Source organism: Strix uralensis, chromosome 4 (assembly GCF_047716275.1).
Source record: "Strix uralensis isolate ZFMK-TIS-50842 chromosome 4, bStrUra1, whole genome shotgun sequence".
NCBI lineage: Eukaryota > Metazoa > Chordata > Aves > Strigiformes > Strigidae > Strix > Strix uralensis.
In genome coordinates, this window is record NC_133975.1 from 108334960 (window position 1) to 108441057 (window position 106098).

Here is a 106098-nt window from a genome sequence, read left to right on the forward strand (position 1 = left end):
TGCATCTCTTCCCGGAAGAAGAGATTCAATGCTTTTTTTCTAACAACCCCCCCTTATTTTTAAAATAAAAGTGTTGAAACACCTAAATGGAGTAAACTTGTGGTCATACTTCACCCATATTCTTTTCACTCTTCTTCTGCTGTATGACCAGAATAAACAGGGAAGTGAACAAAAAGCTAATACTTATTTGCCAAAATGCTCACCTTTAGGATAAACAAACAAACCACAGTACAACTCATGCAAAAAGGAAAACATCCTGTTGCCACTAACAGTAATACCTGAAAGCACACATTAAATGAGACCTTGTATCAATGAAGAATCAAATGAAAGGAAATGGGAGAGAAGGGATGATGACAGAAAGATTATTAAAACCACAAAAAAGGCATACTTTGGAGCAGGGAGAATTCAGGTGATAAGATTTAGTTTACTTAAAACAGAGGTTTACCTTGACTATCCAAGAAAACTTCTCTATTAAACAGTACAGTATTTCAGTTCTCCTACCTGCCACCCCTTGGATGAAGGCCTAGTATCACACATTCCAAATCTGTTCTGAATCACCTGAACTGAACGGCAAGTTGTCCATCCCAAATACAGATTGGTCACTCTCTGATGAGCTGCTTTCAGTGAGCACCCACACATACCCCATATCCTGAGAAATCTGGACTCTGTGGAGATCAGTAGGGGTTGTTTCTGGGGATAAGGCAACAAGGACCATCCCTGAGCAAATACCATGATGCAATGGCATTCTCAGCATGCTTTTCCTCAGAACCCAGATCTTCTGAACAGCAAGGGATCCAAATCCATGATCTAGAGATCACACATCTCGCAATACTGTTTAGATGTAACTCAGCGCCAACTCTGGTATTTAAATACTCAAAAATACATCCTAGGAATATGTGTCACTAGCGTTCCCTCACAGCATTTCAGATTAGTAGGACTGGAATCCGATCTGTGTCGTATTTTCAAAATGACACTGTTATTTCACATAATCCTGGACATTTTTGTTTTGCATTTGACAGGTTATTTACGAGACTACACTGAGATTAAAGGTCCTTCTCTTTTTCACTTGGGAATCATGTTGATCTTTTTAATCAGCATGTTTCAGGTTCTTTCATCCATTTCTATTTGGGGAATTCACAGTGTCTTTGCTCAGCCCTTCCTCACAGCCTTTTCAGTTTTCTCTAATGAAATGGCTTTCGTGTCCAAACGCAAAATATTGACAGACTTCCAGGGTGCTGATAGTGTTCATACAGTTCTCAGAACAAGAATAGCTATTCTAGTTGTATTCATTGAACCTGAGGATTCACTTCCTCCTACTTATTTGCTCTTGGTTTATATGGAGTTCATGGAAAGCAAATCCACGTATTTCATTCACTATCTCAGATTTACCAATCACATAGAATAATGGCATCCTTTACTCATGGCAGCTCCTCCTTTTGCCATGTTTCTGTCCTTGAGACAGGTTTAAAGCTTTTGGACCATTTTGGTGCTGCTTTCCTCATTTTCTAAGTGGCTCTCAATGTTTCTGTTTTCACTTTCCTCATTCTTGGAATGAGAGAGGCTCTACAAAAGTCTAAACTCCTCTGTAGAAATTGTAATCTTTGGTACAGTATTTGCGAAGTCCAGCAGCATCCCAAACTCCTGGCTCTAATCAACCTGATTCCCTCAGAAGTCCAGGCCCGACACTGAACAGTTTCAAGCCCTCGCACACCTGCCCGGCCACGTGGTGTAAGGCCAACAGGAGGTACCCACACCATTTTTCAGTGAACATGCTCCTTTCTGCCATGTCCCTGACAGTTGTGGTGGGACGGGTCTCCAGAAGCCTTTTAAAACCAAGAAGCTGGCAGGTCCCTCCCCCTGACAGACCCTGTGTGCATCCATGGCCGCTTGCGAATCTAGAGCTGCCCGTTCCCACCCCAACCTCCACTGCCCTCGAGGGCCTATGGTAGGGACTCCTGTACGGAGCCCGAGCGGCCCCTGCCCTGCCGCCTCCGCTCCCTCCGAGGTAGGCTGGCCCCGGCCACCACGACGCCATGTCGAGCCACCACGGCGCCACGTCAAGCCGCCGCCCCGCGCGGCACGCGGACAGGCAACAACTGCCGCACGGGCCCTGCGCACGCGCGCTGCGGCCACCCCGCCCCCAGCCCGCGCGGAGCCCGCGGGCCGGCGCGAGCAGCGTCGCTGTGCGCGTGTACGCCGGGGGCGTCTGGCGGGCAACTTTCCTCTTCCGGGGGGGCTTGTCTAGGCAGTGCGGAGGTTCGTGCTCTGTGGTCGGTGTCGCGCATGCGCGGCTCAGCGGGGTCAGAGCTGTGGTGGCCCGCACCCAGGTGAGGGGTGGCCCGGCGCGGCCCAGCCCGGCCCGGCCCGGCGCGGCGCGGGGGGAAGGTGGCCGTGAGGGAGTGGTGTAGTTGTGGAGTCTGAGGACTCTCGGCCGTCGCTGAGCTCTGCTTCGCCTCGACGTGGGGACAGCCGGTGGCTCGGCCCGCCTGTGTGGGAGCCTCTCCTCACGCCGGGCCCGCTGCGAGCGCACCCCGCCCGGGCGGGCAGAGCTCCGGGGCGCCCCGCCGCCCGTGCCTGGCGTGTGGGCGAAGCGCCAGGAAGGCGGCCGGCGGGGGTTAGCTCTTGCCGTGGCGGCGGGAGGGACCCTGGGACTCGGGGTTGGCGCCCGGCGCTTCCTGCCGGTGCGCGGCGGAGCACCTGCCGGGCGGGGGGGCGTCGCTGGCCCGCGGGGGGCAGGAGGGATCCAAGTCTCCGGAGCGTGGCGCTTCTGGTTTGTTTACTTTCGGTTGTGATTTTGTTATTGTTGGGGTTTTTTTGCATAAGGGAGGAGAGGAAGATGTGCCAGTGCTTCCCAAAGCTTCCCTTGATGCAAGGCTAGCAGTGGCGTGTTCTTATTTTACTCATTTCTAGCCCTCCTTCTGTTTCTAGTTCTGCTTTTTTGAAGATTAGCATCAATACATATAATTTCCTTAAAAAATAAATTTGTTTTGGAAAGGGCTGTGTAGCAAAAGCAGCAATCGGAACTTAAACCTCATCTTCCATTCCAGGGATAGCATCTAGGTTGCTCTTACGTAGTTATGTTTGCTCCATACCTGTTAGCAGGTCAGCAGGTGTGACCGAAGATAGAAAGTAAAAATTATGCAAATAGCCACTGAGGAAATTCTCTTCTGCTGACCATTATTCTGTCTTTCTTGTAGTTATACAGTCACCCTACCATCTTGGCACTCTTATCTAACATATAGAATTCATTACTGGAGGTGCCAAGGCTCAAAGATCTTGGAGCAGAATTCTAACAAACAGCTGTCAGGACCTTAAGAAGAAACTTGCCTTTTGGGGTAGATTATTCCAGAATGTCAGCTGCAGTGTCATTTGAAGTAGCTTGCACCAGATACTGCCATTAATGTACAGCTGGCCTGACTATGATGCAGACTACTGAGTTCCTGTATTTGTAATTAAAGTATAGAGCTCTAACATGAGACATAAGTTCAGAGGGTTGCTTTATAGGAAAATAATTTCTACAGATAATATTAGATGTAATTTCTGCGCTTCATCCAGTCATTTTTCTGTTAGCCAAACTCTCAGCTACCTCCTTTAAGAGAAGCAGAAACTTTGTCTTACTAGAGTCTGCCTACCCTCAGGAAGTAGCTGAAGGTTTTGACAAGTATGTAGTATGGGAGGCCATAATGTAACTATACATTTTTCTGATTTTCGTAGCTTTTAGTTTCAGCCTTCCAGTGTTCTCATTCTGGGTGTGGGAAGAAGAGGGCATTTCTAAGGCTGTGTCTCTAGGAGTGCACTGCAGGTATAGTATGTGTTCCACTTTTAGCAGTATGGATTTCTTTAGTCCCAGCATGTTCTCTGATCCCATACTTTCTATTCTCTGATGGCGTACTTTTCTCTTGAGACAGAAACAGACTGTATTAAGAAAACCACAGTTTTGCAGGTTCAGCTATATTTGTTATATGGGCTTTACCCAGCACAGCTGACTTGTTTTGGGATTCAGTCCCTGAGATAGCTAAGTTTTTGTAAGATAAATATGGCCTGAGTAATTTTTAATTCTTGAAAAAAAAGTTGTTTGTGAATAGCCTTTAGCTGTTAGTTGGCCTTTTTTTTGGGTGGAGAAACATGTCTAATACATTAGTTTTCTATCTGCGTTTCATTCCTTGAATAATTTGAGATATTTCTGTTCTGAAAGTCTCCAAGTAGCTCACTGGCAGTGTAAAAAGAGATATGCAACTATTCCACTTGACTCAGAGGGGTATTGATTTAATTACAGATAACAACCATATACTTTGTATCTGCTATTTTATCTTGGTTACCTGTGTTGCTGAACTTCGTAGAATTGGGCATTACATTTTTAGCAGATCAAGAAAATGCATTCCTATTTTCCAAGTTTTGTGTGTACAGTAAGGAATATTACCTTGTCCAACAGAATTCATAACAGACTTAGAAATTACTTATGCACTGTGCTCTCCAGATGAATCTACTGTGTGCTTTACTCAGTAATTTTAAGTATGAAATGATTCTACTTCAGGTAATTCAGTAAAGTTGGCTGACCTGTGCTCTGTACAACTTGCTCAGCCACTGAAGAAAGGAGGTGAATGAGACAGGTGCATTCTGCCCCTTCAACTGCATTGATGTCTTCAATACTTCTAAAATATCTTTGATTCATTGGTGACATTCACGGCAGTAGTAAAAAATAAAGAAATTTTTAAAAGTAAAAACTTGTACTATATTTCTGCTTCAATGATTTTCTTCCTTCCTATGTGTTAGGTTTTTTGGCATCTTTTAACCTACCCTAAAGGACTCAACAGCCTAGTATGATACTCTCTTGTAGTTGGTGCAGGGGACTGAAGGATTGGATCATGGAAACTTTCCTGAAACATAAAAAATCAGCCTAAGGCAGGTGGAAACTTTAGTCCAGAAGATTCTACAAAGTAACATGTCAGTTGATGCAAAGAATTGTTGCCTATCTTTTCTACTCTGTAATGTGTTATTAAACGTGCATCGTTTAGACAGTTTTGCAAGAAATAAACTGTGGTGTTATTGGCAAGCCTTTGCCAACTTAAATGTGTAATAAACATAGCAAATGTGAAGCTGGGAGTTTAATAGAAATGTACAGATCACTTAACAGATACAGCAAACCTTTGATAATCAGATTTCCATGAGGATGAACATGGCCTCCTTCCTTGTCTTATACCAATGGAACTTTCTGTAGATTCAGAGAAAGTCCCTTTTTGTTCTTAACTATTTTTGTAGTTCCTCTATGGAAAAGGTGTTAAAAACTGCCTGCAGCACTATGGAAGCATGGAGACAAAACAGTCATCTATTGAGACCCTCAAGGAACTACTGGGCAAAGTGATGGAGATGAAGAGCTTGAACCATCACTTCAGCATGGCGGCAGCTGAATCTGACAAGGACTCCGGATATTCAGGTTTAGAAAACCCCAGCATTACCTTTTTTTGTGTGTTCTCTTGCTCAGACTTTGCTTTTATTGGTGATGTGTGACAAATCTGACTCTAGCTCCTTACAATTTGTTTCTTATTAGCTGGGAGGGCCATTGTATGCAAGACGCTTGCACCTACAGTCATCCTACCAGCAAACTTTTGGAGTGGAGCTTTCTGTAGTTGTGAAGAGTTCATCCTGTGAATTTGAATGGCACGAGAATTTACAATGTGCCTAATAAAGAAAGGAAGAATCTCAGACTTCAGCATCTAGAAGTGGGGATGGCAAAATTACTTTTTGTTCTTTGCAGTGATGAATGAACTGTTGGATTATGCCATCTAATGTCTCTTATGATTCAACCAGATTGTCAGTAGAGCCTGATAAACCGTAGAATAATTGTTATCAGTAAAATGTAGATATGGTATGCCATTTTAATACTCCACAAAACTGTGCAGAGATGGCCTTTAAAAGAAAAAAAAAAATGCTTTTGAGAGATACGTGCCTTTTTGGGTTTGTAGATAGAAGATTTCAAGACACCAAATGCCTGCAGCGCAGACTACGGCTGGGGCAGTGCTGGAGACCATAGTTCTTCACTGCACCAGGTTTAGAGCAGTCTTCATGATAGTGCACAATCTCTTGGAGACTAAATAAAAAAGAACAAAAAGTAATAGATTTTCGGAAGACAGCAGCTGCATGAGAACTGGCCTGAAATATAAAGCCTTTTATTAAAGGCTATTTGACAGCTGTCACAACAGGTCTAATTTTATTGGTATTCCAGAACTAAACTTTACTGTTCTTGGTGGCTTGGTTGAAAGGAAGCAGAATAGTAGAACTGAAAGGAGGTAGCAAGCATGCTGCATGTGAAATGACTAACAGCTGAATTCTACATCTGGCAGATGGAAGTTCAGAGTGCTTGAGTGCTATGGAGCAGACTGACTCGGAGGACGTGCTGAATGCGTTGTGTTGGAACGCAGAAGATGGACCTTGGCCATGCCCAATGACCACAAGCAACTCCTTTCCTGCGCTTTCTCCTATGGTTGTAATGAAAAATGTGTTAGTTAAGCAGGTAGGGAAGAAATAATACATTGAGAAATATTGCATCTTCTTAAAGTGTTTTTTTTTTATTTAGTATATTTCCTTTCAAAAAGATTTTACAAAGTTGTTGCAGTCCAGAAAGTAACTTGAAAAGTTCTATTGTGATAGCCTGTTCTTTTAAGGGGCTGCTAGAATCACTGAGATATTAAAAAATGTGAAATGGACAAGCTCTGCTACATCTACTAAACCTCTTTGTCTCAAAGATATCCCCCCAAAAATAGATCTTTAAGAATGTTTTGTAAATAGCACCAAAATCAAACAAACAAAAAAAAAAAGGTGAGGTTTTTCCTTTTGAAAGATGATATTTTCTTTTTCATTCTGTAAGGATTGTAAAATATGATGATAGGTTTTTCTACCTGGTTTTTAGGTCCTAGAAGTGCTTTATATGCAACAGGAAACACTAATCCAGAATGTTATAAATGAAAAAATTAAATCCCTATCTGAAATTAGCTGTGGTATTTTTTACTTTAACAATTGTTTCTCTTAACAGTATGTGATTGCTCACATTGCAACAATTATATTCCCTATTTCTGTCCTCGAGTATCTTGTTATATGTTCCTCTAGCACATCTGTGAGACTCCTAAGTTTTACATTGTAACAGAAGATATGAGAGCTCCAAATTCAAAGTACTGCCATATTATTAGACCTCTTGCTCTGTATTCACTCATATTTTCTGAGCAGCACAAAAGTTCTTCAGCATTTTTTGTTAGCATACTTCTGAGAATATAGTGAGAAGGGGAAAAAGGAATATAGATCCCAATTCTTTTTCTACTCAATCTGTTATGACAACAAGCAAAACCTATTAAATTCGAATACTATGTATCAGTGCTAACACAGCTACAAGTTTTCTTAGTATTTGGCAGATTATGTATTTGTGGGTGAGATGGTACTGATCTCTGAGCATTGTGCTTTATCTTGACAGGAAGCAATTTTATTTTATAGTCATGTTCCTCAATGTGTGGACAAAATACTGTCTAAACAAAACTGAAGTTTTCATATAGTAGGGAGCAAGTAGGCAAGCTTCACCAAAGGTTGATAGCCTTTGTCCCAGAGCTCAAAAATTAAACACTGACTGCAGTGGTAGTCTAATGTTAAACTCCACGTTGTGTTGCAAACAGTTAGAAGTAGCTAATAATAAGTAGCTTTTAGATAGATAGATATAAAAAATATATATAAATATTTTTTAAAATAAAAAAAAAGGTAGTTTTTTTTAAAAGGGGAGGAAGAGTTGGAGGTAGATAAAATTACAAGATTCAGTTCTCTTGAGCACTGTGTTATAATATCTAAGTCTAATTATGTACAGTTAAGGAGGATAATGTTAAATTGAAAAATGTTTGCTGCAATAAACAAAAGCAACAAGTCTAGGTCAGAATAGTCATGAAGTGTCTTTCTGCTTCTTTCCATTATGTCTAGTTACCTCAGATAGTCATGCTGGTCATCTTTTTAAAATGGTCTTTTCAACACAGTGCTCAGTTGGGCTTACTGGCCAAAAAAAAAGCAGCATCCAGTTACTGCTGTTTGTTTGTTCCAGTTTCAATTTCAGTCAGCATCATCCTTCTGTCTTAGAACCACTGTGATCATCCTGTGCAGTGATGGTTACCTGCTGTCCCAATTTCAGAGTGTAAACAGCTAGCAGTAATGTTACTAAAGAAAAAAACTCAAGCAGGGATTAATTCTCTGAAACACAGTGCTGCTTGTGGCAAGGTTTCTGTAAGTCTTATAAAAGTCCATAATAAGTGGGATTTAGACAAGTGACACATGCATGTAGGATGTAAACTTTAATTTTAAAAAAACCCCAGAAAACCGCTTCACAGAATTAGTAAAATAAATATGTCCTTCTCTACTAAAAATGAGATTTTGGATGTGAGAACAAAAGCAGAATGTAACATGAGTGGAAAGGAGGAGAAAGTAGATAACAGAGATAGGAAAAAAACAAGAACAAGATAAACAGTTACCACAGCTCTTTTGATCTCAATGATTTTGGGGCTCTGTTGTGCTAGGTACTGTATAATTGTGCAGTAAATGACAACTTCTGACCCCAAAACCTTGCTCCTTAAGGCTGCATGTTCTGTCCTCTGTGTGTCTATAGCTGTGGTATTTACATATTTCCTCTCTCCTAACATCTCCAGATACTTTTCTTTTGAATGTGTTTGTCCTTTCTTCTGTGATAAGGTAGTAATATTTATTTTTTTACAGGTAGTTATTCTGTACCCCTATTCCATGAGCATCTTGCCTACTGAATCAAAGAAATTCTGTGTCAGAGTAGGTAATTGAAACTCATCTCCAAGTCTTAGTCTCCTAATTGGTGGGTAATACCCACTTTTGACAAGTCCATGTCCTTTACTGGGTGAATGGACTTCAGCAAAGCATGTTAGCATTTGCCAGTTTAACTTTTATGAGACTGGGGGAGAGGAGATGGATTTCAGGTGACTCTGAACTGTACCAAAACTAATAAAATATATTTGCACTACCTAAAAACTGTGCCTTCAGCAGGCCTGCCAGTAGTGTTCCAAGTTGTAAGGAGCTGGAAAATCAGTTGACAGTATATTAGTATAATTGTAGTGGTGATGTCTTAAATATATTAAGTAGTGAGATTTTTCCTTCAGAAAGAAATAGTATCTCTTACTAGACCATTTGATATGTTTGGAGAAAAGCAGGCATGCTTTTTGGCCAGGAGATCTTGTGAAGATCCATAGTAGTGTATTGGAGGAGGAAGAGGTAGTGTCTTGTAAAAATCAATGTATTCCCCTATATTGCAGAATATGGCTTGTAGGAGGGAGTAAAAACTTGGGCATTTTTCTTGAAATACAATGCTTTTAAAGTTTATCATTGTGCACTATTTCACCACAGGTATGGAGTTAAACTGCTCTGGGCTTACAACAGGCCTTTTTTCCTTGCGTTAGTTGATATTCAGCATTTTTTTTTTCTACTTCATGGTTTTAAATTTATTGAAACTGTGTATTGTACTTAAGATTGCAAGACTTACTGAACAGCTGTCATCTATTTTAAATCACCATATCAAAAGCTTGCTATAAGAATAGAATTGACAAGACTACAGTTGCTGCCTTTCAACAGAGGAGTCTGAATTGTTCCTAAAATGTCTGTGCAGTCTTTCTTTGACTTTTGTAAAGTATTTCATAATCACAATGCTTAATTATTTTTCAACTTTCCTGTACACTTGTTCAATCCTAAGTCTGCATCGAACTTTTACATGAGCATTGTACAATATAAGCGTGCACTGTAATTCTCATTTAGGAAGGCATGTATAAATTCAGATTTAATTGGTTTTAAATGTATTGGATATTCTGTAGTAAAAGGATTATGGATTACGACTTTGAGTCTAGTGCTATGCTCTGTTGTCAGAGAAAGGAGGATGAGTTTGATGGAAAACTGTTCAGAATGTATTAATTGGACAGTGTATATCAAATATGGAGAAACAGCACAGTCCACCTGTTTTGTTTAAGGTTTTTTGATCCTCTTCTACAATATTGTTGTAAGACTTCTGTTTTTTTCCCCGTTTGTGCTTCTCAGGGGAGTTCATCGCAGCTCCAGTCTTGGACTGTGCAGCCATCCTTTGAAGTGATTCCAGCTCAGCCACAGCTAGTGTTTCTTCGTCCATCAATCCCACCTCCTATTAACCCTCACCCTGTTGGGAAAAAAAGAAATGACTCCACTAATTACCTGCCCATCCTGAATTCTTATCCCAAAATAGCACCACAGCCCTGCAAAAGAGATCACTCCTTTGATCTAGAAGAACGTCAGGAAACCAGTTGCCATAAACGATTCTGTACAGAAGCACCCAAGATGGAAATTTCTCCTGTGTCGAGGAGCACAGGCTTGCCTACTAGTCCTTTTGCCCACCTACCAGTTAGCTTTAAGACCCCTCAGGATTCTCACCAGCAAAGTTCTTCAACTCTGGTGACAAGTGGAAAACTGTCAGCTCTTCCTGGTTTTCATCGTGTTTCCAGTGACACTCAGAAAGTGCCAGGTTTGACTCCCCTTTTGCCTTTTGGAACTCTGCAGGCAACAAAGTGCACCCCTCATGAGAGCGAGAGTGCAGCACAGGCTACGATGCAGTCTGCAGTGTGGAGCCCCCCATTGATACCAGAAGAGATCTGCACTACTCCTGAGCTGCTTTTGCAACAACAAAGCAAATGCAGGCGCTTTCAGAATACACTCGTCGTGCTACGCAGGTCGGGATTGCTGGAGATCACTTTAAAAACCAAGGAGCTCATTCATCAGAACCAGGTGACTCAGGCTGAGCTGGACCGGCTGAAGCACCAAACACAGCTTTTCATAGAGGCAATAAAGAACAATGCTCCACAGTCGTGGGCAGAGCTAGAAGCATCTCTAGCAGGATCTGATAAAGCTGATAGAAACCTTGAAGACCCTACTTATCCCAACATGTAGTAAAATGGTACATAGCTGTTGGTCAGGTTATTTCTGTGCCTCCTATTTCCTGTCTCAAGCTTTTACTTGAGCATTTTCTGAGTCCAGGACTTGCGAAGTGGCATGCCGTTAACAACTTGTCTTCAGAGCCAGTTGTGGACTGGAATAGCATGGTAGGGAATTGACAGAATGGGCACTTACTACATCAGTGTGACCTTGAACCCCATGCTAACTATGTGTACTTCCTTGGACTCCAGAAGCTTGGATGTGCTGGGCTGGCATGTTTCCATTCTTGCAGTGAAAAGATGATCATTTGCAGTATTCTGCAATCAAGCATCTGCCTATTCCCATCTTCAGATAGTCAATTTTGAGAATGGAACAGCAGAACAGGCCCCAATATTAGGCCATCATCAGTTGCAAGTAGATGATGGGAGTTGGTGTGAGGAGAGGAAACCTACTTTGGTGGGGTGGTATCTTTAGACTGTTGCTGTCCTTCATTGTAGCAGAGTCTTACTTTGGGGTTTTAATGTGTTTGAATTAGTGGAGATCTGCTTGTGCTGAAGCAGCGTTCTATATTCATTACAGTTTTTGGTCAAAGTGATGAGTGTCTTAGGACCCAAGTGAAATGATGTGTTTTGATGAATATACTTTTGATTTTCGTCTGTACAGCTGAGTGAAAATCACAAGGCTTGTACTGGAAGTGTTTGTTCCTAAGCCATATTTATTAATGGCTAACAAGTGTACAAGGCAAGTGGCTTTGGGTTTTCTTGGTAGCTAACAGATTAAACATTGTTATTAAAGACTGCAGTGACTTTTTTTGAAAACAGTACAAGGAAGATATTAATTCACCAGGATTAATTTGGCAAGACTAGTTGCATATTATTTGATATTTTTTAGTTTACAAGCCTAAACTCCTTTTTTTCTGCAAAATCACATTGCTAAGTATAAAAAAAGAAGAGGTGAAAGGAAAAGGAGCATACTGGCCTGTAGTGAAAAAAGTCCTTCCCTCTCTTTTCTATTTAGAGAAATCAGATGAATGTACCTAGAGAAGGGGGGAGGAGGAGGGGGGGGAAAAAAAAAAAGATATGTCAGCTTGGATAATCTCCCTAAAAAATTTTATCTGAGTTTGAACTTTTAAAAAAACCCACCAGACCCCAAAACATTTTTCCTCCAAATTTATATCATTCCTAGCCTGTTTGCCTTGAGATATAGCTAACACCACCGTGTGCGTGAGATATCAGGCCTTACTGGTAGAGATTCACAGTAGTCCTGTTACAAAAGCTGTTCTACAGGCATTTATTTAATTTCATTTTATCTAGACACTTAGCTATGTGACTCCCTCCAATCTGAAGGGTTTTTTTCAGAGGCAGTCTGTGTAGAGAACTAAGAATGGCTTTGTCTAAGAATGTTAAGGTATCTGGATTGTTTATGATAAATTCCTTTCTGCATGACAATGTTTTCAAAAAGTTGTGCATTCTAGGTGACTGAGTATTTTGATGCTTTGATCACTTCTGTCATCTATTTCAGATTCTAAAAAAAAAAGAAACTTGAAAACAGAGTGGATGTCTTGCTAATTTGTGATTAGACCTTTTCATTTTCTGATGCCTCTGGGAATCAATATTGCAGAAGACTGCAGAGAAGGCTTTTGTATTCTTCCTCAAATATGTGCTTTAGAAAAATTGTGAGGGGTTTCCCCTTTTTATACTGATGAAAAGAAATGCTGTACATGCCTCACAAAGAGGAGAAATTCAAGTCATATTTGTACTAGCCATAGGCCTAGAGAGAAATTCTGTGGCAGGATTCACCCTGGTGGAGCTGTATGCAAACTAGTAGCCATGCCTTTTGTGGTATCCTGCCCATCTGCGGAAGACTAGTGCAGTATGTGGCAATTGATTAAAAGCAAATTGTTCATAGACTGTGTTCTGTCATGTGGGGTTTTTTTTTAATATACCTGCTATAATTGTGCATACTAGGATGTCTCATAACTCGCAGCACAGCAATACCAAAACTTAACCAGCAAACCCAGAAGGCAGGAAGGCAGCACAGTACAGGGTAATAACATAGGACATATCCAATCTAGCTCTTTTGGAATCAGTGTGATATCTGCATTGAATGACATTTGGTAGGACAGATGTGATGGTAGCTTAGGCCATTTGTGAAAGAATCCTGAAAGATAAGCTTTTTTCTTCTGAGCTTCCTTCAGGAAGGAGAGGAGGCAGTAGGAGGCAGTTCCATTGACTGGGGAACTTGTAATAGGCCTAGAGGTGAGGTGTGAGAAAATTCATAGGATATCTTTCCTGCTTTTCCTAAAATTCTTATTCTACCTCTCAAATAAAGAGGAGAATTTGAAGTTCAGAATATATATATTTTTAAGAAGGGTTTGTCCCAGAAAACAAGATGATGGACTCAAGCTATCTAGAGATGAAAGGAAGTCAGAAAAAATGTCCAGTCCCAGCTGTTTGAGACAAGAAAAAGTGAGTCTACTGATGACCTCTTTGCCATCCTGTTTCCACTGCTCTGATAGAGTAAAATGAAGGAAAAATTGGCCTTGCAGGGTAATACCTTCTGACTTAGACTCTAGCTGATAGAAATCTCTCATAGTCCACACAGTACCACATGTATTTTTTTCCCTGACAGCACCGAGGGTGGGCTGAAGTGGGTGTGCTTATAGCTGATGGGCCTTTCAGCTGGTGTAATTTGTATAAACACATATTCAATAGATCTATGAATAAAGTCCAGCAGCTGGTTAGAAATCTCCTACTAGGCATCAGTCCAGACTTAAATAGTATTTGCTGAACTAGAAAAATCCACTCTGGAGCTATTATATGTAAATCTGGGGTGCCTTAGTAACCATGTCCCTAGATAACTGCAAATCTTGATGCAACATCTATTAAAAAAAGGATGTTGAAGGCCCTAATGATACATAGGTCATCAAGTCCCATTCTGTTCAGTTTCTCTTGGCTGCCTTTATTCCTGGAAGCCCTGATAAACCTTTAAACAGTAAGGGCTTTCCTTTCTTGGCTGCAATTTAATAGCTTGGAACTGTGTTGAGAAAATTAGTTGATTACATCAGTACCAAAATAGGTCCTGATTCTGGGCAGAATCTGGAAGTGGTCCAGTAGATTTGAGCAGAAACGTTAACCTCTCTGATTCGAAACCTGTAAGCAATGAACTTTACAGTGTTTTTTGACCTTTGAAGCAGCAAGGCTTTGTATTAGCAAGTTAGCTGAAGACAGCTGTCCCAGTCTAAAAAGTCAATCAGATGGCCTGCTGGGGCTTCAGTTGCTGCTGACAACTAGCAGGAGGGGTAGCTTCATGGGTTGGACAGACTGCTGTTTTTCTATTAAGTTTTAATAAATGTTGGTATTTTTGATTACTTTTACTATGTATTTTTGAAATTCTACTGCTCTAGTTGGAATGTAAACATTTTCTGTACTTTCGAAGTCCGTTGCCAGCTCTGAATACAGTAGCCTAAGAACTCTGTTATAGAACATGACCTTTTTGCTAAAACTTTACAGAAACAGACTGTGAAATATGAATGAAATAAAGTATATACTTGAAAAGTTTGTGGGTTATTTTAATGCTGTTAAACTGTAAAGTCCTTGGTTCCAAAGTGTGCTTTACATACAGCTCCACAACAGCATGTTGCCCATGTGGGAAAGTGCAGAACCAAAAGTGATACTATGATGTATCTCTCTTCAGAGTCATGTGAGCTGTAACAGTATGTATGAATTAAAGGGTCTTTGGGAGGAGCATGAGTAAAAGGGGGCTGTACAGAACTCTAAAAATATATTGTCGTGGGTGACCATTGCCATAGATCTGTCATGAACAACCTGGAAGGATTTTTCCATCTTTGAACTGTTATCTCTGTGTGATGACTGTACATTATGCTCACCGTCTGTGCAGGGTGAACTCCTACACTGCATCTTAATCCTGTCAGCCGGCTATGCAGAAGTTCTAAATTGTGAAGTAAGGATCCTGGCTACTGAAAGAATTACTTGAGTGAATAATTTTACTCCCTCTCTTGAAGAACATTCTTCAACTAAATCTGTATACCAGCTTTTCACTAAAACACATTTTTCAAAATGTCGCCATTTTTACTCACTCTTTTCTGTGTTCAGAGATGACAGAGTGAGAACTAGGCAGTTATGCCCAGAACATCCAGCAGCCTTGTGGCATGAGATCCTGTCCTAAGGTGTAAGAGATTCTGGTTAAAGTTCTTACTTGGCACCAGACAAGGCAATAACTTGAATCTCATTACTTTACATCCAAAAAGGAGTGCTATCAATTGAAGTAATTTTGTTCCCTGAGACTGGAAACTCAGAGTGTTTGCAAATTTTGTATTTATAAAAGGTATGGGTACAATTCAAGCAGGAAATTTTAATGTTTCTGTGTTTCTTTGGGCTAGCTTTTTCTTTACATGATGAAGTCCATCTGCAGGCTGTCAGGCCTGTTTCACCTTTATTTCATTGAGGCCAAAAAGGTGAATTGCTGTACCCCCACAGGCTTGGGCTGAGGAATCTCCTGGCATGCAGAATTTCTGCTGTCCACTAGGTTGAACACAGTGTGCTGTTAGTGCTTTTGTTCTTGTAACTCCTGGGACAGAAAGGTGGGTCCCTACCCACACAGTTTTACACTCTTATGTATCTAGGTGATGCTTCTGTGTTGGGTTTGTGTGTGGCGGGGGCGATTGGTAGCAGGGAAGGGGCTATAGCAGTGGCCCCTGTGAGAAGCTTCTCAAAGCTCCCCCAGCTCCAAGTCGGACCCACCTCTGGCCAGGGCCGAGCCAATTAGCAATGGTGGCTGCACCTCTGTGATAATATATTTAAGAAGGAGAACCTGAGAAGGGAGGTAGGAGTGACAGAAATACCTATGAAAACACCAAGGTCAGAGAAAAAGGAGTGGGGGAGGTGTGTCAGAGCAGATGCCCACCTGCAGCTGGTGGAGGGCCCCGTGCCGGAGCAGGTGGCTGCGCCCAGAGAGTGCTGGGACTCAGAGGGAAGCCTGTGCTGGGGCAGTTCACTGCTGGTGAAGAGCTGCAGCCCTTAGGAAGCACTCATGTCAGAAAAGTTCATGGAGGACTTCTCCTGTGGGAGGGACCCCACACTGGAGTTGTCCTCCTGAGGAGGAAGGAGCAGCAGAAATGGCATGTGATGAACTGACTGCGACCCCCATCCCCTGCCCCTCTGCACAACGGAGGGAGAGGAGGTAGAGAAATCAGGAGCAAAGCTGAACCCAGGAAGAAGGGACAGGTGGGGGGAAGGTGTTTTTAAGATGTATTTCTCACTGTCCTACTCTGATTTGATTGGTAAATTAGTGGTGGTGGTGTTCATATTGATGGGTTTTTTTTTCTTTTTTCCCAAATTAAGTCTGTCTTTTGCCATGACCAGAATTGGTGAGTGAGCCCTCTCTGTCCTTGTCTCAATCCCTGAGCCTTTTGTTGTATTATCTCCTTGCCATCCCAGCAGAGGAGGCAGGGAGGAGTGAGTGAGCGGCTGGGTGGTGCTCAGTTGCCCTCTGAGCTTAAACTGCAACAGCTTCCTTTCAGGCCACTGTGTAATGCAGCCATATAGCCCCATCTGTGTTGCATGGTCCAGAGCATCCAAAATGCATGAGACTTGCCTTCCCTTCTTCAATCTGTACCTCCTTTGAGGTATGTCCATGAGACAAACTGCCTGAGAAGGCAGAAGGAAACACCATGTGTTCAGTTTGCTCTCTTGTAGAGCAGTTTCCAAGAGTTCCTCAAATTCCGGTTTGAACTAAAGCATGTTTTTAGAGGAAGCATCCTGCTTTGATTTGAAAGCTCCTAGCGATGAGGAATCCACCCAAATTGTTCAAAACGTAATTACTTACTGTTAAAAATGTGCCTCTTATATTGAGCCTGAATTTGTTGTCTTTCAGTATCCAGCTGTCAGATCTTTTGCCTTTTGTCTGCTGAAGTGAAGTGCATGCTGTGACATGCTGTTTTCACCGTAGGCATTTACAAACTGAACAAGTCATTCTTCAGCTTTCTTTTTTAAAGTAACTGATTAAGCTCTCAAATCTTTTGAATCCTTTACTCATCTGTGGCACTCTTCTTTGGATCCTTTAAAATTATTTAAATGCATTTTTAATTGGAACACTAACATTAATAGCAAAACAGGATTGCTAAAGGAGTTGTACAATATCAACCCTTCCTACTGCTACTCTGCCTAATTCTTATAGCAGCCTTGGCCATGGCATCAGATCGGAAGTCTAAATCATCCTCGGACCTGTTGCTTCTGTGGTTGGTGAACCCCTGTCCTTTAAGTATGTTTCCACAGTCCTCTGAATGCAGTTTGCAGCCAGAAAACAAAACAAACTGTTTTTAATAAGTGACCAGTTGCATTCATTAGTTGCTTCTGCTTCTCTCCCTGCAGACTTTTTCACCTTTAGATTTTAAAGGTAATTTTACATTGTATTCCAATTATTAAAAATAATATTAAATAATGTTACAGTCAAGAACCAATTTTATACTGTTTTCAAAATAAGAGTAAAAGACAGTGTTTAATAGATCTCTGTATACAATTCAGAAACCATAATTGTAATGCATTTCACACCATCCAGTTAATTTTGTATAATTCTGTCTTCAGTCTGTGTCATGTGGCATACTGTTAAATGCCCATCAGAAGTATAAATATTCTAGCCGTGTTGGCTTTGTCCTCAACCAATTTTTAATTCTAGATCATCAAAATAAGGAGTCAGTTTTATCTGACCATCTTATAAGATTCATTAATCTCAATTATTTTTGTTTTCTATGTCCTTGATGAATCAAAAATTATGGGTTATTCCATTATTTTCTCTCAGTTGTCCAGCCTATGTTCATTCTGATCAGTCTACCTACCCACTGAAAAGCTGATCCTGTACTAGTTCTTCCATCCTCTCAGTCCTCTGAAATCTTTCCTAGTGGTCTGAAATTCACTGAAATAGTTTTGATGGTCCAGAGACCTTCTTGGTTAGCTCCTGTTAAATTTTCAATCGCAACTTATTCAGGCTTGCTGACTTTAAAATGTTTAATAACCGTTGTTTAAAATGTCCTGAATTACTTTTTGAAGTGGAAATCAAGCTGCTGTCATGATATGAGAGGAATACATCTGGCTTTTTTCTAATTGCTCAACAGAAATTTTTGTGAAATGCTTTTGCCATTCTGCACTGCAGCAATGTAATTTCCATCTTGAAATGGAGCACTGCCAACATAAAGATTTCTTCTGCGTCTCGTACATTTTAAGAAATGGAGGAAGTGGTCTTTCCAGGGCTGAAAAGGGAGTTTCATCAACTTGTTCATTGTTTTCTTCTCATTCTTATTGCGATTAAATTAATAGAGTCAGTTTAATGGAACCAGAATGCCCTCTTAGGCAATCTTACCTTTTTTCTATAGCAGAAGTAAGGAGGTTTTTTAGGCCACTTATATTTACCAGGACTAAGAAATCCAATAACAGACAGAAAACCAATCATTATTTTTAATAGATAGGACTGATTGAAAAAATTATGTGTTTTCAATGGAAAACTCCCGTGTTTTTATTGGAAATGAAAATGTATTTTGGCTGGAAGCTTAGTGTTGTGCAGCATTAGTCATAGCATTCATTTCTCAGTGAATCTCAAGCACTATGGAAATAGTCCGGACTGTGGGGGTGGGGAAAGATGTTATTTCCGTTTACACTCATCCCCTTATCCTGGATTGTTTTGGGTTGTCTGTACAGGAAACAGGACCCCAACTTTGATGAGTGGTTCCATCACCTCATGCTGAAGAAGCAGAAGCCCTCATAGACAGCCAAAACTGCTCAATTGTCTGCGATGGAGGAGTAGACTAATAGAGAGCTCCTGAGTAAGTGAGGATAAAACAGCATCTCCTGAGAAAATTGCTGGCTCAATGAGTACAAATACCATTTTTTCACCATATTCCTAAAAATTCTAATTAAAAAAAATATTAAGGGTTCTGTTCAGTACAAAACATTGCTGTGCCAGATAGGCCTTGTTTTACAATTGCCAGAGTCAGAGTTCAATGCAATGACTATTTTGTGAGATGAGCAGTGTTTAGTGTGGAAAGTGTGAAATATGAGTAGACAGTAGGAAAGCTGTTTTACCCAGAGTGAATGTTAACAATGCCTATTGTTTTGTATTCTTGCTAAGCATTGTCTCCCATGCAAATGATAATGCTATACAACATGTCCAAACATGCTCGAAAGTCAGAATAGGATAGTCTTCATCAAAGTGAAATTGCTCTCACTGTCCAACATCCTATCGCTGATCATGCTTGCAGCATGCTTACACAACAATACTTTCTGAGAACACTCTGAAAGTGGGTTGCTGACATCAATTGTGTGAGAAATGGCCAGAAAAATTCAGAAACATTTGTTTCCACACTAATTGTGCAAGGAAGTCAAGTCTGAGCTTGAAGATAATAATCTGAATACTGAAATGCCTCCAGATGTATAATGGGAGCTGCAGCCAGCTGAAACTGGAACAGAGCAGAGCAGTGAACTGCACTGAGATTCTATTGCTATAGTGCTTGTGGTCTGCAATGGCAGCATTTGGATAGAGACTGTTGTAGTTAGAGAGGCAATGCTGTTCAGAGCGAGATGTTGGTCCACAGGAACACCAGTGGCCCTGACTAGTTTCTAGCAGTTCAAAATCAAGCTGGGCAGTCTGGACATGTGCCTCATGGCCAAAGCCAAAGCGTCTATTTCTTTGAAAGGCTGGGATGCAAAGATAAAACTTGCCTGCACCTTAAAACTGTTACCCTGTTCATTTTTTCCGCAGCCAGACTTAACAATGATGTTAGGCAAAGCAGAATGGTGCACTGCCTCTGCCTGATCCTGGAACCAGTAAAGTTATGGGAAGCATTATTGCAGTTTCTAAGGCTTGCTTTTTTTCAAATTCCACTGCCTCTTCAGCACTTAAACACCTACCAGCCTGAAACACTACAGCCATCTGATGTAAAAGGGGTTAGTTTATCAGTGAGCTTAGCTGGGTGAGTAGAAGAAGATGAATGCCAATAAAATAAAAATCCTGAATTCTTGGGGGCAAGATTACTCCCCGATAGCACTTTTCCTGTTCCATGTCTTTATAACATCTGTTTATCTATGGGTGAACAACTTAGAGGAGTACCTGCATGCTTGTTTCATTTCTCAGTTCTGGCAGTTGGTTCAGTAACAACCAAGTGCTCAATAGCCCTGCAAAGATTCACTATTACCTCTTAAAAAATAATTACAATAACAGTAATAGGCCACTGCCTGCATCTCACATTAGTATGGGGAAGGGAGGAAAACACCCCACTGTTCTCCACAGCTTAGCTTAACTTAGGACATGTTTTTGTAATTTCTTTATCACACCCTGTTCTGATGCAAGATCAGTCCTTAGCACATAATTTTTCAGTAAATGGGCTACTGCATCCATTTTAAGTCCCTTCAAAATATAAATGTGAGTAAAAATGAGTCTCTATTTGCCTGAATTTTTTTCTGTTTGGGATGAGAACAAATATAGCAGCACTCAATTCTTCTTGGACTCTTCTCATACATTTCCATGGCACTCAAGATCCAGGTCAGAACTGCTCTAATGGGAGCACACATAACAGCATGAAATTGATATTGGCAATTGTGTTCACACTTAATGTCCAACAAGTGCCACTAGCACTGACATGTCTAACATACTTTTGGACTTTTCCCTTTTTTGAGATTTGCTCTCAACTCTTTCTTCTTAACTCAAAAAAGATCTTGATGTAGATGTGATATTTATGATGTGTAATATCAGCTCTCAATCTTGTTTTAGTGACCGCTATTGATGTTCAGTATTTCCTTGGCATGTTTGTTTTAAGTCATACGCTGTACTCAATGCACTGTAATTTTCCACTCCTTTTCTACAGTCTAAATAGTCACATCAGGTAGAAGATAAAATAAGAGAACTTTCAGTGAGGAACTGGTCGCCATATGGCTGACGCCTAAAATCTCAACAATTTGAGGGGAAGAAAGTCGAAGAAGATGAAGTAAATTTCACAAAAATAATGCCATAAGTAGGTGGCAGCTGTTAGTAAAGGAGAAGAACAAAGGCAAAGCAAAGGAAAAGAATACTGAATAGCAATGTTACCAAGAATTTTTCTTACAGATGTGTGAAAATAGATCTTAAGGTAACCACCACACACAGTGTCCTAAACCTGTTTTCCTTTTTAAAAATCTGAACACTGTGTTTTTAACCACAAAGATTATTTTTTCCCATTTGACCTAGATGTATAAGCTGAAATGTGTCTTGATGGCAGAGATGAACTCACTTGTTACTTTCATTGAGTTCTTGCTCTTCTCCCCTCAACTTTCCTCCAGCCAAAAAATATGCTGTAGGCTTAAGTTTGTGGTTTTAATGCTGCAAATTGCACCCAGCTCAAAAGCATTTAGCACAGACATTGCTACTGCTGCATGAAATAATTCAAACAATAACACATGGTTGGAATTGAGATGGCCCCAGGCTCTGTTCCTTGTCTCACCTTGGAGAAGGCACTTTGATCTTCTCAGCTGTAAAATGAGAAAAGCAATACTTGTTGCAGAAAAGCATACTTCGGCAAAGAATGGATTGAGAGCAACCCTGAGGAGAAGGACTTGAGGGTGTTGGTTGACAAGAAGGTCAACATGACCCGGCAATGTGTATTTGCAGCCCAGAAAGCCAACCGTATCCTGGGCTGCATCAAAAGCAGTGTGACCAGCAGGTCAGGGGAGGTGATTCTCCCCCTCTACTCCACTCTCATGAGACCCCACCTGGAGTACTGTGTTCAGCTCTGGGGCCCCCAGCATAAGAAGGACATGGACCTGCTCAAGCGGGTTCAGAGGAGGCCACAGTCAGGGGGCTGGAGCACCTCCCTTATGAGGACAGGCTGAGAGAGTTGGGGTTGTTCAGCCTGGAGAAGGGAAGGCTCCAGAGAGACTTTATAGTGGCCTTCCAGTACTTAATGGGGGCCTACAGGAAAGATGGGGAGGGACTTTTTACAAGGGCATGTAGAGATAGGACAAGGGGTGGTGGATTTAGATTAGATATAAGGAAGAAATTCTTTACTGTGAGAGTGGTGAGGCACTGGAACAGGTTGCCCAGAGAAGCTGTGGCTGCCCTCTCCCTGGAATTGTTCAAGGCCAGGTTGGACGGGGCTTTGAACAACCTGGTCTAGTGGAAGGTGTCCCTGCCCATGGTAGGGGGTTGAAACGAGATATTCTTTAAGGTCCCTTCCAAGCCAAACCATTCTGTGATTCTATGATTGTTCCCTATTATAAGCTTTAAGCTTCTTGTATAAGAATTGCAATGTTGGCATTTATTACAAGTCATGGCTGTGGGTTGTCATGGTTCTGGTGCTGGATTTTCTAAAGGTGAGCATCTATGTGGTTATACTAACCTACATTTTGTTTCATGTTAATAAATTAAACTATATACTCATTGGGTTAATTTCCACTAATGTAATTCCACAAGTGAGTATAGAGACTGGTTCCTTGTGGTTTGGAAAACTGAAAAGAAGGAACATAGGGGACTAAAATCTACTTCTATGCCTATCCAGGGAAATTTTTATAAATATCTCAAGGTTGATAACGGCTAGGGGAATGGAAAGAGTGTTAGCTGGCTGCATTGCAGACACTAAAAAAACCTTTTGTGGTGTAAGCAGACATCTATCTTGCCCCACTCGTATTAATTTATTCCCACAAATGTAATCTTCCTCCCCAGCATGTAAACCTGTTCATGTAACTGTAGTAATGCACTATCTGAAATTGGGGTCAAAAGCCTGGAGGCTTATCAGATGTGCCATTTTTGTATCTAAAAAGATACAAAATCTGAAATCAGAAAAATACCCTCAATGCAGTCCTGGAAGACATTGAGTAGTGCAGCCTAACCAACAGAACTGAGAAACACATGAGTTAAATTAAGGGTGTGAGTAGTGCAGCTGTAGTTATGGGACTATGTCTGTGCTTGAAGCTAAGAATATACTTGAAGCTAAGAATATGCTCAAATATTTTTTCCCAGACTGAGCTACAGTGCTCTGCAACTAGTAGGACCAAGTATTTTCATTGTCTCTTCATCCATGGAGCTTCTGTCCTGCTCGCTTACGTGTGTTTACATAGTTGGCACAATTTTGTTGAAGAGACACTGGGATTTGTCAAAGCCCAAGGTGAAAAAGATCAGGACATAGGATTTCTAAGGACTGATTTTTGAGACAGCGTAAAGATTTGTAATTCTCTCAGATGGCTTGTAATCTGTAGTAGTGCATTAATGAGTGGATTTTTTGTATGCCTTGAAGAAACTTTAGGGGCACAGTCTTGCTATTTGTGCACCTATACAACCCAAGTGATTGAGCATTCCTTCCAAAATTCACATTTGTTAAAAGACTTGACATTTGGCTAGTGAACTGCAAAAGGATTACTTTCTCTGATGTAGTGCTGGAGACTTCCTGACAACCAGAGTAAAGCTTCTAATGCCTCAGGGACTTCCTATGGGGAGTGAAAATCCATAGAGCCTCTTAACACTTTGATTTAAATGTAGACCTTAATTTTAGGCTTTTGCTGGCAATTTAAATTATGTATTGGTTACATTTCCACTGGGGTTTCAGTAAGTAAATTTTGTCAAACAAGTATAAAAGGTCATTCTAGTTGATTCATAAATAATAATAGCTGACCTAATGAAATATCTACTTTCTCCTCTTTGGTATTTCTCAAATACTGTGAAGGTCTCCCAATTCTTCCATGTAAATCTTTCCTATATGACCTACTATGTTTTATCAAAAATGTTTCCCTGTATTAGATTTGGAAGGAGAGGGAGATGGAGCAAGAGTAAAAAAGAAAAATAATATCTTCAAATTATGTCAGAATTCAAAATGGATCCTAAATCTGTTATGACATCTCAGTTTGCATGTATTTATGTAGCTGCTCTATTTGAGTCCTGACATTTCCAGAAGTTCTTAATTGGCAATGTTTCTCCAAACTATCTGAAAGTTGTGTTATAAGAAGTTAACATACCTAACTGTTCATTTCAAGGTTAAAAAAAATCAGATAGAAATATATATGTTTTCTTCACTTTACATAGACTTAGAGTGGTTATTCTGGCAGTACTTGAAAGTATAAAAGAGGATAAAAACATAAGCAGTTTGGGTATCTCTTAGTCCTACTGAAATGCTGATAAATATCATTATAACTCATCATTGAACAGAAAATACTTTAGGGATATAAAATAGTGACATTCTCTGCTGTCTGTCAATCGTCACTGTAGCATTTACAATCAGAAGCCATGTGGGAATCACATGCTCTAATCCCATGCCTATAAAGAGAAGACCAAAACACTGTTCTGTGCTTCTTTCAACACATATCACCTATATACAATTACTTTATTTGTACAACTGTTTGTATTTCATGTTACTTCTATTGAATAAAGCACTGGTACAAATAAATATTTTGAACGCAGCTGAGATGGCAAGAAGTGCAATGCAGTCAACAAATCCCAGGTGAGTATGATCAGCATCTAGCTCCTCTTGGCTTAAGCTTAAGCAACTGTCTAGCTCAAAAGTGGAAGCTTCTCTGGTTTATTTTTCTCCACTGTTCCAGCAACAGCAGGCAGTTCCTTATTGTGCAGGATTTGAGTGTGGCAGGGTTTTTGGTAGCGGTGGAGGGTCTACAGAGGTGGCCCACTGTGAAAAGCTTCTTGAAGTTCCACAAGCTTCAAGTTGGACCCACCTCTGGCCAAGGCCAAGCCACTTAGTGATGGTGGGGTGCACCTCTGTGATAACATATTTAAGAAGGGAAACCAGAGACGGGGTTGGGACTTTGAGGAGGAGTTACAAGAAGGACATCTGTGTGAACACCAAGGTCAGTGGAAGAAAGGAGGAAGAAGGGGGGTGCACCAAAGCACAAAGCCCCCTTGTATCCTGTGGTTTAGATAGCAGGGCTGCCCTCCCTGCCACCCATGGAGGTCACCGGAGGAGCAGAGATTTGCCTGCAGCCTGTGGAGGACACCCAGGACCCTGTGGGAAGAAGAAGCCCCCGCTGTTGTAGTTAGGTGTTGGGAGGACTGCAACACATGGAGGTGACCCACGCCAGAGCATCTTGAGAAGAATGCATCCCATGGGGAGGACTTGTGATGGAGAAAAGTTTGTGGAGGACTGTCTCCTGTGAGAGGGGAACCATATGGAGTAGGGGGAATAATGCATAGGAGTGCTTCCCCCTGCCTTGGAGGAAGAAGTGGTGGACTGACTGCACCCCCCATCCCTTGCCTCTGCCTCAGGGAAGGAGATAGAGATACTGGGAACAAAACTGAACCTGGAAAGAAGGGAGGGGTGGGGGGAGGTGTTTTTAAGGTATGGTAGCTTCTCACTGTCCCATTCTGTGTGTTAAGTGTCGTTATCATTAGTGTTTTGAATTAAAGCAATGTCCTTTTTTCTTCTACTAAGGAGCCTGTCTTTTGCCCGTGACAGTTAATGGGTGGGCGACACCCACCCCCCCCCACCCACCCCCCCCTAATCTCCATTCCTGAGCCTTTTGATTAATTTTTCTTCTTCCCAGCGCTGGGGGGGAAGGGGTGGGTGCTCAGTTGGCTCAAACCACGACACCTATTCACTGTGCTTTTCCCTGTTCAGTTCTGTAGCTCCTTAGATGTGAAGATTTCAGTTTCTCCAACCTAAGCTTATTCTAAAGGCTGACAGTGGAAGAACTGCTGTTTGAAAGTATTTCCTGAAATGTTAACATGTCATTTCCTTTTCTTAAATTGAACTCTATTTCTAGTTGATGCTTGTTTATCCGACAAGAATTATTTCTCCCACCCTCCAAAATACATGGATGGTTGCCATGTTTTCCTCACATCCACTTTGGCTGTAGTTAACTAAGCTAGGTAAATATAACCATTTTTTCCTCTTACAAATCCATTTCTCACCTTCTTAATTATTTATGGCTTTTCCGTGAACTCCATCTGGTTTGACTAATAAAGGCAAAGCTGAATATAATATTCTGTGGCTTTATTGCATCAGAGCACCATGGAAAAGGTTTATTGTATTTTTTTTTTCCTTTCAGTTCATCTTCATATGCAGTCTGAAATGCTGCCATCTTATTCTGCAGGCTCATATTGAGTTTGTCCATCATGCTATAATTTGTAGGCTGGGTTGGCATGCTCCTTCATATATTTCACGCTTTCCTACTCTTTTCCCATCAACATAATACATATCCTAATGAGCCTCTGCTGAAACTCATCCTTCCACAGAAGATGCCAATAGCCAATTGGATAACACTGGACAAGTTTTGGCCAAATGAGTTCATAAGGAGTAGTCAGTACAGAAAACCAAAAAGAGATTGTCAAGGGGAGAGGTGTGGTGTTTGCCTCCATCTGGACTACAGAATTTCTTCTACCCCAAACCTGAATATGATAGAAAGCTTCTGTGTTACATGAAAGATCCTTGCCTGAGCTGAGGGGCTTTTAGTGTGCTGTTGACAACCTGGATAGTAACATTTCTTTCTGAGCTGATGGCATCTCTTGCTGCAGGACATTGGCCCTGCCCAGGTTGACTGTGCCTGCCAGCTGCATTGGTTATACAGACAAATTTCTGAAACACCTGACAACTCTGAAGCAGTGGAGTGAACTGAAGTGGTGGTGGGCTGAATTCATACACCTGGAAAACACTGCAGTTCTGGGTGACAGAAACTGGGTCTTATAGTTTGATTTGAAATTTCAGCTTTCCTCCTGGCATGAAAAATATTATGAGGTTTTTTGAGTTTTGTTTATAGAGGCTTTGAAAGAGATTTTAGATCTCCATGAACTATCTTAGTAGAACTTTGTTACCACCTGTTGCTTTCTGCAGTCAGTCCTTTTATTTCCTTGTGCCTTCTTTCATGGCTTAGTATTCACAAATTGGCTTATTTCCTTGGATGGTTAGTGACAATGGAAGTATAAGGGAAGACAGCTAGAGCACTCATAAAATTGCAGTGTAATGCATGCTAGTTTAGAGACATGAATAGGTGGGTCCAAAAGGTTTTTTTTAGACCCTATACTGTGGCTTGAAGAGAAAAGGAAAAATTCTTTGCCTTGACCATAACACTTCCAAAATCTCAATCAAGTTTTGGTTAGTGTAATAAACTGATTAATCAAGATTTTCTCAGACAAATCCATCTCACTGAGTGTTATAGGTGTTCCCTGGAAAAGAAAATCAGTATCAATACATGCTACTGGGAGGACCTATAATGGTCCTCAGTCTTGTATAAACCACTTTCACTTAATTTAGCACTGGATGTTTTGGGAGAACATCTAGTGACAGCCTCAAATATCAAACTCGGTGGAGATTAATAAAGAATTGATACTTGAAAGTTGTCAGTAGGGGGACAGGTTCTCCAAGCCTTGAAGGAACTTCCATTGCTCAAAATGTTGATCTTAGCATTGAGTGCTTGGAAGTTCCTACCTAGTGAAACACTTTCTCCTTTAGGTAAAGCTATTTTGAAGTTTTTCTCAAAGCAGCTTTCATAGCATCTGGACTTTGTGGCCCTGTTTGACTTTCACAGTTCATGTTTAGACCTACAAAGATTGCTTATGTTGCACTGGTCAACAATTTCCTTCCAGCAATCATAAACCATTAGGAGTCCTGGCTGATGATGCTAGATCTGTCTCTTGTTTTTCTGTCTCTGACCATAAAGCTCATCTGTGGTCTCAGGCAGTTCTGGATGATAACATCATTCCTTGATAACAGCCTTTGTGACAAGGCTGCATTCAGCAGTTGCTTGTTAACTCCTAGGGCACTCTCATATGGGTCCACTGTGTTAACCCCATTGCCCAGTGAATATATAAGATTCTTAAGGGTATAGCAATGGCAAACCAATCTCTTGTATTTTCAGCAGGCTGATGATACATAGGTTCATGTCTTCATCTCTTCTTATCCAACACAAGCAGCTAAAAGACTGACCTGACATCTAATGGAAATTTTCCAGTCAGGTGTAATAATAATGTGAATCTGGGAATGATTGGTGGTAAAGATAGACTGAGCAAAACAGCTGAAATACATGCCAGAGGCTGTGCATTCCCATAAGGTGGTGGATATAGAGTAAATCACAGGAAAGCCAAGTTGATAACTGTTCAAGATCAAGGTAGATTAACAGCAGTGTTTAGAAAATCAGTAGCAGAAAAATAAAACTTTCTCATCCCCATTCATCACAAGGTGAGCCTTCTCTTTCACATGCAGAGCTTGCTATTGCCATCCACCATTTTTCTACTTTAGAAGTAAACTGACCAACATGCTCCATTTATTTTCAATTGATAGCAATTCTGGAACTACTATTAAGGTGTCTGCCAACATGTTAAATGAGGTACGGTGCAAACAGCATATGACACTGGTACTTGAGAACTTGCATTTTTTATTTGTAAACATCCGGGGAGACTAGAAGATCCTGGCTCTAAAAGCCTTAAGGGATATGGGGCTGGTCTGCCTGAGCTCTGACATCACTTGCCAGTTAGATTCAGTAGGACAATCAATACTAAAACCTCTTTGGTGTAATGAAGATGGCTGGATGGCTCCATAAGAGGACTGAAGCACTAATTGGACCATATTTGCTACCTTTTGGGGTAATCTCCAAGGACTCTTTATTGCCCTGGCTTTCTGGAAAAGAGCTAGAAAAGCAGAGAACCTGCATGTGGACATGTAGTTATTAGAGAACATCTTACTGTTCATTAATATAAGTTGTCTGACATTGTGCTTCCATTGATTTAAATATCTAGCAGGGCACAGAGATTCCATATATGCTTTAAATTTTCTTCTCCCTTTATTTATTTATATTGAACAAGTAGGTCATTTCTTTACTCCAACCGCAATAGTTCTGGCTAGTCTTTAAATAACTTGAATAGGAGTCTATAGACTCTGCTGTTGCTACTTATGACTTCTACCCATGCCCCTCCTGCTTGTAACATCATTTGCTGTTCAAGAGAGAAAACCTCTTTTGGCTCTGCTGGGACTTTGAGGTTTTTTGTGCAGAAAGTGATTAGCAATGAGTTTTCTCAGTCTGGGCTTTCTTTGTGTCCATTCAGTCAACAATCAATGAAGATAACTTGAATTCTGTTGTCATACCTCCCACCGCCTGATGGCTCTCAGCGCATCATCCGTACCAAAGTCAAATCACTTCTGCTCTCACTGGGGCCACTTTTTCTGATTGCTCTCTTCTGACTGTTTTAAAGATAGATGCCCTAAGCTCTGACCTTGGCTTTTCTTTCTCTCAGTCCAGGACTTCCCATCCTCCTCCAGCTATGTCCTTACAGTTAATGAGTCTCCTCATTCATTTATTCTGTCTCCTTGCAAGTATTTTTAGACTGTGGTTGTCTCCCTTGAGTTAGCTATTTCTTAAACAAGATAAATGCTATTTCACGTCATCTCTTCTCATATGTTCCCTGTGCCTTCTTACTTGAGACTCTTCATGTTTTAACTCTATAACCTCTGAGGATATTCAATGAAGACCTTTTGCATGCAGGCCTTGAGGGCTGCCCAATACTGTAGTATGAAGAGGAAAACCATCTACTTATTTTGTATGAGATTCTTACTATACATAAGAACAGACTTCTTGAGGTTTACTTCACAATTGCATCCCCTAATTTTCTCTATACTGTCGTTGCAAAGACTTCTGAGACCTCAGAGGTGGCACCATTTTTTCAGGTAGCCACACCTAAAAGAGGCTAGCCACTAAACAAAAGTCTATGGTTTCTGTGCAAGGTCTTAAGCAACAGGGAGATTTTACTTGAGCCACTGACATTATCAGAGAAGAAATGATGCTCATCTGATTTTCTAAAGCCAGAGAAGCCCTAAGTGTTTTATTTTCAAAATCTTTATAAGTATTTAGACATTGTCACAAGAAATCATGTTCCAAAATGTATTTGCTATCACAGCTGCTATTTAATAAAATGCAAATAATAAGCAATGGCTCTCTGAGCACAGAAAATGAGAAGCTTTCATTATTTATCCTTATAAAACTTCAGAGCCATTGAACAGGTTTAGAATTTGTGACATTATCATTGAGCTCAGCCTTCATTTACTAAATCATAGCTAAGAGCAAAGGTTCTGTTCATAGTTGTTGAGCCCTGTTACATTTTCTTGCCAAGAATTTCTATAAGTGGATGCACAGGTATGACAAAGAAGGAATGTCAAGGCAGCTGGATAATTAAAGAACTACTCTCAACTGTTTCTGCAGAAGTACACTCCACCCCAAACAGGGCAGTCCACACACTTGAGAATGAGTGGAAAAATAAGCCAATATACAGGGTCAGTCTAATGTTACATTTTTATAGCTCTTTTCATCCCAGAGGATCGTAACTGTAAAGGCTGTATCCATCTGAAAGTCCCACCACTATTGCTGAAATCCAGTAGTTTGTTGCAAAGGAACCATTTAGCTGCATAAAATGGCGATGCAGCAATTTACAGCCAGGAACACAGGTGTCTGACAGAAAGAATAATTGTGTGGAACTGTGCTGCAGTTACTCAAACTGGGATCTCTCTGTGCTTCAGCAAGGGCTAAGACTTCATGAAGGGCAGACAGCTGTGACCCTGGCACAGGGGCCAGGCATGATCCAACCCTGGTGTGAAGAGGCAACAGGCTTCATGGACAACTAATCCTTGTTGTGCTGCTTTGGGGCTGTCCTTGCAGAGCAGCCCCCCAAAACTGTGAGTTGGTTGTGCCCTCCTCAGCGTGTGGCCCCGAAGAGCTCACAGCCTGAGGCAGCGTGGCAACAGGCGCCGAGTGCCACGAGCTGCCCGAGACTGCAGTGTCAATCAAATGCCAAAAGCAGAGGGCGAGGGTGTCAAACCATAATTTCTGCTGACATGAGGAAGCTGCTGGCTGAAATGTTGGGAGTCTGTTGCCTCTAGAAATATATGAAAAAGAAGAAGTTGGATCAACCGGTCTGTGGAATAAGAATAATCCTGGGAATCCTTCCAAGTCGAGGTGTATGGCACGAGGCGCTGGCTCTGGTTCCAGCGACAAGGTGACTGTCTGCTCACCTTGATGCCATTGTGCCAGTAAGGAATAATTTACATTAAGATGGTGTTTGTGGGTGATGAAAATAGCTTAATTTTCCTGTAGATTTCAGTTGAGGTTGATAGTGTAATTTATAAATAGAAATTAGAATGGGTCTGCAAGTTGGTTATTAGATGCATTTTTAGATTGGTCATTACATTCAAGTAGGAAGGGTGCAAGGCCTTGTCCAAAATCATATGATGAATTACTGGCAAAGCCAGTAAACAAATCCTAACTTTTTCCTTGAACATGTCTGTGTGTATGCTGTAACAAATGTACAGAGACAGCTAATGAACTGTCAAAAAGCACAATACAGCTCATGTAAAAAACCAGAACGGTTTTTATTGTTCACTCTTAGTGAAAATACAGCGTATTACACATGGAAACAGTGGTGCATTCATGCGAACACACACAGTGTGGAAGGATGTATATCCTACATGTTTTAATTATGCAACTAAGAGTTTTTCCGGTATATTTTCATGGTTACTCTGCTCATCACAATAGACTTTGTTATTGATCCAAACGTGTAAACAAGTGTGAAGTGGTGAAGGACAGTTACAAAGCCTGTAGGAATGAGTGTCTCTGTTCTGGCTCGTGAGAGAGAAACACATGGATAAAAGCAGGTGCATTCCCCTACTTAGGATGCATCGAGAGCATTTCTGAGGAAGAAATAACATTTTTCACGGCTTGTCAGCATACTCCCCAGCCTATTAAAGAGAAGCAATGGATTCCTATCTGGCCCACATAAGCTGATGCAGTTTACCAAAATGGAGGCTTCTTGTTGCAGCTGCTGGGGAATCCAGTGCTATGATCCTGTTAGAGATGTCATGGTATCCTTTCTTAAGGCACCTATTAGCATAGGATCTCAGCACTGATCTCGTGGGCTGTTGCTGCAGCTAGAAAACAACTGACACATTAGGCTGATTAATCCCTGTAGTAATTCCATTAACCTCCTTAATGGAGTTATAACATGGGTGAGTTTACCCTTCTGCAGCAATGTGAGAGGGAATTGCCCCAGAGAGCCTATAACTATGGTGTGGCAGGGATGTCTGAGGTAAACATTTTTTTGTTTGTTTTAGTGCAAAGTGAAGCGTCCTGACTGGCTGAAAAACCTCCCTGTCTTCTGGGATTTTGAACTCTTCACAGCACTGAAGGTGCAGGTGCCCCCTGCAAAAGCGTTATGCCTCAGGGCTCAGACACATCAGCGGGGCTCTTGGCACCCTCCTGACAGCTCTGGGTGTCCACACTTCCCTCTCTCTCACAGGCAGGCATAGCCTGCCTCATCACACAGCTTCTTAAACACAGCCTTTTCATTCACCTTTGTGGTTTCCTCTCCTTGTGCCTCTGTCTGATCATGATTTATATGCTTGCTGCTCCCTGTCAGAAGGGCAGCTTTGCCTGGATTGTGTCATTGGGCAAAGGACTGCTAAAAATAAGTAGCAGAGCTACAGTCCTGACATATCATTGCATAGGGAGCAGATCAAGAACAGAAATGAGAAATTCTGGATTTCTCTTCGTTTTCTTCCTGATTTTCTAGCCTGTGGAGAGAAGGTTTACCTGCCGCATTAGCCATGTGCATAGCCTGCTCCTAGGGTATCTTGATTGCATTGCAGTTCTGTCATTAGAGGTTTCTCAGTACTGTGAAGTTACCTCAAGTATATGAGAGCCAAAAAGGCACCCTGCAAAACCCTCCCAAGGAACAGACACCATTTTTACAGTCTACTACAACAGCCCAGGCTCTCTGAAAGCTCCTGCAAGGATTATATAGGGTGGCTAATGGGGCTGGGGGCTGGAGGAGTTGGGCAGGAAGCCACAGGAGGGTCTGACTAATTTTTCTGCTAGTTCAAAGACTGTTGCCACATACACAGGTGATGTGACTACTAAGCTGCAGTATCTCTTCATCTACATGGTTTGTGATCTCTTTGTTAATATGCTAAATTTATTCTGTTTGATAGCTAGTCCTTTCCTCCCACAGAGGCTGCAATCCCAAGAGATGGAGTAGCCCAGCTCTTTAGTGATCCAGGAGACAGTGGGAGAGAACAGGGGAGGTGTTTTGTGCATGGGATGCATACACACGCCCAGGGATTTTATTTCTCTTTCTGCCTACGGTAGTCACTTCCCACATTCAGCACGGGGATGAGAAGTCCTAGCAGCCACCTCTTGCCAAAGACCTCTTGCAGGTTCTCCCTCCAGGGTCGGGGTCTTACCACCATCCCTTTCCGCACCTGGTACCGCGTCTGCCCACGCAGGATCAGCAGCATCTGGTGGCAGCAGAAGCCAGCGCAGGCCAGTCCGATCCCAAGCCAGAGGTAGAGCATGAGAATGACAAACATCTCAGAGCTAAGGAGAGCTCCTGCAGGACAGGAGTATGGGGAGAGGGAGGACAATAAAAGAAAGAGTTTAGACACACCTCACATGCCAGTGTAACAGCCCAGAGAACCGACGAGCTGCCCATAATCTCTGGCCACAAGTGGGGAGTTAGGAGCAAGACAAGCTGGTTGCTCTAACTATATAAAATTGTTTCCTTTGTAACATCTGATGCAATGGATCCTGCTGGGGAAATACTGAAATTATAATGGTCTCCATACACTTCTCCCTTTGCTGTTAATGTGAGGATCTAGATTACAGGGGCAAATTCAGCCAGAAGTGAAACATGTCTGTAAGACTTCAGCACTGTTTTCAAGACTGGTTAATTTATTTAAGGATCTACCTGTTCGTCACAATGAATCTAAGATTTCCAGGTTCCTTTCAAAAAGATATGTGGGTCCTACAGCATGTAGATGCTTCCAGAAGCTTTACTGTGTGCATTAATACTACACAGAAAGATTTGGGATTTCTCTCTCTCAAATCACTATATATCTATATAAAGTATGGTAAAAAAGAAAAATAAATCAGTAATGACTTTTCTACCATTGGGAAAAGGCAGTTTTTACATTAATGCAAGAAACAGAAAGAGAAACCTTTTCAAAATACAATCAAAATTCCTTTTTTAAAGCTGCTGCTAGAATATTCAAAATACTTTGTAGGTCTGAAGCTCCTAGTTCAATGGTTTTTATTTATGCTGAATATATTTAAATAAAAATATTCTGTGGGCCCTTTGCTCTACAATGATTTTAGAACTCCTGGAAAATATTAGTATAATATCAGCTATTACTGAGTGACCTTTCAGTGCATAGGCAGGTGTATACCCATTAAAATAATATTCCCTGTGTGTGCATATGAATGTGTACACACATATTTTGTGTATATTGGCATATTATTAAACACCCATATTTACACACAGGTACACAAAAAAAATGAAACGTGTGTCAATACCAGTATAAATAGCCAATATCCTCTCACTAGTTCCTGTGAGGTTTAGAAATTAAAAAGCTCTCACATGCTCCCGTCCCTCTGAAAGACCATGGGGCAGAAAGACTTGGGCAGGTGAAAGCTCTAGTCACTCAAAGGCCCTGCAAGAGCAATTCTCTGGAGCAGGGGTTGCATGGACAGCAGCATTGTGCTGCCTAGAACAGCTACATGGCTGCTTCAGGTTTTAAGTTCAATACAAGGGTGACTGGATAAGCATCTCTTGCTTCTCTTGTACAGAAGCCCAGATTAGGTGGTGTCATCTGGTTTTGCAATCTGTGAATCCTGGCTTCTCCACCTGGCAGTGCTGTAAGTGAGAGATTGGGGCTGACCCGTGACAATCACATCAAGCTTTGGGCTCAGCCAGCAGGCCCCTCTAAGGATGATTTGTAAGGACACTGACTACAGTCTTGAGCTTTCAGAGATTGTCCTCACTTGAAAAAGGCACAGCAGCCATTCAGTTTTCTTCCTAAATGCAACGTCACCTTTCCCTTCTCATTAGATCCCATTCAGCTCAGTGGGCTTTGCATGCAATACAGCAAGGAAAGAACAAACCCCTTAGGATGATGATAAGTCCTCATACCAATTCTGTTGGAATAACTTAATCCATCAGGTAAGAAGCCCAGAGCCAAATATGGGCTTCTCTGCCCCTCTTTTACTTGACCAGAGCGTGACAGACATTTGTTCTTTCCTACAGCTGATATTCAGATGGGATATAGAGAAAGACAGTTATTTTCTTTAGAGCCTTTGCAAGGCAGCTGTACGCTTTATTTCTATGAGCTGCTGAAATTCAACATCAAGAAAGTAACTACCCTTGTTTCCCCTTACAAATATTAAGAATCTCTGAGCCATGCTTTCCAGACACATGTTTTTTTTTAACCTTTTCTTCAGGTTACCTACATAAAGCATTTTCTATAATTTCTTTTGTAGATCCAATCTGACCCGTGTTTACAAGAATGCTCTCTTTGTCCCTCATCACCACAGTCCATTTTAGTCTCAGATTCACTTTTGCTCTATCTGACCTGGTGTGATCTCAAGCATATTGCCATACATTATCTATGCCAGAAAAGCTGAATCACAGGCTGAAATTATAGACTCTGGGTCAGACTCTGAAATCCACGTCCGAGCACAGTCTGGGCAGAACAAGCCAATTGAATATTTCCCCAGCATGAAAGCAGGGAACACTCAGTTGACATAAGACCAGCAGTTTCACCCTTCATCCTCCTTTACTCCTCCAGTGCAGAGGCCATGATGGAGAAGAAGAAAGGTAAAGTTTTTTCCCTGCTATAGCAATGCTTTCTTTGGGTCCTAGAACAACGTTTAAGTAATAGTTATGTTAGCTGAAAAATATTGGGTGGACAACCCTTCCAGGTAACTATTCCAGGCTGTTTTTCTTTCCTGAACTGGAGGTTAAATGTGCTGGTAGAAACCCAGTAGGGCCTTCCTTCCAAGCAACCAAGACGCCACCCGCCTATGTATTACTTGTGAAGCAGCAGTTCTGACCCCGGATGAGATAAATGTTAGGTGGGAGCTACCAGGAGCTGCTGCCTTTTCAGGGTGTTCTGGCTCCCAGCTCCCAGCCCTGCACCCAGCCCCATTGTGTCCCACTCAAATACTGGCCACATGCTCTCTTTGGCACTGCAATTGCTGACACCAGAGCTGGGGCACTTCAGTGGTTCTTCAAACATATGTCAGGACCCAGTTCAGTGCAGATGAGCCCTCAGAGTCAGAGAGAGAAAATTAATTCTTTGATAATCTCCTCCCACACCCCTGCTCTCTCTCCTATGCTGCTGTGCTAAGCAGAGCTTAGGCACAGGGGAAAATCATTCCCAGTGTTTTTAATGCTAGTGAAGCTCGTGCAACATTATTTACAAAAATTCTTCTACTTGGAAAAATGACTCCATAAAAATGTCATGGCAGAATTTCATGTTTATTGTGTCTCAGTGATTACCATGACAAATCTGCTAATTTGCCAAGTAGAGAGATATTTGTTTGTTTTCAGACGGCAACCCTGCAAACCCAGCCTGGAATCCGAAAAGCAGGCTGGGGCCTCTCTGAGTCCTGTATCCCCAGCAGTGGAGACTCCACGTTCAGATCATAATAAACACTTCTGGTGGTGGTGCATGAGCCAAGACAGACTCTGTGTCCTTCTTCCTGAGCTCAGCTGAATCTGCAAAGCTAAAATATATGGGATACCTATTTTAGTCTAACAAAAGCTGATCTAAGTGTGTGAGGCATGAGCTGCATGGGGGGGAAATGGCATTTTTCTGCAGACGCCTTCAGAGCAGAGTAACAGTCTAGACTGTCTGCATAGTCCCTTCTCTGAGACCAGGTTTTATCTAGCTCTTGGGTTTGAACAGAGAAAGGGTTGAGGTTAGAGTGTTTGAGGGTGTGTTGAAAGGTGAAGAGGCAAGACTGGAAGAGCAGAGGAAGAGTTATGTGAGCAGAATCAGGAGGAGGATGGGGAAGGGTTGTGGAGATTTCTGGAAAGGCAGGAAGAGAGGGGGAAAGGGGGGAGAAGCAGAAGGAAGCACAAGGGATGGGGACAAGAAGAAAGAGGTATATGCTGTTGGTGTGGTCTTGCAAAGAGCAGCCACAGAGAATCTCCCCTAGTTCTCTGTGGACTTGTGTCTCAGACCGGGGTCACAAGAGAGGTGGCTAATCACGTCACATTAACTCATCTCTTGGTTTCTGTTGCCTGAACCCCAATTCTCCTGTGCTGGAAGGATGGCAAGATCTCAGTAAGTTTGTGCTGCCAGGAGGCAGGACGTGGGTGACAGTGGAGGGGGTGAATGGACCTGGATGAAGAGAATATCTCCACTGGGATATGGGGAACCTGCAGACTTGTAGGATACAAAAACCTTCGGACCCTCCACCTCTGCCTGTAGGACAGGCAAAAGATCCCCTCCACCTGCAGTACAATGAGTGAAATCCCTCTCCTCCATTTAATTGCAACACACTCCCTGAACAACACATAGCCCTATTTTATCACCAGCAAGCTGGTTATAGGGCGTTTTCCTGAGCTGAATGCATTAGGAATAGGGCTGTGGCTGTAACCTGGAATGGGTCCCAACCTTTATTAGAGGTGAAGCAAAGTCCTTTGCAAAGGCTGCCTCTAGCCTCCAAAGAGGGATTTGTTGAACACAGCCAGTTGTCCCTCTTGCCCATTTCCCCACCACCACTCCCCACACAGAGTTATCTGAGGAAGATCATGTCCCCCCCACCCCAGGAGCCCTGGAGGAGGAACAAGTTCCTCACCTCTGAGGAAGGAGTCCTTACCTGAGAAGAACTGGCTGATGGAGTGAGGCAGAAGAGTGAGGAAAGCCAGCGGGTTCGCAAAGGACATGGAGAGTGCAGCAGAAATGTAAGCCATGCCTGCCACCAAGGAGTCGAGGCAAGCCAGGGAGGTGTAGAGGCAGAACATGATGAAGTTTCGCATGTTCCTGCTCCCGATGCAGTTCCCTGTGAAGAAACAGTGGTGGTCATGCCTCTGGGTGACTCTGGCACACAGTCTACAGAAGTGAGTGCTGGGCAAGGCTGAGCCAGGGGACCTGCTTCCATCCAGCCAGTCCGCCACCACTTCGGCTCCTTTGCCCAAGTTTAAGCCCTTGCCCAAGTCCTCGGGGGAGCTCTGGATCACAAGGACGTAGTTGCCCAGGGCATTAGCTGAGAGGAAGAGGAAGAGGGCCCCATGCAGCAGAGCAGGAGAGAAAAGTGGGGTGGTGGAAGGGTCTCTGAACATGCTGGGGATGAAGAGAAAGATCTGAAGGACGAAGGTCACTAGGGAGATGCACAAGAAGTAGGCTGGAGCGACAACATTGAGCAACCTGAGAACTAGCATTGCGGATTACGTTCCTGCAGGGGAAAGCAAGGAGAGAAGGAACATCACCGCTCCGGCTGCACACTTCATCCTTCCATTTCCTGCCGGGTCCCGGCCCCGCTGCCTCCGGGAAATGCCCTCCGGGGGCCGCTCTCCCCCGCCGCCGCCCCACGGTCCCGGCTGGGCCGGAGCAAAGGGAGAGCCCGTCGGCAGCAGCCGCTCCCCGGCGCCCGGAGGAGGCACCCCGGCCCCGGCGTCTGCCTCCGGGGAACTTGCAGCAGCGATGCCCCGGAGGGGCTGCGGACGCTGGAGGGGAGAGCCGGCTCCCGCGGTGTACCGGCGATGTGGGCACCGTTCTGCTTGCCTAGCAGAGTCCCTCTGCCAGGCAGGGTCAGTTTTGGTATTGCATGAGAGGAAAAAAGGTGGTGCTGGAGGAAGGGGGAGTGAAATGAAAGAGGGGGGGGAGGAGAAGGGGAGGGGGGAGAGGTTGCTCTAATCCACTGCAATACGGATCAAATCCAATGCTCTAATTTATCCTTTAAAGCCACGGATCTACAGATTACCTCTATGACCGCTGCTCTGCTCTAACGAAATTAGAAAATGCACAAAACAGCTGGTCAAGTGCTGTCCGGATGCAACCTGCGGCGCTGCGCTACCGAGCCGGGGCGGCCCCGCAGCCGCCGGGCGGGCGGACGGGCACCCCCGGCCCCCCCGACCCCGGGGCTCAGCCTGCATCGCCAGGGCACAGGAAAGCCCGGCGGAACAAATGCAACGGGGAGCTAGGTGGGTGGCGGTGCGGGTGCCCCGGCACCCCTTGCACCCCCTCGCTGTCAGCCCCAGGGACTCCCCAGCGCTGCCGGTGTCTGCAGAGCCCCGGCGGCCCGGGGGGGTCGGCCCAACCTCGGCCCCTCGGCGCTGGGGGCTGCACGCCGCCACTTTGCCGTCCCCTTGTCCCCGGGCGCGGCGGGTGCCACCCGGTACCGGCGTGTCTGGCGCCGGCGGAGCCGCCGCTACCTCCCGGCGCGGCGGCCGCCCCCGGCCATGCCAACACCCCCACGGCAGCGGAGCCGGAGCACTGCCCTGCCCTCCTTCTCCATCCTTCTCCCTCTCCCTCGCCCTCGCCCTCGCCTTCTCCCTCGTCCTCGCCCTCTCTTTCTTCTTTCCTGTCCCTCCCGGTTCAGCCTTGTCCCTGTCTCCCCCACGTCCCTGCCCGTGTCTGTCTCTCTCCATCTCCTGCCCTGTCTCTCTCCCTGTCTCTGTCCCTGTCCCTGTTCCTGTCTCTGTGCTTTTCAGCCCTTGTCCTCTCTCCCTCCCTCACTCTTATCTCCCTCTCCCGTCCTGTTCTAGTCCGGTTCTCTCTCCCTCTACTCTGCCCGTGTCCAGTCTCTCCCCTGCCCGTGTCCCTGCCCGTGTCCCCCAGCCGGGCCCCTCCGCCCCGGAGCTGTCCGGTCCCTCCCGCACCCCCCGGAGCTGTCCCTTCAGCACCCCCGGAGCTGTCCCTTCAGCACCCCCCGGAGCTGTCCCTTCAGCACTACCCGCACCCCCTGCGGGTCCCTTCGCCTCCCTCCAAGCACGACCCGGAGCCCTGGGGAGGAGAAGGGTGTGCTTGGGGCCCTGAGGTCCTGACAAGTCCCACAAGGAGAGCAGGGGAGTGGGAAGGGATGTCTTGCCTGCTCCAGCCTGCAGAGCATTTTTCCTTCCCGCAATGTGGGTGAGGGAGACAAGGTGAGGTTTCAGTGTGTCTCCCTGCCACCCCAAAGCTGCTCCTGTTGGAACCAGTATCTGAGGCAAGGGGAAATCTGGGGGAGAGTCTCTGCAGGTTCAAGCTTCCCTGGGTTTTCAGGGCACCTTCGCACAACAGCAGGCAGCTAGGAAAGGCTTTGAGCTGGGCAGGTGGTGCCTGGGCAGTATGACATGCTGGTAGAAGCTTTGCAGACACGTGTTTGCCCTCTGACAGCTGCACACCCTCACCCCACTCTGCCCACCCACGCAGTCCTTGTACTGTCTCCACAGGCGCTGCACACAGCCACTCACTCTCCTACACACCTACGTGCTGCACCCTCCCAGCTCTGATGAAAAGCATCCCTCTCTCCCTCCGCAGACGAGACACCCATGACAGGAGAAAGGGAGAGAAGAGGGCTTCTGGGCTGCAGCTTTGCCCCTGGAGACAGTCAGACTCTGCCTGGTTGAAAGTCAAAGAAAGATGTGTTTAACCTAATCTTAGGGCCTAGGCTTACTGGCCAGCCCTTCAGCACAAACTCTGTTTCTCCAAAAGAGGCTCTCTCTTTGTCTGAAGGTTCAGAGCAAAATTAGAGTGTGTTTCATGTCTCAGTTTGTAGGGAGAGAGGCCTGGAGGAGAGAGTGGCTGTGTTTGTCTTCTGCACGTGCACTAGCATGGAGAGTGGTGACAGCAACCAATTGTTCAAGGGTTCTTTATCAGAAATAACTTTTTTCTCCCAGATAACTTTCATGATTCAAGATTTCTGAGAAAAACAGTGGCAATAATAAAAGCAAGTACAAACCAAGCCTGTAGGCACTGGATCCGCAGTGACGAACAACTAAGAGACACCTTCAGCAGAACTGGAGGGAAAGCTGTTCAGAACCGATCAAGCTTTCACTCCCACCTCCCTCATTCTGCTGTCACGACTAGTGAGAATAAAAATCCTCCAATATTCCCTCAACTCGTCAACTTAAAGTAGTCTGAGCCTTGCAATAGAGAGATGTGACCCAGCCTGGATTTTATCTTTAAATAATCAGACAGTGTTTTCTCCATATTTTAACAGCTTACATCAAAATAATAATAAAAAAATTACAGAGAAACCTTTTCATGTCATGAAAGACTCCTGACTGAAGGGACTGCATCTCATGAAAGACATTAATCCTGCCTGCATAGGGAGCATCATAAGCTGTAGCCAAAGGGAGGGAGGGAGGGAGGGAGGGAGGGAGGGAGGAAGGAAGGAAGGAAGGAAGGAAGGAAGGAAGGAAGGAAGGAAGGAAGGAAGGAAGGAAGGAAGGAAGGAAGGAAGGAAGGAAGGAAGGAAGGAAGGAAGGAAGGAAGGAAGGAAGGGAGGAAGGAAGGAAGGAAGGAAGGAAGGAAGGAAGGAAGGAAGGAAGGAAGGAAGGAAGGAAGGAAGGAAGGAAGGAAGGAAGGAAGGAAGGAAGGAAGGAAGGAAGGAAGGAAGGAAGGAAGGAAGGAAGGAAGGAAGGAAAGAGGAGAGGAGAGGAGAGGAGAGGAGAGGAGAGGAGAGGAGAGGAGAGGAGAGGAGAGGAGAGGAGAGGAGAGGAGAGGAGAGGAGAGGAGAGGAGAGGAGAGGAGAGGAGAGGAGAGGAGAGGAGAGGAGAGGAGAGGAGAGGAGAGGAGAGGAGAGGAGAGGAGAGGAGAGGAGAGGAGAGGAGAGGAGAGGAGAGGAAGGAGAAAGGAAGGGAAGGGAAGGAAGGGGAAGGGAAGGGAAGGGAAGGGAAGGGAAGGGAAGGGAAGGGAAGGGAAGGAAGGGAAGGGAAGGGAAGGGAAGGGAAGGGAAGGGAAGGGAAGGGAAGGGAAGGGAAGGGAAGGGAAGGGAAGGGAAGGAAGGAAAGGAAAGGAAAGGAAAGGAAAGGAAAGGAAAGGAAAGGAAAGGAAAGGAAAGGAAAGGAAAGGAACGTGACTCAAGTTAATGTTTTTGGTTTGGAAAGGAAAGGAAAGGAAAGGTTTGTTTTTGTTTTTGGTTTTGTTGTTGGTTTGGTTGTAATGTTTTTGGTTAATTGTTGTTTGGTTGGTAGTTTGTTGGTTGGGTGTTGTTTGGGTGAAGGAAAGGAAAGGAAAGGAAAGGACCTGTTTTCCACTGGAATGGAAGAATGGTGAAGCAGATTATCCCTCACATTCTCATTAAAATGCTCCTGCAAATTGATGCTTATGATTTGTCAGTGTCAAAATACTGGCTTCACATTTTAGAATATAGTAAAAAAAAATTTCCTCTTTCAGTGCTGTTGTGTTGATATGATGAGCTGTTGGCAGGATGGGGGAGAAGTTGTCTGGGGATGAATTTGCCTATGCATGTGCATGTGTATATAAGAAAGAGATGGGTAAATAAAGAGATTAGCACAGGGAGTAAGTGAATAGTGAGAACAGTAGTTAATTTGGAGCCAGCATTAAAAAGTAACAATATTTACTGCAGGAACTTGATTTTCTCCTTCTGTAAAATCAACATCAGGAGACAACTTGGATGTGTGGCACTCAGAAACACTATCTCCCTTTTCCTTCTCTATGGAGACAGAGTTTCCCTGGACAGAGTCCGGTTGTGATCACTTTGCCTATGTGTCAAGACTTTCCTATCTTTTGAATAGGATAGGCATATACTATATCCCTTTCTCTGGAAGACCTTGACAGCTGGGCACGAGGAACGCCTATAAGAGTAATTTATTGTTCTTATTACCTACTGTGCAGATGTTCTCCAGAAATTAGCACAGCATACTGCAGCCAGTCCCTCTGTCTCACCCCAGCCTTGACGTCACTGAGTGTCACCACTCCCCTCTCCCCTGCTGGCCAGTTGTGTGGAGGGGCTTTCTCTGGTATGGACCCTTTCTCAATATGGCCCTTTAGCAAGCAGGGTGGGAAGCCACTGGTATAATCTATACCAGTCAGCCAGCTGGTGTTTTCATCTTCTAGTTCAATAACCTGGGCTATACATGACTGGCAGATGACAGTTTTGGTAGCTTGATCCCCGGATCTCCTAGTTCCCTGTGCTCAGACATTTTAAGTAGAATAAAATACAGTTCCAGTTGATGCCATGCTCTGATACAGCCTGCTCAACATCTTTCAAGGTCTTGCTTTAAATTGCATCCCAAATTATGTATAATTTCTTCCAACTCAAAATGCACATTGCCTCAGACAGCCCTGTTAGTTTAGCATTCAAGATACAGTCTGATGGTGATTTTTCTCTGAAATGAGTGAGTTAATCTCTGCTATTTGCTGTTATAATTTGGAAGGAATGAATGTTCTCTGTGGTAAACCTGATGCTGTTTGCATTAAATTATCACTTAAATACAAGCCTTATGAAGTTTTTGTGGGCTTTTTTTTTTTTTTTCTTTTTCCAGTTAGTTAGCTTTCAAAATCTGAACACCCACAATGTCTGGAGAGGTTTTCTGTTCGGTTTGGTAAAGTTGAATGGAAAGTAGCAAGGCAAGGCCTGATGTCTTCAATTTAGCAATGAAACATATAGCATGGTCGGCAGCAAAGCCGTATGCCTTTATGCTGACCAGCTTCAAATCTGCCTAGGTGGAGACATGAACACTGAGAGGAAAAGGGAGCTCAGTTCTTTCCTTATTCAGCTCTGGGTTATACTACTGAGGTTGTCAGGATGGACCTGACCTTCCTGAAACAGAAATCTAATGCTAAGCTCCTACTCATAGTGAGTAATGACCTTCAGAGGCCAACTCAACCATCTTTCGCAGTGTCTCCTTACCTTTGCCCCAACTATACCCTTGCAGACAAGAGTCTGATCAGGTCTTGAAAATCTCTGGTGATGGAGATTCTCCACCACTCCCAGGTGATCCATTCAATTCACTGTTATTCTTTCAGAGTATTTCCTCATGCCTAACTTGACACTCCCTTGCAGCAATCTAAGGCCTTAGTCTTTATCACATGCACAGTGAATACAGAGAACAGGTAAATCCTTTTTTCTCTGCAGTCTTTTACATAGTTAAAAGTGTCTACCATGACTTCTCTAGATGAAGCCAACCTATTCCCTCAATATTTTCTCTTGAGTTGTGTTTTGGAAACCTCTGAAAGAAAGACTGAAGGACCTGGGGCATTGTATCTGTTGTGCAAGTACCTGAGAACTGAGGGGCACCCAGCACTGAGGACAGGCAGATTGACAGAACACTTTTAGGTAGCTGAGTTTTAATCATTTTGACCTAGATTTCCAGTTGTGCTGTATCAGTTGTGCTGGGGGTTGCAGTGAGAAGGACACTTGTTAAAAAGGGAAGAGATGGTAACTAAACAGTTGACAGATGGTCATGACTTTAACACACTGTCAAGTGCATGCTGTATCTGAATTTATGAGTTAAGCTACTGAACCTCTTTTTCAACTCCCATCTGGCCAATCTTCACCTGTCCTTCCCTTCTCCTTCCTTCAAGGACAGTGTTGAAAAAGAGAGGGGGTTTATACAGCCATACCTCCTGCCCCAGTGTTGAGTCTTCCCCAGGCTGATAGAGCTGCTCTTTTTTCATTACAAACCTCCCAGCTTATCATTCAGTGTAAAACTAATCTAGGAGGTAATGCTTGGTGTACAAGGTATTTATGCAAGGACACATTATGATTCAGATAGTGGCATACATTTAAAACTAATCCAGACAGTCCTAAAGTAAATGAGTAAATAATCTGCCACCTAACGACATATCCATGGCTTGCTGTATCTTTGTATTTCAGAGACATTTTCAGGTCAATAAGCCATGTGAACAAAGAGAAGAAATGGAAATGAGGGAAAAAAATGCATCTAGAACCCTACTCTTTCAAAAGTGCTTGTTCTCCACCTTCCCCCATGACAATGTCCTTTAGCAAATGGATTTCCAGCACTTCAGAAGACAGAGTGAAAGGTTTATTGACAAAGGGTCAATTGCCTCCAAGTGAAGAATGAGTTGTTGAGTAGGCTGTAAAAGACGTTTTGTGTCTATTGAACAAAATCCACCTTCTGAACTCCTGAATAGCAACCCACCGCACAGACTGGGCAGTTGACATTTCTGTCAGAAAGTCCAAGTGGTCCCAGTAGCATGAGCACCAAGGGTATATTTAGAAAAGGAAAAAACTGGTTGCTTTCTAAGATGTGTCTTAGGGGTCTTCTAACTCACAGTACTTTTTTTTAAATAGGACTTGATGCCTAGGGAGCAATAGAGAAGGCCATCCTTCGAAACCTTAGCTGATTTGCTTTGGTCTGCCTGAGTTGGTACTGTCTACCTGGGACTGCTTCTCCTCCTGCAACCAAGGAGCTGAGGAGCTGCCACAACAGCTACATTCCTCTCATGCTGGCAGTGACTAACAGGGAGAGCCCTGCGACTGTGGGATATCTACTGTTTACAGGCGCTCAGCAAGGAATACAGAGCTCTCACCACAAAAAAGCAGAGCAGTCACTAACATTGCCTCATCTTATGTGAAAGTTCTTACAGGTATCTCTGTCCTTCCTAGCCTAGCTCTCTCATTCTTGGAGTCATATAAACATCTAAACAAACATCTAAACATCTTTTTGGAAGCAGAGGAGAAAGACCAAGCAGCCAGTGTGGTTCCAAGGAGCTGGGATATTGGATTGTTTATGATGCTCTGGGCTGTTCTAGCTGGCCCGTGCAACAGAGCACCAGGCCTGTTCGAAACAAGTCACAATTTATGGTGTACCCTGCTGTGTTAGGAAAGCTGTCGCAAAAATCAGCATTTGACTCATTTGCTGCTTGCTGGTGGTGTTGGGAAACAAACTTTTGCAGTCAAGTAAAGTTCAGTATGTCAGAGCATGCCAGCAGGAAGAGAAAATGTTGGGAAGGGAGTGTTTCAGGAGGGAAGACACTTAAGGGCCTGAGCTCAGGCCAGGGCTGTTGTCCTGGCTGTGGTGCAACCACTCCTCCATCCCACTGGCCTTGCAGGTGCCCCCGAACACTGTCCCCATAATGGTTCGGGTATTTTTCCCCTAACAGACCTGACCCTTCCATTCTAGTTCCTATGACTGCCCCTTCATCAAACCCTGCCCACAATACTTGCTTGGCACCAGAGCAAGGGCTGAATGTTGTCGCAAAAAAAAAAAGTAGAATAAAAGCTCAGGCAGTGAAAAGAAAAGGAAGGACAAGAGAAGGGGGAAGTACTACAGGCATTTCTTCCTGCAAAACTCTGAGCATCCTCTGCAGGTATCTGGGTGCTCTCAAAATCCCATCATCCCCAGCAGGCTTCAGTATCAGATGTTATACCCTGACAACAAGGTGTCATCCTGTGACTTGATGGGACTCTTGTCCTTGCTTTCAAGATACTTTGAAATATATTGTGCAGGAAAAGTGCACAATAAAACGTCTCTTTTTGTTTCAGCTGACCGATTGGAAGATCCTGAGCCATAAAGCTCAAGCCAACTGAGCAGTCTCATCACCCCCAGGTGGATACCACAGTGAGGAAAGGTATTGGACCAAGGTTCCTTTCATTCTGCATCATTTCCAGGCAGGACACTGCGGGAGCAGAGCTCTTAAGGAGTAGAGAATTAAAATAATAAATGTAAATGGTGTTTATTGCAGGGGAGGATTAAAACCCAAAGTAACAGGCATGAATATGTGAGGGTGGTCATCTGAAGCAATCTGCTGTCAGCAGGAGCAGCTACTGCTCCAGAAGTTGTACATTGCCCTTTTTCACAGAGGTGGCATCTCCCTCCCCACCCCCAGATGGTTGCCTCATCTGCCGTGCTCTGTTGCTATCAAGCATTGTGTCAAATTTATATTGGGCACATTAAGGTGCAAGAGCCCTGGTCTTCCTTTCTGCTTGTGAAGTGACATGCACACCTAAGGAATCCTATAAATAATAAATAACAACAACACATGCACATATTCATAACCAAGTCACTGTTTACATAGTGAATATTCAGCACCCACCAGATGGTTCTTCTTTCACTGCCTCCAAAATGGAAATGACCAGCTACTAAAGATAAAATATTCCTTCCCTTTTGCTGCTTCCCTAGGGCTCCTACTTGTTGTCCTCCTGCAGAACTGCTGCTCCCTAGAGAAGTAAGCCTTTCAGCCTTGGAAACACTGAAATCAGAAATATGAAATGTTTCAGCAGGAGCTGCAGATAAATGAACACAGTGTTAAATCAATTCCAGAAAATAGACTTGGATTAATCCTCCTGCCTGCCACAGCAGTGCTCTGGGAGAAGTGATCTCTCTCCCTGCCATCACACGGCTGCTGCCCCTGTCAAGATGCTCCTCCAGTGGGTCTGTAAGGGCAGTTCCTAAATTACTTTGGCTCTGCAAAAATGCTAGCTATCAACTAGTGCACTAGATGGACTGCACACAACCACTACCCCAGCCACACTGCAGGTGACAATGATTTTAACTGACTACTTGCTTGCTACACAGAGGGCCAGATTCTGTCACATTTCCACCCACCCCAGTGGGTGCAGTTCCCATTTATGATCCATTACATAAAATGCACTAACAGCACTGGGAGCAGAGACCTCCAGCCACCCAATGCCAAGTCAAATACCATCTTGCTTCTTGGCCTTCTCTGTCCTCACGTGCCATACACACAGTTGCCCAGATCCATCCAAGGAGCCAGTCCCAGCCCATCCCATCAGGTAGCTTGGTATGAAAGACACTGGGCTCAAACTCTGAAAGATTTAGGAGGAATTAGAGCCCAGGCACTTCACTTTCTGAGCACACATTTAAGCCCCGGATTTGGTGCAGAAGGTCCATTATCCCTGCCAGTTGGGTGACCACATGGAGCTGATTCCCACACTGATCCCTGGGCCGGTCAAGGCACTTTCTGTGCAGCCCTGAGCTAGATGTCTGTTTAGCCCTGTCACCATTCAGGGCATCCTCTGGGCAGCTCTTTGTCCCTACTGGTGATGAACAGCATCTTTTCCTGGAGCAGATCTGGCTTGCTTTAACAGAAGAATTTCAAAGCCCTGGTCAGGAAGAGGATGAGAGGCAGAACCAGGTCCTCCTCTGAGGAGGCTGGACGCAGCCCCATGTTCCCCTGTTTCCATGTAGCCTGGGCTCCCAGGGGAAGCAACTCACTCTTTGTGCCAGGGAGCTGGAGATATCGCTACAGATGCTGGGAGCAAACACCAGGCCTCTGACGCCAATACCCCTTCTGAGCAGGGTAGGGCTGAAGGGTAAACCTTGGTTCAGTAATATCTCCCTAAATGAGCCAAACAAAAATAATTGAGATGCTACTTTCTTCTCCCAGCTGAAGGAAAAGAAAACCATGATTTGATCATGGGTAGTTGTTTGCCAGATTCCAGGAACCACCTAATGTATTTGGTATCAAACAAATGAAGCCCTTAGCACTGCTTTGAGTAAGCTCAAGGTTAGGCTGATGGCACTGTGTCAAGGGCAACCACACATCAGGATGCCTGAAAAAAGAGCATGCTCCTGGCGGATTATAATTTCCCTTATCCCCAAGATTCTGGGCCAATGGTAGTGGCAATGGTGGTCCAGGGGCTACGGAGCTGGTGTGGTGTCTGCTGTGGGGATGGCACCTTTGGCTTTACTCTCCCTCCTCCTCGCAAGGGCAGTGACCGAGTGAGGAAAACCCAACAGAAGACTGCAGTGAAGGAGCAGCAGATCTCCGCAGTGGAGGACTGCAGAGGGTGACTACAGAGGACCGCAGTGTAAACAGCGAGGCGGGATGTGAATTATTCACCTCTGAAGACCCAGTGAGAAGTTATGGGATGAAACAGAAACATGAGGAATAAATATGGGAAAGAAGTCCCGCAGCAGAGAGACTTGGACTTTCTCCAGACTTGTCTTCACTTGCTTCTCTCAGATTCCTCTCTGGTGGATTTGGGGTAAGCACAGCCAGTAGCCAGGTTTCCAAAACACCTGCCAGAAGCAGAAGCCAGGATCTGCTTCACTCACAGCTGGAGAAAGTCTGCCCCATAGAGCTGGAGGGGCAGCAGGCAGGCTGTGTCTGGGGAGCAGAGGGAGCAGTGGCCATGCAGTGAGGAGAGGAGGCACGATCACTTTGGGGGCTGAGGGGGCCAGGGCCAGGGGGAGCCCTGGGGAGGGCTCAGACAGGAGGGGCCCTGGCCTGGTGTGGAGGGCAGGGCTGAAAGGAGCTGGGAAACAGGAACAGAAGAGATGAAGATGTGGGGATGGAGGGGACTGGTGTGATGTGAAAGCTGGAAATATCAAGGGTGGTCGGGATCAGAAAGAGCCAGCGGAGGGGCTGGGGTGATCACCGGGATGAGAGGTGCTTTGTGCAGGAGGTACCGGCTTCCCAAGCGCCCTCCCAATCCCGGCTGCTCGTCGGACCTTGCCGGGCACCCGCTACCGCCCCCCGCCCGGTTTCCAGGGCTGCCGCTGACCCCTCTCCGAGGAAGAGCTGCTGTGGCGCGGGAGCCTGTCACCTCCTGGGGAACGGCCCCCGGGGAGTGCCCAGGGGTGGGCTGGCACTTGGGGACAGGACAGCGCCTGTGTCCCCGGCACCGGCGCCGGGCGCGGTGGGGATGCCCGACCGAGCCGGCAGAGGGGGCTGGGAGCCCGCCGGGAGCGGCGGGAGCGGCCGGGAAGGGAGGGCTCGGGACAGGACGGGAGGGGAAGGGACGGGAGCGCAGTCCTGCCCGCAGGCTCGCCCCGAAAAGCCCCGCCGAGCCGCTTCCAAAGTCCGCTCCTACCCGGGTAGCCGTGGTGCCCCCCAGGCAGGTCCTCCCCTGGGTGGCTGAAGGCCCCTGCGGGTCGGGGAGGGGGGCCAGGCTGTCAGCGTTCCTTGGGCAACTCCCACGGGAAGACGCAGACACAGGCAAAACCGGCCTCCTTCAGAGAAGCATGACCCCTTCCTGTGCTCTCCCTTACCAGAGAGGCATCCGAAGGCAGTGGAGCAATGACCAAGGTAGAGAAGCAGCAATCCCACCCTCCCTGCAGGGGTGGGATCGAGTCACTCCCCAAAGCCTTTATCACCTTGCCCATGGGGAAGAAGTAACAAATGAAGGGGCTGCAGAGATAGGAAATCATCACAGACCACCAAACTTGCTCCAGCACAACTGACTTTTCCTACAGTACCTGCTTGCATGTCCAGGACAGATAACCTGGAGGTTCAGCCTGGCTCCAACGTGCACATTAAATATGCCCCTGGGGAGCTCCACACCCATCTCTTATCAAAATGCCATCTTGTCAGAGGCTAATACAAACCTGGCCAAGTGCTAGGAACCACCTGGTGGGGAATGAATCCACTGAGCAAGAGGTGTAGGTCAGCAGGTATAAGCCAAGCCTGTACCACACGTGGTATATGATGCTGTGCTGCTGTATTTTCAGCCCACTGGGCTGCAGAGCTTGGGTTGCTTGGCCCACAGCCCCGTGCTTACCTAGCAGACTGCTGAGATGCTGCCCCATCTGGGAGGGACGGGAGGCACTGGCCAGCGCTGAGCGTGGAGCATGTCCTGTGGCAGTCAGCTCCTCTGAGCCCAACTCTCCGTCCCCCATGGCACACTGGCACACCAAAGACAATAGCGGGGCAGATGGTGTGGGGTGGAGAAGGGGTAGGAGAGTGGGAGCCCTGCAGTAAGACATGGGCAGTGCAGGGTGCTGCAGGGTGCTGCAGGGGGTGGGCTGGGGGGCACAAGGGGCCAGCTTACACATCCCTTCCCTGGATCACCCACAGCATGGGGCAGTCACCAACACAGTTTGGGAGTCAAGAAGCTTGAGGACATTTGTGGAGGTGGGATGGGAGCCGACCATCACAACCCAAGAGAGACGTCTGCCCTGCCTCCCTCTTCAGCTCTGCCAGGGAGCCCCCAGCCCCATGGCTGTGATCTCCCTTGGGAGGGCAGCGCTTTCTTCCCCAGCAGAATCCACCTGCAGAGCAGCATCCCCCACCCACAGCTCCCCAAATTGCCACCGATGAGGGCTGCAGTCCTCACTGCAGGAGGATAAAAGCTGCATCAGATGTGAATCCTACCTGCTGCAGTGATTCACGCTCTATTGCAACATAGCTATTATGCTCCAGGAGTTCTCCAAGCTTTTGCTTGGGAGCTCCAGTGCTTTCTCCTTGTTTATTACACAACATACTACGTTGGTCACCAACAGAGAGCAGAAGCACTGCTGCATCTGCCTTGTCTCAGTGTGCTAGAGCTCTCCCTGGGCTCTTGGAAGTCTGCTGAAGCAGTTGCAGACCTGCCAGTTGCTGAGCTACCTGGGAAGGTGGATGAAGGACCAGAAGCAGGGCTGCAATCATCAGTGACCACCAGTGTTTCAGGACCCTGCTTTTGTCATGGGGTAGCATTAATAGCATGGTAGCCATTAATAGCACGTCACTCACTCACATTTCCCATTTCAGTTCAGTTGAGCATTCCCAGCTCCTCCCTGGTGTAACTCCAGGCTGATAAACCTCATATTGCTTCTACTAAGTGGAGGCTTAATTTCAGTGCATGTGGAAAGGAAGGGAGAGAGAAAGGAGGTGCAAAGATCATTATGAATGAAGTTGAAGATGATAAATTATACATGCAGTAAAACTATCGGTAGAGCCAGCAGCATGAGCAGAGAAATGCATACATAATTATTTGTTGATGACTGGGCTCAAACATCGCATGTTCCAGACTGAGAAGTGGGTGAAAGTAGCTGGTGAGTGGGTCAGAAGAGCCGTGAGGAGATATTGTGCTCTTCACACAATGTGCAGCTTACCCGGAGAACACCTTGCTGCACCTTGCCCACATTTTATATGGCTTCTGAATTGTGGGAGGCATTGGCCTGTCAGCCTTGCACAGCCTCTGAGAAATACCTAGGCTTTGATGAAAAACAGGCCTTGGAAGAAAGATAAGAAGCTGTTGAGCTATGCCAAGGTGGCAGGGAAAAACAATGGACAGCTGCAACACTAAACTGTGGAAAAGTACTGAACTGTGAGAAGTTACTACCGCAAGAACAGTGCATGAATGAGAGGGTGATTGGTCTGCACAGCGCGTGTTAGAGTGTCTTATGTTGATAGGAGAAAAGGTTGATAGCTGTCTAATTGCTGATTTGTTAACTATGAAGTAAGAGCTTTACCGATAGCATCCGAGAGCATAAGTATGTACCATTGTAACAATAAATGCTCTTTCTTTCTGGATTTCATTGGGAATCCATGTCTCAGTTGCCACACTGAATCTCTTCCAAGAATGTTGTATTTGCTGGTGCAGGAAGCCTTATGCTGGTGAGTGGGAGAGGACACTGCAAGAGCATAGTCCTTCCACTCTGTTCTTATGCTCTTCTCATGGTGTTTGCTACCAGCTGCTTCCAAAACCAGAATGCTAGTCTACACAAATCCCTTTTCTGACCTAGGATAGCCCTTCCTTTTGCTTTCCTTTTTTTTTTTTTTCATTCTGATGCTATCCTGTACATGGAGGAAAGGCCAACGAGCTAGTTAGCAAAGATACTTTTGTTGAATATTTTGTGTATGAGAGAGCCTATTTAGAGTTAATGACTTTCATAAAGGACCGCACCACTGTGCCTTAGCTGACTGCACTGCTGGCAGCTGTTTTAGCTGGGGAGAACATCAGTGCATTGGGTGTTTGCTCGCAGGAAGGCCGGGCATGTGGGCAGAGACCAGCCTGCACGCAGAGCCCTGTGTTTGGCCAGAATGGTAATATGGTTCATTACATGATGTGCATCTTCCTCGCTGGCTCTCCTGGCTCAGCCTGCCAGCTTACATCCTCCCTCCATAATCCACTGACATTCTCATTAAAGCTGCCATCACTTTTCCTTGGTATGTCTGCAATCAATCTTCCATTGCTCAAAGCATCTTCACAAATGCCTTTTTCTGCTTCAGAAGGTCAAGACCTCAGCCCGGATCATCTTCTCATCTGTCAGGAATTACCAGTTGCACCTCCTGATGCAGAGGGGTCATTGCCCTGAGGTCTGCAGGGAAGATTTGACTCTGATCCATGACCTCTACTTCAAGATCCATACAACCATGTATTTATTTTGTTTCTCTTTCACACACACATGCATAAGAAAGGGAGATGTATATTCCACAGAGTGAATGGACCCGTGTTCCTATCTGTGTGCATCTTCAGAGTCACAAGCAAGAAACAACAGCACACCCTGGGCTTTCAGAGCAGACATGGGGGCAGGTCAGAGCATCTGTCACTGACAGGGTAGGTGAGCAGTGGGCCTGACCTCTGGTGAAGTGCAGACTAGGTATTTGCAGAGTAATGCAAGGATGTTTGATGCACAAAAGCTGGCTCGGCATTACCAAGTACAAGCCTTCAGGTCTAGAAGAAGATTTCCAATGGGTCCTTCTTCAAGGTGGGTGAGCGAAGCACTCCATGTTGCAAAAGGCAGAATCTGGTGAGGGAAAAGTGGAGGAACATTTAGTTAGTGGCAGGATGCTGAGGTGAAGAGAGAAAAGCCCCAAGCAAGGAGCTACACCAGTTGCTCGCAGTGATAACAGGAGCGGGTGGGAGCACCCACAGAGGCACCACTGGAGGCAGCAGTGGCTGACAGCCGGGAGGGCCAGGACTGGTATTCATTGAGATGAGTTGAGTTTAAGCTGCGTTGGTGGCTTGGACAACTTGAGCTGCCTGTGCTGAGGGCCCAGCCATGGTGCCTTTTGGAGTGGGGCTGGCAGTGGCTGGGCAGCACCGCAGGAACACGTTGCTTCCCCAGGCCAGCCAAAAAACTGAGGTCTGGGGCCATGGAGAAATCCCATGCCTTTGAGCACTGAACCCCACTGTCCCACCTGACTGGCAATTGGGAAGAGCCAATTAGCATATCTAAATGTAACTGATTAGTGCCTGGTCACACAGCCTGGGTGGTGGGTGATGTTTGAAGCAGATTTGAAATTACAAGCATGCAGACACCAAACCACGAGGGAGGCGGCATGGGGGAGAGACGATTTCCCAGCTTAGCAGCTGCGGCCCCAGTTTCTCTGCTATTCCCAATGGCAAGCTGCCTTCAAGGAGCCCTGCAAAGGTCTGGGGTGAGCACTTGAAAATTAAGAAATTAACTGTTTTAATTAACGGAATTGAGGTGGCTGGTGTGATGGCAGCTCAGCCTCTGCTGCAGCTCTTTCAGCCTCTCCTTTTGCAAAGCACGAGTCCCATGGTGTCCTGTGGGAAGGGAGAAGCATCTTGCCTGGGGCCAGGGGTTCCCACCAGGCAGACCCCAGTGAAGGGTGCAGAGCCCTCCCCTGCGCAGGGGAATGCAGGTCTGTCACAGCCGGCTCTGCCCCGGCTTTCAGGGGCTGTGTGTGGGAGGTGTTGCCCTGCATTTGGGTTCCTGGAGTGGGCTATGGGGCAGCCCTGGCCGGGCTGTGGATGGGGTTGGCAGTGCCTAAGCCCGGAATGGTGCCCGCAGCTCCCCTGCGCTCTGGGGACCCGGCAATGGCGCACACTGAAAGAAACTGCTGCCTACAGGAGCCCTGTTTCCTTAGTTACGGCAGGCAGGAGGTATTTCGGGAAGAAGGCAGGCAGCGCTAGGAAAGGCAGGCAGGTCTCGGGAGAAGACAGCTAACATTGGCCTGGGGAGCAGCCTCTCTCCTGCCGCCATCCCCAGGGCTGTGCGAGGCAGGGTGCTTCACCAGCACTTCCATTACGTGGTGACTAAAGTGCCCGGATTTCATTTTCCAGGTGTCCACTCCGTGCCCTGCAGTCCAGCTGGAAGAAATGCTGAGTGCCCATGGCCGGGGCTGAAGTTACCACAGAAGGGCTGCAGTGCTGTGCTGTGCCAACCACAGGGGAAACTGCCCAGCATCGCTGGGTGAGTGCAATTTCAACCTCCTCAGGTGTGAGTTTCCACCTCTACCCGGAGATAACGCCCCACTTGTCCCAGGGGTGAGAAGATATTAATTCCTGCTTTTCAAGCATGAACATAATGTAATGATGAGGAAAAAAATCCTCCGAGGAAACAAGTAATTCTGTCCTCGAAGCAGTTTGCAGGTAAGAAAGTCTGGGGCCGCATCCAGGGCTGTGCTATGCCAGCACCAGCTCTTTTGTGCCTTTGCCCATTCCCAGCCCCACTCCCCAGGTGCCATGTCCAGGCCTGCCTGCACCGCATGGCTCAATGAAGCCCCACACCGGCTCCCACCCCTGCACTAGGGAGGTGAGGGCCCTCTTCGATGGTTGCCTACAGGCAAGCCCGGGCCTAGGGCTCATGGGACACGCTCACCGCACCCCAGCTGGCCCATCCTGGTGGGGAGCAGTCAGCATGAGGACATCCTGGCAGCACTGTGCCATGCCAGGCTGGGCTGCCAGCCAGGGGCACAGACACATTCTTGTTGGCTCCAGGAGCAGGGAGCAGGGACTAAATGGTCTTTTCATTGCCGCACCCTTCATGTCTGCCCCCCAGCCTGGGCAAACTGCAGTTTTCCAGGGACATACACCAGCTCCATGGGGGTATTCAAAGGCACTTTTCCAGCTAAAGGCCACACCTTTGCCAGTGTTTGGCTGTGAAGCTCGGAGTCACTGGAGCTGCCCAAGAAGAAACTACCAGCCTTTTTTTTAAACATGGACAAAATAGTCTTTTTCTCCAGACATCATTCTCAGAAACAGTGGCACCATCTTGCCTGAAATGTGTCTAGACAAACTCAGGCTGAGTCCCTGAGCCTGCCTGGAGAAATTCAGCTTAAATATTAAAGCCATAAATGATGGAAAAGAGGAATTACAGTTGGGAGTATCACACAGACAGCAGGACATAATGCTACAGCTCTGACTGCGAAGCAGCTCCCTGTGCCTCATCCTGCTGCTGCCTCTGGCTGCGGCTCAGTGTCTCTCCCACACTGCTGCAGGGTTATCAGCAGCATGGGAAGGACGTAACGGGCTCCTCCACATGCAGAGCTGAAGACTGAGCCACACGCTGCTTGTGCTTCCCAGGCGTGTGAAATGGCTTAAAAAACATGGGATGCCTAAGCCCTTGTGAGACTGGACCTGTAAGGCTCTTGAGCCAGTCATGGCCACTGAGGCCCAATACTTAACAGAAAATGAAAAAGTTTTTCTCCTTGTTTGGACTCCTCTCTGTTTCCCTCTTGGTTATTCTATTCTATTCTATTCTATTCTATTCTATTCTATTCTATTCTATTCTATTCTATTCTATTCTATTCTATTCTATTCTATTCTATTCTATTCTATTCTATTCTATTCTATTCTAGCTAGGCATAACCTGGGCCAGAGTCAGAAGAAACAAGTATCTCCAGGGAATCGCTTATGCATGGGTTATGTTTACCCAGCTTTGTGTGGTCCCTGATGTCTTGGTGGGCCAAGGGAGGGGGAGCAGGTGTTCACTCCTTTGGGACTGGGGTAACTCACCAGCAGCAAGGATGCCAGCTCTGCTCAGAAGTCAAGATTTCCCAGCAGCATTTGCCAGTTTAAGTCATGGAGCATATAGGTTTCCAGTTCAGTAGGTCAGAAAAGTCATGGTTTATGAAAAACACAGTCTGCACTTGCTGAGGAGTATTGAATATTGGGGACTTGGTGGCAGATCACAAGTCACAAGGCATTTTAGAAAATCCCCACAGATTTGTGTCTCCCACAAGCCCCCATTGCTCAGTGTTTGTGGAGCACATGTTGTACTAAGCTGGCGCAGTCCTCTGCTCTCTCCTGAGGCAGAGAGTGTCACCTGCTGCAAGGTGGCAGCCAAGGTCTCCAAGCCTTGGTGATGCTGTAGGACTGGTGCTGGCTTGTCTGGAGTGAGGGGGCAAGCTGTGTGACTTCTCCACATCATACATATTGCTGGGGCTGAAGGAGATGGCAGTGAAAGTGATTTGGAAATCTTTTTTTGTTCTGCTGTTCCTTAGGGTTTTAGGGATGTGTTGTTTGGGCTATGGTATCTCCTAGAAGTTACCAGTCCAGAATAAAAGTCTCGTTTATAGTAAAGTTTTATCAAAAGCCATCGTGTTGTAGCTCACCGGTGCTCTGCACCATGCTCCAGCAGAGCACAAAGGAGCTGAGTGCTACCTCAGCCTTGGGGAGCCTGAAAAAAAAAGACACTTGTTTTTCACCCCTTGGTTCCTCATGCTCCATGAGTTGTGTCAGTCTATTTCCACCTGCAGTATGAAGGGAGATTCTTGGCTGGCAGCTCATTACATGTTTTGGTTCCCTGATGCTTCTCCCGGTGACTTGTAGCTGCGCTTGCCTTTAAACGGCAGGGGCTTAGCCACTGGATTGTGCTTCTTCAGCCCCAAAAAGATGAAATGAGCCCAAACAAGACTTCAGAGGATGCTGCAGAGCAGCATTGTTTACTCAGCATCTGGAGAAGCCCCAGGTGTGGGACCCCAGGCCCTCATACGAGGCGGCAGCAATGAAGCACTTGGGACGTCAGTGGGACTTCCCTGCGGTCACATCGGTTGGGAACACCGGTGTCTGGGTGTGCTGCTGGGCGTTTCTCCAGCGCGGGGTGTGCTGCCCGCACCCTCCCAGGTTGGAGAAATGGGGAGCAGCAAGGTGGGATGCTTAAGGAAAAGCAAGCTCTCCAAGCCCCTTTGCACGCTGGTGGCTCAGGTCCCGTCCCAGCCGCCGCGATGGCAGGAAGGCACGGCTGCTCGGCACAAATAAGACCCCTGGGAAGTTTCTTAGCTACCACCCCCGCCAAGCAACTGAGCGATGCTGCACCAGCGGGAGAGGTTTTTGCAAATGCTGTTGAGGTCTAAGGCGCTCCCATCCACCCAGCCCTGCCGCTGTGTTGCGGGCTGACCCCCGGGTGCCCCCGCGGCGCTGGCTGAGCGCCCCGGCCGCCCGCTGCCCTCGCCCCGGCGGCATCTGCTCGGGCAGCCCCCCCGAGGAGCCCGACAGCCGCAGGGGCTGCTCGGGGGGGCTGCTGCGGCGGGCACAGCCTCAGACCCAGAAATAGCCCGAGCGGCGCAGAGCCCGCACCCAGGCGCTCTGCCGGCAACTCCCCGCACCCAGAGCCGGGGCCGCCGCGGAGCCGCCTCCTCCCCGCTCGGATGCCACGGGGCGCCCGGTAGGCAGCGCGGCGGGGGGCTCCTCGCCCCCGTTTCGGGCCAGGAGGCGGCTCCCCCCGCCGGGCCCGGAGCTCCGGCCACTTCTCGGCCCGGCGGCGCAGGCCCCGCCGCCCGAGCACGGGTGAGGCGGGGGGGGGGGGGCAGCCCGGGGGCCGCGGCCTCTCCGCCGCAGCGGGGCGGGCGGGGGGGCGGAGCGGCGGCGGCGGCCTCGGCCCCTTCCTTCCCCTTCCCCTGCCGGTGCCGGTGCCGGGCAGCCCGCGGCCGGGCGGCGCGGGGGGGCCGCGGGAAGGGGAGGAGGGAGGCGGCGGGCGCGGCGGCGGGCGCGGCGCCCAGAGCGGAGCAGGGCCGGGACACCCCCCCCCCAGCAGGTCAGTGCGGTGCGGGAGGCGGCGGCGGCGGGGCGGGAGCCGCGGTCCGGGCTGCGGGGCTCAGCCGGCGCCTGGCGGGGCGGGGTCCCGGCGAGCAGTCGAGCTCAAGCGAGGGGTGACTGGGGGGGGCTCCTGAGGTGCAGGACGGGCGGAGAGGGCGGGGGGCGTCCTGCCGGGGTGGGATGGGGGTGGGGAGGAAGCGGCGCCGTGCGAGGGGCTACTCCCGCCTGCCCCGTGCTTAGCTGCGCCTCCCGGGTGGGCCTGGCTTTGGGACTGCGCAGGGGGATGCCCGCGGCAACTTGCGGGACCCCCTGGGCAAGTGTGCCAGCACCGCCTCGGGCAGCGCCCACGTACTGCTCCCAGGGTGACTGCGGGTGCGGGATGCAGGGGTGGCCTTGGTTTGTTGTTGTGGGAGATTGCTGGGTGCTTGGCTCTGTTTAGACACTGGTTTACTGCCCTCATTCTGCACCACGTACCAGAGTGGCTTTAACTAATGCTTGATGGGCTTGATGGGCGGCTGAGGCCCGCCGAGACGTGGGGGCTCCCCTGGGCTGCTGGAGTAAGTCAGCGGCAGAAGCAGGGAGCCAGCCCCAGCCCCTCAGTGGCCTTCCCCAGTGCACACATGCTGGCCTGTGCTGTTGTCCTCTGATGCGAGATAAAATGTCATCCCACCGCTGTGTCATGCCATAGCTTGTGCTCGGTCCCCACGTCATCCTGGCCACAGAATGCTCCCTCTGGGAGCCACACCTGACGGTGTTGGGAATGCTTCGTGCTAGCAGGGGAGAGGAGCGGGAATGTCTCCCCATTTCTCCCTCCACCTTTGAGAGACTGATGACTCTGAAAGGGCTGTTGGGTCAGGATGATCTAACACTGGCTGAGCTGCTTTCCCCCAATTTATGACTTCATCCAGATTTGTCCACAGATCAAGGCCCTGCTTTCTCCCTCACTTGCTTCCCCATCTTCTGTAGCAGCAGCACCGCTGCACAGTGGGTTTGCAATTCAGAAACCTCCTGAACAGAAGGGGTGTTATCCAGGAGAAAGAGAGACCTTTGTCTGACTGGCGGATGTTATTTCTGCATGAACATCTTTTTCCTTTTAACTGTTTAGCCACCATCTCCAGGACTGATGTACAGGCCTGACTTCTCCCTTTTCAGAGAGTTCAAGGGGGAGTGGGAGGTGAGCGGAAAGCTGGGTGGGCAAATGAGGTATGAGAAAGCACCTTACCCCATGCTGGGGTTTTACAACGCTGTGTGACAGGTCAGGCTGCCTGTGTGAGTGGCAGAGAGACTGCAAAATGTGCCATTTGGGAAAAAAGGTGCTGTTGAAGTGGTTTGTTCAGAGGGGAGAGGAGAGAAAGTGTGGAAAAAACAGAAGGCACAAAGACTGGCCCTGAGACCAGACCTGAGCCTTGGCCTCGCTGCCATCCCTGCTACCCTGCAAAGCGGTGGTCAGGGCTGGGCACCAGATGGAGAGGGAAACAGAAGCAGCTTTTTCATGAAGGGTTTGTCTTAAGTAGCCTGGCAAACAGCCATTGGCAAAGAAATAAATAATAAATAAAAGCAGGGAGGCCGCCGGCACCCCTGCAGCCTCTGACTCTGTAGCACATATGGGCTTTTCTGGCTTCCCTGTAAGCTTAAACCTCAGCCTGCTTCCCATGGCAGCATCCTGGCTCCCATCTTTCTGCAACTCTGTCTGAATGCCTTTCAGCTCTTTTATTTTTTTTCATGATAACACTTGAATCGCTCTGTAGCTGCTCTCCTCTTCAGAGCTTTCCCTGAGGTTAACTAGTTCATCCCTGGTTTGGTGCCTGCTGACAGCATCGGGTGGTCCTGCAAACAGGGACAGAAATAGCGGAGCTTGCTGGGGATGCTGGTCAGGGGTGTGCCTACACAGGTGAATACTGTTCTCCTTCCACACAGACTTCTGGCCCAAGGGAAAGTAAGGCAGATTTCAGTACAGCTTCAGAGCCTACATCTGCAGAGTTGTAAAAGGAGGAGTGTCACTGCTTTAAAATATTCCTCGCAGGAAATAACTCCTGTCTTAACAGACTGCGAGAGCTTTCCTAAAGAAGCAAGGAGAGGGAGAAATGTTTCTAACACCCACGAGTGAATTCAATTGATATTAAACTAATCAGTCACCTAAACTCTTAGGCAAACATCAGTGTGCTGTGCGAATGCTGACTCCTCCATGAGTCCTGTAAACACCAAAGCCTTCTACTGTTGTCACTTCTGCAGTTGGTGAAACAGCTCTTCTTACCTACTTTAATTGTTGTAAATATATTTTGTCTACTTAGCCCTAAGTTTGAAGAAAACATTGCATTGCTGATGCAGTGTGCTCAGAGCAAAGTGGGTTTGCTTTGAGATTATTTCAGGAGAAGCAGCTCCAGTCCCAATTTCCTTCAGCTATGGCTTGATTACATTCAGTCCCTAACCAGCTATCAGGTCCGTCAACAAGAGGTCCTAGAGCTTTTGAGGATCCCACTTGGCATCTACCCACACTTTAAGATGCCTGAACATCTTTTAAAAGCTGGCTTGAAGTTACTGCTTCAAATGTAGCTGGGACTGGTAATTAGGCTCTGATCACACCTTGTTATTAGGTGGGGACAATGGCAACAGTTTGCTCACACCATTACAGCAACAATGGGACATCCCCGGCCAGGTAGCCATGCATAGCCCTTCCCATTGCCCAGGTCTCTATTGTTGCTGGTTAATGGGTGAGACTGGGCACGGCAGGTCCTACAGGACCTCTCTGCAGAGACAGAGGGAGGTGGGGTGGAGTGGTCTGGCGGGGGGCATGGGCTCCCCTCTCCCAGCCCGCTGCCCCAGGCCCTGCCTCACCCTCACCTCTCTGGCAGTTCAGCCATCACTCGATCTCACTCCTCCTCACCAGGTTCACTTCTTATGACTCATCTTGGTGGTTACCTAAGCCCAGCACTGTCCTGCTTTGCCTGTCCTGGTATGGCCCTCTCTTAGTGGATGGCTGTGTTGGTGTAAGAGCTGCAGCTGTGCTAAGGGCTGCAGAGTAAACCTCTTTGGCTGAGAAATTGCCTTCCTAATTGAAATTACTGTAATGCTGCCCAGCCTCTGGGGAGCATGAACACCATGGTATGGAAGCATTTCAACACCAGTATCAGTTGTGCAGTTCCCAGCAGAGTCCCCATGAGAAGCTGTGGGTACCATTTTGACCAAGGAGGGGCTTCTATGCTGTTGTAGTTTGATCTCAAATAAAGATGTGTTTAAAATGGAGTACTAGAGCAGAGAGACTCAGGGCTCTTGTTCAGTGGGAGCATGTGAAAGCTTTGGGTGACCCGATTCCCCTACCCCCAGCACCAATGTCTTGTGTCTTGTCATCTGCAGATTGTGGGTGAGCTGAGAGGAAGGCAGGATCTGAGTGAGCCAAGCTCCACTGCACCCCCAAGTGCTAAAAGGCGGGTTGTGAGAGGTGGAAAAATATGTTGTCATGCTATTTTGAGTTCCTCCTAAGAGAGAGAGGAAGGGGCTCTGGCCCTGCTTCACTGGGGAGTACTTCATTGTTAGCTGAGAGTTGGTGGTAGGAGGCAGCTGGGGCAGGATGTGATGGAGATTGAGACAGTGAGCCCCTTGATGTGCTGCGTTGGATGGGCTAGAGGAGACTGAAATTCAGAGAAGGTAGAGGTGGGGAACTTAGGGCAAACCTCAGGTTTGGAAGGATAACTGGGGAGCAGAGTCTCCATCCTTGCCCATATTCAAAATCTACCTGGACATGGCCCTGAGCAACCTCCTCTAGCTGACCCTGCTTTGAGAAGGGAGACTGGACTAGACAATCTCCCTTCAGTGTCAACACTTCTGTGATTATTTGTCCTATCTTCTGACAAATTTGGTCACCATGGGATAATCTCCCAGGCAGCATCGGAGAAAGGACCAGAAGTTCGGAGGTTTGCCTAGCTTCCTAGAGCCTGCAAGCAGTGGTCTGGAGGTCTTTACACCAGTAAGAGACTCCCAGGACTTGCAGGCTTCAGGCTGGGGGCATGCACCATTCCTTGTGTTTCTGGACTGCTTTTCTCAAGGAGAGGTCACATATGGCAGAACTATGTGGAAGGGAAGTATAATGGCAAAAATAGCAAAATGAACTGAACTTTGTAGACTTCAGAATAAATCTGATCTGCGCCTTGTTGGGCTCTTGACCTGCTGCTGAGTAGGATTAAAGTAATGATTTAAATTAATGATAAGAAAGCCACAGCCTAAGTACCTAGTTTTAATCTTGCTGTGTTTGTACACTTCGGCTTTTTTCCTAAGGACAAGCTGATTCTTAGTGATGAGTATGTTGTGGTGCTTAGGGCTGAGCAGGAGGCTGCACCATGCTTAAGTGGGTGGGTTTATAGTGTAACATATGGTTATTTAGATTCTTAATGTCGATATTTCTTGCATTAGAAAATGGTGAATGACACATTTCCTTATTAGATATAACTTCACTATTTATTATAAATTTGGTCCAGCTGTATTTCAGTGGAGAATGAAATCCAAATCAAAATGCAGAAAGCAAGCATTTAAAAAATGGTTTCTAGTTGTTTAAATAAAACTGCTTAAAATGTGTGGGTCCACAAAAGAAAAAAGAATAAGTTTATGAAAACATTATTTGTATATGTAATGAATTTAACAATGCTATATTACTATACTATATTGTATTGCTATAATACTATATTATAGGAACAGAATTTTATTATAGGAGATATAAAATATAACGAATGATATAACCTGATTTCTTCTGGCTTTTAAGAATTCAGAACTAGTAGAGATTATCCTCTCACATTTCATCTTCATTGGGTTTGGAAAGGGAACCAGGCTCTCCTGCATTAACCTGCAGTAATTTTTTGAACTTTGACTAAACTAGTTAGTGTACTAAATTAATTGAAACATTTTTTTTACCTCTGCTTTCAAAACGGTTGCTGCTGTCAGGGCCACTTTTGCAGTTCATCAGGCTTTAGCTCCAGGCACTCAGCCACTGAGTGGATCTGGCAGCAAGGACATACTGCATGAATTTCTACTGACTAATTTTTTGCTGGTGAGAGTGATCTGAGGTCTTAGCATATAGATTGTTAGAAACTCCAGTTTTAAATTGGCTGTCTTTTAATTTAAAAAGTTTTTAGTTCAGACAAAATCTGATTACTTTTAAGTCAGGTATATGTTTCCAAAAGTCATAATTCTTTTATTTGTTCTGGTTCCAAGTCCTCTTTATTGGTTTTTCTTTTCATATTACACTGATGCTAATCTTCTCATCAGGCAGTTTCACTGGATTTTTCTGTTGGGAGGTTTCAATCAAGTTTAATTTTCTTTCATCCGAGTTCTTAATTTCTTGTGTTTTCTTCCATGAAATTTCATCAAATTCTTTCTTGTTGAGAAGAAAAAAAAAAAAAGCCCAACAAAGCAAATACTGCTAATAACAGCTGCAGTGACTGGGCCACCTCCTGAGAATGGTGCATTTTGAAGACTTTTATGTTAGTTCAGTCATTGCAGGAAAGTCAGGGGGTGAATGTTTCTGCAAATAGAGTCCTCTGGGACACACTGGACTGGATAAACCTAGCTGTGCAAAACTTTAGTAATTGAACTTACAGAAATATGACCATACCCTAAGCCTTGTCTTAGGTACTTACATACACTATCACGACTACAGTTTTACGTGTGTTCCAGGGTAATCATTAGGTTTCAGGTTTTCTTCATCCTGGCAGCTATGTCTGAGGGGCTGGCTGTTTATTTAGACAGCCCCTGCACGGAGTCAGACTTAGGGGTTTCTTTCCCTCCATAATGAGGAGGTGAATTTCTGGCTCTTTGAAGGGCATGTTGTGGTTGGTTTCAGCAAAGAAGGGATTTCTCTCTACATTTCTTTGGGCTTGGGGTTTTTTTTGTGTAAAATATCCTGGGGACAGAATAAGTTTCTGTACGTCTGTGGCCTTTAGAGTCCCAGCTGGGAGCAGTGCTGGGGGATGTCCCTCCACCACCCCGGCTGCCCATGGAAGCACTGTGTCCTCCCCATCCCCTGGGGTGGGAGAAGGGGTGTGCAGACGTGTGATGGGACCTGCTGAGCTTTGGGTCCAGTCCTGCTCTCGGTGCTCCAGGCTGGCTGCCCGTCCCCTGAACATGCTGGGGAAAGCTCTCTGTTCCCTGGAGCTCACCTTGGTGGAGAGATGGGAAGCAGGGAGGGCATTTGTGTCAGCAGGATGGTATCTTACTGCCTCATTGAACACAGCTAATCCAGGTAGCTGGGTTTTGCAGCCATGCCCATGTGCGTGGCCAGCCTGGTGCTCTGCGCAGCACCAGCGGCATTGCTGGAGCCCACTCTTGGGTTCATGCTGGTACTGCAGCTCATTTAGCACAGGGTCTCTCCATGCCATGGTTAGCATTAGGAGGAGCCTTCCCAGTGCCTGCCTGTGGCTCCTCACACCTGGATTTCGGTCCTTTTTTGATCCCCTCCCTCCAGCATGATATCCATGTGCCCCGCGATGGAACTGTGCTGCCAGAAGAAGCATGGAAAGCAACTGGGCAGGATTTGGAGACCGGTGTGTCCTTGAAGGTGGTCCTATCCCCAGGGAAAAGGCAACAGTGTGGGATTCGGCATCACTTAAATAATCAGTATTAAACCCTCCTGCCACTCTGGAGGAGGGTTTGTCTGCCTGTGCAGAGCTCTGCTCGCCCTCCCAGGGCTGTGGTCAGGGATGTCAGGATGAGCCGGAGCCTCTGCAGTATCTTCAGTTGCACAGCTTTTTGTCTCTAGTAAGTGCAGGTGCGGTGCTGGCACTGGTGAAGCAGAGGGGTGTTTCAGGGCGGGATGTGCCCATGCTTTCTTTACTGGAAGTGCTGGTTGCCCCAGGGACCCAGGCTGGGAGGTGTCTCCTGTGCTTTCACCTTGGGTTTTCTCAAACCGGCTGGAGGCTCTTTATGTTTCCAGGTGGGGAGATGCTTCCCAGAGAAGGGACAGCAGCTATGCAGCACAGTATGTGCCAAACTGCCCCTTACATCAACCATGTAGTGGCTGAGGAGATTCAGACCCTCGCTCATTTAGTAAATGCCTTGCTGGTACCACAGAGGCTGAGTATGGGCGCTCACTGCAGGGCCCAGACAGACAAGAGCAGCGTTCATGATGGCAGGTTTGGGGTGTGCTGGGTGGGAATGCAGACAAGGAGAACAGCATAACCAAAACCAGGCGGAAGCAGGAGCTTGAGCTGGGGATGGGCCAGCACAGCTAGCCACTGTGAAAACCCCGCTATCAGTGCTGCATCCCCCAGCATCTCTCCCAAAACAGACACAGCCTATTTGATTCCTGCTAATTGTGGCAGGGCCTTGATAGCTGCTGGGCTGTGCAGAGGCTTGCAGTGGCTGTTGCTGGGACACTGCACCTTGCCTGGGCCCCCAGATCTCTTCAGCTGACTGTATTCCTGGTGCCAGCAATGCTGTGCCCAAAGTGCCCTGGAAGGACAAGGGGGCAGAGGCTTGGGGAGGCTCCTTTTGCAGCCATCTGCTTCAGTACCTCATGTTTAATTTCCTTTCCTTTTCTCTTCCACATGAGCGGTGATGCTGTGGAGGGCAGGGGGTGGCTGCCTGGGGACCCTGTGCTGCTGGCAGGGTGGGCAGAGTGGCGCAGGAGCTGCCAGCCCTTCTCCGAGTGCCAGCCTAGCTGCGTGGCCCTGTGTGCAGGGAAGACAGGCTTCTGCAGAGAAACCAGGGACAATCTCTCTGCCTCCCTGCCCCTAAAACTTGCCATCCTGATATTTTTTCCCATTTTCCCCCTGATCCCAGATAGCCTTTTTCCAAGGCTGCCTTGCCCACAGAGCATTTCTGATGCCGGCTGTTCGATGTGGTGTGTTTCAAAGGATGTGACTCCCCGCCCCAAACCTGCCAGGCTGGGCTGACAGCCCCTACGCAGTGTTATGTCGCCTGCTCTTGCAGTGGGAAGAGCTTGCAGGTCGCTCCGTGACCACCCTGCTGCCAAATCTGCCATCTGTCTCACCACATCCTCTGGGCGATGCTGCGCCTCCCAGCCCACAGCTTCTGTCCTCTTGATGCCTTGTCCCTTTCCCAGCCCGGCTGCTGTACATGTCCAGATGTGACACTTCCTTCTCCGCCTGAAGGGAAAGAAACCATTTCTCGTGTTTTCCTCTGTCACGTCCATCACTCCTGCCACCCCTTGTGCTGGCCATAGGCAGCTGCTGGCCCGTGGGCATGGCCAGCACAGGGCAGGAAGGCAGCGTAGTGGGTGCAGGCAGTGCCAGCCTGCGGCACTGGCACATCAGAGGCTGCGTGCTGACTGTCTGTGCCCCACTCACCCCTGTGTGGTGGGCCACCCATCAGCAGTAGGTGTGTGTTGGGGGGTGTCCTGAACCCCAGTCCTTGCCATGCATCTTGTCCCTGCTCCTGCTGGCTTGGGATGCACCAAAGTGCCCATCCCAACAGCCCTGTAACTTCCCTCTTTTCTCTGATGCTTCAAGGCCATTTGACTCCCCAGGTCCTCTCCATGGAGGAGACAAGAGCAGGCTGGTGGGTGTGATGGGCTGTCTGCCCTGCTCTGCTTGGCTCTGCTCTGCCCTGTGGCAGGTACGTGGCTGTGGCTGTGCTCCGGTGTCTTAGGCAAGGGGCATTCTCCGGGGGCAATGGAAGTGATGGGGATAAGCTGTCTTGTCGGTGCGCATGAGCACCTGTCACACCGGGAGGAGGCTGGAACAGTCAGTTGGTGCTTTGCAGAGCCGCATGTCTGCAGCTCCACGTGTGCCTGGGAGAGCTGCCTCCCTTCCTGGCTGCAGCAGCAGCAGCTTTCCTCTGATCTCCCCTGAAGGCTGCGTGGGCTGCAGAAGCAGCTGGATGTGTGTGCCAGCGACCAGGGGAGACCGACTGTGTGCTCCTTCCGGTGCCCCAAGCAAAAAACATCGACAGGCTGGCCCTGTGGGGGCAGGATTTGGTGGGAGGGCAGGTGGCTGGCCCACGGCCCAGGCAAAGGCAGCACAACCTGGTGTTGAAACTATGAGCCAGGTTTACATCTCTTCCTCCTTTTCAAGGACCAAATTTGTGTAGACACCAGGGTATAGGTGGTGATTTGTTGGGTCCCCTATGGATGCATCCCAGGATGGAGGTGACTGAGTCAGGCCTTGGGGAGCACCTTCTCTCCTTGTTCTCCCTTTGCAGGCCCCTGTGTTCACCATCAAAGGCTTCCCCTTCCCTTTGATGCACTGTTGATTCAAACCAGTATGCTGAGAGCTAATTCCTCTGACACGGCTGGATGCAGCTAGTGCAGTGGCTGCCGGGGCCATCCCCACTTGTGCAACCTGCTGGTGCTGGAGCCTTCACTGAGCTGCCAGTTCCCACACTCCCAGGGCAGCGGGATTCATGCTGGTCGTCTGGTGTTACCCAAATCTGCTCAGAAGCTGGGCAGAGGTGGAAGGAAAGCCTCATCGGGGCCAGGATTGGAGAGTGGTGTGCTCCTGGGCTCCTGCTACAGCCCAAACCTCGCTCTGCTCCTGGCATCAAGCACAGGCAATATAAATGTTCTAGCTCTGCAGATGCTCTAAAATCATATTTTATGTATGTGTGTATATATAGTGCTGTAACCCACTGCTCTCAGGAAGAAGTTTTTGTGCTTGCAGAGAGGGGACCTGGGCAAGGCAGGAGTGTTTCTTTGTTCCTGCAGCAGAATCAGCTGCAGGGGACGTTGTGGCTGCTTGAAGCTGGGGAGTAGCGAAGGGAGGGAGGCTGGGAGCAGCTGGGCGCCAAGGCCTTCCCTAGACCAGTGTGGAGGGAAGTGCATAGGTGGCCTGAGAAGGGGATCAATGGGACAAGCATGACACTGCCCACCTTATACTGGCCCCTGGGAGGCTGTGGGATGAGGGTGCTTGGGGGCAGGGTGCCCCTAGATCCCTATCAGGCAGCAGCAGGCTGAAGTGGAACAGAGCTTGGCCCAGCAGCATGGGTGCAAGACCCCTGCTAGCCCGTCATGCAGCCGTTCTTGCCCCCATCACACAGCAGGCTTGCGGGCATCAGCCATGAGGAGGGCTGGCTGGAGCTCAGCAGCTGAGAGCAACTGTGCAGGGGATTTGTGCACTTTCTCCACCAGCTCAGCAGTGAGGTCCCTGCCATCCCCAAGCGCACCATGCCATCCCAGCCAGGCAGGACACCAGGGTGCAAAGCCACTGGAGTTGCGTGGTCCAAGCAATGCGGTATTGGGCTTCCTGGTCTACGTCCCCCTCGTGCACAGCCCAAGTCCTCTCCTTGCCAGTCTTCTCCTTCCCTCTGCCCTGGGGTGAGGTTCCCTCCGCTCACTGGTGATGACTGTAGCTGTGCTGGCTGCTCCTGTGGCTGGCAGTCTCTCTGCAGCAGTTGGCTTTATAAATGGCAGCAGATAAACCTCCCACTCTCCTCTCCACCTCCCACAGCTCCCTGGTCCCCAAACAGCAGAAGGGACACAGGGAGGAAAGAGCTGCCTTTTCCCCCATCTCCAGGGACCACAGTGCTCCTGCACCTTGTGGCACTGTGAAAGGTGCCCACGACCTGCAGTGACAGCTTCAGGCTGGCTCCCGATCACAGCGCAGCTGCTCCTGGTTTCCATATATGTTTCCACAAGGGTGTGTTTATTGCAGCAGAGGTGGCATTTTCCTTCACAGAGGCCTTAAAATCTCCCTCTGGTTGAGCATGATTACCTGGATGGAGGAAGAAGCAATCTGCCTGTAAATGCCTGGCATCCCACCACTGACGCAGCCTTGCTGAGGGGTGCCTGCCTTGGTCTTCGATGCCAAATGGGAGCTGGGGCTGCCAGGCTGGCTGTGCGTGGGCACAGCATGCCATGGTATTGGAGCTGGCAGGCAATAAGCAACCCAGTGCTACCCTTTGCGGTGAAGCTCAAGCCCTTCCCTAGCGCTGGCTGCTGCAGTGGCCCTCAGTCACACAGGCAGCAGGGGCTGGAAGTTGTCCTCATCTGCGCGCATTGTTAATTAATTGCAAGTGCAGGGGTTGCTCTGGGGACTGCAGGCAGCATTCAGCATCCCAGCTTGAAGCAGGGACCTGGTGGTACCAGGAGGTGTCTTTACTGTTTTCCTGAAATACTGTTTTCCTGAATGCACATGCATGTGCATGTGTGTATGTTAACGGAGAGCCCCAGGATGACTCCCTGTCTCTTTCCCACTTCTAAGCAACGTGGGTCTCCATTCCATACAGTCAGCCCCGGCTTTTTCATAGAATCACAGAAAAGTGTGGGTTGGAAGGGACCTTTAACGTCATCTAGTCCACCCCCCCCCTATAGTGAGCAGGGACATCTTCAACTAGATCAGGTTGCTCAGAGCCCCGTCCAGCCTGATCTTGGATGTTTCCAGGGATGGGGCACCTACCATCTTTCTGGGCAGCCTGTTCCAGTGTTTTACCACCCTCATCATAAAATATTTCTTTCTTATATCTAGTCTGAATCTACCCTCTTTTAGTTTAAAACCATTACCCGTTGTCCTGTCACTACAGGCTCTATTAAAGAGTCTGTCCCCATCTTTATTATAAGCTCCCTTTCCTGGCTCTCTGCTCTCAGCCAAAGCCCACCAGCAGCCCGGCAGCTCCCTGCGCTGCGCTTGGGCTGGGCCTGGCCTGTGTAATCCTTTGTGCTGAAGAGCGTTGATTTAAACATTATCAGAGGACAAGGGCACACAACGCAGAATGAGTGACGGGCCTCTGCCCTGGGGAGCTTGCAGCCCAATGAGCTTATGTTTGCTCGGTGCTTTGCACACACAAAGTGCAGTGTGAAGGGCTAAACGTGCTGTGTGCACAGCAGGATATTGAAATATAAACCAAACACGGGTTAGAGACAGCCTGCAGTGGTAGCTTAGTCAAATGTGGTGAAAAGGGCTGGGGGTGGAACAAATAAACTCCACTCCGGTTCTTTCTTCCCAGTCTCTGTGAGCTGGCTCCAGCAGCCACTGGCTTGCACATGTGTGTAGGAGGTGCTGGAGAAGAGCTGCTCTGTGCACGGCCTCTCCCAGGTGCCGGCCCAAACAAACCTCTCCAGCTGTAGATCTCACCGTAAGCACTGTTTGTTCTTGGTTACCTGGGGTTTAGCTTTATTCTTGCACCAAGGAGCACTGCAGCAAGTCAGTGCTGCCCTGCTTGGTCCACAGCATCTCTCCAAGAGAAGTGGCTCATGCAGGTGGCTGCCATACTGTAGAGGAAGGCCCCAAACGTGGTCCTGCAGAGAGCCCAGCTGGAGACTGGGGGCTGGGATGCCTTCTTGTTCAAAAACCTCATACATGGAGCTTAGTCTGTCCCAGTGCCAAAATGAGGCCACCCCGGGTCTGCATGGTGATGCTGGGGAAGAAGGGGAGGGCAGGGAGCTGGGGGTGACTACAGGGGGACATGGCAGGGGAGAGTTTTGCTCTCAAATGCTGTATTGGTTTCTGGTGAGTCCCTGGGGCAGCATGACCTTGCACAGGGTTTCCTGAATGTGGTGGCAACCTGCCACTCCTGAGAGCAGAAAAACTTGCTTGGCTCCCTAAAATGGGGCCACAGTCTTGCCCTCCTGGTGCGTTACATTGTTTAGATGGTCAGTGTTGGCGGGGCATGTTGGGAGTGGTCGGTGAAGAGTGGGGAGGACACACATTTCCTGTCCCAGGAACAGGCACCTCTTCCCTCATCCTGCTGCCCATGTGGTCCCTCGCAGTGGGTTCCTGTGCCTCTGTGCCATCCCTTTCTGTGGGAAGCTCCCAGAGGGCCAGGGACACAGACGAAGCATTGGGAATGGGAGCAGTGGTGCCGAAGGCGGGCTCACCACCGAAGGGAAGGGTCTTACCATGGGGTTTGCATCCCCAGGGCCTGGGTGGGCTCATGGGCCAGCCGCTCCCTGACACCATCCTGCCCTAGTTGTCAGTGAGCCTGGGGGGCATTCATGCCCCTCGGTGGGAGAGCTTATGGGTAAGGTGAGGTTTATTTACACCATCCTTAAGCAGATTTATTTTACTCAGCCACATGCTCACACTCATTTTCTTACTGATCTCACTGGCTCCCACACTCATACCCACTATTGTCATGAGCACCCTGCCACGTGTAGTCACTTGTGGGTGATATGGGGACAAGGAACACTGGCTGCCAAGTCTTTCTGACCTCTCTGGGTAATCATATCTTCATTGGAAATGACAAAACTCATCTTTGAGCAGGTGTTTTACACCTGTTACAAGTCATCAGTTGCTGCAGAGTGGTCCTTTGCCTCCAAACCTTACTGACCCGAGCCTCCATGGCCCACCTGCCACGTTGCCACTCGTGGTGTGGTTCTCCTTGTTTGGAAGATGCGTCTGATTTCCAGCAGGCTAATGGCATGGGCTGGTGTATGTCCCATGTGAGGCAGCTGCTGGTGGGTTGTCTGTGCCGTGGCCTTAGCAGGATGTAAGCACAGCATTCACAGCAGTGTCAGTGTTTGTGCTGCCAATCTCTCTGCATCCAGCGCCTTGGCTCCCTGGCGGGATCTGGCTCCACTCTCCATGGGTCTGTGTGTGAGCCTGCCCTGAAGATGCTGAAGGTGGTGCAAAGAGCCCTGCCCAGGAATGCTGCTGCTGCCCCATTCCCACTTGCCCCACAGGCCACCAGCGACCTGATCCTCTCTTTGCTTTTTCAACCTGGAGGACATGACTGTAAGAGGAAAGGGCAAAGGGAGACCCAGGGAGGAATGCCTAGGACCCCTGTGGGGTTTTGGAGGGCTGTGTCTGTGGTCCCATCCCCTCAGTGCTCATCCCCCTCAGGAATGGATGTGGCCTGTGGTGCACCTGTTCTCCCACGCACCAAGCTACAGGGACAGAGAGGTCACCATGCCCTTTGGTGGCAAAACTGCCTCTGCCTGGGTGCGCGCTGAGCTCAGCACAGGGTGTTGATGAGCCTTTTCCCAGCCCAAGGTCATTCATTAGGTGTGCTGAGTCAGTGGCAGTGGCTTGGGTTTCCTGGCCTCTCCCTCACTGCAGTCCCACAAGGTCAGTCACTGCAGTCCCTCATGGTGGGATGCCAGAGGTTTGCCTCCCTGCGCAGTCCTGGGCACACCAGGGCACGAACCTGATCTTCCCGTTATGGTGGTCCTCGTTTTCCACTTCTGCAGCCTGGCCATATCTCCTTGCAAAGGAAGAAGGACACAGAGGCAGTCAGGTAGCAGGGACGCTTGCTTTCTAGGAGACATGGTCTGACTCCTCAGCTTGGCTTTTCTGCTGGCTTTGCGTGGCCACAGACAGCTCCATCAGCAGCCCTGTGCCCAGGCTGCCCACCTGCCAGCCGAAGTGAGTAATGCCCTCCCTGCTGGAGTGGGATGCTGAGACTGGGTGAGCGCAGGCATGCCGAGAAGCCCAGCTTAGTCATCTGAGTGCTCCCAAGGCTTTGTTTTGGTGTTTTGCTACTCCAGCTGTCCGTGAATCCCCTAGCAAATGAGTTTGCTGGCAGGGTGCTTCAAGGGAAAGATAAATTTTGAAAAATTGCATTCGCATAAAAGACATGCCTTATTTTTAATTGGAAATCTGATTCTCTGGATTAGTGCCCACCCAACCGGAGAGAAGAAGCATATGCTGGTGAATCAACAAAACAAACAGGGCACTGAATATTCAAGACAAACCTTACACACTGGAAATGCCTCATAGAAATTATCCAGCAAATCACTTTCAGTGATAAATCTCATACATTCACTGTCCATTCACAGCCATCGCAAACAAGTGAAAGAAGGATTGCCTTTCTCTATTGCCTACATGTTTTCTGACCCTATTTTAGCATCTTTCCTCTAAGTAAGACCTAAATTGGGTAGACCATATATTATGATTTCTGCCTCTGTTATTGTTTCATTTTCCCAGTTGCAACCCTGTCCACTCCTGTGTTTCTTGACTTGCCTGTTGCTGTCGCTCCTCCAGGACAGTGGCTGCTCTGAGGGACACCTGTGGTGGGCATGTGGAGGCACTGCCTCATACACAGCTAACAGGAAGCTCTCCCAACACTTTTTGGAGGTGAAGGTACTCACACAGCTCTGTTACTCACAACAATATTTCCTCCTCTGGCCCTTAAAGATCAGGAAAAGCACAATGGCAGTGGCATACCTGGGAACGGGAACTGATCTGGCAATGCTATGGGGTTTGTTTGGACCTTTAAGATACGATCACAGAGTGCTGTCGCTGGAGTATTGCAAAATGCTGAATTATCTCATATGTCTGGTGTGAAAATTTAGCTTAGGTGTTTTAACAGCAACTTTTAAGCCTGACCTACAGTGTCCATGTGATCTCTCACTCTGTATACCAAGTAAGGTATCTCCTCCAGTTGGAGGGAGGTTGAACATGTCCTACAGGTCTGAGTTCAAGCTGTTCCTGGTGCGCGTGAGCACAAATCTTCTCTCACAGTTTCTGCTGCATGTGCTGTTCCAAGAACATTTACATGATTTACTTTTAGCTGGTTGTTCCCAACGGTTATTTTAATGGTAACGCTGCAGCTATATAATTTGCATAAGCTTTTCTAAGAGTAGCACCATAAAAGGTGAGATTAGCTGGAACAAACGGTCTAGAGAAGTACTGGTTTGGGTATTTGGAGGTGGATTTCCATGGGTATCTGGGGGTGAAGGGACCAGGGAAAAGGCAGGAGAATGAGCTTGAGATCATCTTCAGAGGAGTTGTGATACACTGCAAGGGCTGTGTTACAGACCTGAGCATGTTATGACGGCTCCTTTGGGCAACGGAATTGGAGGTGCCTCAGAGAGGGGACAGAGCTGGACCAGTGGCTTCAGGTGTCTTCTGCTCCTGAAATTACTCTGTGCAGTAACGCTCTGGCATTGAAACAGCAATGCTGGGTGAAGAGACAGGAACCGGTTGGGCTGGGTGGGTGAAGGCTGGCATTTGGCAGGCTTGTGGGTAGCAGGAGATACTAGCACCATCTCCAGGAGGAATCCATTGCTTTTGGCCACCAGGAGCAAAATATCTGCTGTTGGGGGAAGGGGGCAGCAGCAAGGACTTGATAGGGAAAGACAACCTGTACCGATCCCTGTGAAAATCCCCCTCACCCTGCCATCCTCCAGCAGGATGTTCCTCCTACGAGTGTGAAGAATGTGCCTAGAAACAAGCTGCAGGATATTACCACCAGGTAGTGGAGTGTGGTGGTGAAGAAGGGACTCGGAGGTTGCTAAGAGTCTCCTTGTTTATTTGCTGAAGGTCCAACATCTCCCTCGGTCAGAGGCACACTCTCCTTGTTAACAAAAAGGTGATGAATTATTTAGCAGCTGAAAATGCCAGATGGCGATGGCTCTGCTGCTTACAGGAGGAGGGGAGGGAGGGAGGGAGGGAGACGTACACATGGGGAGAACAGATTGAGAGCATCTCCGTAGGAAAGGGCTGACCCTGGCCAGAGGTCCCAGTGGCCCAGGTGGTTTCACAGGCGCCTGACGGCAAGCAGGAGGCAGGCGGCCAGGGCAAACAGCTGCTGCTTGCCAGAGTGACTCACTCATTTCCCACAGGTCTCCCCTTGTTGTAGTTCCCTTTTCAGGGGTTGTTAACCCAATGGGGCCAAGCTGGCCTCGAAGTACGGCACTCCCAACCCTGGCTGGGGATCAGGCCACGACTGAGGGCACTACAGGGAGGCTTTGCCAGCCCATCCCTCACTTCACATCTGGCTGCAGGGATAGTGATTCAGCCCCAAGTCTACTGGGATGCGCTTTGGAGCAGTATCAGCATATCTCGAGTGACATGGCAGTTCTTTTGGGAGCCACACTAATGGTCAGCTGTCCCAGCTTGGGCTATGATGTCTCCAGACACCATGGACTGGCCAGATCAATACGTATAGGGACCTCCGAGGAGAACTGAAGATGCTGTAGGCAGCATGGGCAGATTTGTAGCAGTCACTGAAGCCCATGCCCCAGGTGACACTGCACCATATGCACAGTAAGAGGGACTACCATGGGTCTGCGTGTCCTGGGGATCTTGATACCTGTAGTTCAGTGGCTTCTGATGTCCCTTCAAGGCATCTCTGCAGGTAGCCAGATGCCAGCCTAACCCTGGAGTGGGATGAGCCTCAGGCTCTGCTGGGCTTATAGCCTTGGTCCAAGCATCCCAGTGGATGATTTGGTCCAGGCTTCCAGTGGAGATTTTTTGCAGGGCTGGAGTTTATGCTTCAGAGATGAAAAAAATATCAAGCCACTGTCTCTCTGTGTTTAATTTGGAAACTGCAGGCACCAAGAGTAGTTCTTAAGTTCTTCAACCCTCTTGAGAGCTTGGGTTAAGAGTCCCTTGGGAATCCCTGGTGACCACCTGATTGCATTTGTCAAGCTGTCAGAGCCGTTTGTTTTTTTTTTTTTTTTAATCAACTCTGTGTTTGAAAACCTCCCTCTTCCTAAGTCTTTCATTTCCCTGGACGAAGAAGTCAAAGAGAGTCAGTGTCTCAGGCGTGTAACCTGTGTCAGCTCCTGCCCCAGCATCCCCATCCTACCCACTGTGCTCAGCCATGGGGTTGTCTGGGCCCCTCAGGAGCTTTAGGACAGGACTAATCTTCTCAAGCAGGAAGCTGTGTGGTCTAAGAGAGAGAGAGGCTGAGGCTACAGCAGTGCACATAAAACCACGTGCTACTGTAGTCTCCCATCTGTCACACTGACACAGCAGAAGTAAATGTTTCCCAACAAAAGCAAATCTGTGTAGAGCTCAGGAAGATCCCCTTTCTAAGACAAGGCATTTTGTGCGTGCTCTGTCTGTGCTCCCCAAGGACCTCTCAATCAGGTTTCCTTTGGTGTTGAAGAAGAGTTGATCCTCTTCGGTCTTGGTGAGAAAAAAACACCATAAACACTTGCATCTCCAGGTCCCTGGAGATGCTGGCTGTCTTTGTTTTCATCCTCCTCCATTGCTTAATTGGACCATGGCTCCTGCTCTTCCTCCATCCTGTCCAGGGGATGCAGCAAGAATCAGCTGTTGCTGGGTGACTGCAGGGGCTGCAGCAGGGTCTCAGTTGTGGCTGGAATATAGATAAAAAGGAAGAGTAGGAATGAATGCCCATGGCCTGAATACTAAGCTCACCGGAGCACATGTTAATAAGCACACTAAAGTTTCATGTGGCCTTTGCACTGGCCACAATATACTGGTCACAATATACTGTGCTTAGCATGTCTGCAGGGTAAGGCACTCATGTAACTCCTTATAAAATTCAGGCAGGCCAGAAGATGGGCTTGTCAGGAGCACAAGTCCCCAAGAATGGAGGTGTAAATAGCTGTGGTTGAAAGGGCTCCCTTGGAGGTCATCTGATAAAAGCCCTTGCTCAGGACCAGGCCAACTTCAAAATTATATTTTGTTGCTCAAGGCCTCCAAAGACAATGCTTCTTTGTCTAGTTGTTCGCCCCCACACTGGTAACCTCAGTCTTCCCTTAAGCAGGGTCTTCAGCCCTTTGGGTTTATCTACCTAAAAAGTACTAGACATCCTAACTCAAGGTCTTTTTGGAAGAGACATTAGGGATCCAGCTTAGCTGCCATTTTGAAAACCCCCAACAACCTATTAATGGACCGTCATGAGAGCACTCTGAAGACCCCCCACTGTCCCAGCATGCATATTACCCTGGCGATGTGGTTGGTCTCACCACAGTCATAGCGGTCCTCCAGGCACCAGGAGCAGCTGGCTAAAAGTACCGGTGGGGGCTCCAAGGCATGGAGACATGGCAGGCACATGAGAAGACACTCTGGCCCTTTTGTCCCCACCCTGTTTTTTTTAGTGTTTGCTGTGCTGGTTCCCTCTCCTCCTGTCCTTCTGGTGAGTGCAGTGGCCATTCAGCACCGTCTTGGCACGCAGGTCTGTGGCATCCCCATGAGTAACAGCCATGCTAGCTGCTGTAGGATGCTTATTCCCAGGGGTCCCAGGCACTGCAGGTTTGGAGAGGATCCTCTCCTACCTAAAGATTGACAGAAGAAAAGGTTTTGGAAACAAGCAATGGTCTTGGCCATTAATGGCCTTTAAGTGTTTCCTACCAGTGAGGACTGTAGCCTGCGGTATCAGCTCCTGGGGAGGTGGGGGGAAATATGGTATTTAGGGTTTTGAGAAGCTGATTCTTCTGAAGACATCAAGATACCTTGGAAGGAGCAATTATGATCTGATGGAAAGACAGAAGGAAGGTCCCATGACTCCTGAGTCACACAGATTGTGATGCTGGAGAAGTGAGGGCTTAAGGGATGTTCCACATGCAGTAGATATCTGGCTGTGGGGAACAAAGCAAGCACATCCCCAGCAGCCCAGCTGTTAACACCATCATTGCTCTTATTCTCAGAAACTCAAGCAAATGCTTTGGCTCCCCATTCCTGCCTGCTGACTGCACCAGGGTGGCCATGACACGACGCAGCTTCCAGGACTGAGGGGCAGAGGTGGTGAGAAACCTGTGCCAGGTATGATGGAAACATAGCATGGGGTTTAATGGGGTGGGGAACAGCTATGAGACAGCTGTGAGATTTATTCAGCAACACCCCCTGCCCTGTGTCCCACACCCCCTCCCTGGGAGAGACTGGTACTGAGGAAGCTCCAAGATCACCAGCCAGTCCTCTCCCCTCCCTGCCCCTAGTGAGCTCCTCAGACCTCGCTGGAGGATCTGGAAGAGCCACGGACCCTTTTCAAGCAGAGACTTCTCCATCCACACCCCTGCCCCTGTGTTGCAGGGTGAGGCACCACGACGACACCAATGGAGAGCGTGTACTCGGTGGAGCCAGCGCCTGATGGTGCTGGCCCCACCTCGCTGGATGTGCTCAGCTTCCTGGATGCCCTGGTGAACAGCACAGAGGAGCAATGCTTCAGCGCCCGCTCCCACAGCACAGTCCTGGAAGGGCTGCCGTTCGGCGGCGTGCCCACTGTGCTCGCCATCAACTTCATCCTCTGGCTGGTGAGCAGACCAGGAGGGTGCCATGTCTATGGGCACTGCAGCCCCTGGCTGTGGTGTCAGAGTCTGGCTGTGAGCACTGTGTGTGTGTGTGTGTGTGTGTGTTATGGGTGTACTGACAGCCACACGTGAGTGCAGTCTGTGTGCCCATGCACCTGGCTGATTGGGGGAACAGGGGTGAGTGCAGGGGACCAAGAGCTTTGGTGGGACCAAGGGCAGCAGGCGACATGTGGGCAGCAGTGGTGAGATCACGGAGCAGGAGCAGTTTGGCTTGAGGCAAGAGTTTTGCACGAGCTTGGGCTCATGAGTGAGAAAACAGAAAGGAGGGACGTGAGGAGATCCCACAGGGCGAGACTCTACAGCAAAACCCTTCACCTCTCCTCTTCCCTCTTCTTCCAGCTTCTCCTCCTGGTCTTCTCCTGCCTTCGGAAAGCGGCTTGGGACTATGGGCGCCTGGCGCTGCTGATGGACAATGATAGGTAAGGAGGATGGAAGGCCACTGCGGGTGATAGCTCCAGCCTCTCCAAGAGGGCTGAAAGGAGGGCTGGCACTGCGGGGTGGCCCACAGAGAAGCTCAGCAGGTGTTCCTGTCCCTCCTTCCCGCTGGGAATGGCGTGACTGCCCTTGCCTATGGAGGCACAGACACTGTCTGCTGCAGGTTGAGGGAAAGCCCAGGCCAGCTTTGATTCCCTCTTGCAGGTACCGCCTATTGACAGTGCTGTCAGTGCCAGGGAGGGCATGTCCTGGGAAGGACAGAGGCCCAAGAGCTGCTTTTGAGTGGTGGCTGAGCTGCTGCCTCTCCCCCTGCTGCTCTCTCTGGATGAGCAGGGCTGTCTGGCAGAGGAGGCAGAGGGAGATATGCAGCAATAACACTGTACCTCATGTCACTGTACCCCATGTTGCCTGGCCCATCCTTTGGGCTAGGTGCAGAATTGCACAAACAATACCGGTGTCCTCATGAAAGTAGAGCCCAGACCACATTTTCAGGTGGGCTGTGCTGCCTGCAGTTGCCTACCTGCCAAAGCACGTCTTGCCCCAGGCAGCAAAGCATCTTTTTTTATGCAGGTGGGTGCACACAGGAGGGGTCTCTGCAAGGCTGGGCAGCCTGCAGGAGCAAACTCTGTAAAAGGCCGCCTTCTGCCTTCTCCCCTCTCCAGCTCCTCTTGACCTCGGGCTCTGGAGCAGAGTCTGGCAATGGACAGGCAATGTTTCCCTTCACCAGGAAGAGCAAAGGTGCAATCAGTACTTAAAATCCAAGCCTGATTATGTTCCTTTTTACTGTAATATCATTTGAGAGGGCTGAAACCAGTGAAATGGAAAAAATCTGGTTCAGCTGTCCCTTGTCCTGGAGCTAAGGCGAATTGTCCATGAGCCACCCCAACATGGGCCAGGACCACAGAGAAGCTGTGGGGACTTAGCGCAGAGGCAGCAAGGTGCAACTCCTGCCCCGAGCTCAGCAGTAGTTGCTGGTCCAGCAGGATGCAGGGAGGTGGGAGGCATTTTCCAGGCTGCTCTCCTAGGAGAAGCTTCTCTGAGGGTGCTCATCCTCTCCTGCTTGCTGTTTCTTTCCCACCTCACCCTTCTGCTCCTCCCCTCACTGCAAAGTTTGACGTCGCTTTTCTATGGAGAGCAGAGTGAGAAGGAGAAGTCCCCGTCGGAGAGCAGCCCCCTAGACGCTGATAACAAGGACGTGGTGAGTACCAGCAGCCGTGGCAGCGGGAGCCCCAGACTGCGCTCCTCCTGGCTCAGCCTCCCCTGCTCTTCACCAGAAACCCAGGTCAGAAGTTAAATGGGAGAAATTAAACCCTCCAGCACAGGGTTTCCTGCTTAACACCCTTTAGCAGCCGGGTATTCCTGGGAAAGCTGGAGGGTTTCTTTGTCCTGGCTTGTTTTGAGGCATCTGCCTTGAACGACAGCTTGGAGAGGATGCTCCTGCCAGGACAAGCATCTCCCAGCTGCATGGCCATCCCTGCTGGCTGTGGGGACCTAGTTGGATGCATGGCCAGAGCCTCGCTGTGCACCCGCGGGGACCTTTCTGGTCCTGGCAGGACAGAGTCCCCTGGATCATACCTCCACCTCTGCCGGTGTGGTGGGCTGCGGGTGCTTCAAAGTCATCTTTTGTTTCTCTCTACCACACCAGGCACAAACCAGGCTTTTCTGGAAACAAGCAGAGACAGACACATTTTGCTGACTGTTTCCTTCTCTTTTTTGGCAGCAAAAGCTCAAAAATCAGTCACTGGTGTGACTATGAAAAAATGACATGACTTATTAAAAAAAAACTAGGCAGGAAAAGTAAAGAAGAAAAATCCTTGCAGGTGGCAGGAGGGCTGTTTAAAGGCTTGGTACCGGATGCTCTGGGCAAATGTATATTGCTCATCAAAAAATAAGTGAGAAAGACCACAGGGAAAGCCAGCATGGCTAAAGAGCAGATTAAGGGAGATTATTAGAAGTAAGAAGATATCCTTTTAAAAAAGTCAAGCTGTTGCCAAATGAGGAAAATCTAAACTTGCCAGGTTAGATGTAAAATACTCTAAGGAGGGAAAAAGAGTGGTTTTGAGGAGAAATTTGTAGAGAGCGTGAAAGCAAATACTGGATTTTTCTTCACACATCAGGAACAGGAAATATGCCAGAGGGATTGTAGTGCTGACAGATGTTGAAGATAGAAAACGCTTGTTGGAGAAGGCGAGAATGTGGCAGGAGAGCTAAATAAAGTTTTGGTGCCTGTATTCAGTGCTTGACCAGATTGCTGCCTGGGAGCCCTTCTCCATGGGGAGGCACTGGAGCATCCCACCAGCAGCAGGTTTGGAGGATGAGGTTGCAATCAAAGCAGCCTGACAAATTCCTGTTACCATCACAAATTCACAGGACCAGGCACAGGACTTCTCACTCACCCTGACACAAATAGCCAAGCTATTGACTGCCGTGTACAACCTCTCTCCTGCATGTGGAGATCCTGGAGAGCTGGGAATCAGCTGACAAATGCTGTTTTTTCAGGAGGGTTTCTGGAAAGCCCAAGAAATTACAACTCAGGGAGCTTGGGGTCTGCATGGACAACCTCCTAGACATCGTTCTCCAGAGCAGACGCCCGTAGCAGAGGAGGGGAGTCAACCCGGCTGTGCTAAGGGGGTGTCTGGCCCCTGCAGAGCTGGCAGGGGCACGGGGATGCTTGCACCTCCAAAACCTGCTGTGGTTGATCAGACTGTGATCTGTGCTGTGGGGTAGGAGGGAAGGTCCTGGCATGGCTAAAGCCAGGGGATGGAGAGGAGGAAGAAGCTGCCAGAGGGTAAGGAAATCCCACAGGGTGTTGCCTGGGGTCCTTCCCACCCAAGGTCAGCATAAACGCTCTGGAAGGGGATGAAGAGGCCAGATGGCTGAGTGTTATTCAGCACAGCCATGACTGGGAGGACTGCAGCGGGACCTTGAACTTGCATGAACTCCAGTGTCAGTAAAACATAAAATAGTGTGTAGGGGACAAAAACCCTTATATTGCATATGCGTTGACAGGGATTGAGCTATTACACAAGATCTTACGTTGTCCTATATCACTCTATGGCAGTGCCAGCTCAGCGCTCGGTAGTGGTCAAAAAAAGCACATTGTATGTTAGGGACTGTCAGGGAAGGGGCAGAGAAGGGAACTGCTGGAAGCCAGGAGCCTTTGTTACAGACAGGCCCCATATTTCTCACTCCTCCCAAGGCCTTTGCCACTGCTGCAGACAAGCCACTGGGCTGAGCATCGCTGGGCTGCCTTGGGCACTGCCTTCATTTGCTCAGCACTGCCAGCCCCAAGCACCTCACCACCTCTGCATGTGTCCCCAGTGCCCTGGCTCCATGCTGGGGAAGTGTCACCCCTGGCTCATCCCAACTCTTTTCCCTTCCAGGGATTCTGCTCCTGGCTCATTTCTATCTACCAGATGAAGTAAGTGTGTGTCCTCAGCATCACAGCCATACTCCACCACTACCCACCCCTGGGGACAGTGCCCACAGGTGGTGGCCCATCACCTGGAGCTGCTGGGACCAGTGGCGGAGGAGAACTCCCTTCAAACATCCCCCCTGGAGAGAGAGCAGAGGGCTCACCTCTGCGTTTCCTCCTGGCTCCGGGATCCTGTCCCAAAGAAAAGGGCTTCAACCTCTTCTGGTAGGAGCCGGTCCTGTAATGGGATGGCAACCTGAGGGCTGCTTGTGTCCCTCATTCCCTCTGAGCCCAAAGTCCACATGCCACAGGCAGGATGCCATGAGTTGATGTGGGCTGTGTGAGGCTGGAGCAGCCAGTGTCCCCAGGGCGGGAGGTGGTGGGGAGGCACCACCAGTGCTCACCCCCACCTGCCTCTCCTCCAGGGATGAGGAGATTCAGAGCAAGTGTGGGATCGACGCCACCACCTACCTCTCCTTCCAGCGGCACCTCCTGGTCCTGCTGATGCTGGTCTGCGTGCTCTCTGTAGCTGTCATCTTGCCCGTCAACTTCTCAGGGGACCTCCTGGGTAAGTACTTCCCCAGCTGCGGAATGGCTCAGGAGTGTGGTGCAAGCTTCCCCAGCCTTGGGGCGAGAACTGTGCCACGGGGACAGACAGCAGAAGAATCTCTCTGTCAGGAGAACCCATGTGAGCAGGAACCCACCATCAGCTGTGGGACAGAGGGACACAAGAGGCAGAGAGCTTCAGGGCAGTGGGGGCTTGGTGGGGACTTGGGAGATGGAAAAGGAGGGAGCAAAGACCAAAGCCACTAACCTGCAAGCATGGACGTTCACACTGCACTGGATTCCTTTAACCTCCCACTTCTCATCTTCCCCTGCAGGACACAATCCCACCCACTTTGGCCGGACAACCATCGCCAACATCCCAACGCAGTACGTGGCTCCCGCATCTGGGGGGGCTGTGGGTGCTGCCACTGTGGTGGGCACTGCTGGGAGCACCCAGGCACAGCGCTCCCCACAGCCCCATGCCGGGGACAGGGACAGGTCCATGTGAGCAGCACGCCGGTCGCGGTAGTCCCCGTGTCTCTCTGCACCATGCACAAGCACAGTCATGGCGGCCAGCACACTGGCACTGCTCGCTGCACCCTGCTGCTGGCAGAAGTGCTCTCAGGGGCACTGGGCAGCTTCATTTCTGTAGTATCTCAGCCAACACCCTGGAAGCTGCCCCTCTCTTCCCTGGGGTGGGGGTCTGGCAGCCAGCTTGGGGAGGTCCCACTGGGCAGTGGGAGCGGCCATGGTTGAGCCATGGGTGGCCACGAGTGAGACACTGAGAGCCAGGCTGGTCTGCATGCCACATGCCTGCTGCAGTGCTTGCTGATCCCCTCTTCCCTTCCTCCAGGGACCGTCTCCTGTGGCTGCACAGCATCTTTGCCCTCATCTATTTCATCCTCACCATCCTCTGCATGGCTCACCACTCTGTCCACCTTGAATACAGAGAGAATGAGAAGGTGAGCAACCACCCCTCCTCCAGCCCTGCCTTGTTCAGTGCTAATGGACAACTTTATGCTTTGTGGAAAGGATGGTCCGGTCCCAGTAGGTAGGGAGAGTTTTAGAAACAGCCTGGGACTGAGCAAGCAAGGAAAGATATGGCTGGTTTTCTCCAGCTTCTGGAGAAAGCCTGTCAGCCCAGAGGCAAATCTCTCTTTCTTGCTGCCTTGTATCTTGCGATTGAAGCTCTACTGTGTCTGTCTGTCTGGGAGGTGGCAGCATTCAGCTATGCCCCAGGGTCTGGTAGTGGGTATTGGGGTCTGTGCTGACCAGCCTTCAGGGTGGCAGTCAGTGCCCTGGCTCGTTTCTGCCTTCCTGGCAGCTGGTTGGCAGTGAGACATCCCACAGATCCCCTGCCCACCCACCCCCTCTGTCCCTTCTCCCCTAGGTTGCCCGGACACTGATGGTTACCCACATCCCCAAGGAAATCACAGACCCTTCCCTTATCATCAAGCATTTCCAGTGAGTAGCAGTGTGCCACAGCCTCACCAGGTGGCTGGCAGGCAGGTGGCAGGGGCTGTCCCTGTCCCCCGGCTCCTGGTGCCATCATGTCCCTGTGCCCGCAGTGAGGCTTATCCCAGCTGCACCGTCACCAACGTCCAGTTCTGCTTCGATGTGCGCAAGCTGATGAAGCTGGATGTGGAGAGGTGAGTGCCTGCAGGTCCCCATTGCCTCTGCGGGTGGGTGTACTGCTCCTGCCCACCATGTCAAGGGACATAGTCTGTCAGTCTGTCTGTCTGATGCTTCCTGAACAACCCACGCCCCTATTGGCTTCCCGGCAGGCGTAAGGCAATGAAGGGGCGGCTTTACTTCACCACCAAGGCACAGAAAGAGGGCAAGATCATGATCAAAACCCACCCCTGCGCCCGCATCTTCTGCTGCCGCTTCTGTGGCTTTGAGCAGGTAGGAGGGCATAGGCAGAGCTGCAGGCAACACACCCCCACTGTGGGCAAGGCAGAGCATGGCAGCTTGCCCATGGCCCAGCCCGGCAAGTGTGGCAGAGCCCTGTCTGCTCCCACAGGTGGATGCCGAGCAGTACTACGGGGAGCTGGAGGAGAAGCTCACAGATGAGTTCAATGCTGAGCGCAACCGCATCATGCTCAAGCGGCTTGACATGGCCTTTGTCACCTTCCAGGATGAGCGGATGACGGCTGTGTGAGTGCCCCTTGTGCAATGGGCATGGGGATGTCCCCCAGCCTGGTGGCCACCACTACTGGGGAACTGGGACACCTCACCAGCTTCTCCAGCCAAAGCCGGGTGATGGGTTTGTGTCTTCTGCGCCTCTGCTATCTATGGAGGTGGCCGCTCTGTTGGGGCTGCGGGAAGGGTCTTACAAGAAGTGGCGGGGAGGTCCTCAGCCCTTGGTCTGGACCTGACCCCTGGCTCCCTCCTCCTGCAGGATTTTGAAGGACTACAGCCACATCCGCTGCCGCAAGCACCCCCAGCAGTCCTCTGTCACCACCGTGGTCAAGTCACACCACTGGGGTGTTCGCTATGCCCCTGCACCCAGCGATATCATCTGGTGAACCCCTGTGGCGAGAGGGATTGGGGGGCGAGCATTTGGGGGGAAACCATGCCCATACGTATAGGGAAGCCATGTAACTATAGGGAACCTGTGCCCATTTCTATAGGGCACTTTCCCAGGGTGGCAGAGGCTGACAGTCCCTCCTGTGGCCATAGCAGAAGTCAGCAGAAGACTGGGGTGATCACCTTATGGGTGGCAGGGCTCAGCCAGGTGAGGTTTGGGGTTATTGCCAGGTTCCGACCTCTCCAGCCTGTCTCCAAAGCCTCCTGGTGGTATGGGCCCCCTCTGTGACCACTCTCTGGTCCTGGGGCTCTGCAGGTGTCAGCGCAGCAACATAGGGAGGGGAAGAGGGTGAGCTCAGAGCAATGGCTGCCAGAATGGTTGGTGCGGGTAGTGGAAGGCAGACCTTTGAGGAGCTGGGCTGGGAGGCCCGGGACACGTGGCTTTTCCTCCACACCATGTCCAATAAGTGCTTTCCTCTCACAGGGAGAATTTATCGGTCCGTGGCACATCCTGGTGGGTGCGATTCATCCTCCTTAATATCTGCCTCTTCGTCCTTCTCTTCTTCCTCACCACGCCAGCCATCATTGTCAACACTATGGACATGTTCAATGTCACACATCCTGTGGAGAGCCTCAAGGTAGGCCCTGGGCCCCTGCCAGCTTTCTTAAAGTGTCTCCATTTCCAGGCTTGTCCATGACAGGGGGAGGGCACTGGGTCTACACTGGCCCAAGAAGACAAGCCATCATTGGGATGGGTGTTGACGAGAGGCAAAGAGTTGTCCTGCCCCTGCTTGCCATCCATCCCCTTCTTGTTGTGTTTCCAGTGGCAGAGCCCTGGAGCACCAGTACAAACCTGAGCTTTGGTGGTGGTGTCCATGGGGGAGGGCAGGTTGGTGTCCAGGCAAGAGAAGAGGGGTGAGAGGAGCTCCAGATGTTAAGAGCTGCCAGCAGCACATCTCCTTCCTGCTCATTGACCTGTGAGCTGTTGTGTGGAGACTGGGGCTCAGAGCGTGCCCGTGGTGCCTTTGGCTGCCCTCAAGCTCTTATCTCCTGAAAAAAATGCTCCTGCTCAGGGAGGGGATGCCCAGCCTGCCTGTTGCACACACTATCCTGTGCCAGGAGGCCCAGGGAGCTGCCTCCAGCATGGCTGAGCTCTGGCAGGCTCCTGAGGGGGTGTCTGTCATCTCTCCTCCTGCAGAACCCCATCATCACCCAGTTCTTCCCCACGCTGCTGCTCTGGGCTTTCTCCGTCTTCCTGCCCTTCCTCGTCTACTACTCGGCGTTCTTTGAGTCGCACTGGACGAGGTAACGGGGCTGGCCCCCACACTTTCCCAGGGCTGTGGTAGATGGGAGCAACCTCAGTAGGACTTGTGGGACCCAACCTGCAGGGAGGCAGGCATGGAGTGGCAGACCCCCACAGAGCCCTGTAGGTATTGCCCTCCATGGAAAGAGCCCCAAGTCCATGCCTGAAGGAGCCATTTCCTTGCCATAGCCCTGAATGTTTCCAGGCTGCTGGAAACATTTTAAGATGGGTCTGAGGAAGTTCGTGAAAGGGATGGTGTGTTGGTGGACTGGCAGCAGCAGGGCCATGGCCCTGACTCGGGCAGCACATTCTGGCTGTGTTCACAGCCCTCTGAAGTGGAGGCATGGGTTCAGGAGCCTCAAAGTCTCCTAGAGAGGAAGCTCTGCCCAGCTCCTACAATGTGCTCTCTATGTCTTGACCATTCACTGGCCCCAACCCCTGTGCCTGGTCTACTGAGTCCTTGCAGGAGCTTGTCACTTCCTCCCTTCCTTCTCTTGGGGGAAATGGGGGGTCTTGAACCTGTTGTAGACACCCATCTGACTCTTGTTGGGTGTCTACACCAGCAGGAATGGTAGGAGAAGGCAAGGATGAAGGAGGTGAGAGATTTCTGGGGGGACAAGAGCTTTCACTGCAGCAGATTCCTCATGGTGACTCCCCCCAGTCTGGAAGAGGCTTTGCAAGGCCCCAGTAGATGCACAGATCAAATGCACGTGGCTTCCTGGGGCTGGGAGTAACGCCTTGGTGAAGAGCAAGACCCAGCCCAGCCTCTCCCCTCACCAGCTAATCTGCCTTGGAAAAGTGCAGCATTCTTCTCTTGCCTCTCCTCTCTGCAGGTCGAGTGAAAATCAGCTCACCATGCACAAGTGCTTCTTCTTCCTTGTGTTCATGGTCATCATCCTGCCCTCGCTGGGGCTGAGCAGGTACAGACCACCCTGCTGCGCTGCTCTCCCTGCTCCCTGGGAGCCGGGATCGCGCCCGGGCCCCTCGCCTCCCACAAGCCAGCCCCAAAGGGCTGAGGGCCCACTGCCACTGAAACACAGCTGTCTCTGGGGAGGAAAATGCTCTTTAGCCAGGCCAAACTGCTCCTGGATGGTCATGGACAGAAAGCTTCCAGGCAGAGGAGGAGGTGAGTGCAGCGGCTTGCCAGGCTGCCACGGCTGACCTGAGGGTGCTGGTGGTGCCCTACTTGGGGCCAGCCCTTCAGCAGACCCTGAAAGGACCAAGTCAGGTATCTGTGTAGCCCCAGCTACAGCAATCCTGACCATCCGGGAGGCAACCACCCATGCTATGGTGGTCCCAAGTGGCAGAAAGGGCTGTTCTGGCAGCATAGCATCCAGAGAGTCTTGCCCACCTGGGGCAGGGGAAAGCAGACACGTGATGGGTGCCCCCCGCCCATTGCTCTGTGTCTCCCCCTCTTTCTGAGCTGCTCCTCTTCCTCCTACAGCCTGGACCTTTTTTTCCGCTGGCTCTTCGACACCCACTTTCTGGATGAGGCTGATATCAAGTTCCAGTGAGTAGCAGGCAGCTCCCAAACTTCCCAGGCGAGCGGGAGTGCCCAACACCAGCCTCCAGCGGCTCTCCCGACCACCTGCCCAAGCATCCTCTTACCCTCTGTGTCCCCGGGGCAGGTGCGTTTTTCTCCCAGACAACGGAGCTTTTTTTGTCAACTACGTGGTCACCTCCAGCCTGATTGGGACGGCCATGGAGCTGCTGCGCATCCCGGGCCTTCTTGTCTACACCGCCCGCCTCTGCTTTGCCAAGTCCGAGCCTGAGCGGCTCCACGTCAAGCGGGTACGTGGCTCTGGTCACCTCTGAGCTACATGACCCCCGGCACAGTGGGGATGCGCTTGCTTAAAACTCAGACTGTCCCAGTCCCATGGGGAGGCTTGTGGGGACTTCTTCAGGCTTCATGGGGACTAACGGGGGGGAAGGCAATCATGTGGACCAGGGTGAAAAGGTAAGTGCAGCCGTTGCAGCGGCAGAGGCAGTAATGTCACTGTTGGTTGTGTCCCAGAGCCAAGCCTACCAGTTCCAGTTTGGACTGGAGTATGCCTGGACCTGCTGCATCTTCTCTGTCGTCATGACCTACAGCATCACCTGCCCCATCATCGTCCCCTTTGGTGAGTCCAGTCCCATGCCTATGGTCCCACTGCCCCTGGCCATGCCAAGAACAACCTGTCCCAGCCACCAGCAGCAATGTGGGAGCACAAGCTTCCCACATGGTACAGGAGGGCACCCTTGGGCATCATCCCCTCGGCCTGCCCTGCTGTCCCTGCAGCCTGGCTGTCCCCATTGTCCTCTCCCCAAATGGCCACTCTCCTCCTGCCAGGGTTGCTCTACATGCTGCTCAAGCACATGGTTGACCGGTACAACATTTACTACGTGTACATCCCCACCAAGCTGAACCAGCGCCTCCACGTCGCTGCCATCAGCCAGGTCGTGGTGGCCCCCATCCTCTGCATGTTCTGGCTGCTCTTCTTCTCCGTTCTGCGTCTTGGTAGGAAGAACTTGGGGCTGCCCCCCACCACTGCTGAGGGTCACAGCTGATGCTTGGGGGGATGAATCACCAGTGTCACCCCTGAGTTAGGCATGACGTGGAGGGTGGGAAGGGGAATGTGAAGGGGGAAGGTGTGATGGAGACCTGGCAGATGAGGAGGGTGTCAGCTAGTGTCTTGGGAAAGGGGTTGAGAGCTTGTAAGATGCGAAGCAGGTGCCAGCCTGGGGCTCAGCTGCGCATGCAGCAGGTCCTTGGAGGCTCATGTGCTGCCCCAGTGTCTCTGTGCTCTAGGTCCCACCCGCCCTGTCACCCTCTTCACCTTTGTGGTCCTCCTCTCCTGCATCATCTTCTCCTTCTTTGGCCTCTGCCTGAAGAAGCTGCAGCCACGGAAACCCTCCAGCTACCAGGTGAGTGCAGACAACCGCCTGTCCTGTTCTGTTGCCCCACTGCATCCCCTCCTCACCTCTCTGCATTGTGTTTGCCATGCGGAGTCTGAGGTGGTGCCTGGCTGCCCCCCTGGCTTCGGCTGGTGACCCCCAAACCGTTGTTTCCTCCCGGCCTCCCTCTGCCCAGATGTCCGACCAGTCTGAGGGCGCCTTCAATGATGTGGAGCGGAGCAGCGTGTCCTCCACCCCCAACTCCAACGTGAGTACCCCTCCCCAGCCCTGCTGCAGCCACCTCCCCTAGTTCCCCTGGGCCCTGACCCCCCACTGCCCCCCGGGGCAGCTCTTCGTGGCCACTGTCCTGCAGGAGCCCGAGCTGAGCTTGACACCAGCGGCCTCCCCGGCGCACCAGTCCTATGGCACCATGGGAAACCACCTGGAGCCAGCGGAGGACGGGGAGGACGGTGGGCTGCAGAGCTTTGAGACGGAGCTGGAGACAGTGGAGGGCGAGTATAGGAGTGGCCCGGTGATGGAGAGCCAGGCCCGCTACCAGTGAGCATCCCCACCGCCGGGGTGAGGACCAGCCGTGCCGAGAGTGGAGGACATGCTGGTGGGGCAGGAAGGAGCCTTCCAAGCACTGGTGGAGGCCACCTCGCTGACGGGGTGGGGGGACAACAGGACTGATGTGAGGGGGAGACCCCATTGTATGGGAGGTAGTGGGAGGCTCTGCTGGTCCATTCCACTGCCTGGACCGGCTCAGCCCCCCCCATGCCCCCCCATCCCCACCTGCCTCTTCCAGCCCATCATGGGGAAGAGGGGGTACAGTGGTGTGGGGAGAAGGTCTCTCTGAGAGGCCATGCTTTTGGGGGTACGAGGGAGGCCCTGGCCCCTCCATGAGGGGGAAGCAGCCCAGACAGCTCAGATGAATGTGCCCACCGCCACGCTGTCCCACGGGTCCTCAGTGGGAGGGACAGTCAGTTGTAACCCTTGCTTCCCACCCCATCCACTGTGTCCCCTGGTGTCAGCCGTGCAGGCTTCTGCCTGCCCCCACCCCCCGTCACCCCCAAGGCTTTGCCAGTTAAAGCCGGGACTGCTGAGACATGAGTGCTTTGGTGGAGGAGGTGAGTTCCCCAGGGCTGCTCCCAGCACCAGCGGCCCTGCCCTGAGGCAGGCATCAAAACACAAGCCCAGCTCTTCCCCACCCTCCCACCCCACTGCTACTTCACTATGCCTGTGCCCTTGGGCCCTAGGGAAGGAGCAGACGGTCAAGGGACGAGTGTGTTTAATGGCTGTGAGAGCAGCTCCTCATCATCCCACCCCCCCCCCCCCCCCCCCCCCCCCAGCATCCCTCTCGTGCTCATGCTCTCCCCAGGGCTGGCCATGGGACCTTGCATGGCTCCATCCTGTGGCAACAGAAGTGGTGGGTGGAGGGGAGGGATGACTCACAACTGGCAGGAACCTGGCCTCTGGGTCCTGGTCCATCACATCCTGCCCTTGCCCACAAGCCGCAGCCATGGGATGGTCCCCCAGCAGCCACACCACCTCTCAAGTGTGAAGCCTGCTGTGGTTAGTGTAAATGTGCCAGTTCCTGCCCAGGCAGCATCCCTAGGGTTTTCAGCTCATCCGCAGCAGCCGTGGAGGCCCCTGGGGACAAGGGCAGATCCTTGCCCTGCTCAGCCCCTCTGTCACCAGGCTAGCCTGCCTGGGCATGCTGACTCCTTGCTTGGCCCCACTTTGGCCTTGGGACTGGTTTTCCTGCTCCTGATTTTCCTGCTGGCTTCAGAGCAATTCTAGCCACCGTCCCAGGACCATGCAGGGAGGGAAGGGACAATGATGTGGCTCTGTGGCACCAGGACTGCCAGAATGGGGAGTGATGCTGTGCAAAAGCCATGGCACTGCACCACTCAGCATTACTGGTGCCACTGGGATGGGGGGGGGGCACAATGTGCCAGTCCTGGGGGTGGAGGTGGGGTCAGAGACAGTCCAGCAGCGAGCTGTGGGGCTCAGCTGTGTTGAACTCAAGTGGGCCCTGGGACATCCCCATGGGGCTCAGCTCAGTGAGCTGGCAGCCCCGTGGTCCCTGTCCCACCCACACTCCTGCATGCTGGGGCAATGGCTGCGGCACACTAGCCACGGAGTAATTGCCTCGGGGGAGCCTTGAGCTCAGCTGCTCCCTCCCAACCTCAAAAAGCACCCTGGGGGGCTCGTGGCTCCCTGGCCAGGTGCCCCCAGGGCTGCCCGCAGCTCAGCTGCTGCCCTCACTGCCTGCTCTGGGGGCAGCCCTGGCCAGAGGGGGGGAGGTGCTGGTGGCCTCTCTCTGGGTGGAAGCAAGTGCCTGCGAGTGGCACCACGTCCTTGGGAGCTCGGGCTGCTGGTCCGATTGCCCTTGGCTGCCCCGCTGTAGGAATGTGCCAGAGGTCTGTACCTTCTTGTGATTTATTGCTATGACCGTGCCTTGAATAAAATGACTTCACCCAGCCTCTGCCTGGCATCATCACCTCCACGTGTCCTGCCTGGTTCCAGGAGAGGGGGGGACCCTCGCCACTGGAACCTGAAAAATTTCCCCAGCCCCTTTCCTGTGGCGCCTTTGGGCTGCTTTTGACCCTTCATGGGGATGTCCTGTAGAGGCTTCAGTGGTGAGGAGACTACTCGACACCTCTTCACCTCCAGGCACCTTGCCACCCACCATGGTCCCCACAAAAGCAAACCCCAGTGAGTGGGCAGAAGCGGCAAAGGCACGGAAGCAGGAACACCCCACCATGACCCCTCGGAAAGGCTGGCATAGCCCTTGGCACCATCCCTGACACTGGGGATGGGTGCAGCCCTGGGACAGGCAGCCTGTCCTCTGCCAGTGCTTGCCCCACAGGACACCACCGAAGGAGCATACACTACTGGGAGGAACCAGGAGGGTGGCCTGGAGCTCCTCCGGGACCACAGCAAGGAGCGGGGCAGTGGGGGGACCCACCCCATCTGGGGATGGAGCAGATGTTCCCAAAGCTGAACTGCCCACCAGCAAGTCCCAGGGAAGGGGGCAAACACCATTTTGGGAGTCTTTCTCTAGGTTTTGAGCAGACAGTGCTCTTCTGCTCCACTTCTCCTTCCCAAAACACACTTTACACCCAAATTCCTACTTGAATGATCTGCCTCAGCAGGTCCTTCCAGCCGGCCCCTCCATGGCTCCCATGGGGTGAGCCCTGCCTGGCCAGCCTGGCTTACAGCACGGGGCAGGGGGCATGGGAAGAGTTTCCCTTTGGATGAAAAACTGAAAGATTAAAAAAGATTAAAAAGAAAGATTAAAAAACCCCACTCCTCTCATCGCATGTCCCCACAGAGGCCCCCCACAGTTCATCATTAGTAGTAAACAGGGCTAAATGCAGGGCCTTGCTGGCACCAGCGAGCTGAGGCAGGAGCCCTGGCTATGAGCCAGGGCTGTAACTGCCCCCCTGGTTTGTGGCTCTCCTGGCCCTCGCACCAGGGAAGCCCATCACAGCCTAAGGAGGTTGTGTAAGCCCCATCACGCTGCGTCTCTGACACTCCGGCCCTCAGAAACCTGCTTGCCTGATTACAGCCTGCACATACAAAAGTGCCTCACAGCTGGGGCTGAGCGATTGCATGGCATGTCCCACTGCGCCGGCCGACGGTGGGCAGTGCCAGGAGCATCCCCACCAGGCAGCAGCTAAGGCAAAAGGGCAGTTTGTGGGAGCTGTGACAAACCTTCGCGCTGGTGCAGGGAGTCAAAGGTGAGGGTGCTGCTGGGGGGTGCTGCGCCGGCCCTTCCCTGCAGCACTGGGGTTGGGCTCCCACTGCCAGACCTGAAGCTGGCAGCTGTGCTCCAGGCCAGGAAGAGCTGGAAAATTTATTTTAGCAATGAACCACAGGGAGGATTTCTTTGCATTTCGATCTCTGCTGCTATCCTTGCCCTTTGCAGACTGTTGCACATTGCCCTGCAGAACAAGCCCCATCCTAAATGTTGCCCCATGCTCTCCTGTGGCAGGGCTGGGATTTCCAGCCCTCAGTAGATGCTATTACAGACCCTGAGCTGCCTTCCCCACTCTCTGGACCATCCTTCTTCAGTGTCAAGTGCCCAACTCTCCCAGGGCTGGAAACCCACCATGTCAAAGCTAGAACATGCCCCGGGAAGGGGGAGACAGGACCTCCTGCATCCCCACCAGCTGATCCCTGGGGCAGGGCTGCTGGGGCTGCTCTGCAGCCCAGCTGGCAGGGTGGGAGCTGCATGGAGCTGGGCAGGACTTTGCTGTGAGGTTGTGCCCTGCTGCTGCAGTTGAACAACAGAAAAGAGATTTTTAGGCTGATCGCTTAAAGCTCTAATTCCATTAGAGATAGTTAAATTTGAAGGGTAATGAGCAATCAGCAGCAGGACACCTTTGCTAGCCTCTCCACTCCTCACCTATTCAATTACAGTGCACAGAAGCTCCCAACAGACATTTGGTGCTGGATGCCTTCTTATGTCAGTCAAGCTGGACTACACAAGTGACTAGTATCTCCAAAGCTAGAGCCAACAAGAAGCCAGTAAACCTCTCTGTCATCCTATTTTTTTTCTTGCTTGGGCCTTTTATATTAAAATAAACATAAGGCAGCACAAAGGGCCGAGACTCACTGTTGTTCTTTATTAAACAGTACAGCTAGGTATAAGAGGCACACAGATTAGTTCAGTTTTCTGAGGAGTTACACAGAACATGGTACAGAGGAGGAGAAGTCAAGGAGCTGGGAAAGCTAGAGGGAGTGGGGATGGTTTGGGGCAGTAACACCCACCCCCCACCCATCACACAGCTGCCTACTTGTCACACAGAGCCAGAAGGTCCCCCCCTGTGATGCTGAATGCTGATGCCCCAGAACAGGGTTGCAAAGAGGACATCCCCATTCCCAGACCCTCCTGCCCCATACCATGCCGTCACAGCTAGCACCTCCGCCCAGCCCCAGCTCCTCCATCCCTCACTGCCTGGCACAAGAATCAGGAGGACCTCACCTGACCCAGATGATGGAGAGAGCCATGGGCCAGGATGCACAACACCACGCTGTAGGACTGCAGGAGCAGAGCCTGGTACTGCAGGGAGGACAGGGAACATCCTACATGGGGATGTTCCACAACACCTCTCAGCTCCCCTCCCAAACACAGCTGGAGGGCTCCTTGCTTGCTGTAAGCCCACAGCCACCACCAGACCTGGTGGCAGGGAAGCAGAGTCCCATCTCCCAGGGCACCACATCATTTCCCTTCATGGCACGGGGCTGGGAGACCTCAGCTGCAGCTCCAAGGAGCAGGCAGCCCTCTCCTGCCCCAGAGTGGAGGAGGTTTGAGATTAGGAGGAACATGTCTCTAGAACAGAACCATCTCAGCCCTCAATGCTGGGTTCCTCCTGCCCTGGAGCAGCAAAAAAGCACGCTGCCCTGTAACTGACTGCTTGCTCTATGTCTTTGCCCTGGGGCTAGTGATATCTGGAAACACGGTTCTGCCTGTCCCACAGTGACTTCCCCATAAAGATGAACTCTTCAAAGTGCTCAAGTTCAGCTCCCCTCAGAGCCCTCAGGTGCTGCCTTGCAGCCATTTCTTGGGATTTCTTCTGGCAGATGCTGTCTTCTCACTCCTGTCCTGATATAGCAGTGCTGCACACACCTAACTGGGTACCTCACTGTGCTCCAAAGCGGCTGTGTCTCCAGTACGGCTGGGAGGGACTACTAAAAGTTGAGGAGCTCTGTAGATGGGCACTGTGTGCAGCTGGAAATCACTCCAGGTCCTGACAGCATCAGCAGAGAAATTCCAGCTATGCTGCTTCTGGCCAGGAGCCAGAATGATTTCTGGAAGCTGTTGCCATGACATGAGTGCAACCTTCATTTTCATTTTAAGACATCTTTTCCTTGTTTTTACTTTATTCTCCTTTACACAAAGCAGTAAGAGTCACCACTGCTGCTGCATTTCAGCTGCCTCTAAGATTAAACCAGTCAGCCAAACCAACACAAAGCCTTTCAGCTGGCAGCCTAGACCTGCTAAAAGCAGCCTCACTGTGGGATTAATGTGACTCCACTGCTTGAAGCATCCTTAGGAAACACACTGAGTTGTGGCCAATCTGACATGAGGAAAAGCCATGGATCCCTCCAGGGGATAGGCAAGGCAGAAGAGAGTACTAGGATTAACGATCCAGTAGTAATATGTAGGTGAAGGGAGAGAGGGAAAAGCTACCCACATGGTTTGGGGAGGATGGCCGCATGGCACAGCCAGCTCCTACCTCTGCTGTCCCTGGCCCTAGAGGGAGCCAAATCCATCATTGCCACAGCTGAACTGGGCACAGCAGCACGGGAGGAGCAAGCAGTGCCAGACCTGGCAGGTCTTGAGTAAATAGGCAAATAGGATCTCAGGCAAATAAGCTTGAGAGGCCTACGCCAGCTGTCATCTAACTAGGGTGGGTAGCAAGAGGAGGGAGCATGAGCCAGCTTAAAACCAGAGTAGATACCTGGGTGTTGATGCTTCAGCTACCCCGAAGGGACTTGGAGCAGGGTGGTGTACCTGTGCTGCGGCACTCCTAGGCTCACAGAGATGTACCCTGCCAGCCCTTCACAAAGGCAGAGATGTAGTTGTGTCAAAGCAAGGCGGAATCACTGGGAGAGCCCCGAAGCATGCGTGACTGGCAGAGACAGTGACGGGCTGGTGCACAGAGAAAGACAGAAGTGGAGAGAGGCAGAAAGCACAGCATGAGCGCTCCCCCTGCCCAGGACCGCTGCATGGTCAGGGATAGGGATGGTTGGCAGGATCTAGTCCCCTTCTGGAAGGGTGTCCCAGCCACGTCGCATGGCTTTCACCACAGCACCATAGAGTTTGCTCCAAGCCTCCCGCACGTCCGGGCTGAAGGCAGTGCCAAGGCATTTCTCCAGCATGTACAGCAAGGACTCGCCGACAGTCTGCAAACCAGAGAGGCATCAAGCTCAGCACCAGGGGATGACACACAGCCCATTCTCTTGCTTCACCACCTTTTTGGACTTCTCCCATTACAGCACAGCTGCTCCTCCACTACCAGTGGGGCCAGGCCACTCCATCCCTGGCTGCTCGGAGGGGGCCCAGAACCATCCCACGCCATCCCCTTCCCCTGCTCTATATTGGCCCTCACCCAAACCCTGGGTGAGTGGGGAGTGCAGGCAGGGAGCAAGGGCTGACACCACGCATGTAACACCAGGGGAGAGGTACACGTCCCATTCTCCGTGGCTTCCAGTTGCTGGTAGCCAGTCCCATCCCCTGGCATAGCAGCAGATCAGCAGAGCTGAGCAATGCCCCGATACCAGGAGAGTGGGTCAGACCCCAGGCTGGATGCTCGGGGCCTGCCTCACTGCCTCTCAGGCCTCTTCACAGGGCACTGCTCCTCACAGAGCTGCAAGCAACCCCATATCCAGGAGCACCCACACACTGAGCGCAGGGCTGGTGGGGATTGCTGCCCCAAGCAAAGGGGACTTTGCTGCCTCTGAAGAGGACCAAAGCTAACAGTATCAGAAGGAAACCATGTGTTAGTTAGAAACCTTTAGTTCAACCTTCCCTTCCCTGCTGTATTATCCAGTATTTCTGTCCGTGCTTGATGGCAGGAGAGGAGTAAGCAAGGGTTTAATATGGAGGATGTGCCTGTCTTACTGCCATGGAGGAAGCAGGGGCTGAGGTGCAGCCCCCCCATCCCAGTGCAGACAGAGGTGGGTGCTCCCTTTCCTAGGTGCAGTGAGGTCTGCCCAGAGGATCTGACACAGAGATCCAGGGCGCAGGGCAAGGGCTGAGCCTGCAGCCCTGTGCCGCAGGAGAGACTGCAGTGCCCCAAACTGTGGCCCTCTTCAAACACGGAAAATGCCTTGCTCCCCTCTGTCCTTTCTCCCTGGGCTTACTGGGGAAGGGCAGAAAATGAGGGGACCTCAAGGGTTTCCCTAATCGAGCCAATGTTGCTACACAAGTTATCAGCAGCTCAGGGGCTGCCCTGAGCCACCAGCTTTCTCTCCAGCCAGCTGAACGCAGCAGGTGGGTGCAGAGGGATGGGGACTGCCGAGGGCTGCAGGCAGGGCTGCACAAACACAGCTGCCATGGGACGAGAGAGGATGCCTCACCGAGAAAGACTCGACCTTTACACCGACTGCCTGGTGCTTCTTGCCGAGGTTGCAGAGATACTCTTCCAGGCAGGACAAGTTCTCCAGGTGGTTCACAGCAGCATCGATCACCAGCATCACCTGCAGGAGCACAGAGGCAGAATGGCATTAACAGCAAGGCTCTGCTGCCCTCCCAGAGGAACAAAGAGTCTGACCCCTCTACTTCACCCTTCTCAGCCTGACCACCTCCCAGCCCAGCAGATGCCCTGAGCTTTCCTTTACTCTGCTGCGATCTGCGTCACATCAGTGAGGCATGCTGGCAGCAGCACACACCATATCCTTCCATGGGACACTGCCAGAGGTGCCACAGTAAGCAGTACTGCTGAGCTCCCTGTCCCAGAGGGGGTAAACAGCCCTATAACAGATCAGTTATAGGGGCTGATGCAGTCATTACAGCTCTTAGGACCCCAGGACAACTGCAGGGGAGCCCTGGAAGTTGCCAGGACTAGAGTTTCCAACTAGAAGTTGCCAATATGGTGTAATTGTGAATAAGGCAACTCCAATTCTAAGATCAGCCAAGGCATTTTGAGGAGATTGGGTGGACAGTATATGCAAGAGACCTAGTCTGGTAAAGCACGTGCCACCATGGTCTTCCAGAAGCACAAAGAGTCAAATGGAAACAGGACAGAGAAGGGTTAATGAGGGATGAAGGGAACAGACAGACCAAATTAGAAGAGATTAAAGCCAGGGCATGGTTAGCTTGGCAAAGCTGGGAGGTGATAGAATTGTGCCCTGTAATTTCAACAGGGAAATTATCTCCAACAAGAGCAAAGAGCTATTTCAGCTCAAGGCAATAATAGCAGAAGTAAAAATGGACTTAACTTTGCCAATAAACAGTGGCTGGAAAATAACAAAAAGCTTACAGCTATCAGAGGAGTGCAGTCCTGAAACAGCCTCTTACAGGGAATAAAGACAGGCAAGCGAAGCATCAAACTGGTTTAAAGATGGAGCCAGACAGTTTATGAAGGCACCAGCAAGCCAAGACTGTGCTCTGCCCCGGCCTGGCCGCTCTTCAGGGCTCAGCAAAGGGTCTCTGATGCACTGGGTGTAATTCTGTCCCATGCATGAGCTCCTCCAGATGACATCAGCATTGCTCCTCTCCCTATTTCAGGGGGAGGTGAATTGCAGCACTCCCCCAGAGGCTGTCCAAGAGATGCTGTGGGCCTTCTGGCTCTGCAGCCACACCAGCAGCTTCTCCACAGTAGTGGGTCCACAGGAGCCTGGCCCACTGCCCAGCTCTGTGCCGCCTCCTGGTCAGCATATGGCCAAGCAGAGGGCTTCAGTCCTTGTCTGGACAGAGGTGAGGCACTTCCACGGTAGAAGAAGGGGGCTTCCAACTTTCACAAGAGGCAATCCACTCCCACATGAGGGCATGGAAATCAGCACGGTGCTTCTGACCCACCACAACCCACATTCTCATCCCCCCCCAACTGTTGTAGGACACTTTGTCCTGGTAATAGCACCTTCTTCGAACATGAGTAGTGCCCTGCAGTTACCATCTCAGGAAGAGGCTTCCCATGTGTTCCCCAGTCAGACACCCCACAGTCCCAAGCCACTGCCTAAGGGCTTCCTCCTCCACAGTGGCTGCACTCCAGCCATGCCACAGCCCCCCTCTCACCTTCCTGATGTGATCCAGGAACTCGGGGGCAGAGAGGCACTCCTGAGGGCTGGAAAACTGCTTGCAGTTGTATTGGAAAAGGGGCAACAGGTCAGGGTCCAAGTCAAACAACCTGCAATAGCAAGAGAAGAACCCTCATCTTCTCACTTCCTCAGCTTTATTTAGAGTCCTGTTCATCCCAGGAACAACCCCATCAGCAGCACACCTGCAGCCCCCCCGCCTCCCTCCCCACCCGTAAAGGACCCAGAAGTTCTGAAAAGTCTTAGTTTGGGGCAATCCAGGTTACCTATAGACAAAAAAGTCTTTATTTCCCTAGCCCACAGCCCCAGCTCTGACATACGTATTTACGGCACCTGAGGACCAGTCCCAGCTTGCTGGAGTTCCTCCTGTCTTGGTTGTTGTCTCAACTCTTCCCATTCCCACTTCATGATCCCCTTGAGCCCCAGAGCTCCCAAATCTGGGGAAGGTCCACAAGCTCCAGCAGCCAGCTTTCCTACCTGAGCAAGGGGGACATGTACAAACTCCGCTAATGCCTCACTCTCCCTCACCATCACCAGCTCCCATTTCTCCCTCCTCACCCCCCCTGCCAGTGCATACCAGGCACATACAGATCTCTGTAAGAGCCACCCAAGCAAATCTAACAGACTGATACTGTCCGTGGAGGCCACAGGGAATTCAGGCAAGACAGTCTCTCTTCTTCCCATCCTGCACATTGCACTTCTGGATCCCTCTCCCCTCCACTGAAACTCCCAAGCCTTGCTGGCGCTGCACACAGCCCTGCTCTGCAAGGTTTGGCTCCTGCCTGCTATGCCCCACTCCAGAAACCGGCCATCAACTCTCCGACCACCCTTTTTGAACGAGTTTTCATAGATTTTCCTTTTTCTCTTCCCATAATTGATACATTAATCTACTTAGGAGAGGCAAGGAGTTGGGTTTCAGCCGTTCCCCCCGGCACCCCATCTCCCCTGCCCTGAGGCTGAATCCTCCCCAGCGGCCAGGTCTTTGCCCGGGCTGCAGAGTGCCGTGGCAGGGACAGCCAGGGGGTCCCTTGCATGCGCTCCCCAGGGCTGGGCGGACACGCAGCTCTTCACACAGCCGAAGTAATGGTGCCAAGGCGTGGGGTCAGTGGGCAGAAACACGCAAAACCTGCCCGCTGCTGCCTCTCTCCCGCACCCTCCGTCTCCCCGTAACAAAGTTCTCGCTGGCGGAGGGTGGGAGAGGCCCCGCGGCAGCCGCTGCCCCACGCCGGAGGGGGCTTCAGCCCCGCGCGGCTCCCTGCGGGCCGCCAGCCCCGGGGCAGGGGCCGGCCGGGACCCGGCGCCGAGCGGCGGGAAGCGCGGCTCTCCGAGAAGCGGAGCCCGGCCCCTCGGCCCGGGGGTGGGGGCAGGCTGGGGGTGGGTGCCGGCGGCCGCGTCCCGTCCCCGCCGCCACGCTCACCTGGTGAAGAGGACGAGGCCGTGCTGCACGGGGCTGCCGCTCAGGCGCTGCCAGCTCTCCCGGATCAGCGCCCGCTGCCCGCCAGACAGCAGCATCCCGCTCTCCATGGCGGGGCGGGGGGACCTGCCCCTCGCCGCCCGCGGCCGGGCGCTGGCCCCGCTCGCCCGCCGAGCGGCAGCCGCCCGCCCCTCGTTCCGCCGGGGGGGCGCCGCCCCCCGTCGCTGCCCCCTCGCACCCCCGCGCTCACCTGGGGGTGCCGCCCCCCGGTGCCCCTCTCCTCCAGCCGGGGCTTCCCCGACCGCCTCACGGGTAAGAAAGAGCTCACTTTCTATTTCCCACTCAGGGGAAGGAAGCAAAAAAAAAAAAACCACCGAATTATATCGCCAATCACCGCCCCCCCAGGCTCGCAGCCGCAGGGCAAAGTAGAAAGTTCAGCTCATTCATGGCTGCCATTTTCCGATGGGCCTGGTGTTACAGGTGAAGCAGTGCGGAGAGCGGGGCTAGCAAGGGGACCGCCGGGACCCGCCGCCTCCGCTCGCTGCTCAGCACAGACCCCTCCGAGCGTGACTCTGCCGTGGAGGGTCTCAGCGATGCACCAGCACTATGGCATCCTCTTGCTCTTGGCCACTTCCACCGAGGCTCAGGACACCCCACAGCCACCTGCTACCTCCACAGGCAAATGCAGTCTAGACCCTGCAAGGTACATGTTTAATTTAAGGCTAATTAAGCCAGCTGAACCAGGCAAAGTTGTTAATAACAGATCAGAAGACATGTCATCTTTGTTCAATATGTTCAGGACTCCCAGCTTCTCTTTATTGTTCAGACAAAGGAAAACACTGCTTTTAATTTGGCCCCAGGCTTTAGGCAGCATAGAGGAAACAAAGCGAGAAGGGGCAAGTGAGGTCTCAAGCAGCACAACAGAAGCCAGAAAAGCCAGAGCAGTCATGCAAGTTAAGGTTTTCAGAAGGATGCGAGCAACACAAAAGCACGAATATTGCTGAAACCATCACAGCCTACTCTGAAATAACAGTTGTGCTGATGTTATTACAAGTTCTGGTTCTATACATCAGACTTATTTCTTGTAATCAGGAGACAGCAGCCTCTGACCCAGCCCAGGAGCACACTGACTCAGTGTAGGCAGAAGCCATTCTTACTGGAGTACTGAAAATAAGCCCTGGGAGGAGACAAGTTCAAAGGCATGATGCTACATCCTCAGCCCCAGCTTGTCTCCCAGGGGCCTTTCTCCTAAAGAGCTGGAGTGACAGCACTGACTGCAGTGAAAGCAGGAAGCAACCAGAGATGTCTCTGCAAGTGCCAGAATAAATTACCTATTTTCTCAGGCTTTTGAGACCTTGCATTCTCAGTGCAGACGAGATGCTCTATAGGAAAAGCTCCATATCCATTAGAGGAAGCTGGAGAGCCCTATCCTAAAGCTGGGCTCTGGAAGAGTCCAACAAACTCACAAAGAAATTGAACTGTCAGATGGGACTAAGGAGTCCCACAAATACTTACAAATCTCTGGCTACTGAGCCAGAAAACAAATAATGTTCCAGGTAAACTGTGTTTTGAATGCCATTGCTAGGAAAGACTTCATTAATGTCAAAGGTCCCAGGTTCTGGACAGATGCAAATGGCTTCTGTTAAATCATGACTCCTTTTAAAAATACAGCATTTTATCTTTCAAAATAACTGAGCCTATGATCTCTACACATCTATGTTCTTAGAGAACAGGGGATAACTAGAAAGCAGTCAATAATAAGGAAGAGTCATGAGCTTCAGGGCCATCTCATGGCTGAGGTGTTGGAACATGCAAGCTGCCAGCCCACAGTGCTTCCTGCTGTTGGCCACCATCTTCTGGTCTACAACAAACTCCCGCTAAAAACAGCGTCTTAGCTGTGTGGCTGCAAAGGAAGCATTCACACTTGGGACTGATGATAAATCAGTGTGATGATAACTGCTGAAGCTGCAAGGTGCCTGAAAGAGCAGCTATGAGAGCAGTGGGAAATATCAGGTTAATCTGAGCAGGGCAGCTAGCACAAGCCCAGTAGTGCCAATACAAACATTAACCTTTAGCTATCTTGCAGCTGATCTAGAACACCAGCAAAGGGCATGAACTGTCATCCCATATGCATCTGCACAAGCTACTCTGACATTTCAGCCAGCTGTCACAACCACACAGACATGGACCTTCACCAGAGTCTGGCTGGACGGTTTATCTTCACCCTGTAACAGGGCGGGCAGTGCTGTGCTGCCAGGGTGCTGGAAAGGAGAGCGGAGTCCTCCCTAGACCACAGGATACCAAGGAGCAGAGTTAAAGCACGTATGTGCAGTCAGAGCCGCAACCCAGGCTGAGTATTTGTCTAGGAACATTCTGAATATATGCAGAGGTAGCTGACAGAGGAGAAAGAGAAGCACCACAAAAGCAAGTTTTTGTAGTTTAGAGTGATCAGCTCCTAAAGCTTAGTTGGGATGTGGGACACCTTTCCTCGGGTCTGTGCAGGCACTATACCAGCTATCATATCCCAGAGCAACAACAAAATGCAGGTTCAGCCGTTGTTCCTGATGGCAGAGGTATCTCAGACAATAGTAGTAAAGCTGTCAGCAAGGGAAAATGGTGGCTCTTGTCCAAGGTTCCCCTCTGCACCTTCCCTCCGTGCTGCAGATGGTGGCTGCACGCTGAGTGCTCACAGACAAGGCACAAGTGTCAGAACAGACCAGACACAGCAGCAGCAACAAGAGCGCTGAGCGTGACGTGTCTTCTCCTTCTGTGGAACATATGGGTGCCCCAGCTGATGAAAGGGGCAATGAGCTGGCCATACCCCTGCCCACCTGTTGGCACCCAAACCTCACGCTAGCATGACACTTAGCAGAGTCTAAGAACCAAAGAGAATTAATTTCTTCCCTGTGCCCCCCCCCCCCCCCCCCCCCCCCCAACAGCTCCTTCTGGGCAGGGTACAGGCACATGCAGGAGCAGTTTCCCCACCCTCCCTGCCCCTCTGAACAGCAAATTCATCCCTTTGATGACTTCTGGCACTGGTACATGCCCTCTCCCTTAATAAAACCACCAGTTTTTTCCCTGTGACAGCACAGATCTTCCAGCACAGGAGGAGGGATCTGTAAGGAGGGACTTGAGGTGGGAGACAGGGAGAGCTCAGGGGTAAGAAACATCTGAACCATCATTCACATGACCTAAAAGAGCAAGGGCTCAGGAGACACAGTGCTCTTCCCTGCGTGCAAAGCAGCTTCTCCCTTGCAGCTACATGGCTGTCAGAGAAGTTCCTCCTGCTGCCATGGCACTGATGTGCTGACAGCACAAGTGGAGCCCAGAGAGGATTTAAAGTACAAGGAAAAACAAACAAACAAACCTCCCTTCTTGTTCAAGTGTTTTGTGAGCCTTCAAGCATAAGAAAGCCCCAGGATGGATCAAGAGGTTGAGCACTGCAAATGTTTCCATAGTCAGGGTTTTCTGCAATGGTCCCCAGCTCCACGTACCTAGCCTGGCAGCTCAGCTCTTTTCTGAGATGTTCTTGGATTTCTACAAGACGGTCCCTGGAGCTCTCATCAGTGAAGAACCACCAGGTCAGCAGCACAGACTGCTCCAAAACCATCTGTAGGCCACTTGGAGAAAGGGGAGGCAGATTTCTGGAAAAGCTCACTGACCTGCAAAGAGGACGATAAAGCTCTTTTGTGCTTTGGAAGAACAGAAATGTATAATGTTTTTAATTTGCAGAAGGTCTTATTATTGTAATCTACAGCCCCTTCAAGTTAGAGTACCAATACTCATAACTCCCCTTGCCAAGTGTCACCTTTACTTGTTCAGTGCCTCAGTTTACCCACAGGGAAAGAAACTTGCCCAATCTCATAAAATGGTGTGACAGAACTGGGAATAAGCTCACAAACACCAGCCCCCAACCCTGTGCTTAGGGTTCAGGATGCTTGGAGAGCAACCCTCCCTCCCAAGGGACACACCCCATCAGCCTGGCCCAGGGATGACTGTGCTGTGGCACTGTCAGTTTTCCTCCCAGCTGCAGTACCAACAAACCCCAATCCCCCTTTGGACTCCTGCTCATTTCCAATTCTACGTCTGTGAGTCTTCATGAATAATGCTGCTCTGATCTAGCTGTTTCAGGCTCCCTGATCACCTCAGATATGGACTCCTGGGCTTGGCTAATCCTCTTTCTTTCCCCTTGCCCCCAATCTCAAAACCCCAGGCCATGACGGCTCCTCTTTTCCCCAGACTCCCATCCCCACCCTCAGGTGGGAGCAGAAGTCACACAACGTAACCAGCAGTCTTCTTAAGCTACCCCCTCAGGCCATGGTGCAGCACTGCTCAGTAGCAAAGCAAATCACAAAATACAGTTGCATAACAAGAAGCAAAAGAGATGCAGGAGGGAATAATCTTGCCCATAAAATGATGAAGGGAACAGCTGCAGAGCTCACAGGCTGCCACCATGCCTGCAGGGAGAGCAGGGCAGCACTACCGACCTTGAGGATTTGGGCTACGGGGAGAGGGATAGGCAGAGGGAGAAGGAACAATGTGTGGGAGAGGATTCAATGGCAGAATAAAATGAAACAAAAACAGGTCTTTTGACTTCAATTTGCTACTAGACATCTCCAGGCTCACCGTGGATCTCCCAGGGCCAGCTGGGGAAAGTTTGTACAGGCAGGTGAAAACAATCCAAGGCTGACAGGACATGAAGCAGGGAGAGAACCCAAATGGGACCACACAGAGAGCTACTAGCCTAAGTATTTTTGACTTATGAGGCTGTTGGACCAGGTCTGGCACTTACAGATGCTCAGACCTTACCTTGGTTGTTATTCACCTTATGCTTTCTAATAGAGTGATAATCCACCGGTTGCTACTTCTACCACCAGGCTGATCTTTCAACAAGCAACCTCTGCCTTTTGTAGGTCACTCTACCAAAGTGAGTTTGAAAAGTCTACCTACCATGTCAGTCTTGACACACAAGCTGAATTTGATCATAAGACACAACTATAGAAGTGTGCGTGCTCCAAGCTGGTGGGATGCAAGCAGCCGTAGTCCCAAAGCTCTCCAGCCTCATTACCTCAGCATGGTGCTCTAGCTAACATGCCTGGCAACTTGGCAAGCACTGTGTTAGCAGAGCGTCCTACCTAGGGACAGTGCACATGGGCTTGGATCTTCCTCCAATTGTCCTTATACTTTTGGACTGGATCATCCTTCAGTTGCCGACACATCATGGCAAAAGCTTGGATGATTTACTCCCCATGGAGCCTCCTCTGTAGTTTCCCCACTAGATTTGTCTTAATTCAGAAGCACTGCTCGTGCTGATCGCTGAAGTGCTCATTGATTGTCTTCTCTCTGATCTCAACTCTGTCCTTTCCCTCCTCCTTGCAATTTGAATTGACCTATTGACCAGGGCATCTCCTACAATCATTTGCCCTAGAGCAGTCGTCTCTGAGAACAGCATCTTTGATGCAATTTATTAAAACAAAGATTTTGCGTTTAATTGCACCCATTCCTTCATGGCAGGGCTGTGCTAGCATCACAACCTTTCAGCTTTGCACTCAGCCATCTGCTCTCAAAACAAACTCCATGTGCTATTACTTCTGTGTGTGGGATCCTTTCCTGCTTGAGGTCTTCTCCTCCTCAGCTAAGCCATTCTAGTCCTGGGGCTCTGTCAAAAATAATTCTCCAGTTCAGTGAGAAATTTTGCACCTGCAAACTCCAGAGTCAAAAATGCCTAAGTGTTGAGTAAATATTGTGGCTTTGTCTTGAGGAGAATGATGTACTTATGCCACATCATAAAGCACTTTCCAATCCATTAGTAACTAAATAGGATGTTAAACAGCAACTGTTAGCAATAAAGACTTAAAATCAGCAGGCACAGATAGCTTG

General features: G+C 49.5%; 4 protein-coding genes across 12 annotated transcripts; 2 read left to right on the forward strand and 2 right to left on the reverse strand.

Moving 5' to 3' along the window:
• The first annotated feature begins 2136 nt into the window (after positions 1–2136).
• Positions 2137–14492, forward strand: CIPC (CLOCK interacting pacemaker). Of its 7 annotated transcripts, none has more exons than XM_074868474.1 (5): positions 2137–2327; positions 3715–3802; positions 5260–5434; positions 6342–6511; positions 10072–14492. In XM_074868474.1, exons 3-5 carry the CDS (start codon positions 5308–5310, stop codon positions 10948–10950), a joined length of 1176 nt encoding a protein of 391 aa, XP_074724575.1. In that variant the 5' UTR covers positions 2137–2327; positions 3715–3802; positions 5260–5307; the 3' UTR covers positions 10951–14492. The 7 variants fall into 7 exon arrangements, with proteins under 7 accessions (XP_074724575.1, XP_074724579.1, XP_074724576.1 ...); XM_074868478.1 differs by having other exon boundaries at positions 2137–2256; XM_074868479.1 differs by lacking the exon at positions 2137–2327 and adding an exon at positions 2353–2770.
• A 16756-nt stretch (positions 14493–31248) lies between these two features.
• Positions 31249–38467, reverse strand: ZDHHC22 (zDHHC palmitoyltransferase 22). The gene is made up of 2 exons (XM_074865222.1): positions 37554–38467; positions 31249–33279 (listed from the first exon to the last, which is right to left on the reverse strand). The coding sequence occupies exons 1-2, from the start codon at positions 38113–38115 to the stop codon at positions 33014–33016; spliced, it is 828 nt and encodes a 275-aa protein (XP_074721323.1). The 5' UTR covers positions 38116–38467; the 3' UTR covers positions 31249–33013.
• Positions 38468–54637: 16170 nt separating this feature from the next.
• On the forward strand, positions 54638–91517 carry TMEM63C (transmembrane protein 63C). Of its 3 annotated transcripts, none has more exons than XM_074868485.1 (24): positions 54638–54659; positions 77272–77386; positions 77654–77874; positions 78271–78350; positions 79477–79564; positions 81750–81787; positions 82207–82349; positions 82663–82714; positions 83181–83289; positions 83718–83791; positions 83896–83976; positions 84112–84232; positions 84351–84484; positions 84729–84851; positions 85341–85494; positions 86055–86161; positions 86993–87079; positions 87604–87669; positions 87788–87950; positions 88174–88279; positions 88489–88656; positions 88948–89063; positions 89230–89301; positions 89383–91517. In XM_074868485.1, exons 3-24 carry the CDS (start codon positions 77677–77679, stop codon positions 89593–89595), a joined length of 2493 nt encoding a protein of 830 aa, XP_074724586.1. In that variant the 5' UTR covers positions 54638–54659; positions 77272–77386; positions 77654–77676; the 3' UTR covers positions 89596–91517. The 3 variants fall into 3 exon arrangements, with proteins under 3 accessions (XP_074724586.1, XP_074724584.1, XP_074724585.1); XM_074868483.1 differs by lacking the exon at positions 54638–54659 and adding an exon at positions 57560–57675; XM_074868484.1 differs by lacking the exon at positions 54638–54659 and adding an exon at positions 57908–58044.
• A 2128-nt stretch (positions 91518–93645) lies between these two features.
• NGB (neuroglobin) lies at positions 93646–100400 on the reverse strand. The gene is made up of 4 exons (XM_074868486.1): positions 100222–100400; positions 98785–98896; positions 97128–97247; positions 93646–95951 (listed from the first exon to the last, which is right to left on the reverse strand). The coding sequence occupies exons 1-4, from the start codon at positions 100326–100328 to the stop codon at positions 95805–95807; spliced, it is 486 nt and encodes a 161-aa protein (XP_074724587.1). The 5' UTR covers positions 100329–100400; the 3' UTR covers positions 93646–95804.
• Between the last annotated feature and the right edge of the window lie 5698 nt (positions 100401–106098).

What these genes read in the sequence shown, in the direction of transcription:
- CIPC (XM_074868474.1), top strand. Translation starts at nt 5,308, where the DNA reads ATGGAGACAAAACAGTCATCTATTGAGACCCTCAAGGAACTACTGGGC. An exon ending in CAAGGACTCCGGATATTCAG is followed by an intron (nt 5,435 to 6,341) that starts GTTTAGAAAACC and finishes TACATCTGGCAG; the next exon opens with ATGGAAGTTCAGAGTGCTTG. An exon ending in AAAATGTGTTAGTTAAGCAG is followed by an intron (nt 6,512 to 10,071) that starts GTAGGGAAGAAA and finishes TGTGCTTCTCAG; the next exon opens with GGGAGTTCATCGCAGCTCCA.
- TMEM63C (XM_074868485.1), top strand. Translation starts at nt 77,677, where the DNA reads ATGGAGAGCGTGTACTCGGTGGAGCCAGCGCCTGATGGTGCTGGCCCC. An exon ending in TCAACTTCATCCTCTGGCTG is followed by an intron (nt 77,875 to 78,270) that starts GTGAGCAGACCA and finishes CTCTTCTTCCAG; the next exon opens with CTTCTCCTCCTGGTCTTCTC. An exon ending in GGAAACCCTCCAGCTACCAG is followed by an intron (nt 89,064 to 89,229) that starts GTGAGTGCAGAC and finishes CCCTCTGCCCAG; the next exon opens with ATGTCCGACCAGTCTGAGGG.
- NGB (XM_074868486.1), bottom strand. Translation starts at nt 100,328, where the DNA reads ATGGAGAGCGGGATGCTGCTGTCTGGCGGGCAGCGGGCGCTGATCCGG. An exon ending in TCCTGGATCACATCAGGAAG is followed by an intron (nt 97,248 to 98,784) that starts GTGAGAGGGGGG and finishes GTGCTCCTGCAG; the next exon opens with GTGATGCTGGTGATCGATGC. An exon ending in TAAAGGTCGAGTCTTTCTCG is followed by an intron (nt 95,952 to 97,127) that starts GTGAGGCATCCT and finishes TCTGGTTTGCAG; the next exon opens with ACTGTCGGCGAGTCCTTGCT.
- ZDHHC22 (XM_074865222.1), bottom strand. Translation starts at nt 38,115, where the DNA reads ATGCTAGTTCTCAGGTTGCTCAATGTTGTCGCTCCAGCCTACTTCTTG. An exon ending in CATCAGCCAGTTCTTCTCAG is followed by an intron (nt 33,280 to 37,553) that starts GTAAGGACTCCT and finishes CCTGTCCTGCAG; the next exon opens with GAGCTCTCCTTAGCTCTGAG.